We start from the raw sequence: 105,081 nt of genomic DNA, 5'->3' as shown, positions 1-105,081 counted from the left end.
TTTCAGCATGCAGACACATCCTTATTATGCCCACTCAGGTTTTGCAAATGTGTACCAAAGTGGTGCAGAAAATGCAGCACTAGTTATATACAGGCACGAAGACTTACTGTGCCTCTATGTACCAATCCTGGTCTTAAATGTGTTACTTTTATCTAGCTAGCCCAAATGAAATTCAGTTGAAGTTTTTCATTTCTCAAATTTTTGTGTAATGACATGTTTGCTCAGAAAATATGTATATTTCCCGAGTATGCATATTTACTATTATTTTTGGGTGTTGCATTGAATTAGGTATACAGGGTGTTTCACGTAACTTGAACCAAGGATTTAAAAAAAGCGGTAAACCACAGCCTGCTGAAACCAACGATACATTGTTTGCTATCATGTGGCGCTCCTCAGAATATTTTTTTTATTGCACTTAATTAGTTAATTAACTAAGATGAATTATGCAAATTTTCAAATATTCATTTTAGTGCCAAGACAATTACGTTAGGTTGTACAGCAGGTTTATAAACAACCGATCCAGTTTATTGTAGCATCGTATCTGTTATGGGGTTCTTTTTTCCGGCTTCTAAAGGAAGCCCGCGAAATATGAAAAAATATCACGTGAGTGCGCTCGTGCGCTACAAAATTGCAGCGCTCTCAATGGCGCTTTGAGCAAACGGAGTGTGCCCACTGACAGTGGTGAAGTGAATGGCCAGCGCTCTTAGCAGCGGCTTAACAGTGCGTCAGCGCTTTCCACAGTGGCGCGGCGGCCGTTCACTTCGCCATGGTCAGCGGGCACGCTCCGTTTGCTCGAAGCGCCATTGAGAGCACTGCAATTTTGTAGCGCACGAGCGCAGTCACGTGATATTTTTCATATTTCACGGGTTTCCTTTAGATGCCGGAAAAAAGAACCCCGTAAGTGGTACGATGCTACAATAAACTGGATCGGTTGTTTATAAACCTGCTGTACAACCTAACGTAATTGTCTTGGCACTAAAATTAATATTTGAAAATTTGCATAATTCATCTTAGTTAATTAACTAATTAAGCGCAATAAAAAAATATTCTGAGGAGCGCCACATGATAGCAAACAATGTATCGTTGGTTTCAGCAGGCTGCGGTTTACTGCTTTTTTAAATCCTTGGTTCAAGTTACGTGAAACGCCGTGTAGAATATTCTCAAAGCCAAAAAGAAAGGACCGATGGCATCAGGAAAAAAAAATATGGATGAAGCAGCCTTTTTTTTTTATGAAGAACTGTTTTAAAAATGGGAAATCATTATATATATATACTTCTTAGCTATTGCAATGCAGTATTTTTTGGGCATATTGTAATTTTTTGTTGTCTTATATGAATAAAAGTTCTTGAAATGTTTTTGATTAATTCTTGTATATGATGACTGAAATTGCTGTAGACTTCCTATGAGAACATGACGCAGTGATGTGAATGTGTTCAGCTTGGCATAGTGCCTAAAATATCAGGTTGTGTAAGAGTATGTAGGCAGTTTTAATAATCGAGGAACAAGACAAGCATAAACAAGGAGGAGTTTGTTTCCCAAGTGGTTTGAAAAGAAATTATTTCCAGAAACTCCACACAGGTCCTGGAGCTAACCATTCATCTGTGGGTTCTAGCCTTTCCTGCAGCAGTCTTTATTTTTTTACGGTGATAGCTGTATGAACGGCTTTCTCTTGGGGAAGTGGCAGCATCACTGTTGTTGTAGTATGTACCTCTTAAAGAAAACACTGGCCGAAGGAACTGTTATCCAAACAGGGAGGGTAAAAAGTGCAAGAGTCTCTACATAGCAGGACGTCCGCAGGCTGTTTACCAAAGTCCACACAGACTTCGTGGTCCTGAAAAGCTTTCATTATGTTTAAGGAACCGGATTGGACTACTTATGTGTCTCATGCAAAAGCATCCACAGTTCACAATTGCTCTTGCTAGCCAGTTGTGCTGCTAGCTTTCTTAAAGGGACCCTGCGGACAAATAAGTTGGCTTGTATTGATAGATTGCAGCATTCTAGTGGCAAAGAGACCACTCTCACTGAAAATGGAACATTTGTAATCTGGAGGAGGCCAAAAAATGAAATACAGTTGTTGCCTTCACCAGCCGATTTTGCAAGTAAACTGTGCATGTCGAAACTAATTTTCAGCACGAATCCCATATGCTGTGCTACTCCACCATTCACTTTAAAACGGCAGTAACCAGTCCTTCTCGACATTAACATCATAAATTTGAGTCCAGTACAGTGAAAATTTTTAAATTCAATTTTCTCAGCCATGAATGTTTTTTTTTTTTTGCACCCAGATAAATAACATACCCAGAAAGAGCCAGAGAAGCAAATGTTTATAAGAACAGTAATTGGATAGAATTGTCCTCAGTGTCCCTTTAAAGTTGTTACTCATTATGTTGCATCATTTTTCCTTAGATAACGCAGTACTGTAACACAGCATCAGGTTGGCGCAGTATTTTTAGACTTTTCTTAAGCTTTTGATCGCGTTCCCAATCACAGGCTCCTAACCAAATTGACAAACTTAAATCTCCATCTAAGTGTTATGGCTTTAACTCGTCTTTTGTCCCTGCAACATCTGGATCCTCCCAGGGCAGTGTACTTGGTCCTCTGCTTTTTTTAATTTTTATTAACGATCTACCCAAGCGTGTATCGTCTCAAATTAGGCTATTCGCGGATGATTGTGTTATATATCGTAAAATTACTAATGAAACCGACCGGCATTCCCTTCAAACTGATCTTGACAGTTTAACGGCTTGGTGTTCCTCTTGGTTACTGTCTCTAAATGCGTCTAAAACAACGTTCATTTTGTTTAAGTAGCCGCTCCACTCGAATTCCTACAGCCTACTTCCTCAGTAACGATAGCATAGAACTTACAACAACTTACAAGTACCTAGGAGTTTGCTTTCAGTCTGACCTAACTTGGCATTACCATTGTAACACAATCTTAGCATCAGCAAACTGCTCACTCGGCCTTCTTAGGCGTAATCTCAAACATGCACCTTCACACTTAAAAAAAACTTGCTTACATCACGCTAATCCGCCCGAAAGTTGAGTACGCTTCTGCCATATGGGATCCTTGACAAGCATACATTATAGACAACATTGAATCCCTGCAAAACCGTGCTGTTTGCTACATCTTTTCAGATTATTCACGCTTCACCAGTGTCGCAGCATTAAAACAATGTGCCGAGTTCAAACTACTATAATCTCGACACCATTTCGCTTGCCTAACCTTACTTCGCAAATTCTATCATCATCCCACCCTCCACGATGACTTCTTTTTGCCACACCCTGCAGTCTTTCCTCGTCGTTGCCACGATAACAAAATAAAACGCATAACGTGCCGTTCATCGCTTTACATGAAATCATTCATTCCTTGCACCATAATAGACTGGAACAACTTGCCATCACACATAGGTACTGAGGTAAACTTAGTCTTTGCAACATTCGTTAAAGCAAACCATGGACTAACAGATTTTGTATTTTTGATGTATTATGTGCATTATACTTTTACTGAGTATTTTATTTTGCATTGTTCGTTGTGTTGTTTGTGTACTTCACTAGCTTTATTTCATACTTCATTATTACATGCATTATTTGTTTTATTTCAAGTGCCTGTGCCGTATTTTTGTGCTTGTATCCCCCGCCCTCCCTATGTAATATCCTCGCTCGAGGGCCCTCTGGGGTATTGTAAATGGATAAATAAATAAATAAATGCTGTGGACTGCTCATAATACTGAGTTCACATTAACCAATGTGCACAAGTTGTGGTTTGTGGTAACCACATATTGTTTGCACAATTTCTGTGACAAACTTTAAAAACTGTCAGAAAGGTTCAGCTAATTAGAGTAATCTACATAACAGGCTTTATTTTAAAGGGGCTCTCAATAATGTTGCGGTATGCCTAGTATGTTAAAAGATGCTGCTTCACAAATATCCTCCAGCAAGAATTTTTTTAATGTGTTATGTGGAAGCCGAGTTACCTCTAGTTAAAATTTGAATTTCCGCATTTTCGCGCCTTTAACTCTCCTCGCGTCACTTTTACTGACTGAAATGTCGGCGCTCCTCCGCTGGCCCCACCCACTCGACTCCGGCGGCTGCCGACGCACGCGGGAGTTCCCCAGGGGGCGGAGCTTCCGGCCGCGGCCATGGTAGCTGCGTGACGTCAGAAAGAGTTGGCACGCCGAACAAATGATGGCCCTCTGCTGCTGACATAACGAGCGCTGCATGACACGTTGCACACGAATTCAGGTGAAAGCCCGGCACCGCTGGTCACCCCGAGGCGTAGAAGCGCTAATTTTTAAAAATGTATTGTAAATGATGGGCTCGCTTTGAGGTCTTGTACGTGGCATGAACACTCAGTGGCCTGTACTCTGCATAATGCAAGAGTATTATAGCCCAACTCAAACACCCTTTTCATGGACCCTTTAAAGGAGGTTCATTGTACACATTTAATTTGACATACTGGAATAAGCATAGTTAAAGATGTCATTTAGCTTTATTTTTGCATATTGTAAGAATACTATAGTGTGAAATATTTTCGTATAAAAAAAGAAAAGACTGGTTCCACTGTTAAAACACGGGTTCTTTGTGAGGAAAAAGTGTGGCTGCAAACATTGATGCAGCTTTAGAAAAAAAACAAAGCATCAGAAAGGGAAAGTATATTAGATCATCCAGCATTTCAATGCATAGTGCCATCTATATGTTAAGATTTGTCTGTAGTCATCTTTTAAATTCTTTACCCTGCCCTGTTGTTATGTGAGAGCAGGAAGCAGCACAGAGAAAATTGTTTTTATCTCATAGCATATACGAGAGCTGCATAAAGGTATACACCCATTTAGCCCATGCATAGCTACCTTTGCATGTCACAAACTGCAGGTAACCATCTCCTGCATTCATTCCACCATTCTAGGGCCACTCTTGTGTGAGGCCTTGTGAGCATTATTGTCTACAGTAGTCCTCTCACCAGTGTTAAGACATGCACAAGAGAATGCCACCTTTTGCAAAGCTTCCTTGAGTGCCAGTCATTCATTCAGTGGCCATTGACAAAATGGCACTGTCTTAAGTGTGCAAAACTTTATGCATGTCAGCTAGGTAGGTCATGGACAAAGGTGTCCAAGTAGCCTTAAAGCAGGTGCCATATTAAAGGAATATATATTGCAAATGGTGCACCCTGGCACTTGGCAATCAGTTGAGCTTAGCTACGGGAAGTTTTTATGTGATACACATGCAATGTAATATCATTTGTCCATAAGCTAATTTTGTTATTTATTACTGTTTTAAGCCTGCTGGTTCCAAATGGAAATGGATTGATGCACAGGTAAGGACTTCAGCAGGTTTTTGTGGTGTGCCCTGATTATTGAGTTATTTAGACGGTATTGCAGAAGCATTGGCGACAGCAAAGGAATTCATAGCATCTTTACTAGGCTCATGCTCGCAACGTGTTGAGCGCTGGACCAGCTGGACACCAGCTGAAACTGAAAACTAAACTGTTTTCCATTACTGGAAATTTTGTTTTATCATAACTGGCAAAAAAACAGATGCTGAAGTTTTCATGTCTGCTCTTTGAACATTGTCTATTGCCTTGTGACCTTGTAAAACCACTTGCATAATGCAGTTCAAATCCCATTTGCTTTCTATGTCTACCTGTAAAACATTTCGTCAAGCCATTACTTTTGAGGATAAATGTATGCGCCACTGTTGTGCTGGCCTTCATTCATTGCACGTTGGAGACAGTTTGCTCTTGGAACTACTGCAGTAATGGCTTCTAGCTGCAGTGTTTTGAGGCAGTAAAGTCTTGATGTCTAAAGTGCACTACACAGACAAATGCATGGCAAGACATGACTCAATATGTCTGGTTAGGCCTATCTACAGGCGTTCGTTACAGCACCGGGAACATTCCAGTGTTCGACTCAAAGCTGAGCCAGTGGTAGTCTGTTTTGAATTGACCACAACGAAAATAACGCATTCAGTCAAAGCCACCTAGATCTGTGGTGGGTTTAGTTCAGCCAGTGATTCAGCCAGTGGTTCAGTCACTGGTTCAGTACGTCCTTGTCACGTGTCATAATACAGGCTCTTGTGGCTTGACCCATATAGCAGGTGGCACCATGGAACGCTGCCACTTTTTCAGAGTACCATGATGATCTTATTCCTGCCAACGGATTTGGAAGATATATGGGGCAGCCGCTGCCTGACACTCCCAGCAAGACAGTCACGTCTGTGATACCCTGTATGTCGTTATTATAAACGACAAAATAAACTTCTGGGTACCTTCAGTGATATCGTAAAAGAACACTCAGAAGGAATGAAACGTGGTTTTTGTAACTCGTTTAAGCAGCACCTTGCGTATGTATGCAGGTCCTATAGGAGAGGCTAGAGACTTTGGAAGGCTATTCTCTGCAAATTTCTGTGCTCGCTGTTGTGGCAACATTGGTTCATGACAGCCACATTCCTTCCAAGCTCTGCAGCACGGGAAAAAGGAATACGGTACTCTAAAATTTTCCAGTGACTCGAGCAATTGATGTCGAGGCTCAAGGCTAGGGACCCTATCGAGGCTGTCATCTCTGGGGAGGTTGCCACTCTGATGAAGGGATACGCCGCCATTGATATAACGTTACACAGTGTTGGTGCCTGTAGGAAAAGTAATATATGACAGTATTATTTACACCGATTCTCTCTGTGCACTGACAGCTTTACACTTCAGAAATGCATTCATACCGATTTTAGGTGGTATAATGCATAAGGAACACAAGGACATAACATAAAATACTGCTGTATCCGAAGCCACGTCAAAATTCGTGGAAACGAGAGAAGAGACGCCTGCATGGCAGAAGTTCTCCACAAGGAAATTGAGAAAATAGTAAACATGCAGGTGGTTCCACGTAAGATCGAACAAATGGTGGCTGGTCAACCTCTGAAATTTGTTTGAAATTTTTATACATTGTTGCCTAATCACTGGAAAGAAGTGATCCACAATTGGTTTTGCCCAAACAGTTTTTTTCGAAGCACGCGAAATTATTAATGACGGAGAAGTGGAGTTCCGCGCTTAAGTGCTCTGCTGTTATGGCCAACTTTGGTTATTTATTTATTTTATTTTTATTTACACACACTGCAGTCATGGAGACCAAGCAGGGGGGGCAACATTCAAAAAGCAAAAATAATATCAAACACTACGCAAATCCAGTGTTCCGGCAACAAACAAAGGAAACCAAACAGAGTGCAATGATATCGCAAAGTTTACACATATGGTAAGGCACTCTTTTCAAAAGCAGCGGCATCATGAGCCAAAAAGACATTTGCTGTTAGTGAGTTCCATGTTGTGATTGTTCGAGGAAAAAATGAGTTTTTGAACATATTTGTGTGTGCAAAGTACGGGGTAAGGTTATGGTTGTGGCTATTGCGTGTAGAACGGGAGGATATATACGGAGCAGCATTAATATTAAATTGACTAGAGCAAAATAAGTACAGACATTAAAGCCTTGCAAGTGCTCTCCTTCTTTCTAAAGTGGATATGTTATTCATAGACATCAGAACGGATGGTGAGATAGAGCTATGGTAAGCGTTAAAAATGAAACAGACTGCTTTTCTTTGGATCATTTCAAGTTTATCTTTTTTTAAAAACGGATCCCATACAACAGAAGCATACTCAAGTTTCGGACAAATTAGTGTGTTGAAGGCAAGTTGTTTAAGTTCAGACAGAGCGTGTTTTAATTTGTCTTAGAAGGCCAAGATTTCTTGAAGCAGATGAGCAAATGTTGTTAATGTGGCTGGACCATGAAAGGCGATTTGTAATAGTGACTCCAAGATATTTATATTCGCTGACCTGTAGCAGTGGAAGATTGTTTATTGCTTAATTAAAACTGTATGGCGCTTTCTTATTAGTGACCTGAAGAAGAACCGATTTATCGCTATTTATTTTCATGGACCAAAGGGTGCACCACTCCAGGACATTATCCAGATTTGACTGCAGGCATTCTTGGTCGGTAGTGCTGCTAATTTTTTTAAAAAGAATGCAGTCATCTGCGAATAGCCTAATATTGACTTTGGACGTATTTACGGAGTTAACCAAATCATTGATATAAATAAGGAATAAAAGAGGCCCAAGTATGCTGCCTTGAGGTACACCAGAGGTAACGGGTAAAATATCTAAATGAGATTTTTTAACATCAACAAACTGTTTTCTGTTGGAAAGGTAGATTTTAATGTATGAATTACACAAAATATATCAGAGTTGGGCACCTGAAAATTGTTTGAGTAAATATATGTTTTTATTTGTGCTCTATTATTTTTGTCTGTGTGCAAGCTATAGATGTTTCTATAAAATTTGTCAAAATCCACCCAAAGAACGTTTTTCTATCTAGTTTACAGGTTGTTGCAGCAGAGTGGCAGTAATTATGTGTTATCTATGCAAAGAGACCTATCAAACTGCTGAAATCTATATTTGTATGTCTTTTTGACAGATATGATCGCGCTGCCTTCAAGAAAATGCAAAGCAATGAAAACTTCTTGCGACAGTTAAAAAAAAAGTTTTTATATTTTTTAAACTTTGTCCACAGGTTCTCCTTTATATCAGATTTCACAATCAGTAAAAATATTTTGTATAATTTTGTTTCTCTAGTAGTTATGACCCCTCCATTGAGACCCTTGAGCAAGGATTGGCAAGTGATGTACATTTGACTTCTTGCCTTCTGTGTCGATAGAATGCAAAAAGGTTTGGATCTCAGGTTCTTAGAAAAGATATCGAGTAGTGAAAAGGTGTCGGCGGCATGAGGGCATCAATATCAAGACAATTTTGGCTCCGGAGCGGCTATGAAAGTGGGGCTGCTATACATACGCCCACGCACCCCAGACGCTCGTTTTGCTAGGCGACGCTTTAAGAGTTCGTTTTCATGTCCTTAGGCAGGCATGTGGGGTAGAGGAAACCGGCAGAAACTTGTCCTTTGTCCCCACACATGGTTGCGACGAATGGGGTTAATGCAGGCTCACCTGCGGCCGCAGTGCTCGGCATGCCAAAGAACCACCAAGTTAAAATGTTCCCTCTACGGCTGCGCCAGTTGAAATCCTCTCTTAAGATCTCGTAGAGGGGAATTGCTGTTGAAGATAATTGTTGTAGGATTCTTGACGTCTTGCAGATTCGAATTGCTCAATCACATTGCAAGAGGACACTTCTGGAGAGGTTAAACTTTTATAACAATTAAAAGCACAAAGGAAGATACAAGCAAGGAGGAAACATATTTACACTTGACTGGTTCACGAGTAGTTCTACGTGACGAAACCAGCCCTCGGTCCTGCCGAAACAGCTGGTTTTAAAACCTAAGTCCCTGCCCTCGGTGGGGAGAATAACCAATCAGGTCCCTGTACAAACATCCACCCAATAACTTATTGGGGAAAGGAAAACACAACCAATCAATGAATGGGGAAAGAAGGTAACTCATCGCGACACCATACGCATATGTACACTTTCCACCATCACGGTTTGAGAATTACGCTTTCCTGCTGCGAGCTTCGCGAACACTCGCTTTCCCAACGTCCGGTTGCCCCAAGTTCAAGGAAAGCCACTTCAATCCATCTGTTTCTCATCGTCGCTCCTCATGCCTACAGCTAGCGTGACAATATGTCAAAGCACGCCGCTGCAGACATGGCACAAAGCCACGCACTGTGACCCGGGTTCGCCTCGCCGTAAACACGTGCACCCAGGATGCGACCTAACGACTCCGTCCGTGAGGGGAGTTTGACGTCTCCCGTAATCCCCCGCCATCCGGCGCCCCCCGTATCCCGCTGGGTCGAGTGACTCGCCCCCTTCTCTCTGCGGTTGTGCGGAGGGGCCAAGAGAAAGAACGTAATGGGCATTCCGCTAACGCGACCGGATGCGGCAAACAAAATACAGCACCGCGAACTTCACTCACCGGAAATGAGGCCTTTTATGCTCAAAGGTCAACGTGACGTTCTTTTCGGTTGATGATGGCTGCACTGTGACATGGCCCAGCACAATGATTGGAGCGATAGACACTCGGGTCCTCTCCAGGTGGTCCATTACGGCAGACCTTGGGAGCAATCTTCATCAAGATGACAGAGTGTGCACCAGTAAAGCTGTGCGACTGATTCCAGAGGAGACTTGTCGCCGTCACTGCAGTGGCAAAGCCGGACGTGCTCTAATCCTCTTAGGGTGCAGGGGAGCCCGGGCACAGCACTCCCTATCGGTTTTCAGAGGTTCACTTCCATCGCAGATGAGCAAGAGGCATGCTTGCATTTTGCTCTTACTGCGTGCGCTGCTCACGTGCTCATGGCGACAAAGTATAGCTCTGCCCGAATGTTTCGTGCAGATTACCTTTCCAAGCACAAGAAACTCATTCCGAAGAAGTGAAATTTTCACAGCGTCACCGACCTAGACATCAATGTTTTGAAGCAACTTCTAATACCTGGAAGACCTGTGAATGTCAGTGAGATAGACTACTTGTGCTACCCGTGCTTTCACTTCTTCTGCAAAGAAATATCTTCACAGAAAGCACAGTTTTGTGATGAAATTTTTATGCCTTCTGAAAAAGAGATCGACAGCATCAACCGGAGCATTGCGACCACCAGCGTGTCCTCATTGAAACTGCCAAGTGCAATGAGACGTCGGGACAGGCCTGCTTACATGAAAAGAAAACAAAGTGAGGTGCAGCAGGCGGTAACCGAAAACGTTCGCTGCAAGATAAGCAGGGCTTACAACCAAGGTGACGCATTGGAAAGTTGTGCCGAAGAAAGGTGCTCCTTGTGCGCGCAGTGGACTGAAAGCTTTAGGCAAGCCTACGCTGCATCTACGACTCCCCAGAAACGGTGTCAGCCTCACTCTCCTGCCATCAACACTGGCAAAAAGTGAGATTAAGAAGCTTATTCCCGAAGCATCAATATATCTGATCAACAAGTCCAGGAAATTGAAAGAAAATCACGGCCTGTGGTACAGACCGGATCCTTTCACTAGGCATAAGGTGAGCCCTGAGTGCACACCTGCGGCGTGTGAGTACTACATGAAGGATGAATTGGAATGCTCCAGACAAACCCAGATGAAAATATGAAGTGGGATTCGAAATGGTCCCACTTGCTTTCAAGTGGCACCACTTGAAAGCAAGTGGTTTTGCAAATGGTCCCACTTGCCTTCAAGTGGGACCATTTGAAACAAGTGGTTTTTACAAGAGGTCCCACTTGCTTTCAAGTGTTGCCATTTAAGCAAGTGGTTTTTACAAGTGGGACCACTAGACTGCAAGTGGCCACAGCTGGGCATCAAGTGGAACCATGATCCATGTTAACATTTGCATATTAGACAAACAAGGCAGAACCATAATCCGACTCTTAAAATAAGAGCTGTCAGCAGCTTAACCTAATAAATTGTATTCATTATTTGCTCAAACACTGAGGCCGAAATTATATGAAATAACTGCGCTCAACAGGCAAGCGCCACTGGCCCCAGTATGAGAGTCTCACAAGCAGGGTATATATGTATGGAAGCAAAAGAGTGTTTTGTGGATGTGTACACATGAGTCGATGTTATTAGTGTCTGACTGTATCTCCTTCTTCTGTGTGATGTGTTTGTGCATGTGTCTTGATTTCCATGACAGTATATGCAATTCTCAGTATCAGTTCTGTGAAAATGCTGGCACCATGCAGGCTCAGCACTGCCCTGCAGTCCCCACAAATCAGTTTTCCTTTTGCACCTTAATAATATGCAAAGGCACAATTGGAACCAATTTCAAAACCCAGTTGGAACCATCTGAAATATCAAATTTCATGGTTCTAATTAAAATTTCAAACTTTTTTTATTGGTCCTGTTTGTCAAGTGGTCCCACCCTCTCAAGTGGTCCCACTTGCTCAAGTGGTCCCACTTTTCCAAGTGGTCCCTGTCCAATAACCCACTTCAAGTGGTCCCACTTGCGAAATTTCCACATGGGAAGTTCTAACAAAAAGATGTCCTCTCGGTTATGATAGATAGAGAAAAAACATTCGTAGCAAAGCATACCATGACAAGAAGCATTCCGCATATACAAAGATGATCATTCTGATTCTGGCATTGGCCTATCAAAATTTTACACCTTGAGACCTCGATGGGTGAAATGTTATCCCCAGGATGATGTGCGCGTGTGTGTCATTTGCGCGAACTATAAACTCTGTCTCGCCGCTCTTGAGAATGGCACTTTCCTGAGAATCGATGCTGACATTCACCCAGCATTCATTTGCACTCTGTCATCAACGCAGTTCCTTTTAGGTGAATGTAATCAGTTTCTGAAAGGCAGGTTTCTGACATTGGAGCAACTTCGTATCCCAGAAGACAAAGAAATAGTTAGTTAGTTTATGGGGTTTAAAGTCCCAAAGCGACTAAGGCTATGAGAGACGCCGTAGTGGAGGGCTCCGGAAATTTCGACCACCTGGGGTTCTTTAACGTGCACTGACATCGCACAGTACATGGGCCTCGAATTTCTCCTCCAAAGAAATTCAGCCGCCGCGGCCGGGATCGAACCCGCGTCTTTCGGGCCAGCAGCCGAGCACCATAGCCACTGAGCCACCGCGGCGGCAGAAGACAAAGAAATATTTTTTGCAGCGTGTGAGTCAGGTGACCTTGTCAAAAAGGCTTTGGATGCTGACACTTTTCTTAATCATCTTCGAGTGTTAGTGGAAAGATGGATCGTGCATAACCACATTAGGAAGACTCAAGGTAAAGTGATCTGTGAGGAAAAGCAATGCACACAGCGTGGGATATTGTATTTCACTTTAATATTGCTGAAAACTGGACTGTCGTGCTTCCTGATAAGGTTCAGGCATACCACTAGCAAAAGAAACAAGTGTCAGTATTTACATGTGTGGTCACAATGACAAAATCTATGAACAGCTTTGCGATTGTTAGTGACGATTTGAGCCACGACTCCGCTCACGCCTGCTTGGCTCTGAAGAAAGTGAGAGAATGGGTGAACGACAACCTGCTGATGTGCTCCTAGGTGACATATATAGCGTCTGACTGTATCTCCTACTTCTGTGTGATGTATGTTTGTGCATGTGTCTTGATTTCCATGACAGTATATGCAGTTCTCAGTATCAGTTCTCCTGTGAAAATGTTGGCACCATGCAGGCTCAGCACTGCCCTGCAGTCCTCACAAATCAGTCTTCCTTTTGCACCTTAATAATATGCAAAGGCACAATTGGAACCAATTTCAAAACCCAGTTGGAACCATCTGAAATATCAAATTTCATGGTTCTAATTAAACTTTCAAACTTTTTTATTGGTCCTGTTTGTCAAGTGGTCCCACTTGCTCAAGTGGTCCCTGTCCAATAACCCACTTTAAGTGGTCCCACTTGCTCAAGTGGACTTGCTCAAGTGGTCCCACTTGCTCAATGTGGTCCCACTTGATCAAGTGGTCCCACTTTGCCAAGTGGTCCCTGTCCAATAACCCACTTCAAGTGGTCCCACTTGCGAAATTTCCACGTGGGATATGTCAGTGATGGAGCCCCCAGTCATTTCAAAAATAGATACCAGCTTTTTGAGTTTGGAAATAGTTATTGTCCCAATAGCCAATGGATATTCTCAGCAACCAGACACGGGAAGAACACATGCAACCGTGTTGGAGGACTCGTCAAGCACCAAGAAATGCTCAACAACCTGAGAACAAACCATGAAAGCACAATTCAGGCAGCCAGAGACTTTGTAAGTGTTTTATCGAAGAAACTGAAAGATGTGCATCTAATACATCTGAAAATAAAAGAAATTGTTGCCTTCCACGAGTTAAGAAAGGAAGAGCGGAATGACAGTGTGCGCCTTCCATGGCATTCAGTCGTGGCATGCATGGCAGCTATCCAAGTCTCCAACAGAAGCATCCTGTGAATTGTACGTGGCATGCTCAGCCAGGTCTGCATGTAAAGAACTAAGTGTACAGGAGTGAAGACATTATGCATTGTCGAATCAGTCAAATAAACGATTGCAGCCCAGAAACAAATTGTTTTTAATGAAGCAGGTCCCCATGACTTTTTCAATTTATTCATTTTGCCAAAAATTATTTGAAATATGCTGCTTGCTTATCTGACTTTAATCTCTTTGTGTGTATACTGAGCTGTGCATCAAATCCTGACTGCGTTTTGGTGGAGACGAAATGACAAAAACGTCTGTGTGCTGCCCGATGCTATAGCGCATCAAGGAACCCCAGGTGGTGAAAAATAATCCCTCGTTTTTCAGAAAACTACTGTGGCTCTCATAGCTAATCTGATGCATCAAGACATAAAGGACTGCATATATACAATATCCTACCAAAATTGAAATCCCGTTCGCGATTCACAAATGACATAGGCTCTTTACACCTGCATGGTGTGCTCAACGTTGTGCAAGGGTCTCGTTGCAAGGATCGTAACTACTACACAAGCACAATTATGCAACATGTTTTTAATGTATCCAAAATTTGATATAAAGGAGAGCATGTGGACAAAGTTTAAAAATATAAAAAATGCTTTTTTTTATTGTCATAAGAAGATTTCATTGTTCTGTGTGTTCTAGAAGGTAGCACGATCATATATATCCCTTTGTCAAAAAGACATAAATATCAACTTCAGCAGTTTGATAGGTCTGTTTGCATAGATGATAACACACAATTACTGCCACTCTGCTGCAAGCCGTTTTTGATATAATGACCTGCAAACTAGATAGATAAGCGTCTTTTTGGGCAAATTTTGACAAATATTATAAAAGCATCTATATCTTGCAGACAGACAAAAATAACGGACCACAAATCACTCAAACAACTTTCAGGTGCCCAACTTTAATATATTTTATGTAATTCATTATCAAGTTGGCCAAAACAGCAGAGCACTTAAGCGCAGAACTCCACTTCTCTGTATTATTAATTTCGCGTGCTTCGAAAAAAATTTGGGGGGGCAAAACCAATTGCGGATCGCTTCTTTCCAGTGATTAGGCAACAATATATAAAAATTTCAAATAAATTTATGGGGCTGACCAGCCACCCTTTGTTCGATCTTACGTGGAACCACCCATGCCTCATAAAGATTGCATGAAGTTAGTGCACAATATACTGAAGGATAAATGGCAGTCTATATGGAGTAATCAAGTCAATTACCCTAAACCTTGTAAACCCATCTTGGGAGAGTGGAAGTCATGTACAGGCTTTTTCACCCTTGAAAGAAATTCTTTTCTTCCTCCATGCTTAGAGAGAAACTGAGCTTGTGGCCACCACTCTTTGCGAAGCGCTGCTGCAGACAGCCAGTGAGAATCAGCGGGAAGGGCTCGTGCGCAGTAAGCACTGCCGGCTGCTCTTTCCGCGCATGCGCGTGGTGCCACCCATTCTCACCAGCTTTCGGCAGCAGCAGTATGGTCCCTAGAAATAACAGTGGTTCTCGAAACGCGGCGACCACATGCTCCCAGTTTCCCTCTCTATGTGAGGGCGACTGTGCACACATCATGCCGCGTGGCGACGCAGCTTCGGGTTTTGTTCCGGCAGCATCGACAGTAGCCACCCTACCAGCAAAGGAGGGGACCGTTTGCTCGGCCGACACATTCAGACTCTGTCTCATAGGGAGATGTGGCAGCATTTCACCTTCGGTAATGCCTGGATCTCCATTTGATGCTGCCCGCTACCGCCTTTCTGTGCCTGTTTCCTCCTGTTTCCTTATTAACTGTTTCCTCTCTTTGTGTCTCTTTTTTTCGCATCTCCCTTCCTTCCATTCATATATGTTGTTTTTCTCTTCTCTTTTTTTTTCTTTTGCCTCCGCTGTCTTCAGAAAGACACAAACCCACTCCCTTGCATATGTCAGATTACCTTCTGGCCCCTTCTTTCCTCTCCGACCCTTCCCGCTCTGCCTCCACTGCCCGTGTGAATCCGAGACCAGGGGCAGACTCAGGAATTCAGGATACCGCTGAAGAGCAGATATTGGCTTTAACTGAAGGTGACCAACTTAATGGCCGAGCAATGAACGATAATCTCACAGGTATCATTACTGAGTGCACAGTAGAAGTAGGCAGTGGGATGGTTCAACAACAAGATACCAGCAAGCTCTCTCAGGAGATGAAAGACCTGATCAAGAAACACCAATGCACGAAAGCAGCTAACCCCACAGATGGAGTAGAACTGGCAGAGCTATCGGAGTTAATAAGTGCAAGGTAACCAACATTAGTAATTTTAATATGAGAATCCAGCATGCTCTAAAGAATGGAGGTAGCCTAAAAGTGGTGAAAAGCAAACTAGGCAGAGACAAAAATCAGATGTATGCGTTAAGAGAGAAAGAGAGCAATGTCATCTATACAGTAGCTAATGTAATAGGAAAGTAAAGGAGAGAGGCACTCATGCACAGTAATGGGACATCCTGCCAGTAATGAAAGAGGATTAAAGAAAGCCTTAGGAGCCATGCAATGGGGGAAAGCAGCTGGTGAGAATCAGACAACAGCAGATCTGTTGAAGGACGGAGGTGAGATTGTGCTAGGAAAACTAGCCACCCTGTATACGCAATTCCCCCGAGAGTACTAGAAGCTTGGAAAAACGCTATCATCATCTTAATTTATAGGAAAGGAGATGCCAAGGACTTGAAAAATTACAGACCAGTCCCTATCCATTGCCTACAAGGTATTTACCAAGTAAATCGCTAATTCTAAAGACCCGTGTACTGTGCGATGTCAGTGCACGTTAAAGAACCCCAGGTGGTCGAAATTTCCGGAGCCCTTCACTACGGCGTCCCTCATAGCCTGAGTCGCTTTGGGACGTTAAACCCCTATAAACCAAACCAAGCCATCAAACACCATATGGTTTGCGCTTCGCAATAAACGGCAGAGATACTCAGATTATTCCACTGGTCAATAAGAACGGTGCCCCACACGGGCCCAACTCTGATGGAACGAAATTGGCCACCCGAGAAGGCGGCGACAGAGGTGGGAACAGCGACCATCACCGGTACATGTATACTTCCCAGGTGAAAATATGAAGTGGGATTCCAAATGGTGCCATTTGTTTTCAAGTGGTGCCACTTGAAAGCAAGTGGTTTTACAAATGGTCTCACTTGCTTTCAAGTGATGCCACTTGGAAGCAGGTGGTTTTGCAAATGGTCCCGCTTGCTTTTAAGTGGCACCATTTGAAAGCAAATGGTTTTTACAAATGATCCCACTTGCTTTCAAGTGGTGCCATTTAAACAAGTAGTTTTTACGAGTGGTCCCACTTGCTTTCAAGTGGTGCCATTCGAAAGCAAGAGGTTTTAACGTGGGACCACTAGACTGCAAGTGGCCACAGCTGGGCATCAAGTGGAACCATGACCCGTGTGAACATTTGCATATTAAACCAGAGCAATAATAAATTCTTAAATTAGAGCTATCAGCAGCTTACCCAGGTAGCGAAACATTGCGATAATGTTACATTTTTGTTACGCTCAAATGTTATTTCAATGTCCTTAATGTCCTTTTTTTCTAATGTTTTTGTAATGTTACATATAAATGTTCGAATAACCTTCCCTAAACATTCGTGAAACATGTAAACAACATAAATGCAACATTCTCGAAAATGGTGAAGCAGCCCCGCACAAGCATGCAGGCCTGCCAGTGGTGACGGCACACAACTTACAACACTTTGCAAGAACCAACAACAAGAGCGACACCTTCTCCACTACACTACAGCACAGCAACTCGTATTCACTCACCTCCAAACGGATGTCATGCCGCCGAGCTTATATACTCGCTACTGCGGGATGTCCCATGAGTGACAGTGGGGAATGGGTAATAACTAGAGGCCGGATTTCTAGGCACTAAAAAGCATGTTTTAGGCGCCATAAATAGGCGGCTAAAATTGCATTTTAGGCGTCTATCGGAGAAAAATAGGCACTATAAACTTTATCAAAAGTGCACATAGTTTCGAACTTCAGCGCGCAATATCTGCCGTAAAATAAAACAAAAACACAGCAGGAATTATTTGGGACCTTAAGCAAGGTGCGAACATTAGAAGCCGTTTTTTTTTAAGGCTGTCGCGCAACTTTTCATACAATACACATGCTTCAGCAGAGCAAAAGGGACGGTTACCAACCCTTTTAAAACACTTTGGTATACCTCGAAACAAACAATTCGCTTGTCGTGTACAAAAGTAGAAATAATGAACACCTTAACAGGAGGCCATGTATGTAGAAATTGATAGAAACATTGTCAATTCAAAGCATCTGACAATTGAGTTCAGTCTTCGCTCACACAGGAATTGAACTTATTTATTGCAGGCATACACGATGCTTCAACGTTAATAAATATGTTGTCATTTGTGTAAACAGTGTTTTATAGTTTGTGGCCTCACGTGTCTGGAGCCACGCAACTACCAAATGGTGCTTGCCATTAGAAGGGTCTGGAAGCCATAAATACGAGATGCTAGAAAATGTTGCACACAGTGCTGCTTGATGCGGAATATGTCGAAACGAGTCATAGTTCTGCACAGGCCTACGTACCTCCACGAGAATCCATGGTAAACTAAATATCATCCATCTAGAAATCACTGTTAAAGCCGTAGGTCGTGGTTAAAGCTATGGAAGCAGACAAGCACCATCTCCAGGTTGACTCAAATTTATGCCTCGCGTATTTCAGCGTATTTCAGGCCCCTTTTCTGTAAAATAGGGCATTTTTAGGCACCGACATCGGAAATAGGCATTTATAGGCACTGACACCCAAAATAGGCATTTATAGGCTCTATAAAAAGAGTATTAAACATATTGTCAACACCTAATTCGTGTTCATATATAAATATGGTGCGCCTACGAAGCATTGAAAAAAATAGGCATTTGCCTAAAATCCGGTCTCTAGTAATAACTAAAGTTTTGTGACAAATAATGGGGCTCTTCATGTAATCTATGGCGAGTACTATCTCTTTACTCTAATAACAGTGAGAAAATGTCTGGAAATCCGTGCTCGAAATATATTTGCAATGTTGTTTTATAGTTGCGACTCAAACATTATAATAAAATTTAGAAGATTATATTAAAACAATGTTCGTTTAGAATGTGAAAGTAACGTTTCCTATGTAACTTATAACGTTATATGTTAATTTTTAATGTTAATGTAAAGTTACTATGCAACATATGTAACATTACTCGAATTTACATAACATTTTTATAACACTATTCTAATGTTCAGTGCTACCTGGGTAACCTACTAAACTGTAATTATCTTTGCTCAATCACTGTGGTCGAAATTATATGAAATAACTGCGCCCAACAGGCAAGCGCCACTGGCCCCTGTATGAGAGTTGGTCGGTTGCGACTGAGAGAAGAATGAAAAGGAAAGTGCACGGGCCTGCCTACTGGCTCAAGCCGAGCCACCACCACTGCCACGTGCAGATAGAAGAGAGTTGAAAGATAAGAGGAAAGAGAAAAAGAGAGAGTAAAGACGCGCGTCGCAACAACTGCGTCCGCCGGAGCGGACGCTGGCTGAAAAAACATACACGGCCGTAGCCCTAAGGCTGCCCCCTGTATGAGAGTCTCACAAGTAGGGTATATATATGGAAGCAAAAATGTATTCTGTGGGTGCGTACACGACAGACTATAGTATGTCTTTCTTCTTTGTGATGTATGCTTGTGTATGTGTCTCTACTTCCATCACAGCTAGTATATGCGAGTCTGTTTCAATTCTCCTGTGAAAATGTTGGCACCAGGCTCAGCGCCACCCTGCAGTCCTCACAAATCAGTTTTCCTTTTGCACGTTAATAATATATGCAAACGCACAATTAGAACCAATTTCAAAACTCAGTTGGAACCATAAGTATCGAATTTCATGGTTCTAATTAAAATTTAATTTTTTTTTACGGTCCCGTCACCAACGTCTTTCCATTGGAATAATAAAGTTGTAACAGTACTCGAAGTTGGTTATGTTATCTAAAAAGTAAACACATGCATGCAGCATGATACACGCTGTTACAACCGCATGCAAGTCGGCGCGCGCACACCTCAGACGCGTTCAGTAAAAGAACACAAGTGCGTTTCGCTTAGCAAGCCGGGAAGTTGCATCGAGGCTGGTTCATGGCAACGCTTCGCTGCGATGTGCTGTTTGAAAATTCTTCACGCGGTTCGGGATGTTGGCGGCGCCACGATGCTGGCTTCAATTTGGTGGCGAAGCCAAGACTAGCAGATGACCAGGCCTGCACTCGTCTAGGGTGACTCGTCTTTCATTTCGGAAGCAGCCAGTGCTACTGCACTTGAACTGCAGGAACATATTAACTCTATGGCAGGAACTGGCGCTTCACGCTCGCGGCACCGCCACGGAACTCAACTGGTGCAGGGTCAATCGAATGAACCTAAAATTATAGTGAATAGAATACCCATAGTCCTTTCCTTCCTCCATGAGAATACCTAAAAAAGGCTTAGTACGGACGAAGGTGCTTACTTCGGGTACTTTACTTTTTTTAAGATGTCCTTGGACGCCCGATTTACTCTAGCCCGATTTAGCCCGATGCACCACCCGAAAAAGGTAAAAGAAGAAATTCAATTGTAAATTATTTTGCAGTCATGGGCGAATACCGCGTGGTGATCTTGCGCATCATTGCAAAGAAGAAAACGTGCACCCGAAATTTGATGTCTACGCTCCTTTCAAATTAACTTCTGTTTTGTTTTCTTTTGTCGCAGTAACAGGATATATTATATTGTCGAAATTTCACCTTAACTAACATTCCTATGAGAAACAACCTTAACCTCTAAAAAGAGCGCGCTTCTCCGGGATTCAAAAATGATTTCTTCAGCAATAGTCCCAGCCAGGTCGCAAGGATAAGAAACGCAATGTATTCATTTTTTTTTTTCTCTAGACATAATGATTGTGATAAGCCCTTTATTTAGTGCGATATGTGCTGGTGTCTCATACGCATGTACTAAGTTATGTATCGGTTTCTGTGTTCCATCCAAGGAGGATATATATATATATCCTCCTTAGTTACATCAAACACGCGCTGCTGCTTCTTTTTCGCTAACGAAGAAATGCCGGCGCGCGCCGGCGTCAGTTTAGAGTAAACGTGTCGTGTTCTCGAGCAATTGGTGGGAGGAAATGCATTCTTTTCTCGCGTGCAGAAGCCCCACGTTATAGTGCCACGTTACGCATTCTTGAAAGTCTTCCATGACAGAGTGACTATAGTGCGTTCTCTCGTAGGCTCTCAGCTCTAATGCAACAGTATTCAAGCCGTACAAGGTAAGTAAGTGGTCGCCGCCACTTGCTAGTTGCTATTATACTTCGCGCAGTGCATTGCTCGCGTTTTATTCTCTTTTTTTGCAATCATCAAAGCGGTTATGGACCAAGATCTTCTGTTTGCAAGGCGAAACTGTGTCGGGAATGGTCATCACAATGCCACTTTTGCTTCGACCGAAAACTTTGCGGAAGAAGCAACATTGCGCCTGGAAAAGTGCGTATCAACATCCGACTTCTCGCGTCGGGTCGTCGGGATTGTAGCAAGTAGTCTGCGTACAGTGGTGTAGTTTGTGTGTTTGGGGTGTCGTGAACGAGCGGATTTACTAGCTAGCGGCCCGTGCGGTACGTACTTATCCCTTTCTTTACGAACGTAAAATTTTTTTTTTCTCAAAACAGATAGCAATCCACTAAGTGTGCTGATGTTTCTGACGGTGCCCTGCTTGTTTCTGAACCTGTTAGCCCTAAATGTTTGGCGGTAGAAAGCGTCTGAGATAGCATTCGAGGAAGCGACAAATTTTTTGAACCTGAAATTGATCTCTGTTTTTGTTGTACCTACAGGTTGAGCTCGCTCAGCATGGCGCCTGGTGGTCCTGCGGATAAAAAGAATAACATCCTTCCATTATGGGGCAACGAGAAAACGATGAACCTAAATAACCTGATTCTCACGAACATACTGTCATCGCCGTACTTCAAAGTAAACCTCTACAAACTCAAGACATATCATGAGGTGGTGGACGAAATATATTACAACGTAAGTTCGGCAGCCCCCCCAATCCTTTTTTGTTTGGTCTGACTTCTATAACTTGTGCGAAGTAACGATGAATGAGACCTTTGGAGCTCCTTTTTTGTTTTTTTTCCAGCTGCCGTGCAGCTACATTTGTTCATGTGATCGTGAACAACTGTAGTTGTACTAGGGTTGCTCTTAAGTTTTTAACAACTTGGCATGCTGTGTTTATCTCATACCAGACGTTAGCTTTGGAGTGCTGTTAACATGGATCCCTCACGCGAAGTCGGATGCTAGGTCAATATGGGTCAATTGTTTTACATCTGCAGTGAGCCGCCACTGTGGCTCAGTGGATATGGTGCTAGGCTGCTTACCCCGAAGACGCGGGTTCAAACCCGACCGCGGCGATCGCATTTCGATGGAGGACAAATGTTAGAAACCCGTGTACTGTGCGATGTCAGTGTATATTTTATGAACCCCCAAGTGGTCGAAATTGCCCGGAGCCCTCCACTACAGCGTCCCTCATAGCCTGAGTCACTTTGGGACGTTAAACTCCATAAAAACAAACATCTGTAGTTTCCCTGCAATATTTAGTGTGAAATTGCTGAACAACTGCGGTCTTGCTAGGAGTTTTAGATTAAGTGTAGCTCGAAAAGTTGTGATTACCAGTTTGTGCTACTGTTAATCACTGTGTACTATGCAACTCTTGCTTAGGTGCAGCACCTAGAGCCATGGGAAAAAGGAAGCCGAAAGACATCAGGCCAGACCGGGATGTGCGGAGGGGTAAGAGTCGTGTGTTGTAGCCTTCCTGCTGTTCTGCTGCATAGCCTTCCTACTGCCTTTCAAGGCCATAAAACAGAGTTATTGTCACAGCCTCATACTGGTGTTCCATGGCTAGTCTTAACCCATATGGATTTATTCATTCTATCACAGGCAGAATATGTCCAATGATGCAATCTTTGAAAGCGTGGTTATCGTATACACTCATGTAAGAGCCACACATTTTTTTTTAAATTTGGTTGTGAATTTTGAATGTGCGGCTCGGGCACAAATTAAAAAAAAAGAAGTGTTTCACCACATTTTTTTCTCAATTATCTAGTCCAAAACTGGCAGTGCGGCCCATACAGGGGTGTGGCCCTTACACGAGATTATACGGTATTATCTTGTCCTATGTCACACTGTTGCTTATTCAGTTGTGCATAATTGCACTACCGCCACCGCGGTGGCTCAGTGGCTATGGTGCTCGGCTGCTGACCCAAAAGACGCGGGTTCGATCCCGGCCGCGGCGGCTGGAATTTCTTTGGAGGAGAAATTCTAGAGGCCCGTGTACTGTGCGATGTCAGTGCACGTTAAAGAACCCCAGGTGGTCGAAATTTCCGGAGCCCTCCACTACGGCGTCTCTTATAGCCTTAGTCGCTTTGGGACGTTAAACCCCATAAACTAACCAACCAACCATAATTGCACTACCAATATTTTCTCATTCTTAAAGGCTAGTGCACCGAACACTGTAAAAATGAAGTCCTGGCTTTTACAGGACTGGCTATTTAGGAGGCTCTCTATGGCAGATAGCATTAGTGCTGACATCACAGTGTGTCTTTAAGGATAATGTCAACATCAGTTGGCTAGTGAGAATATTATCCAGTTGTGCTTGGAAATGGGCATCCTCGATAATCTATCCAGTAGGCTCGTGATCCAAGTGGGCCCTGGATTAAACTTTGTGATGTCTTTATATACCAGATCCATACCTGGGCTATTGCACAGTGTAGTGGGGGCTTCGGAATAATCTTATACCTATCACACGGGTACTTTCAAATGGGGATAGCCACCGTGGTGGCTCAGTGGTTATGGCGCTCAACTGCTGACCTGAAAGACGCGGGTTCGATCCCGGCCACGGCGGTCGAATTTCTATGGAGGTGAAATTCTAGGGGACCGTGCACTGTGTGATGTCAGTGCACGTTAAAGAACCCCAGGTGGTCGAGATTTCCGGAGCCCTTCACTACGGCGTCCCTTATAGCCTGAGTTGCTTTGGAACGTTAAGCCCCTATAAACCAAACGTGTTTCAAATGCAGTATAGTCGAGAGCCTTCAAGATTCTCAGTTTCAGTCGAACACAGAGTTGTGCGCTGCTACACAGCAGACTCTGACCGCTATCAAGAGACTCCATCATCCCACACCAAGGAGTTGTGGTGCCACTGTCACCACCAATAATTTTGCAGGTATGCTTGCAGTCAGCCCATAAGTAAATACCTGAAAAGATTAAATACGAAATGTTAATTTGTTACAGTAATACAGTGGTGCTCCAGCTGCTCCATTTGCTCCATTTTGATACATTTACATTTTGCTGCACCAGTCTGCTCCAAAAGTGACAAATTGATCAATATTGCTCCTTAGCTGCTCCGAAAAGAAGATACGGTCGCGGGAAAGCAACTATATTGAGCCATTCAGGATTTCGGTTGACAACCTACTAAAATGTTTTCGCAGTTGGCAACCTAGGGCGTTGGTGGGCTGCCTTGTGGTAGAATTTAGCGGCCAGTTTTTATGGAGGAAGGAAAGAACTCGGGAGAGGCTGTTACTTCACATTTTTTGAAGCCGGCTCCCGTAGGGGAAAAAACTGAGCAGAGAGTGTACGGTGAAGCCTAGTCATAAAGACCATCGCTGCCCCCATTGAAGCGCGTGATTTCAGACCTTCATGTAGTAAAGGTGTTGCGGGAGTTGACCTTGATGTAACAAACTGGCTACGCCCTCTCTCTGTTAGTGCTGAGCCACTCAAAATTTGTTAGAACCACGCGAAAGTTCCGTGACGATAAAGCACGAACTGACATGAGAGGAACGCCAATCGCATCGAGCCGCTGCAGTTGGCGCAACGCGCCGTGCTCCAGCGCCGTTGGCGCATCTCCGGCTCTTTCTCTTTAGGAACGTCATACCACATGGCGTTACAACTGTTCATGCTCAAAAGCAGCGAAAAATGATAAGGCATAGCAAAAAAGAAAAGACACGAGCAGTGCGCGGCCATCACTGCTGCGTGGTTGTAAAGAAAAATGTAAAGAAAAATCTCAGACTTTTAAAAATTTCGTTATGACCACGTTTAACTGTAGAGCCAACATGAAAAAAGAATGATTCTAGTAAACGTGTTCTCTGGACTTTTAGTCAAGCACACTTGGTTGAACTTGCGTGCAAGGCAGTGTGAGCATTAATAAAATATTTTCTCTGTTTTTGTGATTGTTTTTTTCCTAGCTACGCATGGCTGAACCTTATCTCGCTAGGAACAAACTCTTTGTGACTCCTTTATTCCGTTCATGCTGTTCCCATGTTGCTCCAGGGTTATCGTTCTGATACAGATGTGCTCCAGAATAGATATTTTTCTGCTCCAAAAATTGCTCCAGAATTTGAAATGGCTGGAGCACCACTGGTAATATTAATCACTCTTGAAATGAAGTTAATTGTCTTGGACAAGCTATTGTAGCATTCATGCACTTATGAGGAAGGATGAGTAAGGTGGTGTCTGTTTTTTTTTTTTACCACTAGCAGCAACGGTGTTATGCATGCTGCAGTGTTTTGTGACCTGGCCTGTCTTTTTTTTTTTTTTCTGCAATATAAGTTGTATATTTTGAAGTTCTATAATTATTTGTTAATTATACTGCTCCAACTTTTTAGTTCTGAGCGCATTGTTGTGAGCGTTCCGCTTCAGAATTGCACGCTGTCACCGCTCGAAGCCTTTTGAAATCTCGATCGAATTCCGCGCTGCTTTGCTGACTCTATAGATTGTTTACTCGATAGCCAGTGAAGCACCCTGTGTCAGCTGGCCACCGAATCGATTGACTCTTGGTTCAGAGACCTTCAAAATGCCCATGTAACATGTGTATTAACCTACTGGTATCCTTTTACTTGTACAGAAACTCTAGTACACAGGGTTTGTTACAGTTTACCTGTATAGAAATGCTGTTGCTTCAGCATTAGCAGAGTGCCATAGTTGTTTAGCCTCCGTAGTGGGTGGGGGGTAAGTACGTAAGTGCGCCATCAATGTTTGACCATAATTATTTGTGCTTTCATTGGAGAGTTTCTAGAGTTACCTTTGTGTTGAAGTATGAAAATCTGTGTTTTCTTCCTTATTTCTCAGCATCAACAGCTGCTGCAACATGTAAGGAAGCTGCTCCAAATTTACCTTTTGTGTGTTAAAAAGTGTGCCCATAAATGCTCATGGCTATTCTTATTACTGTACAGGTGTTTGCTGACATCTCTGCATCTTGGAATCCTTAATTATGTGCCACATTTTTTCCAACTACCTGTCTTTCGTGCAAGCATTACTTGCAAAGCAAAACCGAACAAGTTATTGCATTGGTCTTTCTTTATCGAAATTGATTGATCCCATACCTAAGAGTGCTACTGGTGCATTGTCTTTCTTGTAAATTACGTATAATTTTTTTCTTCACATCTGCGTAATGGTGTCTGTTCTATAGATAGCAAGGACGCGTTTCATTACTTTTCATTACTATAGTATCATTTAAATCTATCTGTTATCAGATACTAATGATACCTCGTCATTAACAAGTTTAATGTTAGAAAATATGTATTTTGCTCCATAGACCTGCCGTAAAATTACCGAAGTCAGCGTCCCTGGTTGGTAAAAGCTCCTTCACAATGGTATCACAACCCATCTGCGGTAGAAATTAGATGTAGCACTGGAGACTTCCAAAGCCAGAATGCTGCCGCATATCCTTTCGGCACGCTGCTCTGCGCGTTGCAGCTGTGACGGAGGGATTAAGTGCAGCTTTGTTAAACCATTGCTCGACGCTTGCATGCAGAGACCTAATGCTGGCATGAAGTCTGCAGTTGTTATGTGCCATGGATGGTTTCTATTTTAAGTCTGTGAAACGTGTTTGGTATGCAGGTACGTGGAGTTGGTGCAGGGGGCATTGTGTCCACTGCATTCTGCATCCTGTACAAGCTTTTCACTTTGAAGCTAACACGCAAGCAACTGGTTGGCCTTATGAACCACTGTGACTCCCCCTACATACGAGCACTGGGGTTCATGTACATCAGGTATGCTGTTTGTTGTTGCTTTTCTCGGTTGGAGCAAGGGTTTTCTCTCGGGCAAGTCTCATAGGCTGCAGATGCCTATTTTAATTTCTATTCAACACTATTTTTGAAGTCTCAGATCAAGGGTTTACTGTTTAAACTTGTCATGCTTACAAGTGAGGGTGGAACTAGGGATGCCCGGAAGCCTCACTGTAGGAAAGAAGTTCCTTGATTTCAAAGGATGGAGGGGTTAGTTTGTGCTTGGTTGGGGAGTCATGTCACTGTTGTTATTTAATAAGCTGGTAGCAGTGAAGAGATTCAAGTCACTGAAATGTTGAAAACCATCTCTGAAAAATGCCTGAAGTTTATCAGCTACATTTCCACAGGTTCAGGCTTCAGGCACTTTTTGAGTTGCATTTTAAAAGCCTAGCCTGTTTCAGCTGCAATTGAGAAAGGTTTAGCCAAATTTCAAAGCAATACTTGCACAAATTTTTTTATGTTCAAATTTGTGGTGCTTTTGAGGTATGTGAGCCCGTGGAGTCATTAATAGCGTCTTGGCATGCAGTGATATCAGTGAATTTAGTGCCATGAACAGTTAAATCTTGAACTAGTCATAATAAGTGATGGTCTGATGTTGGAGCACTTGAAGCTGTCTGCCGTGATTACTATTTCTCCGGGTTACTCACAGAAGAAAATGAGAGTTCGGCAGTTTTGTGTCACTACTGTTTTATAGAATACCTGTGCATTACGAGAAAATGAAACTAAAATCATGTAGTGGTAGGTTGTGTTAAATTTTGTATTTTATATTTGTATATTATATTTTGTTGTAAGTAATAATAGGTTAACATGTTAGCCAGCCGCAGTGGCTCAGTGGTTATGGCGCTCAGCTGCTAACCCCTAAAAAACACGGGTTCGATCCCGGTCGCGGCTGTCGAATTTCGATGGGGGTGAAATTCTAGAGGCCAGTGTGCTGTGCAATGCCAGTGCACGTTAAAGAACCCCAGGTGGTAGAAATTTCCGGACCCTCCACTACGGCCTCCCTCATAGCCTGTCGCTTTGGGACGTTAAACCCCAATGAACCAAATAAACCAAACACTTTAACTGCTGGAGATAAGCTGAAATATAAAGGGCTCAGGAAATTGCTAGATGGCTAGTGAAATTTCTAAAGGCTGCAGTACTTAAAAATTAAAGCAAACCATTTGTGTGCCTTGTTTACACCTTATAGCAGTGTCTTGTGGGGTTTAAAAGTGCATTCATTTTTTCTGATTTTCTTACTCTATTTTTACCAACTGTATTGCAAAAAACAGTATAGACGATCAATGTGATTTGATGCGGCAGAGGAGTATGCATTAGCATTGATGTTCCCCTGAACCGAGCAGTCGCTGCTGCTGACGGGTTCAGACCATGACACACACTGTACACCCTCTCCACTCTCCCCCACCCATCAGCCATCGCCCACCACCCTCCCATCTTTCCCCTCCTACTTCCCTCTCCATCCTGTCCCCTGCTGCCGGGTATCCGCCGGTGATACAATGGGTACAAGCTTTCCCCTGGTCTGGTGCTTTGCTTATTTAGGGTGAAATGCTTGGGAGATGGGTCTTTGACCCCACCTTGAATAAAAGGAAATACCTTGTGCCATGGTTCTCTTTGGCCATGGATGCCCTCACGCCATAAAAATCCATCATCATCCATCTTATCCCCTGGCAGTGGAGAGAGAAATTTGCCACCTGTTGCCTCCCGCCATCTCCGTCTTCTCTCTTCCCCCTCTGTGAAAGTGTAGAGGGGATCTCCGTCCACTTTTCCACTTGCTAACAAGGCTTCAGATGAACAGACAGACAATGTTGGTTCTAATGTGAGTGCATTAAAAAACTTGTCCAAACAGGCGAAATATTGCATTAATACTTCCTGGACTGAAATTTGTGTTTATAAAGTGGTTTTCACATGGACGAGCTCTTTGAGGAGGGATGTGGATGGCGTTGCCAGCGGGGAAAACGAGAGGGGCATCACTGTTGCCAAAGGAACCGCTGGCTAAAAGCAGCTAGGTGGCTTAGATGCTGCTGTGGACGTCCGGCAGAGCACGAGCTACAAAGCTCCCAGGCGCACGAAGAAAACAGTGCCGCTAACAGCAAGGATACTCCCCGCCAGTGCGGGGATAGTTTGTGTCATCCAAGCAATTTGTTCCGTCCCTTACCTTGCAAAGGAGTGACATTTAGGCAGTCTGATGCATGCTTTCTACCACAGAGGGAGGGATGCATCCCCCTTGTGAATACTGTTGAAAGGTTTAATATTGCACAGTATTGTAGGCACTGTCATTGCAAGAGGAATGTTTTGCTCAAAGCCAGGCTGGTAATGTTACTGCCGTCATCGTATTGGCTCAATCAACCACCAGCTTCATTTGTGCTGATCTGATGCCCAAATGAGCTCCGTGAGAAGTCTGAGAAGTCCAAGAGAGTTCTCACTGTAGGAGGAGTTAATTGTTAAATCTCGAGCACAGCTTTATTAAGTGTAGTGGTAATGACTATAGAGCGCTGCACCTAGTTGAAAAATGTTGCATGCTTACTGTTTTCATTATGCTTTGATTTAGAATAATTTGCAAACCTTCTTAATTTGAATATTTTACATGGTCCAACAGACTTTGAAACTCATTCGCTATCAAATGCAGCCAGTCTAAGCAAGGTTGTATTGTATTTGCAATCTTGGGACACCAATCTTTCAGTCTAACTGCGCTTTGTATTCCCCTTCAATGTTGTTCAAGTCTCATTGTAACATTGGCCCAAAGTCCATTAAGTAAGAAGTTGATTATCTAACTTCAACTAACAAACTATGACAGTAATTACACTTGTTATATCTACCAAGCTTAAAAGGTACCTGCAGAGGTCTTAGAATTTGACGAGCTTAAAAGTGTTGAATGTGTCAAACTTGGAGGTAAAACATGCAAAGCCTTTTTGGGCTAGCATTTGAAATGGTGACATAATTGCTGATTTAAACCGTGCTAGCTTTGTCTCCTCCACAGCGGCACAGCACCGAGTTGGGGGTGCATGATGACATCACCTACAGTGCTAGTATATTTCAAATGCAGAACCATGTGTTATGAGGGGGGGGGGGTTTGTGTGATGGCAGATGAAATTTTAAATCTTCCGATCATCAGGCATCTCCGCACTTTTCCGATGCTGTGAGAAGAAGCATAAGCTTTATTTATTGATTACGCCATCATTTTAAAAGGTAGCGCAAAAAACAGTTGCATGTTTTACCTACTGTTAGGGGTTGGACTTTTCGGTTTTTATTTCAGAACCCAAGTTTTGTTTTCTTTTTCGGTGAATATTGTTCTTGACGAACAAAATACTGACTTTTTTTCGGTGATTTAATGCAGCAATCCTATGTGGTCAAAAGTCAGTTGCATTCTGTCTGTGGTTTTGCCATCGTGAACAATTTATTTACCAGTAATTAGCGTGCAGATGGTAGTACTTTTGGAGATTTGCTTGTAGAAGAAATTGCTATCGTCATTAAAAGAATAGCTCAAGTTAAATGAGATAGCCAGCAGACTAAAACGCAAGTTGAAGTTTACTTCTGAAAACTGTTATTGTTGGGTAGTCGCGCTGGGTTGAGCACAGGGGCGGCACATCACGTGGTCTGCGTGTTGATCGCAGCGATGGAACTGCCGCCCTAGTGTTGCGGTAGCCAGAACATACTTTTTCGTGATATCCATGCACAGTTTCATGTCAGTGTTCTGCATGCATTTGATTAACCTATTTGACTAACTGCTCTAAGTAGGTGATAATAGTGAACAGACTGTGCTTAGCAAGCAGGCGGGGAGGAGGTGGTGCTTCTCGGTTGTCAGAGGTGTGTAAGCTAGCGGAGCAGTACCTCTAATCGCACTTCTTATCCAACAACGCGATTGTTGCATCATGCCTCTGGCCGCCTAATGACATAATTTCACCTTTGACTAGATGTTACTCACATTCAGCAGCCAGCTATCTATGCCTTGCACGCCAAGAATGCTGACCTTTTCCAGTTAAAACCAAATTTTAAAAACTAAATTTGGCGTACTTTTTTTTTTTTTCCGTTTCAAACCGAAATGACCAGCCCCTACCTACAGCTTGTATAGATTTGAATCCTTGAATATCATGAAATTCTCAAAAAGTAGTGCGGTTAGTTGCCCTTTAAAGGAAATGCCAGCCAGGATATTCACAGCCGTTAATTCCCCATTTTCTATTTTAAGCTGTTTTCTCTGAGAAATATTACGTGGGTTTGGGTATCACAGATGTCACATTTCTGCATAGCTTCCTGAATAGCAGCCAAAATGCTGCCCACAGCATAAATATGTTCTTGTGTTTAAAAGTGCCCTCCAGAAAGCCTTTAGCATCACTGATGTTAGCGGGAGCCATTTCTGAGATTAATTATTATATTTGAGCATCTTGCAGTGCATGCCCTTCCTTGGAACCGTGTTGGAAAGTTGCTCTGATTTTTCAGGTTCACTCAGCCACCTGCAGACCTTGTTGACTGGTATGAACCGTACCTTGATGATGAAGAGGTATGTACTAGTGTAGTGAACACCAGCTTCTCTGACTTGTTCTGGTTTTGAACCAGTAGATAAAGCCTTCTTATTGTGTAAAATCTGTCACAGATCCTACAGCTACCTCAACAAAACACCCTTGCTACTCCCTGGGGGAGGATGCTGGAGAATAATATGTGAAGTCTCTTTTTGGCCTCAAATAATTGGTATTACACAAAAATGTAATTTGACCTGTTGATAGTCCATATTCCTGAATTATTGCTTCTTTGATTCCAAAAACATTTAAGCAGAAGAAGGCTGACCTCAAAGCACATTAACAGATCTGAAGCCTGCTCCCCCAGGTGGTCTTCCCTTCCCTAGGTTTTCGGTCTTGTGAGCCATCGTGTGAAAAAGGAAAGAAATTCCCTTTGCCTTTTCTTTTTGGTGCTGCTGTTGCTGCTGGTAGTATCATTTGTTTGGTTTTTTTGCTTGAAATTGTTCAAGGCGCTATGTAAAAGGAAATGGCAGGGGTGAGTGGGACACGTGCAGTTGCTCATCTCTGCCAGCTATGTCAGGTTGCTGATCTCGGTGGGCCCATCTCTGGCTTTAGTTCTTTTGATGAAGTCTGTTCTTGCACCATGATTTTTTGTATACTGAGTCCAAAGTAACCACCGTTTGTCATTATTGTCGTTACCAAGGTAGAGGAAAGTAATTTGAATAGAGGTTAGTCTTTAAGCAACATAACAGATGTAGATTTAAATGTGAAGTCGCCATGGTGGCTAAGTGGTTATGGTGCTCGGCTGCTGACCCGATAGACGCAGGTTCGATCCCAGCTGTGGCGGTTGCATTTCGATGGAGGCGAAATGCTAGAGGCCTGTGTGCTGTGCTTTTTCAGTGCACATTAAAGAACCCCAGTTGGTCAAAATTATCTGGAGCCCTCCACTATGGCGTCCCTCATAGCCTGAGTCTCTTTAGGATGTTGACCCTGTAAAACCGAACAAACGAAATTTAAATGTGAAAAAACTTTCAGGCTGCTTGGAGCTACATTTGGTTTGGTTTATTGGGGTTTAACGTCCTGAAGCAACTCAGGCTATGAGAGACGCCGTAGTGAAGGGCTCCAGAAATTTCGACCACCTGGGGTTCTTTAACGTGCACTGACATCGCACAGCACATGCGCCTCTAGAATTTAATTCAAGAAAGGAAAGCCTCTATCTGAATAAATACAGTTTGCCTGTACCTAAGAGGCACAAAAATGTCATTAAATGCTTATTCTGGAAATTTGTTATTAGTTTCGTTGTGATACTTGAAGTAAAAAAAAAAATCGCTGTAATGCCTTTGTATGCACTTACGTCTTCAAGTAAGAGACCTTCAAGAAGCATTTGATACATTGAGAGCACAGCTGTCAAGGGTAAAAGCACTTGACAAGTCTTATATAGTTCTGAGCTGTGAAGAAAGGGCTCTGATTCAATTTCTGCCAAGGGAAAGGCAAGCAGCATCAGATTTGATGCCTTCCGGCTGTGGCTCATGTGATAATATGCAATATAAGTCTTCTACCTACTGTAAAACACCCTTCCATTGCATTTTGTATCATTTGACAGATATTCACAATCCTTGGTTTTGTATTTAAAGCACATGAAATATTTGGTTGGGAAGACCATCGTCATAATTTTGTGACATTAACTATGCTTTTAGGGTGCTATATATACCACAGGTGTAGTATAGTGCATCAGTAAGGTTTCTTGAACCTTGTTTCATAGAAAAATTCAGTAATGCAAATATGGTACCTTTTTCTGTTGACGTCCCTAATTATTTATAATCGAGGCATTTGGTTTGAAGCAAATAGTAATTTTCTTTGAATAATTTCAAAGTGAATATCTGGAATGCTTCTTACATAGGCATTTTCAAACGCATAAGGCCATTACATGGAAAAATAAACGCGTAAATTGAAGCTTTGTTGCACTAATTGAAGCTAGTTGACCCTTTGCAAAAATGGTCATCGAAAGTTGGGGGAGTCGACCTACGCTGAAAGAACCAACATATTTGTGAGGTCTGGGGCCTCCAACTGCAAGTTTTAATAGCAATTGCGTTGTTGTGCGGCTGTTCCTTTTAAATGGTCACTCCATGGACACCTGAGAGGCATATGCAACACGCACCCTTACAGCCTTTATGGCAGGTTGGGAGGAAGATCCACCTATTTCGTGCGGCTGCTACTGTACCAATTTCACCTGAAGGCCATGGATTAGTGATGCTCAGGGAATGTGCCCTTGCTGGAATGTTCACTTCAGTTAATTACCTTAGAGCTCCCCTGTAAGGTGGTATCACATAAAGGGTGATAAAGGGTAAGGGTCGTAAGGAGTTGTTGGATTTATTGTACTGGCAAAGTGGAGGCAAATATAAGTGTACGACATTCATACACTTTTCCGTGGAAGTATTCAATGAACGTTTCTGCTGTAGCAGGTAATTTCAGATGTCTGGTCTTAAAAGTAAGTGGGTTTGCCTGTATTGACCTAAAGTAGGGTGAGTAAACATTAAATCAGTTTTGGTTTCATCAGAGGTTTGCAATTTCTTCTGCGTGTAAAATACCAGTGCTTAATGTGCAAGCAAGTGCACAAACTGTTGGAATTTTCGGCTTTTGTCTTTCATGGCATCACAGCTTGCAGTGTTCACAAGGGTCGAAAGCGGCCTGAAGTGTGGCTTACACAGTAGGACTTGCCCTGCGCTGATCAACAGCAGCAGCAGCAGCAGCAGCACTGATGATGCACACGTAGGCTTTTAGGCTCAAGCGTGGCAGGCAGGGGATGAAGTGAGCGTCTCCCTGGTCGAGCAGGAAAGGAGGCAAGCCCCCCCGGATGATCACAGCGCCCGCCAAGCAAGGCAGCCCTGCAGCAAAAGTAACACTCCCTCTTTTGTGGCGAGTGTGGGTGCTACTCTTGATGCACCTCTGCCTCTTTTTTCAGTGGTTCCGGGCTGGCTGCGCCCGCACACCCACACGTGCCTTGCGCTTGAAATCGGGCAAGTACACCTGGTGGGGAGCAACACAGCAATGCGGGAGCTTCATGCAAGGCTTGCCAGAGAGCGAGGAAGGAGGGCAGCTGGAGCTAGCGGGAAGGAGGATGGGCCACCAGAACCATTTATGGGGCGGCTTTGCGATACCTTTTGCAGAGAAAATGCATGAATGTGAAAAGAGGGCTTTCTGCATCCCATGGTAGCCAGTGGTGTTGTTGTTGTTGGTTTGGCAGGTTCTGTTGGTTTGGTCCTTGGGGGCCCAGCACTTAATGTGGCAGCCAGAAAGGATGCATATGCACAAGGGTTCATCTGCTTTTCTTATCCTTGCTCCCAGCCACTTGGCTGGGAGCAAGCCCAGACATTGTCCAGCTACTTAGCTATATTGTATTAATATTACGGAATGTGTTACATTTTACTTGTACTCGCATCATGCCGTGTTTTGGCATGCATTAAGATTATCTTTGTCAAAGTGTTTAGTCACCTTTTGAGCGTGACATTAGTGCTGTACTGATCCCAAGAGATATAGCGTCTATTTTAAGTATGCTGAGGTGTGTGGCTTTGCAGTGTGTGTGATTATTTTTTATATGTGTATGAATCCTTGCTCATTTTTTTAAGAGCAGCAAGTTAATTCCAAAGGAACATGATCAGGCCTGCGAGATGCTGCTTGTATGCTTACTACTCGTTGCAGTCTTGACATGAAGCTACCCACGCTTTATAGCTTTGTGACATGCAGATACTTTCTGCATGTACTTGTGGTGTGAAAGGATAGATTTGGGAAAGGTTCACTCTTAAGGTTATTATGTATGCATATATGACTGAATATGCCTAAGTGAGTTCAAATTTTGTATTTTCTGAGCAGCTCTTAAAGAACGTAACATAGTACACTGCACCTCACCTCGGCAACACATACTGTTCCAAATGATACATTATTTCCTACTACCGTAAACATGATTGCTGTTATGTTCTTAAAGGTTAGTACACAAGTGAAGACAGGTTGCCTCGTTACTAACTCCTTTTGTCTGAATCTTTTCCAATTCTTTGCTGAGCATTTTATGGTCTGCTTGGTGGATATTTGAGCTTCTTTATTCACAACGCTTTACTGCTAAGTAAACATCAAGAAATGCAGCAAAAGGTCGGAGGAGTTGCTTTTTAGTGGTCTGCAATGATTTTATTGAACAATTTTGGTAAAGAGCAAACAAGCACAGCCGAGCACAAGCTGTCAACCAATTTGTTCCCTAAATCCTTGTGTGGGTGCATGAGAATTAGGAATACGTGTAGCATAGTGGCAGTGTAAAAGCACAGGCATGTTGAGAGCTGCGGATGGCCAGAGAAAAATGTGTTCAGTTGTTTATGTCCTAACAAAACTTTAATCTTAACCTTAACCTTATACTAGTATATACATATACTTTTGGAGTCACGCTTGAAAGCAGTTCAAATTTCTTTACCAATCACTGCATTTGAGGGTGTATGTGGCTGTTAGCCACTCTTTAAAAACATGCTCAAGGCTTTGAAAATTTTCGCTTTTTGTTTGACCAATTTTGCTTGAAACAGTAATTTTATCAAAGAGTGTAATGCATCTGCATCTTCTAAATGGTCTGCCAAGTTCTGTTTCCTTGCTAGAACAAACTGGCCTTCTAGTGTTTTTTGGTTTGGACGCTTTCCCTTCTGGCCAACATAATAATTATCGCATGACAGTTTGGTTTAGTTCACAGTGCTTGTTGTGTACTGCATGAACTTTTGTGGTTTCATGCTACCGTAATCTTTGCTGTTTTGGCATCTGGAGACCGGTTAGTTAGCTACAACACAATGGGGGGCAGCCTGTGTTTGTTTTCTGTATGTTACAGGTGTTCCCAACTCTTGTGCATCCATGCGTAGAATTGGAACAAATCAGCCTTTAGTTTAACACAAAACATGCACATTTGTTCATTTTGTAAAACAGTGCACTACTTAATCCAGCGAAAGCCAATAAGCCTAGTGTCATGCTTTCCAAAGTGAACTTTTGTTGGAGGCATGCCACAAACTGTGATATACGAAAGGTTTTCATCACTAAATAGGCTAAAAAATTATTGTGAGACTGCAAAAGAATGAAAAATAAAGTGTCCAAACTAAATAGGGACAGCACTTATCACAGCTAAATGTGTGTATGTGTGTGTGAATAAATCGAAGTGTCAAAAGCTATCATGTCAGTATTAAACGTGATGCATCTGGATGCCCCTCTAAATCCAGTGTTGGTGTGAATTGTGTGAATACATGGCATCAGACTGAGTGATTATGTCCTATGGTAAACCATAGGACATGTGAAGATGTATTTGGTATATGTGGTAGTTTTTTGATGGGAGCTGCTTATAAAGTATTTTTGTTAATAGTTCATTGCACACTATTCTGAACTTGGAAGTCATTTTCTGTGCAACAGTGAAACTTGTGCTCTTGCAGGTTTGCACCTAGGTCCCATGTTCTAAATTCAAAGTTTCATCATGATCAGCGTAGCTGCTGTTAAGAATTGTTTGATTGAAAAGTATGCTAGCAATTAAAAAGTTTCAGATAACAAAGAGAGAAAAAATTCACATACCAGCTCTGACCTTCTCCAAAACTACATAAGTAGAGGCGAAATGGTGAAGTGGCGATGGAGGCGAAATGCTAGAGGCCCAATGTACTGTGTGATGTCAGTGCACCTTAAAGAGCCTCAGGTGCTCGAAATTATCCGGAGTCTAGTATGGCATTCCTCATAGCCAGAGTCACTTTGGTACGTTAAACCCCATCAAAGCAAACATATATATAGCTCTGTTGCCTTATGTTTATGAAGTTATTAAGCTCCTCACTGATTCCATGGAAGACAGTTCCAGGGACTTTGTCACTGAAAGCCACAGGCAAAAAGATTGACATTTTCAACCTTGTTCTGGTTGACATGGGCATGGTTAAACACCTCTTCCACTCAGCCAGCGTGTCAGGTGACTGCATGCACTTGCAGTTCAGTGTACTTGACATCTAGCTTGATGCAGCCAATGATAATTCTCATTGATAATTGTCGTAGAATATTTCACATTGATAACTTAAACATTTTAAGGTGTGTGATATGGGACATAATTCAGAGTATGCGCATTCTCTGTGGCGGGTTCCATTGTCTGTAATTTCTGTTGTACCCATTGCCAAGAAATGCATTTCATTATTTTATGGGGTCAGAGTTTGGCCAGGAGCTTCTGCAAAGCATTGCATATTCATTCATGTGAGCACGACACACTTCAGTCTAGCCCATACTGGGGGGGAGATGTTGACGAGAGCCATAAATTTTTTAGCAGAACTGAAAGTAAAATTTTGCCACACTTGTCAATAGCTACACACCACAGCCTGTGCATACAGCAGCCTTTCTGGCTTTTTAAGTTGTTTTATTTGTTGTTATGCTCCTTTTTTTTTTGCGTAGTCAGTGAGTTAATGTCAGTGCCCCTTGTATGGATGCTGCTGCAGGAGCTGGACGTGAAGGCAGGCGGTGGCCAGGTACTGCGCATTGGCGACATGCTTCGGCATCTGCTCACCAAGTTGGAGTGGTTTGCCACCCTTTTTCCTCGAATTCCTGTGCCCATCCAGAAGGAGATTGAGCGCAGGCTTGCCCTGCACCCCCCAAAGTTGGCCCCAGGAGTCCAACCAGCAAGTGCCGAGCCAACAGCCAAAGCAATTGACAGTGCAGCTGCTGCAGATGACAGGTCACTGTCACCCGAGCCTAGGAGGAGGAGGTACAGCAGCAGGTGCTTTGTGTGCATGATAGCAAACATTAAATTTTGTTATAGGGTATTGTACTACAAGTGCGTGGACTGCAAAACCTTGTTAATTCAGCCCCCATTAATTAGGAAATCCGGATAATTTGAACTGCTGGCTCAGTCCCGGCCAGCTCCCATGTCAGTCTAAGACGTCAGTTGCTTGCTAATTCTGACTCTACGGGTCTCACACTGGTTAATTTGAACGGGTTCCTGAAGGGTGGTTGCGTCCAGGCAGGATCAGTGCAACAAGAGATAGTTGAAATAGCACTACTCAAAAATGAATCCCATGTTGCGACAGCAGGCATACCGACAAACGGGTGGCCCCGTATCCCAGAACACTCCAATCGCATACTTAAAGTTTTGCTTTTGTGAGCTTTGCACCAGCCCACAGTGACTGCAGTTTTACCAGCCAGCATCAGCCATCCAACCTGACCCAGCTGAACACCATTTTGGATGCTAATTGTCATGTCACTGGTGTTTTCTTTCACACTTTTTTACCCTCTGCTTCGACGCTTTCCTTTGCCTGCGCTCGTCACATGCCATTTGCTGTTTGTGCAGTGAAGCCTCCCCGCACGCCACTTATGGGTGTGATGCGGTAGCGGCGAAGTTCCACCGCGTCGCACCATGAAGGCTGCAGGAGGCTGTCGCGATTTTGGAGCAGTTCTGCTTCTACGCTCCCAACAGTATGCGCCTAATGACGCATTTGTGGGAACAGGAAAAACTGTCACTGTCATGCTGTTCTCATCTCAAAATCAGGCACCCATTGCCCAGTCTTTCACCCAATAAATTTACTGTGATGCAAGCATGCTTGACAGTTTTTTCGGGGTCATTCGATAATTCTAACATTTTCCTCGGTCTCTTGAAGTTCAAATTAACAAGCTTTTACTGTAATGGAGGTGTGAAATTCGATCTTCCAGTGCCACCTGGTACCCACAGGTGATGCATTGCCTACAAGCTTTCTCCTGGCCTGGTGTTCAGCTCCTTGGGGTCAGAGACCCATTTCCGTCAAAGACCCTTGGGAAATGGGTCTTTGACGCCACTTTCATTTGACGAAAACACCTTGTGTCATTGTACAATTTGGTCACAGATGCCCTTACTCCATAAAACGTCGTCATCATTTAACTTTTAATGACATGTCGCTTGGTTGTTTAGCTGTATACTGAGTTCAGCCCCGCCGCGGTGGCTCAGTGGTTACAGCGCTGGTCTGCTGACCCGAAAGACGCGGGTTTGATCCCGGCTGCGGTGGCCGAATTTCGATGAAGGCGAAATTCTAGAGGCCCGTGTGCTGTGCGATGTCAGAGCACCTTAAAGAACCTCAGGGGGTCGAAATTTCCGGAGCCCTTCACTACGGCGTCCCTCATAGCCTGAATTGCTTCGGGACGTTAAACCCCAATAAACCAACCAAACCAGTATACTGAGTTTTCGTTTATTAGGCCATTTATTAGGCATGCATACATAGTGAGACCTGGAGAGAACTGTTTGTAGAAATTAATTGGAGAAAAGTAGTATGCAGAGGAGGATGCTATTCTCATGGGCAAGGTGCATTCGCTCTAGCTTAGTGGGCCCACACATTTGCTCAGCCGGTGTTGTGCCATTGCTAGCATGCCAGTTAGAACAGTTGTACTGCTTATTTGTAATTATCATTGTCCATGCACTCAACTGTAACATTGCAACATGCAGCTGTGTAAGTTTGCTGTTCTTTGCCCTGTGTTGTGCAGAAGCCCCTATGCACGGGCGTCCCCAAACAGCCGTGATGCACCACGAGACTCTAGTTGGGACAGGGAGCGTCAGCAGTTTCGCCGAAGTAGAAGCAGAGAGCGCCATCGTGAACATCATCACAGGTAACTGTATTTTATCTGTTTCCATACCCGACTAACGTGTGTAGTGGACACTTTTTCAAGATAAATATCATGGGACCTTGCAAATTTATGCACGTCATCAGAAAATCCGCTTGGAAGGGACACTGAAGACAACTCCGTCCAGTTATTGTTTTCCGTAAAAATTGATTCTCTGGCTCTTTCTGGCCATGTTGACATTGTTCCAGCAGCAAAAGATGCGTTTACCACCAAGAAGATTGAATTTAGAAACCTTTCCTTGTGCCGTATTCACTAAAGATGACGGATTGGCACTGTTCTAAGTGAATCACCATGCAGCGTGGCTTTTTGGATTTGCACCAGAAGATCTGTATTGACTGACACCTTTTACATTAAAATCTCGTTGAAAATCGCGGACATTAAAAGTGTCCTATAGAGTTGCACTATATTTCACCTGGTTAATATGTTCCCGGATAACACGATTTCCCGGCTACTGCGTTTCAAATTTCGACAAACTGTGCAACATGTGCAAACATACAAGGGCCGAACGTGAGGGCACAAAACTTGAAGAGCAGGAATGCAGCAGCAGTTAGCCGCCGCGGTGGCTTCTAGGCAGTGCCTAAATGTGAGGAGGTGAAGCATCACTGAACAAAAATTAAAACGGTGCGCTAGTATTTGAGATAGCCATTTTTGCGGGGTCTCAACATGAAGAGGAGAAGGGCTGAGGTTTCTCTGCGGCCCATAAGGGCAATGGGGTGAAGCATCTATGAACTACAGTGATGCACTTTTATATGAGCGGGTCAGGTCTGGGAAGGCCGCTTAAGAAACAAATGCTGCAACAGTCAGTCATCGTGGGGGCTTCTCCGCAGTATTTAGGTGCAAAGGGGCAAAGCATCCAAAAAATGAGAGATTTTAGTTACTTTCATCGTTGCCGTCGACAGAACAGATGCGTTACAAAGTTCCTTCCGTGCTTAAGACCACAGATGCAGACTGAATTCTGCGAGCACTAGAAAAGGATCTCTTCAGATCTTGTGTCAAGAAATGCTAATCAACATTTTTATTCAGTGAAATTGTACCTCATTCAGGAGTTACATACATTTTTCAAAACTAGGCAGTTTGTATCATATGTTTTCTCGGATAATACGTTTTTTCCCGCAATTTTTTAAAACGCATCAACAAGGTTTTACTATACTTGTGAACTCGGCCGATGATGGCGATACCTTACAGGTAAACCTGGATATAATGAAATTAGTTCGCAATTTTGTTTTACATGCAGGTTTTCGTTACATCCAGTTTTAATGCGAAGACTTAAAAGGACCGTGCTGAACGGAAGCCCAAACGAAAAATAAATGTAGATGAAATGACTTAGCAAATGCTCACAGTAAACCCGCATCGTAAGCATGGAGAAACATTTCGTGATAGCGATGATAATACGAGTGTGGCAGCGTCCGTTATAATCTCTGCCATGGATTGCACGACAAAAGCATGACGCTGCTACATGCAGGGTTGGGGAGGAGGGTGAGCAACCGTCTCTTTCTGCGTGCTCATCACAATGTATGCGAAACGAAAAAGGCACCCTTGTGCTGTTTAATGCCACTGCACGATAAAGATAGTAAAGCTTGCCAAAATTATTCCGGAGCCCTCTACTACAACACCTCTTTCTTTCTCCTACCTTCCTCCCTTCCCTCACAGTGTGGTTGAGATGTCCCCCAAGTAGCAAGACAATTAACAGCATCTTAGATTTCCTGAAAACCAGTTTTCATTTTCACTTGTTAAAAAAAAAAAAAAAAAAAATCTTGCCCGCTCGTGGTTGCCTTGGGAAACAGTCTTTTCCTCGCGTTGCTGGCGTTCTCTGCTGTCCCCGCTCCCGCCGTGTGTCTCCTGTCGCCGCCTGAATTACGTGAACAGCCAAGATGCGGCATTGGGCACGCACTGCTTATCCCATGCCTTCTGTGCTGCATCCTGTTTTGTGGTGCTTTTGGACACAAACCATTGTAGTGCCACTTGGTGGGATGCCACAAAACCGAAAGCTGCAGAAACTGCTTTTGCTCGTTGCAATCTTAGACATTCCTTTCATGGCAGTTCATGGTTTGTCGTCATGCAGCTTACATGTAATTTGGCCAAATTTCAAGTAATGCAGCACTGGCTCATGGATAGTCAGCGTGGTGAGTTCATTACATCAAGGTCGACCGCCACATCTTCGTTGCATGGAGTTCACAAGTACACGTGCTTCAATGGGAGTGGTGTTGGAGAATTGAGAAACTTCATAATGTAGAAGAATTCGCTACGTGGAGGTTCGTTACATCCTGGTTTAACTGTATATAGTTTTTTTTTTTTTTGTTCTTTTCTAGTGTATAAAAGCTTTCTTTTTTTAGTTAGTGTGGTCTCTTGTGATTAAAACGGGGTAATGTATTGATACAGGTCAACTTAATTTGTCCTCAGTGTCCCTTTAATAAAAGTGCCTGGGATATCGGATTGTGTAACAGTGTCTTGGGATCAGCTGTGCTGAGGCGTATGCGTACTTTTGAAAGCAATTGGACTCTTCATGCTGCCTCATGAAATTGTTGCACAGAACATTGCTTTTGGCTTGTGTGTCTTTGCTAAAAAGTCTTAAGTCTGCTTAGGTTAAGAGACTGAAACCAATCAGCAGGCATATCGCCAGCATTTACGATAACAACTCTGAAGTTCTTTCCTGCTACCGACGTCACTGTTCGTCATCAGACAGTGCAGGTTACAATCCTTGCGTCAGTGTGCACAGAATGCTTCGTCATATTATCTAGTCATGTTCCTTGGCAAGTTCAATTATGTGTGCAATGCTGTCTTTTCCATTTTATCTCTTTGTGCCAATATTTTTTGTTTGTTTGTGCTTCTTTTTCACCATGAATTCGTACCAACTATGCCAATTGTCCATCATTTTGTATTTGAATGTATAAGCAACGAAAGTCGGTTGCGGTAGAACCCTGCTGTTGCATTTTGCTTGGGACTGCGAGAAAAAAACGTATCATCTGGGATACGCAGTAGCCGGGAAGTGCCTGTGAAAAAAAAACGTGTGTCATCATCTGCTGGTTTTTTTTCTTTAATTCTGATAAGGGCAGCCTGCTTGTCTGGAAGTTGCAAGGCTTTGTGGCTGTCGCAATCTTTCACATGCATAAAATGTCCTAAACACCCTGTGACTGCTCTCCTACCTGAACAACTGTTGATGGAAGGAAGGCAGCAGCAAAGAGAGAGGGTGTGCGAATCGGGCCAATTTGATCATGTGTGCAATCCTGTGCGCTGTTTTCGTGGCCGCCACTTTAATCCCACACAATCCTTCTCAGTTGTGACCTAGAAATTGCATTTTTAAGCTGCAGGCAACTAGGCAAACAAGGATGACAGAAGTAGGCCTCAGAGCCAATCTGTGCAAAGTTTGTGTGGCATAGTTTCTTTTTTGCGTGTGCCACGCTGGTGATAGAACTTGTCCAACAGCGGCGACAATATTCACCCCGCCGTATAAAGTGCTCTCAGCATCAGTGTGGGTGCAACACACCGGGAGCCACCAATGTTGTCTAGTCCCGCAAGGACTGGTGTACCATCGCCCTTCCGTGCGCGCTAAACACAAGCTGTCAGAATGCTGGCATGGGGTAAAGCACTATCAAGAAGTGACATTCGTGACGTAGCATGCTCAAGCAGTGCCACAATTGCAACGTAATAGTAGAGTCTCTATTGCATGGGTTTCCATGGGAGCAGGGCGGAGGAGGTTGCAATAGCGATCGCTCTAACTCAGCCAGGTACCAAATACGTAGTAAGCGACTGCAAAGCCGCAATTAGAAATTACAGCAAGGGACGCATCCACGAAATGGCGGCTAAATATCTAAAAGACTTTATCCCAGCCCACAATATTCTAATTATCTGGACCCCAGCCCACTCGGGTCTGGTTGGAAACGAGGCCGCCCACAGGCTCGCCCGCTCCTCTTTACCTCGGGGAGCCGTGGACACCTCATACGAATTCAGCACTAAAGAGGAAACCAATACCTTTAATAGCATCACAGACATTCAGAAAAAGAACAAAAGGATCTATCCTCCTCCGGATAGATCGCTTAGCTCGGCTGAGGCCTATGACTGGAGAAGACTCCAAGCTAGAAACTTCGCATCCCCGCTCTGGAGGAGCTGGACAGGAGGTGACACGAGGGAGGATGCGGAGGTGTGCGAGTTCTGCGGGCATACCGCTACACTCGAACACATACTATGGAGATGCCCCAGTGCCCCAGGATATGGCAGAATCAATAATGCAGAGGAATGGGAGACCATACTCAGAAGTGCCGACCTTAGCATACAACGATACGCTACCCGCCTGGCAGCAGAAGCTGCGCGACTATACCGTTGCTAGTCTTCCAGCTGCGACGCTGCCCCTCCCCGGACGCCTGCGTGCGGACCCGGAGGGGCACGGGTCTTCTTCTGGCGGAAATAAAGTTTCTTCACTCACTCACTCATGGATGGAACTGGCTCACGAAAACTTAGCAGCGGGGAAAATGCAGCACCCGGTAATGTAACAGCGGGGTTCTGCTGTATAGTGCAGATCTGCTGATGTCCTAGGAAAACATCAAAACATAAGCTGCTTACCTGATGTGGTCAGTATTTGAAGTATGTGGGCTTAGATACATGATATCAGGCTGCTTTGAATAGTTCATAATTTCAGTATTATATAAGGAAGCGCATGGTATCATTCTTCTGCCACTACTGACACAATTTGCTTTTTGTGCTGCATCTTCTGGTTAAGACAGTACTTTAGCAACAGACCTTTCGGCATTTGGGGATTGCTCTGAAATAGGTATTTTTGTGTACGTGCTGATATGTTTATTTCAGTCACTTCATGCTTCAGTGTAGTGACCTTATGCCTTCAACATTTTTTACATTCTCTGAGGACTCCTTGGAAGTTCTGTTCGTGAAATGTTGTGCATCATTCGCATTCATGCTGGGTCTCAACATTAGCTGCTGGCTCCAACTTGATGTTTACCAAGCTTTATCCTGCAGTTCATCTTGGGAATAAGTTTCACAGGGTCTGATTTGACGTCTAGGGTATTTATTTCATGGCCAAAGCAGGAGGACATAGAGGAAGGAAAAGGAGGGTGCTTGATGTAAGGATATTGAACAAGCTGCGTTAAAAGCCTGAGATTAGTGGGATAGAACTATGCACATATGGCCTAGTTTTTTTTTGAGACAGAGATTTGATGTAGAATTTGCTAATGCTTGCGAAAACTGGGAGCATGATAGACTTTCCTTGTCATAATTTATTTGACTTGTTCGGCCTTCACTTTGTAGCCACGTATCCATATCTCACAGTTCATGATTACATATATACATACTCTGTATAGACTGCATGAAAGTCATCCTTCTCAGAGTGAAAATTTCACTAGCAAAGTCAGAGAAATAGGTGCTTTATATGTAATTGGTAGCTTTATATGCCATCTAGAGAGGTACTTGAAGGCTTGTGGATGCACATTGTTTTATTTTTGTTTGAACCATTTCTTTCCAGGAGCCGAAGCCCACGGGATGTACGACCGTATCGCAGCCATGATAGACCACGTGATGAGAGGGAACGTGAAGAAAGGGCTCGTGATGACAGGTCCAGGAATGAGCGACCACGTGATGAGAGACCACGCGATGAAAGGTCACGTGATGACAGGTCCCGAGATGATAGGTCACGCAGTGACAGGTCGCGTGATGACCGTGCTCGAGATGATCGACTGCGAGATGAAAAATTTCGGGAGTCTGAGCGTCGTAAAGAGAGTGGGGGCTACCGTCACCGGTCCAGCCCTGAGTACAGCAAGCATGGGGACCGGTCTCGAGAGCATGGCTCCTCACATGACTACCGAACGTCATCACGGAAAGAGCGTTCCTACTCACCAGCAGCTAGGAACCACCACAGATGAACTTCCATTGCATTTGTTTTGCCCCCCCTCCCTTACTTTTTTTTTCTTATGGTACAAACAAAAGTGGGCTGATGTTTAACATGGCATACTTCATTTTCCGCTTGTTTTGTTTCATCAGCTATATTTTAGCTGCTGTTACTTTGTTGTAAACATTTAAACCATCATTATAGTTTCATTTGTCATCTCACAAAGCGTGAACAAAGTAGGAGCAAATGGGCTTCGAAACTGTACTAATTTGCCTGGATCTCTGGTATCTGTTAAAAAAAATGCAGTTTGTCTTCAGTGTTTCTTTCATTCATCTGATGTAAGGGTGACACGTTCTTGTAAAACCTTTTTCTGGATTTGTGCTTTACACCAAGAATTTCAGCCATGTACTTTTTGTCTTGTGATAAATTGGGAGGCACGTTCATCAGCATACTCATTAGTATGTACATTATGGTGGATGTTATTTTGTTGCCAAGTGTGGCTGCCCGTTGTAAGTAGGGGATGTAAAATAAGTATTGCTGGCTGCACATCACTGTATCATTATTTAGTTGTGGCACTGTCGTCTGAATCATCAAATGTTTTGTTGAAAAAAAAAAAATTGGGGGCCAGGTCTGCTTGCCCTATTTTTCCCTGTTTGACAAATTTAGGGTTCCTTTTCACCTGCTGTATTCATTTTATTCATTGGTGCCTGTTGACTTCTTTTTATCTACTTGCTTTAAGTTCAACAATGTTATTCTGCATAATGTTTGTCATTGTTTAGAAAATAAATTTATTCTGGTCACTGCGCACCTTCATCCTGCACTGATGTTGGTCTGCCCGTGTCTTTTCTTCACCGCCAAACTCTGCCAGACTGGGAAATGGCTACATATAGAGCTACAGTGCTACATTTCTTTTGGCACCCTAGCTCTGTGCACAAACAATTGTCCCCAGAAGTGCAAATGCTACTGCTGTGACCTCTGATGATGTATATCAAGAGGGCATTGTGTGCCATGCTACAAGGTAATAATTACCTATAGAGTAGCGCAATTTAAAAAAAAAAAAATGTTAGGAGGCAGTGCTTTAACTGAATTTTTTATAAAATTTTTTCAATAAAATTAGAGCTCTTAAGAGTTGTGAGCACCAGTGGGTGTCTGAAATGTAAAATTGGCTTGCAGTTTGTACCAGTGAAAGTAAGGCAACTACATTTACAGTGATGTATGAATGGTTGGGAGCGAACCATTGGCAGCCCATATTCAGTGATGGCGAATGGGTCTGTGTTGTATAAATTCGTAAATAGTTGAATGAAAATATTCCACTAATGCTGTCAGTCGTACTCACTAAGAGTGGTTCCTTCAGAATTAAGCCAATGAAGGTGAACCGCATTTATAATTGAGTACAATTTATGAGGGGGTGGAACCTTTTCGGCCTCGTTGAAGCGAATAATCTGGCCGCTTGCGTGGTCTCTCGAGCTGCTGTCGTAATGGCGACACGGTTAATTACTAATTGGTTGCAGAGCGTAAACCAGAGAAGTGACCTATGGCGCTGCTCTGGTTCGCGGAGAGCGCAGTGATTGCCGGTTGTTCACATTGCATGTCGCCCAATACCCCCGCGGTGACGGGCACGAGTACCGGGGCATGATTCAGCGGTCGGCATGCGATTAAAGTTGCGGAACTGCGTGAAAGTTCACTTCTCAAGGAGAGACTGCGCTCTCCGTTCTAGCTGTTTCCCTCGGTGCAAACCCATTCGGCGTTTTGTTGACTGACGCAGACGGCGACGAAGAAAAAGCAGATTCAGCGGCGTCGCGTGACGCGCTCTGCGGATCCGTTGTGGCGATAGCGTGGCCTTCCTTGGAAGCGGCGCGCGGTGCTAGATGTCTGGTGTACTCGTGTGCCGCATCTTCACGCGCTCGCCCACCTTCGGGAAAACCCTATATTGGCGCCTGCGCCGTTATCAACGCGGAACCGATTCGTCGCCGGTTGCGAGAATTGAGCTCAACCGCTGCCTGACGCCGCTTGTTTATTTGAAGTAAAGGTGCCGACACAGCACCCACGTGGCAATGATAATACGCGCGGCCGACTCGGCGCGCCTTTGCAAACCCGCCTCGCTTGCGCGTCGGGCCGCCTGACCTCTGGCCAAGCAGTTTTTCTCTCATTCTGCCTCTGGGGCACTTCGCCGCAAGGAGGAGAAAAAAAAAAAAGCAGAAATCCTTTCCCATCTGCCAGCCAATCGAGCTCGTGGAAATGGGTTGCCTGTTTTTGTTGATCGCAGTCGCGCGCGTAAGTAACCTTTCACCCGACCGGTTCTTCGAACCTTGTTTAAAAATTTTTTTCTCGACTCTGGTGCCTAATTCTTGTTCGTGTTTAATGCGACATTTGTGCAAGGGCGCAGCAACGAACTGACAGTGTATAGAACTATTCGATATATTTGGTATCGCGGGGGTGAGACCGTATATATCTGGAAAAAAAAAAAAAAGCATAAAGCCTGTTTCACATGCAAGCGAAAATGCCAGTGAATCCTGCCGTCGCGGCGCAAGAACCTGTTTTCGTTGGAAATTTTCGCTGCCATGTGAACAGCCTGGCACCCGAGTGCCTTTTTTGTTCTGGTTAATCGTTTGTTTCTCTGAATTAAGGGGACAGGGTAAGCAAAAATCTGAAAAATATTAATTTTTAGTTTTTTGCTAAATATGAAATTACATTCTTTTCTGCATCGTTTGATGTATTACACTTCATCCTGGGCAATTTATATCAACCTGAAAAAGATATCTGAAAGCAAAGCGGTCAGCGACACACCCCTTTACCAGCGATGTGTTTTTTCCGTTTTTACTAAAAACTAAAAAAAAACTCGAAATGTTACGGAATTTAGCTGCAAGAGAAAGCTCTCTGGCAACCATCCAAGCTCTCTGGCTACCATTCAGGCTTTCTGGCAACCATCCAGGTGCAGGTTTCGACCTTACCTACATGAGCGATGGGCGGGTGGTGCGACAGGTCCTCCCAGGCCTGTTGTACGCTGACGACATCGTGCTGGTGGCGGGCTCGGAACCAGGCCTCCAGAAGCTGCTGGATATCTGCACCGCACATGCAGGGCAGCTGGGTCTCCAATTCAGTGCACGGAAGAGCGCAGTGCTGTGCTGGTCCCGCGCCCTGACGGGCGTGGAGCCGAAGCTGTTGCTACAGGGACGTGAGCTACCGTGGGCGCATTCCTACAGATACCTTGGAATAGAGCTCACGACACAGCGGGCATACCTGGAGCTGTATGAGAGTGGCCTCCGCGCGAAGGCGCTTCGGAACCAATGTGTCCTGAGAGCCAAGGCGCTATGGTCATTCAACAGACTGGAAATACTGCGCACCATTTGGAAGGCGGTGATGGTGCCGGGACTGACTTATGCGAACGCGGTGCTATGTGTCTCATCGGGGACCCGTGAATTTCTGGAGCGACGACAGAGAGAGGTGGGACGGCGGGCTCTGGGTGCCCACCGTACGTCCCCAAACGAGGCCGTGCAGGGAGACGTGGGGTGGTCCACCTTCGAGGCACGGGAGGCGACGGCGAAGCTCAATTTCGAGATGCGCTCGTGGACGCTTGGGGAAGAACGCTGGGCCCATAAAGTACAGCGGTGTCTGCTGTACTCTGGTATGTGCACGCGCTGGAAGAGGAGGGTACGAGCGTTGGGGAGCAAGTACGGTGTGCCACTACCTACGATCACCGACACCGAGGGCACCTGCTGGAGAAAAGGGAAGGTGCGGCAACGTGTAGTGGCGACGGAGACAGCGCTGTGGCAGACCAATGCAGAAGCCAAGCCAGCTCTCGGATTGTATTCTGCGCACAAACGAGAGATTGCGCAGGAGCGCTTCTACGACAACTCCCTTGGCAGTGCCCTACTCTTCGAGGCTCGGGCGGGAGTGCTGCGCACTAAGAAGTGGCAAGCCCGGATTGCCGGCCAGGACAATGCGGTCTTGTGCACGATGTGTGGACAGGAAGAGGAGACGATCGAGCATGTGGTGCTGTCATGTCGATCGCTCCGCCCCTGCCAACCGAGTGGATGTACCCTTCCGCAGGCGCTAGGTTTTGACACAGGGCAACCGGCAGAGGGCGGTGCGGGCGACAGTGAAATGAACAACCAGGAAGCCATTACCAAGGCCAGGGCGGTCGAAACAACAAAGCGCTGCCTTGAAAATTGGAGTGGACTGAAGCGTTAGGTGGTGGTGATAACACGGCGGGACAGTCTTCGCCGTAGCGTCACAAAGTTGGCTAGGACGTTCGTGTAATGTCCGCCCGTTACAAAGGGATAAGCCCCAAGTCCAATCCAATCCAATCCAATCCAAAAACGAGTCCTTCAACAACGTGGTATGGGAGTGTGCTAAAAAAATGTCTGTGTGGGCCTACAGACAATGAAGATTGCTACATTAGATGCTGTTCTGACCTTCAATGATGGCGCCATCGCAAGAACTAAAGTTCTTAAGGCATGTGGAGTAAGTCCGGGCAGCAGCACTGTCCGCTGGCTGAAGCAAGTCGATCGGCGTCGAGTTTACTTTGCTGTTCGAGCTACGCAGCAAGTGACAAAACAGGCACGAGAAGCTAAACGGCAGGAGAAGAAGCACCAAGCTGACCTAGATGATAACTATGCAGCTGGTGCCTACTGAATAAATTGGTCAAAATGAGTTGGCTAAGTAGAAATCTTGGGATAGAAGGTTTTGTTTACTTTAAACTTAGTTTTCTCATAACAAGATTTTTTGTTACGTCGGTACCATTATTTTCTAAATGACAATAGATATCAAGTTGATTTTTTCTGTGTATACAATACATATATGTGGCAATTTACTGTACCAAAATTATCAGCGTGCAAATAATATTGTTTGTTTTAAAATAAAAATATATATAAAATTTGGTCAAAATTAGGGTGTAGAAAGTAAAAAAATCACTAATAATATCATTTCTCGTATACTAAAATAATTTTGGTACAGCGGCTAGAAGATGAAATTCTGAACAAAATGACATAAATATCTTGCTGCTATGTCCGACCCGATCATAATATTTTAAAGAGAACCCTGCCGTCGTAGTTAACGTAGTCTTGTTCGCAGGTATGGCGCATGAGGCCCCAGCCCCGGGGGTAGGTCATCACTAAAATTACGGAATTCGCATGAAACAAATTCCCTCTTCAAAATATACTACGTTCATTTTCAGCGAGGTTTTAGTCTCCTCTATTACCTCAGCGGTTGCCTAGTCGTTTGAGCATCCGCCTCGCATGCGGGAGGTGCGGGGATCGATCCCCAGTGCTGCCGGTTATACCACCGGTGATACAGTGGCTCTCCCCTGCCTGGTGCTCGGCTTTTGTTTAGGGTGAAATGCTTGGGAAATGAGTCTTTGACCCAACCATGAGTAGAAGAAACAACCTCGTGGCGCTCTTTGGCCACATATACCACAGATGCGCTTGCACCCAACGTTGCTTGCACCATAAAAATTGACGACCATCGTCGTCATAATCTCCTCTATGCGCTAACCTCAAGACCACTGGTGCCCCGTTTAAAAGCATCCTCGCATTCAGTCACGCTTCGCGGTAGGAATATATGCGCCCGTTGCCAAGTGAGCATTCCGTTTTTTTAGTGACCGGAATCTATCTCAGGACTTCGGCAGCATACCCCAACTGCCCCTAAAATGGAGCGCGCCAGAGGACAGCTTACTGCCAAACTCGAACTGCCTACTCTGCTTTTGTAGCGTGAGCTACACTGGCCGTGGATGAGCAGCTTCGCGTGAGAGTGGATGAGCAAGCTGCGCAGGCGCGAGGAGCGAGTGACGTCACAGCTGCGCAGCTAGTGCTCCGGAACCGCCGCCGCTGCGCGGGGGAGACCCGCCAGCTGCGCCTTCCAGAACCGTGCCATCATAGACATAGAACCGTGCCATCATAGACGCGCCGGCTCGCGTTCCAGAGGGTAGCAGGCGGCGTATGGCTTCAGCGCCGCGTTTCTGGCACCTGTCAATGCCAACGCATGCAGCGCACACCTGTCACTACCGCCACTTAGCTTAAATTCAAGGCACATTTGGCAGTGCTACAACACGGAAGCACAAGAGCGCATGCACGTGGTAGTTTTTTTTTAGTATTTCGAGGGCTTTCTTTGATGTTTGAAAAATGCTTGAAAAAGTACCACGTAGGAGATATGTTGCTATAAAAAACGGGATCGGTTGTTTCTTAATCCCTTCTGCAAATTAACGAAATGCATTTGACTCTAGAGTGACTACTAAAAATTGCGCATAAATAATCTCAGCAAACTATGAGTAATTAAGCGGAAGAGATACTCTTACGAGCGCCACACACGGGAAACAATATGTCGTCGGTATTACTCAGCTGCCGTGCACTGCTTTCTTTTTTTTTTATCCTTGGCTCAAGTTACGTGAAACGCTCTTTATATATAGGCACTGCAACACGTCATCAGCGGACATTACTCTTGAACCTAGATTTATATTCACTTCTTCTATAGTTTCGGCTTTGTGCGGAAAAAAGCGCCGGATTTCTTCGCGTTGCAGAGCTTTAGAGAATGACTTTTACTTCATTTCAGGAACTGATTAGGCATCGCCTTCTGAATGTCTTCGAACTACCCACTGGCACTAACCACCAGACTGCGTTAATTTAAATGTTAGCCAATTATTTTAATTAATTAGTTTTGTATAATTCTGGTTATTTTTGTAATAATGACGTCCGCCGTGGCTGGCTGTTTGTTCCTGAAAATTTTTTCTTCCTCTTTCGAAGTCTCTGCTATAAGTCGGATACAACTTAAGTCTGCAGTGAAGCTCCGCTCACATTTACGACCGCCGCACAGGATTCCTCCACAACGAAAAAGTAGTCCATTGTTGAAACTCTTCTTGTTACCTAAACAAGATTTGGTTTGACGCCGTAGTGAAGGACTCCGGAAATTTAGACCATTTGGGGTTCTTTAACGTGCACTGACATCGCACAGCACACGGGCCTCTAGAATTTCGCCTTCATCGAAATTTGGCCACCGTGGCCGGGATCGAACCCGCGTCTTTCGGGTCAGCAGCCGAGCGCCGTAACCACTTAGCCACCGCGGCGTGGCTTACCTAAACAAGAAGCTTAGCACAGCAATAAAATATAAGTTCTAGAGTTTTGATACGTCGCTTGTTTAATATAGTCAAACATTAAAAAACTGATTTCATTTACTGTTACGATGAGCCAGCGGAGTAATACAGGACGCCGCGGACCGTGGCCCCCAGTATTAGCAACTGCTGTTTTTTAGTCGTATTTTTATAGCAGGAATTTTTACCATATATATGCACTGACATCGCGCAGTACACGCGCTTCTAAATTTCGCCTCCATCGAAATTCGACCGCCGCGGCCAGGATCGAACCCGCGTCTTTCGGGTCAGCAGCCGAGCGCCATAACCTTATATGTATATATATATATATATATATATATATATATATATATATATATATATATATATATATATAGCAGAAATTTGAGTCAGTTGGTGCAGATTTTTAATTGTGGAAAACAGCGCATACTGGACGAGATGCAAAAGAAAGGAAGACGCGGGTCTTATGTGAGTCGTGCAGTTCGCGCTGTTTTCCACCAGGCCTATCTGGGCAGCGTACTCATTAGACAAAAGCTAAGCGAAAGCGTGAAATTTCGGCTTGGACATGCTACGACGCCGCCGTAATTTACCTCGAGGAATGACCCTCGCCCAGCTAACGTCGGTAGGTGGTGGTGGTGAAAACTTTTATTTTGTGAAAAAGAGTTTGGGAGCCACAGAGTGGCCCCGCTACATGGTCGGCGTCCCTAGTCCGGGACACCGCAGGACGAGGCCCCGTCTCTCGCCCGTTTCACCAGAGCCCTTTGGGACTCAAGCGAGGAGCAGTTGAGGAGGGCAGTCTCCCATGCCTCTCTGGAAGGGGTAGGGCAAGGGGGGAGGTGGGGATTTTGAGTACATGCCCACACCATGTGGAAGATATCACAGTGCTTGGTAAGTGAGCGATCGACCGGCACCGTTTCTCATCTGTGAGCATCAGAATGAATTCATTTTAGAGTGCAGCTCTTAGGCGCCTGTTTTTGCGTTTCGCGGCGTCGCCGTTGCCGTCGCCCGTTGTAACCAGCAGTGGACACCTTAGTCGCACTTTAAACTGCGAAACCAATGGAGCGGAGGCTTGGAAAGCAAAGGAAAGGCGCATAATTTAACTGCCCTCTTTGATTAAGCTACGTGGCGGTAGTGACAGATGTGCGCTGCATGCGTTGGCATTAAAGGGACTATGCAATAAATTAATTGCGATTACGTAAAGCAGACAAGAGATAGGCATTCCTTCACTCGTCACCCCAGCGCAAGCATTTTTGAGCTAGCATCAATAACAACGAAGTTATAGACGATTAAAAATCACGCTCCTCCTCTCCCCCCTCAACTCGTACACGCGGAGCACCAGGAAAAAATAAATTATACAGCTCTGGGACTGGGTTTCACCCATGATTATGTCATTCGCTGACGTTCGGTTTGCGACTTCCGGTTGAAGCATTGGCACGTCTCTCCGGTCTCTCTTCGCCTTCCTGGATTGCGGCGCGCATCGGATTTCTTTGCTTGTCACTGCGACAAAGGCACTGCGAGTGGCTCCCGAACTCGCGACAGAAAGAGGCGGCAGAGGTAAATTGAAACGATATGCGCGAAGGCAATGCCCTGGCTCGCGCTTGCCCGAGGGGGTCGCGCGACCGCTCCAGCAGACGATTTTCACGGCTACCGGAAGCGTGCCGTGACGTCGTGGCTGCCGTGGCTCCAGCGAATGACAGCGTAGACGTCACGGGACTAGTGACGTCTATATTCACGAATCCCTCGAATTTTAAAAAACGCGGTTTTTAAAAATTCATAAGAAATTTCCGGCTCAGTTCCGAAGACTCATACTTGGTGTGAATGCTTCTTAGCATCATTTCTAAGTATTAAAAACATTTACAAGTGACTTTTATTTCACTGCATAGTCCCTTCAACAACGTCGTGCCAGAAACGCGGCGCTGAAGCCATAGGTCGTCTGCGTTCATTGGCGTTGGCGTTGACAACGTTGTATACTCCGATCATTTTAAGGAAATGAAGTGCGCATAACTGGCTCTCTGGGTCAGTGGACGCCTGAATCGCGCTTATAGGTACGTGGGGTGATGAGAGAGATGTGGGCTGCATGCTTTAGCGCTGACAACGGTGAGCGAACTCTCGCGATCAACCATTAACTGCCACCTGCCAGGGTGGCAGGGACTTTAATGTACACTCGCATTCAAAAGTAAATGGAAGGCGACTTCGTCAAAAAAAAATTAATTTCTTTAAATCTAACGCATAATGGTCCATGTTTCTTCGTGCACAGTGCAATTCGCACAGTCACAATTAGGCTGCACATATGTATTCAAAGTTGCATGAATTGGAGGGGGGCAGTGATTAAATTTTTTCGTTAATATTGCCTTTACTTTTGACGGCACCTGTACATATAAAGACAAACAGGAATTTCTTACCACTTATGCGAGAGAACATCCCGTTCCTCTCGCTCGTAACGCCTCCCACGGCTGTGACAACCTCGCGAAATACTTACATAGACCCACGGCCACCCCGCCGCTCGCGCGTGATCAAGGCGGCCGTGATAGACCTCGTCTTTGAGGACCAGGCAATGCTGCAGCAAATCGAGCATATACCCATCTATTTCTCCTACCACAAAGCTTCCTCTATGACAATAAAGAACTGTTAGTGGAGTGTTTCTTAAAGAAGGAATATGTGTGAAAAATAACAAGCTAGTTGTCTGTAATTGTATGTAAGTAAATGTCTTGCTTGAGTTCTTTGCCTCAATCTGTCGAAAAGCTGAAACAAGTGGTGTGCTGCGCTAAAATTTCGAATTAGGAAGTAACGTAATCGTCGGCAGTTTTTTGCACTCGATTTAAGAGAATAGCTGCACAACACCCAACAAAAGTGCCTTCTTGTATATCAAGAATTCATTTTCCTTGCGTGCTTCACTTATGCGCATGTGTTTTTCAATATTGGCTTGCCTGAAATTCTCATTGCCGCAACTAAGTGGAACACCAAAGCCTTTTGCGAAATGGGTATTTCGTGCGCGTGGGTTGGGAAATGCGCGCTTCTTGAAGGAATGCGTTATGACATGCGTTTACTGTGTCAACTGACGACAGAACTAGCCTGGCATCCGTCTCGCGTTTTTATTGTAAAACATTTTATTCGCCGGAAAGAGCTTGGTAAGAGGTCGCGTTAAGTGGTCGAGAGTACGCAGCCCTCGACGACTTTGTCAGCCCACTCCACCGCCAAAACTTGCGTTCTGGGGTTAGAGCTAGCCAGCACAGTCTCCCACCGCTCGAGAGAAGGAGCGGTAACTAGATCACCCGGAGGAGGAGGAGGAGGAAAACTTTATTCCTATTTACAGTGAGAGGTCGATGGGGCGAGCCGGAAGGGCCCGCCCCTTACAAACACTAGGAGGGATCCCTAGTCCGGGATCCCTGTAGCTTCCGCAGCGGCCCGGGCTCTAGCTACCAATGCCTGTTGGGCATGGAGTTCGGAGCAGCCGCCAGGGCAGCTTCCCAGTCCTCTCGAGTGGGGTGGAGGTGGGGTGGGTAGGCAGGATTGGAAGGGCATGCCCACACCATGTGGTAGGTGTCCGAAAACTCCTCCTCACAGTGTGGGCACGCGCCCGAGAAAGAAGAATTGAAGTGCTTAAGTACTGCCGGGCACAGTACAGTATTGGTATAGAGGCGGAGAAGCCAGCGCTCCTCCACCCTGGTGAGGCCTTTACAGGGAGGGGGATAGAGACCATGAAAATTTTGATAAAGAGAGGTGATCTCTTTAAAGGTGATGGCCGGATTGAAATTGAATTCCGGATCAGGCTGCGGATGAGGCGACGCCCGGTGAGTAAGCGCGCAGGCGGCAGCGTCGGCTGCCTCGTTCCCCTCAAGACCCGCATGAGCCGGAGCCCACACGATGGTACGATGGGTCGGAAACCCTGTGTATTCGCATGCGTGGAGAATTTTGAAAGCACGGTCTGGAATATACCCTTGCTCAATATTGCGGCAGGCGCCCCTGGAGTCCGTAATAATGACTCGGGACTCTGGATCTGCGGCGGCCAGTGCAATGGCGATCTCTTCCGCAAATGTAATGTTTGGGGCACGGAAAGTAAGGCCCTGAACTGTAGTGTTTTGGTGGATGACGGCCGCCGTGTACCAACCCCCATGGTGTGGGCCGGCCGCATCCACATAGAAGACACCTGGCTTATGGCCATATTGTTGAGAAATAGCCTCCGCCCGCGCGAGACGGCGACCATCATGGGTGTCTGCAGTCATGTTCTTCGGAAGGGGTCGCACCTGGAGTGCAAAGCGCCAGGCTTCAGGGATGCGGGCCCGTTCTTCTGTATGTGTTGCGTAGGATATGTGTAAGCGGGTCAGAAGGCGGCTCCCCGCAGGTGTTTTGCTTAGGCGCAAGTATTGATTGTTAAGATGAGCTTCTCGTAACTCCCCAAAGGTGTTGGTCATCCCCAGACCGAGGAGACGCTTGTTGGACGTCGTTATGGGGAGGTCGAGCGCTCTCTTATAAATCTTGCGGAGAACTACTTCTAAGGCATTCTCATCGCATTTGCGTAGGTGGAGGTAGGGAGCCGAATATAAAATCCGGCTGGTTACGAATGCATTGGCCAGCCGCAGGGCATCTTTGCATCGTAGTCCCCCCTTTTATTGGACACCCGGCGGAGCATCCGACCCACCTGGTCCCCCACCTTACGTAGCTTGTTTAGGGTAGTGTCTATCTTGCGCCTATGATGAATGAAAAGCCCCAGTACCCGGATCTCCCCGTGTTCAGGTATCGGTCCGCTAAGTAGGGAAATGGCAATTTTGGTTGTGCACTTTGAGTTGGGGCGTATGTGCACAAATTCCGATTTGTTCGGGGAGCATTCAAGACCACAGCGACGAGCGTATTCGTCCACAATCGCTGCCGCTTGTTGCAGGTTGGTCTCGATGTCTCCAACCGATTGTTGTGTTGCCCAGAGGGTGACGTCGTCCGCATACAGAGCGTGCTGCGCACCGGCGACCTCTGCCAGCTGGGTAGGGAGCTTCATCATGGCCAGATTAAATAGTAATGGCGAGAGGACAGCTCCCTGTGGGGTCCCTCGTGTGCCAAGTTGATATGGGCCATATTCTGTGTCTTGCAGCCGGATATAGGATTGGCGATCTGTAAGGAATTGTTTGATATAATTGAAAGTATTGCGCCCACAGTCTGTTTGCGACAAGTGGGATAGGATGATCTCGTGGGTCACATTGTCGAAAGCCCCCCGCAGGTCAAGTGCGACGACTATTTTATCATTGCTGGGGTGCTCGACGGGGTCGAGAATCTCCTTGTGAAGTTGCAACAGGACATCTTGTGCGGACCGGTGTGGGCGGAAACCGTACATGGTGTCTGCAAAAATGTTTTGCTGTTCCAGGAAAGCCGACAATCTGTCGCGGACCATAGTCTCCATCAGCTTCCCCACACACGAAGTGAGGGAGATGGGCCGGAGGTTGTCGGTATTAATGGCTTTACCTGGCTTGGGAATGAAAGTTACTAGTGCCGTTTTCCAATCTATGGGGAGTGGTGTGCTTCCAATCCAGATAGTGTTGAAGTAATCGAGGAGAGTTTCGTAGGCGGGATCTGGGAGGTTGGCAATAAGCTTTACCGTCACCTTGTCCCGGCCTGGTGCTGTACTCGCTTCATTTTAGCCAGGGCCGCTTTTAGGTCATGGAGCTGGAACGGTTGATCCAAATCCGCGTTCTGGGAACCTGCATACGAGTACGCCTGACCACGGGGATCCTGGTGTATACTCAAATATTTGTCGCGGAGCGCATCGGCCAGTTTGGCCGTGTCTCCAGTGAAGTTATGTATAGCCCTTTGAAGCTGTTTTTGTGTCTCAGTACGGGTTTGTGCCGGATCAATAAGGGCGCGGAAGAGGCGCCACGTACTCCGACTCGACATTTGCCGAGCTGCAGTGTTGCATCGGTGCACCCAATTGGAGTCGGCGAGTTGGGCCGCGTATTGTGCCGCCTGTTGGGTGATATCCGCGATGCGAATTTTGAGTTTCCGATTGTGTTTTTGACGACGCCAGCGGCGGACTAGGCTGTGTCGTGCCTCCCAGAGGTGGAGGAGGTGGTTATCCACCGCCGGGCTCGCCTCTGAGAGTTGAACATTTTGCTCGGCTGATTTCAAGTGGGATACTAGGTGTTGGGACCACGTTGAGTATCCTTGGTCCATTATCGATTGAGGATTGGTGTAGCTGCTCCTAAATTTGGTCCAGTCGGGTAGTTTTGCATTGGCCTGTGGTCTTGTGAGTGGCTTGGTATGGATTGTAGTGGTAATTATGCAGTGATCGCTACCGAGGGATTCCTCGGTGTTCCTCCAATCTGCATAGCGAATATTTTTCGTAAAGGTGAGGTCCGGACACGTATCGCGTGTAACGGAGTTACCTATACGAGTGGGTTGCGCGGGATCCGTGTGAAGAGTAAGGCCCAGTGTGGAAACAAGCTCCGCCAACTTGCGTCCGCGTTTCTCTTCACATGTGTACCCCCATAAGGTGCTGGGAGCATTAAAGTCCCCAACGATTATGAGGGGATCCCGATTCGCGACCTTCAAAGCTCGGCTGAAGACATCTGCGAATGTAACATTTGGTAGCTTTGGGGGACAGTAAATGTTGAGTATGTGCAATGGGGGGTCCTGTTTGCGTAGCGGAAGGATCGTCACCATTACATAGGAGAAATTAGCGCTAAGATCCAGGTCAACCTGGGAGGCCGTGTAATTTTTATGTACGCAGAGGCAGCTCTGCGCATCCTGCTGGTACACCGTGTAACTGGCAAGGGTGGCGCCATTTCCTGGCTCCTGAAGGGCCACCACAGCAGGTAATTCTGGGAAAGTTGTAAGGAAAAGGCGCAGATCGGCTCGCTTTGTGCGTGCCTTGAATCCGCGACAGTTCCACTGTACAATTTGAATAGGGATCGAATTGCTTCGCGGATGCTTCCTATTTCTAGGGGCGCCCGCCATGATCAAGGGTAGAGTTGTGAGTTTGGAGAGAGGAGGCTTGAGAGCCAGTGGCTCCAAAGAGAGGAGCGTTCTCTATACTGGGGATGGCACAGGGGACCTCTTCTTCTTCTCCGGCGATTCGACGCCTAGACGCTTTGAGCTGCCGGCCTGCGAAGGTTTTGAGCGGGCCAGCGCACTTGGGAGCGCGGGTGAGTTGAGCGAACTGAGCGGTTATGAGGTTTGGGATAGATGCCGCAAGGTGGCTAATTTTGTTGAGTGCCGCCGTAAGTGTGGCATTGATTTGCGTTTCCAATGCGGATATTCTGTTGTTAACTTGAGTTTCGAGCGCGCTCACTCTCGCCTCGAGTGCCGTGAGGGCATGCGCAGCCTGTCCTGAAGGGGTTGCGTCGCTTTCCATTGCCTCTGCTGCGGGTGAGGCAGAGGTGTGGTTGGGGGAATTTTGGCGGGCCTCCGCTATTGCGAGGCGCTTTTGAAAATTTGCAACCTGCTCGCGGAGAGCAGATATTTCTTTTTGTTCGGCAGAGATTGTCCGTGGTTGGGATTGGGAAGGGGGAGGGAAGGGAAGGGAGAAGCTGCCCTGCCCGCGCCGCTCACCTGGGAGTGTTGCTTGACAACGTTTGCCCACGTCTTGGAGCCGCCGTTGTGGGGAGGTCCGAGGGGCTTCGCTGCACCGGCTTGAGGCGGCGGTGGCGCAGCTGGAGGTTTTCCCTGGCTCCCGGTAGAGGAATTCACAGGCTGGTCCATGGCTTGGTCGGCAGCCTTGGCCTTCAGCTTGTCCGGGCGACGCTTGCCACGCCTGCGTCGGTTCCGCTTCGATTTACGCCCGCGCTCGGCATGCGGGGGCTGGATAGCGCGATATTTAGCCGTACACGCAGGGCCCCCCGTGGCATGGGCCCCGCCGCACACTGAACACTTTGGGTTGCACTGGTGAGGGGCCCGCACCCCCTCAACGAGTAGAGCCTGCTGTCCGCACAGGCCACACCGGTCCAGCCTCTGGCCGGGGCAGGCGTCCACGCGGTGGCCGACCACACCGCAATGTCGGCAGGCTGGAATGGTTCGCTGGTAAGGCCTAACTTGTACAAGTTCCGAGTCGTAGTGCACGAAACGTGGCTTCTCTGTACCGGCGAAAGTCAGTCTCGCTTTGTTGGATGTCCCAAATTTACGCACTTCCACGATGGTGCCGTAGCGCCATTGGAGCCTAGTACGGAGCGAGTCCGTAGTTTCAGAGTTACGGACGGTAATGACGCCGTAGCAGACGTCCTTGCCGTCTTGGCGCAGGTGCCCCACAAGGGGGACCCTCCCGCCGGGTCCATTAAGTTCAAATTCGCCGATGATACGGTCGGCTAGCTCAGGTTTCGCAGTCTGAACAATAATGAGGTTTTGGTCTCTTACCGGTATTATGGTAAGGTCTGTTGCGGGTTGCGTGCCCAGGAGAGCCGTGAACGCCCGGCCGTAGCCGGTCTCCTGGAAAGTCTCGTACAACGAGGTGGCTCTATTTTGCAGTCCCACAGGATGTGATCGTAGGTGGCTCGTTGGCCACAGTGTTGGCCAACAACACCTTCACGCTATGCATGCCCGATCGTCAACGGGCGACTGCATACGCCAAGATTGAAAAACTGAACCTCCAAGGTCAAACCTACAACGTAACGTCGTACGTGGCGGCGCCCGAAGACTCGGTAAAAAGGGTCATTTACAACGCCTACGCGGGAGACTCGCCCGAAGCGGTTCGCCAAGGCTTCGGAAATAGAAACGAAGGAATAGAAGTTGTGGATGCCCGAAGGATCGGGCAATCCAGAACAATACAAATCACCTTTTTTTGGAAAGAAGCTACCCAGCCAAGTAATCTATCAGTGCGGCGTCTTTCGGGTTCGAATCGCGAAAAGTGGCAGTTTAAATTAGGCGCCGGCGCGAAAAAACAAAAACAAAAATACGAACTTCTTTTGATTGATACGCAAAGCTTTGACCCGACGCCGAAGTCAGCGATAGGCTGGCAGTAGTCACGTGACCTCTTTCCCGTCGTCGTCCTTCTTCCCCGTCACGAGCGAACCCGAGCCGCTCCCGCCCCGCCGGCTTGATTACACTTTACTGCCGTGCTACGCGCGCTGATCGTGAAGTACGCGTCTCCGCCTGATGCTCTTCATCGCGGGGTTCGTACAGCTATTTTGCTCTTTAGATTCCAGTACATGAGTGTTAACCAACAGTAAATGATCGTGCGGGTGTATATGCCGCTGCTGTTGCGTCGTGGGCTAAAATTGTTATAACAGTTGCAGATGGAAGCAAAAGAAAATATGCTGTTTCTGTGTTCGCCGTGTGGACGAAAACTTCACGAAAGAAAGATGTGGCTGCATAGATTTAGAACGAGCAGCTCTGCATGCTGATGACGGATGCACGTCTGTGAGAAGCACTTTTGCATGTGAACCTGTGCGAAAACTGTACATCAGCAGTTATTTTTCTGCTTTCAAATGTTGGCTCTGTTTTTAGTTTTGAACATATATCCGTTTAGAGTGTATATATTCAGTATCGATAATGCAGATTAAACCGTGGGAGAGTATTTGTATAGCATTCAAGCAGCGTTCATAATTATTTTTCTCCTGTTAAATTTGTGCTTTTCTACCCAGCTGTTCCATTATTATAATCGATCGTGCAATAACGGGACGAATCCGCTGAATACACTTTATGTAGTTACACCTTGACTAGCCCATACATAAGCCATATAGTCAGTTAAAATGGCATACGTCACAAAAAAAAAAAATATATTGTAATCAGTTTTTTGTTCATAAGCCTCCGAGTTCTGTCACTCAATTCTTCTCATCATAAACAATTAAATTGCGTAAAAGTGAAAAAGAAATACATTTTGCTCGGCAAAAGTTGGCAAGACAGTTGGTAACAAAGGGAATTAATACGATTTATATACTGTTCCAAATCGATTCACGGACTTTATTTTTAGATCAGCAGTGGCACTGCCGACAATCGTTTAGCGCATGTGCTTGGACCTTGACAGCTTTGCCTAGCAGATGCACCGCATATATGTACAATGCACATGAGTGTCCGTGCTAACTAAAACAAGGGTTACAGTAAGCTGCGAGACATCTCCAACCAGTTTCAGCTTCAGAAGTTTCATTTCTAGGCGCGCGTCGATCGTCTGCTAGCAAAGCACCGTGCTTCGCCCCCTCTAGCGATGACACTTTGAAACAGCCACCATTTTGCACAAGTTGCTGGAGGGCCAATGCATCAAAGTTTAATTGTATATTTAGCGAACAGATTAGCCTCTACTTTAGCGCACGCAGCGGAAGGCTACAGTTCATCTCGTTTTCTCCGCCGACGAAGGGGGACAAAAGAGTGCCAAAAGTGAAACAGCTTTTTGTGGCTCCACCTGCAACCGGTATAGAGAACAACGGAGTTAGCGACTATCTTTAATGACCTTGGCAGCCTAAGGATGTCGCTGTTGTAGGACACGTACGGTTATCTGTGGACGTAGTGTGCGACACCGGACAGCGTTTAGTGCGCTTCGCTTTTGTATATTGCTGTGCATTGTATACTTGCTGCGTAGTACACGCTTGGTAACCCCGCCAGGAGTAATTTAGCGCGAATACCTTTAAGGTGAGTCCTTCAGCAACTTGTTTTTTCTCCTGCTTTGTTTTTCAGTGTTCAGAGAGTACTTACCGCGTAGCACCTACTGTCGAGTCGGGGTTAACGTGTTTCTAATACTTCCGCAATATCGTTTACGAATTTATTCGTGCAGACATTGTTGACATTGCGGTGCCTTACTATTATTGTAGAGCTGAAAATGGTTTTTAGGAGAGACTGTAAATGAAAAAAATACAACAGGTTTGATCGGCGACCTTTTAGTATGGGAAGACCGACCGTGCTGACCGGCTTTGCTGATCCATACAGGGTCCATCAACATATGTTCCGTTGCTGTTCTGAGCTTGAATGTTCCAAAGATAATCAGGCTTGGAAATAAAGCTGCAGTCAGTAGCAGTCGTTAATAAAGCGATTATTGTGTGTGCCATTTATAAGCAACTTTGTTTTCTGTGACCTTCGTGGCTCTTGGATGCGTTTGTTTGTGTGTGTGGCCGCATGTGTGGCTGCACTTGCGGAGACGCTCTGTGTTAACATAACAGGTTGTTGGAAAAAGAACGCCGTGAATATCCAAACGCTGAGTTATTACTTGTGCTTTAACTGTTACAAAAGGCCTGTCAGACAAGCTATCTCGTCTGCCTAACGAGTTCAAACGTTGAGAGCGGTTTGGATAGTTCTGTGGATGTGTTCTCAGCTGTGGATGTGTTCTCAGGTGTAGATTGGGCGGCATTTCGTACGAAAGCACGTGCGCTTTTTTTTTTTGTTTTGGCGTCGCCGGGATATGCATATTTCTTCAGCGTAGGATATGAAATTGTGGCCAAAAATAAGTTCTCGACGGCTGCCTGCGGTAACACACAAGCGGCACACTGTGATGAGCCCGAGAGAACTATCAATGAGTTCGGTCTGTCGCTGTACGGTAGCTGTGGGAAGCTGTGGTATAAGCGATTTCGTTTCTCTGACCCAACAGTATCAGATCTGCAAATCGGGCACCGCGGTGTTGGGATGTGCTTTCTGATTCACTTTTTTTTTTTTGCATTGGATCATTTAACATGTTGTAATTGTTCCTCCCTTCCGTTCTTTCTATTGTAAAATTAACTATTAAAATTACACACTTGCCTTTTTTTTTTCTTTCTTGCCCACATGAAATATAGAATAAACAAATAAGCCGTTGCCGTTATTGGTGTGCAGTCATGCTTTGGAGATCCTGTTTCATCTGAGTGGGGAAAGTCCGGCACATTTCACAGCGTTGAGGAAGTGTTGCTCTATGTGAGCAATCATAGTAACCAGTGTCCTTATGCAAAAAGGGTTGGGTGTTGTGGGCAGCTGGATGTGAATGGTAAAGAATGTTTAGCATTTTCCACAGAGGCTACAGCTGTATATTGTGTAATAATTTATTTCATGGCACTGTCATTTCTTTTTGATAGCTTGTAAATGACATGCAGTAGGGGTAGAAGTTAATCACTGGCTTGAAAGCTCTTACGTACCTCCTATAATGAGGCATCAATTAACATATCTGGAATGGGCATTAGAATGAACTGTCACTTCACTGGAAAATTAGGAAAAGAAATTGGCAGCGCAGGGCACATTTATTTTTGGGCATATTTTATTGCTAGGATGTTTATTTTGCTTGAAGGAATCTAGTGTAAATTCTCGAAGTAAAGTGTGAAATTATTGGTGAAAGACAACTCATTGTACGGCTATTGTTTTAAGTTAGGAAGAATACTCTGATTTAGAATTCCATACTACGCCGCGGTGGCTCAGTGGTTATAGTGCTCGGCGGCTTACCCAAAAGACGCGGGTTTGATCCTGGCCACGGTGGCCACATTTCGATGGAGGTGAAATGCTAGAGGCCAGTGTTCTGTGCGATGCCAGTGCACATTAAAGAGCCTCAGGTGGTCAAAATTATCTGGAGCCCTCCACTACGGCGTCCCTCATAGCCAGAGTAGCTTTGGGACTTTAAACACATAAAATGTAAACCTTGAAATTGTGTGCAAACGATCCTACAAACCTGATCTGTGGCTCCTTGTTTTGTGAAATGTTGATCGGTTACTGCTGCAGTCCTATGTACCTGGGATAGTAGGATAAAACTAAAAAACGACTGTTGGTAGCAATGGGCCATGGTATGAGGCATCCTATATTACTGCTGACCAATCACAACAGTAAACCAAACCAGCTTTTTGATATTTGACTATCAAAAAAGCCGGAGGCATCAAAGTTCTTGAGTTTATAATTTTCTCTAATGGTTAGTATCTTGTTTAAGTAACAGAAAAGCTTTAACAGCGGACTCCTTTTTGTCATGGAGGAATTCAGTGTGGCGGTCACTGCAAACCTAAATTGTATCCGATTCTAGGCTATATATGCTGCGGTTCACTACAGTGGTATATGCATTCATGCCTTCGGGAAACGTATGTTCTGTTGGAGTCACGTCAACTCAGCTTTTATTGAAGCTTCTGAAATTTGGCAGTTTACTTCATTAATATAGAACCGCTAGTCACACTTCAGCACCTAAGGTGCGACGGCATCGGTGTCATGGACAATGGAGTAGGGATGGAGGTGCCGCGGAAGCGCGTGCATATGAAGAAACGTGCAGTTTCCAGCCCTGTTGCGTCTTTCGGAATGATTCTGTCGGAATGATTCTGTCGCTCGCCTAAGAAACGCAGAGGTGCATTTGGAGGATGAGACACCTTTTTAATGCTTGCCATGTGTTCCACTAACCACTTGAGACCATACAACCCAATGCGAGGCAGGGACGCCTCTTTTCAGTCCTCTCTTGCATTAGTTTGCACTGCAGGTTTTTAGCATGCATGGCTAACTAATTGGCTTCAACGCACTGCAATTTCTGGTATACAGTCCTCCGGCTGGACATATTTAAAAGCTGAAATTTTGCGCTTTGCGCATTAACTATCGGTGTGGACAGTATAGGATCTTTCAGTATAGCTGAATATGGCATGAAATTCCCTGTGCTTATTCTATCACGAGGTTGATACTTCCTCTGTGCGTGCACATACATTTTTATGCACTGGTCCTGCAGGCTTTATGTATCTGGTGCGGACAGTGTAATGAACAAAAATTTTTTCCAGAAAAAAAGTGAGCACTTCTGACTATACATCGGGTCCGGACTTTACATTGTAAATTACACTAATTAGCCACGTCCAGCACTAAAACTTGCTAACAAGCATAAAATACGAAATGAGAATGTTTCACGAAACCTTACTGTGCACAGGGGTCTGCTACATTTAAATGTTTCATGAGTACCACAGTCAAAGCATCTTCAACTCTTCACATTCAAACCACACTTTTAAAACACACATCTTCAACCTCCCTTGGTGGTTTGTGCCTTTTTTTTTTATTCTTGATGGTATGTAGTGTGAGTCCACGGTAATCTGTATTGATGATAGTGTGCCATCCTTCAGTTGTGGTCGCACAGAATTCAGATTCTTAATTGAATGAATGCTGATTCTTGTCATAAAACTCTGGGCCGAGAAACGCGATAACCTGTCACACTATAGTGACTAGCTCACCAAGATACCGGAGGAAATCTTCTTTCTAGATGCGCTCTTTGTATGCGACCACTGCATACAAATTAGTCACTCTATTCCCGATCCACAGTTCCAGGCTCCAAAGTGCTTTCAGTTTTTTGTACTGAGGGGAACTGTGCGAGCTTATTTCACCTCACACTGCATGATTTATGCATTGGGGAGACTACACATGCGATAGCTTTTCTTTTCACTTTATGCGTCGGCACATTCATTTCACTAAGAGTACCTGCTTGCTCTGCAAGCGCTGATCATGGTTGACCGCTTTGAAAAAAGAAACCCTGTCGGGGCGCCCACGTTGCTAAAAAGAGTGAATATTTTCGTTGCCAATCTTTTGACACAATCTGCGGCAGTATGCTGCACACAACAACCAATGCTTGATGATAAAATTTTAGCATTTCCTCGTATACCTGCTTCCTACGTTTGATTGCTTTTGCGAAGCAAAACAGAAAAAATAAGAGGGCAGCTTGTGTTGTGCCTTTGATGAACTATGTTATTGCCTGTGTCTATTGAATTGTTATCACTCAGATTGGCCTGCACACTGGAAGGGTTTTTACTGTATGGTCAGAAAAGTGGTTTTGTGGTGCTATGGAGATGGCATAGGACTTAAAAAAGCCTTCCCTGATTCCATGCAGGCAGAATAATGAGCCACGGTAGTGACCATAGTGGACATCACGTCCACGGTGGACATGGTGGACATGGTGCCTTGCCGCTAAACATGACTACTCCAAGCCCACACTCATCGACACCGTTGCAGACAGTCATTACGGCAGCCCTAGCTGCAGTCACGATGGGCACCCCTGTGCACCATTCATCGCATGGTGGTTCTTCCTCTCAGCATGATCATCACATGGACGGCTCCTCGCATGGCAGTATGGACATGCATATGGCGATGGTAAGACCAAGGACTCGAGGTGCACTCCCGAAGCAACCTTCAGAGCCCAAATTTAGTTATATTGTCATACCTGACACTAGTGAATAGATCACATCGAGACATTTCTTTTAGGTGCTTCTTTACTGTTCTGAGACAGTGCTGCTAAGCAAGTTACAGTTTGAAAGTGCATGGATATTGCAGTAAATCTTGCTGCATGGATGGTGTTGTGGTTTGTATCAATGCAATGGTTGGCTTTGCTTTCTGAAGAGACTGAAATATTTTCTAGATCAGGACATTTTGACAGAGAGTGTTTTATTACAATAGACTGCTTTCAGAAGAAGCTGCAGAAAGCAAATGGTGAAGTAGTGTAAGTTTGTTTCTTTTCAGAACTATAAACACATGGCTACATTTAATTGCTTCTAGGAAGTCAGTGAATCACATTGTGGAGAAGAAAATGCCAACCTCTGTCATTTGCACTGATCCTCTAAGTGTGGTAATTGCTCTGTTCTCTGGAAAACATCATAAGAACCCCGTAATCAATTCTCTCCTGTACTCCTTTATGTCTGCACATTTATCAGAACTGAAAATTGCAGTATGCTGGGCACTAGGTAACAACAGCATAGCTGGCAGGGAAGCATTCGATGGACTCGCTGTGTCAGCTGGCCTTCGGAGTTCTATTGGTACTGATAAGATACCATATCAGGACCTCAGTTAACACAATAGGAGCACAGTCCGCAGACAATGGCTAGATTGATAGCATACACAAGCACAATAAAACCAAATATAGGGAGGTGTGCCACTAAAAAACAAGAGGGATTCAAAGAAGTAGCTCTGTGCGGGCTTAGTATAGGACATACATGCACAACACATGTCTTTTAAGGGATATGCCGGCACCACACTGTACGAGATGTGGTGACCAGCTCTCTGTTATCCACATCTTAATCATGTGCCTGGGATTAGAGGTAAAACGCTGACACTTTTTGGAGGGTTTTGTAAATAAAACAGCATCATACCCATTCTTTTTTCACTGATGATGATAGTGTTTCTTCCCAATACACTTGTCTAAATTTTTAACATATGTAGTCCTCCTGTATCGTATTTTGTATTGTCACTGACCTCAGTCTCTTCATCATTGTTGACAAAATGGATGAAGTGGTTATTTAAGTGGTCAGGGGTTTCGTGGTCCTTGCTCATGCTAGGACTGTCGGTGAAGTTGCCTGGCCCACTCTTTAATCATTCTTTAGGTCATATACAATACACCATGAATCATGTACGTACTACTCATAACTTCCAGGCCCTATACTCCTTCATTGGTTTTATTGCCCCTTTAGAAAATCCGAATCACAGCATAAGGTGTAGACCTGAGTCTACTATTCATAATGTATTTGGTACTTTTTGACCGGAGATGTCCTTGCACCATAAAAATCATGATCAGGTAGGCAATGCCTAAGAAAGCCTGTGGCAGAAATTGTATCTGGATTGCGATGAATTAGTAGTATTGTCTGAAAACATTTTGCATCAAGAACATTTCGACATCAGGTTTTATTTTTTGTTGCTATGCAAATAACTGACATCTTTAGATGACCCTTCATAAATTTGAAGCTGTGAGGATAACTACAGCGCTTGGGCAGATGTGTTGTGCTATTATTTCGCATAGTCATAAGAAATATACAGCAACACACAGGCTTTTGTATTTTAGCAATGAAACGAAACTGGCCCCCCTTGGCAGCACATGTGCACTTACTGCAAAATGTTTTCTTGAATCTTGGAGGCCTGTACAACAACTGTACTCAACTGTTTCTAGCTGAGCCGCCGCGGTGGCTCAGTGGCTATGGTGCTCGGCTGCTGACCCGAAAGACGCGGGTTCGATCCCGGCCGCGGCGGCTGGAATTTCTTTGGAGGAGAAATTCTAGAGGCCCGTGTACTGTGCGATGTCAGTGCACGTTAAAGAACCCCAGGTGGTCGAAATTTCCGGAGCCCTTCACTACGTCGTCTCTCATAGCCTCAGTCGCTTTGGGACGTTAAACCCCATAAACTAAACTAAACTGTTTCTAGCTGAACTGAGACAATGTTGTGCACAGCGAGGCTAGACTCCATGAAAGGCATCTGCCTGTCGAGTGAAAATGAACAAGAAGCCCACTCTGGTTGTGTATCATGTGTAGACCAGCAGTTTTTGTCACACTTGCTTACTGCTGCGATCACCATTTCGTTCACTGCAAAGACTGATTAAGACTGATCACATTTGGACTCAGCTGTGATGTTGGTGGTGGTGAAAACTTTTATTTGGTGAAAGAGTTTGGGAGCCACAGAGTGGCCCCGCTACATGGTCGGCGTCCCTAGTCCAGGGAACCGCATGACAAGGCCCTGTCTCTCGCCCGTTTCACCAGAGCCCTTTGGGACTCAAACGAGGAGCAGTTGAGGAGGGCAGTCTCCCATGCCTCTCTGGAAGGGGTAGGGGAAGGGGGGAGGTGGGGATTTTGAGTACATGCCCACACCATGTGGAAGGTATCACAGGTCTCCCCACAGTGCGGGCATCGCCCATCCGTGTTAGGATCGTAATGTTTCATGATTGTGATGGGGAGGTGGATAAAGTGTGGAGAGGTTATGTAACCCCTCTGCAATGCCATCATTGTACTGCCAAGAGGCTTGCTCAAAAAGAAACGAAATGAAAAGGTTTGCTGCTTCAACAATCATTGGAATCTCCTTAAAGAGGCTATTTTTCATACTTCTGAGCACCTTGATCTCAAAATACCATAGAAATGCACTCCAGAAGTCATCATGGGACTGGTTAGAACCACATGATTGGAAAAGATTGCTGTAGTGCTCTTATTCCGCTCTGATTATGGACATCACACACGCCCGACCTGTACATATATCATAATATAAATAGATTACTTGTATATTGTGCCTCTCTCCCCCTGTCCTTTCTGTCTGTTCCCTCACCTCTTTCATTTCATTTCTCCAGTCTGCCTGCTATCCCTTTATCTCCACTGCCCTAGATCAGGTGCTGCCTGTAGCGATGGCCGATGCCGGGGCTAGCAAAAATCTTTTCCTCCCTTTTATTATTATTTTAAAATGAACTACTACTACTACTACTACTACTACTACTGCTACTACTACTACTACTACTACTACTACTACTAGATTGTTTTTGTCAGATTAGTATGCCTAACTAGTATGCATTTTGTCCACAGGATGATGACATGCTACCGATGCCGGGGCTAGCAAAAATCTTTTCCTCCCTTTTATTATTATTTTTAAATGAACTACTACTACTACTACTACTACTACTACTACTACTAGATTGTTTTTGTCAGATTAGTATGCCTAACTAGTATGCATTTTGTCCACAGGATGATGACATGCTATAAAGAGACATTATCATAATAGCTACCACCATGGTTAGCAAAAATGTAGAGAGGGTGGGAGCGCGACTGCCACTTTTGCTTTAGAGTCATTATTCATTATATAAACTCTGTGGGTATGGGAGTGTGAAAGCTCACACCTTTTTGTGCTGACATGTTTGTGAGGATCCTTACCAGCTTGAAAGGAACAAAGACCATTGACTAGGTGCTGCAGCAGTGCCTTTCACTGCCTGCTGTCAAGAATGTTTTCTTTAAAGTTGGCTTGTTCGCAACGAAATAATTACCAAATGAGATTTTGGTTTTGTTACCCTTAACTTTTTGGGTAGGGTGGAGGGCTGTTCATCAGTTTAGGTTTTTGTGTCACATGAATTGACCCTGCATAGGCTTTAAGCATGGCACCAAATTTTTTTGCAGAATGGAGAAAAGAAAACATGGTTTTTGGAAAAAGTGGGATGGAAAGGCGAAAGAAATTTTTTGCATCGTGATGGTCATGATTGCTTATTGGGTTCACATCGCAGTTCTGTTGTACTGGTTTTGTGGTGGTTATTTTGAAAGTGCTTGCATGAAAAAAGTTTTGAAAATGTAGAGCACAATCGTGAAGCTGTTCACTCGCCACATGTCCTAATGTATACTTTAGTATACATTAGGACTTGCAGATAACCGCATGCATTTATCTGAATCTCTTTTCTCTTTTTATCCAGTACTTCCACACAGGATTCAGTGAGACCATACTCTTCAAAGACTGGGCTGTCTCGTCTGTTGCAGGTACTGACAGCATTAAATAAGTGCAGTATGAAATGTTAAGTACTCTTGCTGGGTTATTTGCTCTCTTAATTAGGCACCATTTACAAGTCTTTTTAGAAATGTAAGTTTCTGTTGCTAGTGTGAGTGAAGGTGCTAGTTGGATGGTCACAAGGAAAAGGAAGTGCTGTGATACATAAGGTTCCTGCAATCAGGACACTGTATGATTCCAGTTTACTTTATCAAGCCCTGCAAAGCATAAACATGTTGGCATACAATCATTGGGCTAGTATTGCATCGTCTAATGTGCTACACACTGGAACAGACCTTTTTAAAGTAGTCAGAAACTAGTTCATTGTTATATGTCTTAAGAAAAAAGAAACTTATTATAGTAGCTTTTGCAGAAGTTTGGAAGTCTCACAAAACTTACTTCACAAATGGTCTTTAAAGTAATAGTGGCACCAAATTTTAAGGCAATGCAAGTTTGGGTAAAGATACCTGTGGACAAGGAGGCATATAGCCATGTAGCAGAGGTAGTGAATGTTGAAAATACATTATTTTGTATCAATTTTTAAGCTTGTGTGAGTGAGCTGGATTGACTTTTGGAAGCTATTATGAGCAGCATAACCATGGTGCAAAAAAATGGGGATCAAATCGACCCCTGCTGACCTGTGTGTCCGGGGTGCGTATGCCTAGCTTGGCAGACAGACATTTGGCTGCTGGCACATGTAGAGGGGGAAGTCCCCCTCTCCACTTGTAAGGGAGAGGAGGCAGACTGCCAGACTTAGAATGTTTCTGCAAAAATGAAAATGAGTGATTACGAACAGAGATGAAATAAGGATAGAATCAGAATTGGAATAGAATCAGGATTGCAATAGGATTTTACTGAATTGGAATAGACTGACGAGTGAAAGAAAAATGCTGTTGCGTTTTGTCCACATTACTCCAATTGATCGCACCTAAACGTTGCTTACTTTTTTTTTCGCAATTCTATTTAAAGACACTTCTGAAATGTTCCAGCGGCGAGCCATGTTCCTCGTCAGTTGATCGAACTGCCTTTTGTGTGGCCTGGAGACAGATTAGCTATTTTAATGTTTTCAGGTATGGTTGGCTCTGTGGTGGGAGTGTTCTTCATGGCTGCCCTCTATGAGGCTCTCAAGTATTTCCGGGAACACCTCTTCCGACTGCATTTCTCCAGCATGAGCTACTCATCCGTGTCTGTGATGGGCCAGGATGGCCGAACACTCACTGAGGTCCATCAGATTGTCAGGTATGTGAGCTGGCAGCACTAGTTCTTGGTGGCTGGATGCTGTGTGATTGCTGCGCCAGTTGCTTGCGCCAAACTACACTAGAAAGCTTACCCTGTTACATGTTGCTGCATTATGACAATTTGAGAAGTAGTCTCTCCCAAGATCCCTGCTTCTTTTCAAGAAAAACAGGTGTAGCATGTAGTACAATAAACATAAGCATTGCATCTAGCACCGTGATCTCGCCTCGCGTGTCTCTTGGGCGGTGCGACCAGAGAACTTTTTCTGGAGTCCATCATTCAGCTGTTAGTATGCAATCAGACATCACTTTGACCATGTCCGTTGTCAGGTTGCGCCATGAAAAAGAGAGCAGAAAATCAATCCTGCAGCATGCCAGCATCTTACTATGGTCCAGGGTTGCCAGGTCGTAAACTAAAAAAATAGTTGCCAAAAAAACTAGCCTGCCAAAAATAGCCAAAAAATAGCCAGCCTGCAGCGAAGATGTCAAAAGCAGCCAAAAATACCGTCAATATGCCACAAAAGCGTCGCCAGAAGCAGAAATTGCACAGGAGATTTATAATTCTTGTGGGACACAGGGTAATACGGCTGTAACTTGGAAGTATTAGAGCTTTGTTAATCAAATGAAAAAATATATGAAGACCATGGCACAGAAGCGTGAAAGTGCACGAGGCATTTCTGAAAGGAGATGAAAAGAATGAAAATTTACCAGAAAAGTTTGTTTTGTCCTTGCCAGAGAAGAAAGACTTAGTGTTCCTGAGCCACAGCCATAACAACTTTAACTCTCATATACACAGCCGTACCTCGTTAATATGTACACTTTAGTTCCCAAGCAAAACTGTCTATAAAGCGAGTTGGCCATGATGAATTTTGAAGAAAACGATATTAAGAAAAAGAAATGATTAATTGATGACTGCTGTTAAAAATTACAAGGCAACAGATGGTCGATTTGACAGGAATGCGAGAGCATGAATCGTTTCCATGATCGCTGACACTCTGCTGCTTAGGTTATGCTTTTTCGATTTCGCTTTGCAATTCACACACAAACTTTGCTTTCACCTTCTCACATTTTATTGCTTTTCGTATCAGTGCTGTTGCTGCTTGTCTCTTCTGCTTCCTTTATTTTCTGGATGCAGCTGTCTGTTTTCTCTGACGTTTCTTCACCAGGTCTTGTTCTGCTCCCTGAAGAAACTGCAGCCATCACATTGTCGGCACTATGCGTCTGTCTACCCCTTACCCCACTCCGCGATGATATCGCTTGTATCGCACTGCCGAAAATCTCGCAGCTCACTTCACAATCGTACAGAACATTGCACCATGTGTTTAGGGCGCATCACAAGTGCTGGCTCCGCGCGCGCGCCGCTCTCAATTCACCTCTCAGCCTCCATGTGTTGCTTTCCTCTTTCACAAGATTATGTCACAGCTATGTTTCTCTCTGTTTCCCTGCCTACCCGGCAGTCATGTTCTCCTTCTGTTTTTCCTCCTCCCTCTCTTATCTCCTATTTCTGCATTCTTCGGTTCTCTCTGTTTTACCCCCTGCACGACACACACTCCAAAGCCCGGTGCTCACCTTCTCCTTCCATTTTCCACCTCCCTCTCGTACCTCCTTTTTCTCCACTCCAGTTCTCCAGTGCACATCCTCGCATTGGCTACTTCCGGAGAGCGTGCGTCTCCCATCCCTTGAACCTTTTAGTCTTGGCTTCTGTCGCTCTTGGGCTTTCCTCCTTCCGTACATTACGTCCGTGCATCATGCCTGCGTCATGTTTTCTCGCCATGGCCCCTCTAATGCTCTTCACATTAAAAAGTTTGGGATTGATATCAGCGTCTGTGCATATATATGGTGGGCAGTGAACTGGTAATTAAATAAAATCTTGGGAGCTCAAAGTGCTTTATTCTGGTCACCATTATTTTAAGGGTAATGTGATGCAGTTTGAAGCGCCTAGTGGTCAATGGAACTCGTGGTGGCGTATCATGGTGAGATATTGTATCTCCTATTACGACTGCTCACACACCACAGATCACTAGTATGTATCTCTACTAAGTCGCCGGACAGCTTTCAGCATAGCACAAGCTGCAGAGAGAATATCTTTAACAACCATTCATGCAATATGACAAATGGTGAGGCGAGTTGACTGGGCACCATGACACTGGAAAGCATGAAACCACAAAACAGAGCCATCGTCCTGGAATTTGCATTTTTGCACTGCTTTTTACTGGTGTCCAGCACTCAAAAGACAAGAAAGGTTATACCTGGCTGGGGAAGTCACGATTTAGTTCTCATCTCCGTCCATATTAGTGCGACAGTATCACATGGACCCCCATAAATTCTTCATTTTCACTCTGTCCATTGTCCAGACAGCAAATTTCCATATTAACGAGGAGAAAATATATTGAAAAAGTTTGGTCCTTAGAAAAATTGTCTATAATTTGAGTTGTCCATATTACCAGGTGTCGTATTAATGGGGGACGCCTGTATGTGGCGTGCGTGGCATGGTATTTTGCATGAAATTTCTTCAGTGCTTTGTAAACAGGGGCTTGCTTTGATGCACATATTTCTTTTGTCGTCTTTTATCTAATGATCTTTTTTTTGTTGCTTTTTATTGCAAAAACATGCTGTTTGCCTAGTGCAGTTCATACGTATTCAAGGTCTAGAAAGCGCAGCCTTGGTCAAAAGTTTTTCAGAGCACATGGTTTGCTTTTATGGTTCCTTTGAAGCTCTTCATTTCTGTAAGATAAGAAGATATTTCGTCTTACCTTTAAGAACTGTTTGGTTTTCAAGGGTGCCAATGCCCAATTAAACACCTGAAAAAGAAACCATGTGGCCTGAATAATTGTAGTTCCCAGCATCACACAGCTGGGCTGTCGGGCTGGCATGTGCCACCGATCATTAGTCAGTGCACTTTGAACCAGTTGTCTTCTTAGAAAACAAGGTATAGTATCTGCTAAGTAGCAAGTCACTTCACTGAGGTACATTTGAGTGAATGGCGACATGTCTTATTGCTGCTTCTTGGGAAACTTACTCAGCATCATTGCATAGCAGAGGGGGGAATTTTGGAGTCTCGCCAGTGAGAACAAGTCCAGGGAACATTAGGAGAACACACAAGTGAGAAGTATTTGGTTATGTTTAGATTATGAATACAGGTAAATTTTTTAGAACAGGGCGGGCACAGCACAATAATAGTTTTCATGTATTTGAGTACTCAAGCAAAAATATACTCGACCCATTGCTGAAAAAATAGTGGTCCATTATTCGGTCCTGACTTTGATTTCAAAAACAGCCAAAAAATAACCAAGTGGCCAAGTTCAAATTGTTTTCACCAAGAGGTCCCAAAAGTAGCCAATTTGGTGCAAAGTAGCCGGACCTGGCAGCCCTGGTCAATAAGTGGCAGCTGTGGCAATGGCACATGTGCGGACTCGGACCGGAGCACTGCTGGTGCCCGCTCGGACACCAGTGCCAGCGAACAGAGTGATGGCAATGCAGTGGGAGTGGCAGGGCTATGCTGCATGGTGCCCCCGGTGACGGAAGGGGAGTCCATTCTGCAAGGTTGCAAGAGTGCTCCCTCAGTAGCAGCTACAAATGTGCTCGATGCGTGCTGCGCCATATCAGCATCAACATACCGCCGTGGTCTACACATAGGAGCACTTGTAAAGCTTCCTTGCCATTCACGGCGTAAATCATGGCTGCGTTACGAAAGACCTCTTCGGCCTTGCTCTAACCGAGATTTTCGCGATAAGCAACTACACGCTAAACGGATATCAAATGCATGAGGTTCGGTGGAAACTGAGTCAAGATTTCGTGCGACTGTGTCCTAAGCGGAACTAGCGCTTGAGCGAGTACTCCTTGACGAGGTTTTGCTGTATACAGTTGAATTTTAGGTGCATAGGCTTCACACAAGTATGGGATGGACCTTGCATTGTGAATATAAGGAATTCATGTTGATGAATTTGTGTTATGTAACGATGACATCTTGCACTTTGCTCTGTTCTCACCTGCTTCCAATACTGATACCTATGCCACGTGGACAAAATTTAATGCCATTAAGTACTTACTGCCTTAAAGTCTTAATGGCATTAGCCTTGCTGCCATTCACAACCTACTGAGTTTGCCGTAACTCATTCTCCCGATGCAAAGGGCGCCGTTTTTGCCAGCACTTCTGATAGATACTCTTGGCTTGTGTCCTGACATGCGAGTGTATTGCTATTTTTTCGACTTGTCAAGCAGGAACAGGGGCATCTTCTGCAAAACAATTTTTAAATTACATTTGGCCAGGATAGTATGCTCATTAGCACTGTTTGCATTCAAGTGAAATTTTAGACTGGCTTGCAGGTGTTATTGTCATCATGACTTTCGTGTAATGACATTAAATGTGGACGTGTAGCACCAACTTTGAAAATAATGAGATTAACGAACTTAAGGCTTTAAGCGTTTATTACCATTTCTTGTGTGCATGTGGCACGGGTATAACATGTTAGTAATTCTTGTAACATTGCAACATGGCTGAGACTCTCCCAATTGTTGCATTACTCAGGGAGCTGGTGTTAGTGCTGCTACCAGCTAAATTGCTGCTTTGTTTGCGCTTCAAGTGCTCACCGACGCCACTGTATCTCAGTTGGCAGAGCAACGTACACAACATTAAAAGTATGGCTTTGTCTTTGGAAATGCCAGGCCAAGGGTCACAGTTGGAACAATGGCAGCAATGTCACTTGCTAAGGGAGTAAACTGCGGAGACCTTTTCAATGCTAGTCGCTTATTTTTTTCATCCAAGACATTCTACTTGTTTTGGAATGTCACTGCTACAGATAGCATCGCACTTGATATTATTTTGTAGGCAACAGGAAGATGCCACTCCAGAATGCAATCTTAAAACAAAACAGACTGCCAAATGGCTTCTCTTTGTCAAGTTTAAGCACAAGCAAGGGAATGGTTTAACTGGGAGTATTGGGGCGCTTGGTATGCCAGAAAAATCACAGTAATATGTTGGCTTGGGCATATAGCACTCAGATGGCAGCAGTGTTACCACATCATTGCCTGCGGAGAGCTCTCTAGGGTGAGCAGCATTTGCTGCAGGAGCAGCTGAAAAAGCTCTGGCCATAATCTGGTGTTTCCACTGTGTAGGAAGTGCATTACATTGTGCCTCAGTATTTTGTGAATGTGGCGTCTGCTTTTGCCTTAAGAGCTGCCATGACCTTACATATTGCACAGGTCGTGTCACTGCTTGCTAGGAAAATACTGTGCAGTAAACACCAAAATTAAACTTAAAGCGAGGGAGAGCACAAAGCCAATTGCTCTATTGAACAGTAATCCGGTATCTTGGGTTTGGGGTCTTGTATATGAAAGGTGGTTTTACAGAATGCAGAGCTGTTACACTTAGGCCATTAATTATGTAACCTGTGTTCATATGCTAATAGTTTTGTTTTCTCACTCTTTGCTATCTTTTTCTGCAGGAACAGGATAGTGAGCTGGCCACATTTACTACAGACTTTCCTGCATATGGTTCAGATGGTGATTAGCTACTTTCTTATGCTGATTTTCATGACATACAATGTCTGGTTGTGCCTGGGTGTCATACTCGGTGCTGGCTTTGGCTACTTTGTCTTTGGCTGGAAGAAAGCCACTGTAGTGGACGTGACAGATCACTGTCACTGACCATTGTATCCTCCTCCTAACTGTTGGGAAATGTCATTTAACACACATGATGTGGCCTTGCATTTCATGCACCCTTTCTGTAGCCACTTGCAGGGGAAATGCTACAGGCCAATTTTTTTGCTTTATTTAGTCTATGAGTTTGGCAAGCCATGAGTGACAAGAGTCTAACTCTGATATCGGGCCAATTAACAACTTTGCAATTTTGCAAATGATGCTCGCTTATGTGACAGCTGTAAAGCCCCATGAGAACAAAGGCATCTTTTCTCAATAACATTCTGGGTTGTTTGACTTGGAATACTTTGCTCCTTTTTTTTGGTGCCGAATGTCATTACAGCAGGAACCTTGCTCACAGGAAATGCTTCATTAATGCTTCTCATGTTCATTTTGAGTACCTGCAGGCTATAGTTTGCAGCTTCTCTTACAGTCAGTTTCTTGTTAATTTGACTGCTGTGTAGTGTACGCAAGAAAAGTCATCGGCATCATGGCAGAATAAATACAGTGAAATGATGTATGCTAAAATTCAATGTCAAACTTTTTTGCATGCTATTGCCTGTCATCCTCAATTCTGACGCTGAGTAACCTCTAACCACTGTGCTAGGGAAATGTTTTGACCTGCCTTGATGTTGCTTCACAGATATTCTACCCATTTGATGCGACTATGCGATGCAGCGTGGTCTTTTTTAACACTCTTGAAAGTCTTTTAGAAATTTAACCGCCTGTTGCACATTCATCAATGCCACTTGAGATTTATATCATTCTAGCTGAAGCATTTTCATCTCGACTCCTTTTTGCAACCATAGGACTGTCCTCACATTTTGTGTTAAATTTTGTAATGTGTACCTACAGTGGAATTTCAAAGCTGATTCATTTGTCCATTGTTTAAGATGGCTTCTCATTTAATGCTCACTTATTGCTATGAAGTCTAGTTTCTTACTTATGGTGGCTTTTTGGAAGCTACTAGTTAAGCCATATGCACAATGACTTTAACAGCTTCCTGTTAAATATGAGGTGGTGCTAGAGAAAGTAACATGGTTCCAAGCATTACCACACCTTATTAGAATGTTTGCCAAATATACATTTCGCTTTGCAAGTTTTGGTGTTGTCATTTGTTGCGTATGTTACCTTGTAATTGTTTTTTTGCCTCTGTTGGTATTCATTTAGCATTAGCGTTGGTGCTCTTTGGATTCCTTGTTTTTGGCTTTAACTTCTGGACCATGTGGCTGAGCTTACTTTATTTGTTTTACCAGACCAGATATTTGTTTTCTGTATAGTTGCTATATTAGGAATACTAGTTAAAGCTTTAGTAACTTTTTTGTGATTTTTTATATTGCTCCAGACGCCGTGAGCATCTGGGCATATTTTGAGCGCAAGTTCCTTTGAAAGCTTTCATTTACATGTTTAGTCATTGTTCATGACCATTGCTCACTTTTCATAGAGCTTGTTTCATAATGAAATGCCACAGAGGTGAATTCGCGCTTCAGTGTTCAGTTATGACCAGCACAAATGGAGCAGCAGGACGTATTCAGGAAAGATAGTGCTAAAGCATGTGAGTCTCCGCCATGCTGTTCACACCAGGGTTTTGTGAATGTTGTATACTTGTAGTATTTCTCATGCGTGCACTCAAGGCACTTGGCTGAGGTCACTAGATAGTTGTACTTACTGTAGTCTCTCGCAAAAATGTCAGGTGTGTCTTGCATGTGACCAACTAGCCCCAGCTTCAGATGCTGAGGCCCTTTCAAGTAGATGTCTGTACATATGAAACTGTGATATCACCTGTGAGGACCACTGTATTTTTCTTTGTTATTCAACATTGGTTATACATTACTTTTCATTCGGTGTTGATCCCTTTCAACTTGAGTTAGCTTGGAAGCAAGGGGAGGGTGTCAAGTTCTGTGCCAGGATACATGCTTGGTAGCTGCTGCCAGCAGCTGTGAGCCTTTTGTGCCTGAAAATTTGATGTTTTCAGTTGGTTTGCACTGTAGTCTGTGAATTCATTTTACGCCTTTCTGTCTTGACCAGATGTGAACCCTGAGGTGTTATGCATTGAAATTTTTTGCGCAAGCCAATTAAGCTGTTACTAGTGACAGGTGTAGTGTGATTGGAACTGGGTGCATATTAAGAATACAAGCTATAAGCTTGTTTGAGCCATCAGATCCATCCCTGCTTGCTTCTTCAGCTGGACTGGCAGGTAGCTCTAGGCAGCGTCATTCAACAAAATGTGCTACGGTTTTAACACATCTCCAAATGTTGTAAAGATCAGTTGAGATTGTGGGGATTGGCAAAGAGGCGCAGACAGTAAGGTTTTTTCTTAATTTCCTTTTACTTGCAAACTGGCTTCATATGTTGTAGTAAGGAAGAAAAGGAATGGAGGGTGTGACATTTTGTGGTTAATTGTTATCATAACTGAAATATATAGGATTACTTTTTGAACAGCAAAATATATTTATTTTATTCATCTATTTTGCACTTGTGCCATTTTTCAGAATGCACACAGGCACGCAGCTGTGGTGGTATAATGCCACCATGAGCATATTGTGTCTCCCAGAAGCATTGCTTATCTAATGAGCAAAGCTTTGTTTTAGTACCTGCTCCTCGTTTACACATTGACACGAGTATCGTTCTGGTGGGATGTGGTGTTTGCCATAAGTCTTTTACTCGTCGTCTATTTGTGAACCTGTTGTATGCTAATTTAGCAGATCCAGGGTTTCTTTTGCAGCCATACCAAGGTATCAAATCAATTGGTGGAGGAGATGAATTAAAAGCACGTTCTGTTGGCAACTGTCTTCTTTGTCTGCATGTCAAGCAGGCTTCGACCTGTCAAAATGAAACAGTTTGTGGTTTTCTTCTTATTACACACTCATGCATGCAAAAAAAGGGTCCCAAACTTTTACAGTGAAAATCTGGGTGTCCTGCTGCTTCCGATGCCATGTTTTCATGGTGACCAAACATGACATGACATTAGCCAGAATTAATATGAAAGTGATCACCAGATAGAAAGTTGGCAGGTTGGTACTGGTTCAGCCTAAAGCAAACAAACAGCACTAAAAAACATGGGATTAGAGGAGGAAGGTACGCGACAAGTGCATTAAGTATGCCTATCTGTGCCGGAAGGTAGACGCAATAAGTGCAGCTACCCCAGTAATTGGTCGTGAGGAAAGGAATTGTGTAGTCTGTCTTGGACACCTGAACCACACTGAGGGGGAAGGGACGAAGAGAGTGAAAGGTGGAAGAGAAAGAGGCACTGTAGCTTTAATAGAGAGCACCGGCATAATTTTGGCCACCTGGGCATTTTGCGTTTCACTGGCGTTTGCGTTTCACTTGTTTTGAAACGTAGCTGCCACGGCCGGGATTGAACCCACATCTTTGGGCTGAGCAGCCAAACGATATTACCACTGAGCCACCTTCGTAGATTCTGTACAGTGGTGGCCATTGCATGCACCGGAACTGACTGCCTGAAGGTACAGCCTTTGTCAAAAGTAACCAGGCTGCACGTTTTTCTTCTCAGTCGTAGATTAAAGTTCTTATGCCAGCCCTCAAGCTCTAAATCTCTGTATGGTAAGAACCCCTGTTCTCACCTTCAATGAACTTTTTGATCTTTAGGGAAACCGTGTCGACTCTTATACAAATGAGAAGCAAACCATGGAGCCTGGTTACTTTTGACAAAGACTGTACTTCACTCTTCTTTCTACCACCTATCTCCTCTTTGGGGGCGACTTTAAGAACCTCACGCAAACCCTCAAACCCGGCTGCCTCCTCCGCTGCCTTGCCCAGGAACGCCACCTCACCTGTCTCAATACTCCTGGCTTTCCTACTCGAACGGGCACTGTCTCACAGCGTCCCACGACACCTGACCTCACTTTTTCTCGGGGGTTCCCTTTCACTGGCAGTTCACAGCCGAAACCATTCTCAGTGACCACTTTCTCATCCATATTACCACCTCTTTCCCTCATCCCTAGATGCCATCCAGTCACTCACACTGTCTGGCACGACCTTTGCACCAATCTCGCTTCCGACTGCTTTGAATCCTACGTAGAATGGACATCGCGCATCCCCGCAGTGCTTACATACTGTAGCCGTCGCGCTCACTCGCGTCACCTGATCCCAGGCCCTCACCTTCTCCGTTTATGGCGTCGCCGTAAACGTCTCCAACGGTTCTTCCACTCCAACTCAAAATGCCCAACTTTCCTTCCGGATCGCTGCTCTGTGGGCTGAGGTCGTCGCCCACTGCGCCTCCCTCGAGCACTCTCGTTGGAGTGCGCTCTGTGATGGCCTTGACTCTGCATTGCACTCGTGATCCACGTGGTCTCTCCTTAAATACCTCCGGGGCACTAAGCCTGCCCTTGCTTCCACTCTAGCCCTTACTCAGGGCGCTCTCTCCGAAGTTTTTTACCAGCTCGCCTCTCTCTGTCTCCCACCCTCTCTTGAACCTTCCTATCCGATCTGTCCTACTCGGGCGGACCTAATCCCGATCTGGACCACCCTTTCACTCTCCGGGAGCTCGAAACTGCTAATGCTACCTGCTAGGCCCCCGCGGTGAGGGCGCCATTACATACACCACACTCCGTAACCTTACTGATCACACCAAATAATTCCTCCTGCAGACGTTCAATGAGGCCCGGAAGAGCGACTGCCTGCCGAGCTCCTGGACCTCCTCCCTCATTTCTGATTCCCAAGCCGGGCAAACGTCCGTCCCTCTAACTTTCACCCAATCCCCTGACGTTGTGCGTTGGTAAGACCCTTGAGCGAATGGCCGTGACTCGCCTCTAATTTTCTCGAGGCGAGGAAGTTCTTCCCCCATTCTTTTATCGGCTACCGTCGCCACGTCTGTACACAGAACATGTTTCTGATTCTCCAGCACTCCTTTCTCACCCACCCCCACACAAAGTCACGCTCTTGTGACCGTCGATATCCGCAAGGCATTCGACGGTGTGTGCCACTACCACATCCTGTCTCAAATCGTTTCCCTGGCCCACATGCGGCTCCCGCATGTACTCTTCTCATTCCTCTCCAATCGAGAGGCTCGCATTTCCAGTAGACACCCATCTGTCCGACACCCACCACTTCACCTGTCGCACTCCTCGAGGTGCTGTTCTCTCTCCTACCCTTTTCAATCTCGCTATGGCCCCTCTCGGCTCTTAGCAACCCCTGCGCCACATCTTCTACGCCGGCATCACTTTCTGCTGTTCGTCTGGCTATCCCTGTCATGTACAGGACACCTTGCAGCGTTGCCTAGATCTCGTCGACTCCTCTCTCACCACCGCTGGCCTTTCTCCTGCTCCGGAGAAATCAGAGCTTCTCAACCACTCCTCATACCAGTGCTCGCGCAACCACCTCGTCTCTGTCCACTTTCTGGCTCTCCCATTCCTGTCATCACTCAATGCAAAGCTATTTGACTTCCCTTTGCACGCGGCCAAGAATGTACAAGCCCTCCACCACGCTTTCACGACCTGCCACTCTGTAACTTGCCTCCTGCGGCGCGTGGTCACTCGGCGCTCAGGTCTCCACGAGGCTCATGCGTGCCGAATTGCCCACGCGCTCGCCCTCGACAAGGTCTTGTCTTCGCGCTATCGAGACCGCCGTTGTAGGCTTCTACAAGGCAGCTCTCAACCTTCCTATCACTACCTCTACCACTAAGCTCTGCTTCAGGCCTCTCCCATCATCCGTTCTCACTCTACACCTTGACTACCAGCTTGCCTTGCTTTCCCTTGCCCCGTCTGTGTCAGTGGTTATCGGCTCAGGCGGGTATCATTTCCACCTTTACCTCTCCTATCTCCACCCCAGCTCGCAAGCTTCATATCTTCCCCCTCCCGACCAACGTGTCCCCCGTCCTGCATGCCGGCCGTCGTCATGCGGCCGTCAACACCATTCCCTTCTCTTTGATACCCAGGGTGTGGCCTTCACCAATTAGCCTACACAGATGTCTTTTTCGTGGTCCTCGAGGTTCCTGCGGCTATGCTCTCTACCATCGTCACCTCCCCGCACCATACCCACACCAGCGGGCCGTACCTGCGCCCTCCGGATGCATTGTCCCTCGATGTCCCCGCCATTGCGCATGTCCTTCAGTCATTCGCCCTCCTTTCTTCTCTCCCAGAGTACACATGATCTATTCCGGCTCTCAAGCCACATACAAAAACGCACCCTATCCCTTTTCACTTCTATAGACCAGATTTTTGAGCCTCTCCTGGGCGCGGCCATTTTGCACCGACTGGCGCGCCGCGGTGCGGGCATTTCTTTGGGGACTGCGGGGCTGCGGCAGTTCTGCGGCCGCGCCTGCATATAGCCGCGCTTCGGGCGCTAAAAAAACATTGTCGAGCATACTTCCGCTGCGTGGCTGTGTTGCAGGAAGTATTTACGTTATCAAAGCGATAACATTGACGCGTTTTAATGACATTTAGTTTGACATTCAGGTTAATTGTGCCGGCGCTTAGAACGCGCTCGTGCTTAATCGAATTCCGTCTTGGTGCTCCACCGCAAAGAAACTTTTTATTCAATATCAAGAATTAGGTGTGCGGCTAGTATGCAGTTCCAATTCCCATGCACTCTTATTCCTTCCTGCCGGCCATAAAGCCCCCCCCCCCCCCCCCCTTCCACAAACGGCTTTCTTGTCGCCGCGCCAGTTTATCAACAAATTACCGCTGTGAGCTCAACTGAGTCGCAGCGCCAACAGAAAACAATTTTTGTCATGGTTTATGCAACCTTGTGCATAAAAACGTACTTTCGCTTAATTTATAAAAGCTTGAATAGATATGAGCAGCTAATCCAGCTTTCGCTAATTCTGAGGTCCGAAGTCGCGTTATGTTATTCAGGAGCTCTCGCCGCGTGTCAGAGCGTTGCGTAGGCGTTTGGCTAAGTGTGGAAAATGTAATGAAATCGCGCATATTTTCCTATGAATAATGTAGATACCGCACCGCTGCGGTGGCTCAGTGGTTACGGCTCTCTGCTCTGGCCCAAAAGACGCGGGTTCGATCCCGGCCGCGGCGGCCGAATTTCGAAGGAGGCGAAATTCTAGAGGCCCGTGTACTGTGCGATGTCAGTGCACGTTAAAGAACCGCAGGTGGTCGAAATTTCCGGAGCCCTTCACTACGGCGTCACTCATAGCCTGAGTCGCTTTGGAACGTAAAACCTTAATAAACCAAACCAAGCTAAGGTAGATACCAACAGCAGAAAGATACTATAGATAAACCTTTACCCCCCAGATACCTCTGACATGTGTGCGGAAAAAGCAGCTGAAATCGGTAGCGGTCGTGCTTACAATCCTGTGCATGAAATGTTCTGAATGGGAACAAGAGCAAGCTCAGCGCAAGGATGCTGAACACGTACTGATGATCGAAAACACGCGCTCCGTCGGGACAACCTTCAGTCTGCAGCTCGCCTATCCAGTTACTACTCCACTGAGTCAAGTCAATAGATCTACATTCTAATGCATAATATTATCATAGATGATATCGCACGTAAAAGGCGACAACAAACGACACGACAGCGCAGAAATCTGCTTCGAAGTGCCGGTTTCCAGTCCGTACACTACCTGGTCGACTACCCTCGGATGTCACGTTAACGAGTAACTGCGCACAAGATAACCGCAGCACTGTCTGGAAGAGGGCAAATGTGAGTAGTGACGCACAGCACACACCCTCATACATTAGCTGATGGAGCACAAAACGGCAGAAGCGAACACGTAAACATGCGTTCTATGCGCGGCGCCGGCGCGACCCGCAGTCCCTCGGGCCGCGCGCGCCGACAGATGGCGACTGGCGTCGAGAGTAGGCGCGTGCGTGCGAGGGTAAAAAAATCTGGTCTATAGGAGGTCGAACGAGCGGTCTCCGCACTGCAGCCTTCCATCGTTTTCCTCCGCTGGGTCCGTGGGCATTCAGGGATTGACGGCAATGAGCTGGCCCATCAGCTTGCCCGCGACACACTTTGCCAGACACCGTTGATTCCCTGGCCCAAGCCTTCGGGGGATGGTGGACGACTCTCCCTGCACCGCACCATAAAGGAGGTCTAGCTACCTCGAGCTTCGCCTCGACAAACGCCTTTACCCTCTCCCTCATCCATCATTCTGTGCCGGAGGCTTGCCATCTTCGGCACATCCAAATGAATGCAGTTATCACCCCCTCCCGCCTCTTCCTTAATCGCTATCGATCCGACCTTTCCTGTCCTATATATCCTTCTACCTATGCGGATCTCTCCTAATATCCGGCTTCCCAGCAGTCGGGTTCTTCTCCTCCTCCCCTATCCATCACCACCTGGCTCGACTGGCTTGGCGCTGAAGGGGAAGTGGACAGCGTCGACTGGTCGCTGTTATGCCCGGGACGCCCCCCTCCCCCTCAGCCTAAGTGTATTAACGCGCGCACTCCCTAGACCGGGGCATACATTGAAGGACTATGACCGGGGTAATCGCCGCGGCGGCAGCGACAGCAAGCCCCTTTGGGAACAGCGCATGACAAAGACAGCTCTCAAGGCCCGCCATAATCCTCCCAGAGGCGACCCGGGCAGCTGGGTCCATCCACCTTGCACACCATGGGACCGCACACCTCACTCGTGTAACCACCTGCGGAACGTGGGAACGAGGCCCCTGGTGCAACCAGGTGGTTGCACGTGGGGGACAGTGGGAACCAGACCGATGGAACGCCACTCACGCTGCCTGCACTACATAGATGGCATCCCCCTCATCCTCAAGCTCAAACATGACGGGGACGTGCCCACTGGTGAGAGAGTGCGTACTGAATGCCGAGGTGAATGTTTCAGGAAACGCCTTCCTCGGCAGGCCCAGCCTCCATCCAGGGATTTTAGGGAAGGAAGACCATATAAAATTCGGCAGTGAGTGCGGCCGAGGGACTCCCGTTTGCGAAGGAGCTCCCTCCCGTCTCCTGAGAGGCATTCTGAGTTGCTCTGTACTGTACAGGGTCGTCCACTCTTAGTTGGAATGCGCTAGCGCATGGCCGCACTCTTCAGAGGGCCACCGTGTGCGACACAGTCACTCATCGCAGCAAAGTGGCGCAGAAGAAGGTGTACCTGGACGTGGTGCTTCGCGTCATGTTCCACTTCGCTTCGATGCGCCGCCGATTCGGACGCAGTGACCCTCCAAAGAGCACGGCTATGCGCTAGCGCATTCTAACTAAGAGTGGACGACCCTGTACATAATGTAAATACTTGTATAAAGTTTTCCTTGCCTTCCTCGTCCATCCTCCTGCCCGACTACGCTACCCGTTCCCAACATCGCCTAGGCGGTCGACGTGCTGGGCCTGTAAATTATGGCAGAATAAAGGTCTTGTACTAACCGGCGCCTTCCCTATAGACCAATAAAGCTAGTAGCCCTAGTAGTACTATAGTACTACTAGGGCTACTAGCTTTATTGGTCTATAGGGAAGGCGCCGGTGACAGGTCAGTAGAGAGATGCAAGGTGCCGGCGAGGGCCACAGTGTTTTTGAAGCTTTCCCTTCGGACGGGTTCAGGCAACACTTTCCAGGTTCAGGCCTCTCAAAACGTGGTGATTCGGCGGTGTTGAAGCTGAGGGCGATGATGCTGATGATTGTAGTTTCGTGTGTGTTAGTGTGTGCTACAGTTACAGAGTATGTAGAAACAAGATGTTCTTCAGAAAGCTTCTGGCGCCTGGCTACTCTGCAGGGTCGGAGTGAATAATTGACAACTGTGCCAGAACCTAATGCACACATATCGCATCACACCAGGAAGCGACATAGAAGGAGACCAAATAGCTTCATCGAAGAGTGCTAATGACTTGAAGAAACCCATTCTTAACCAAATAGGTAGAGGTGTCGTGTTGTTTGTGTTAGTGTGTGCTACAGTTACAGTTTTTGTGCAGGAAGCCGGGGTCGCGATTACGTAAGGTAGCTTTTCTGTAATCTTATTATTCAGTGGAATAAAAGTTGTTGGAACATTACAGTGGTGAAATGAAGAAATGTATTTACAAAAATATACAAAGGCAAACTATAAGTTTGGTTTATTGGGGTTTAACGTCCCGAAGCAGCTAAGGCTATGAGGGACGCCGTAGTGAAGGGCTCCGGAAATTTCGACAACCTGGGGTTCTTTAACGTGCACTGACATCGCACAGCACACGGGCCTCCAGAATTTCGCCTTCATGGAAATTCAGTCGCCGCGGCCGGGATCGAACCCGCGTCTTTCGCAAACTATAAGTTACAGAAGGAGTCGCACGAATACAGACTGTAGCTTAGAAAGATCTCACAGAGAAGAAAATTCTACAGAGCCTTACTTTTAGACCAAACGTAGAGTTTTAAGCCTAGGTGCTGTAAAATTAAGTGCTAAGCACGTAGCCGCTACCTGTACTGTCGTTTGATGTTTTTGCATTAATGAAGCTCGGGCGGTCATTCCCGCGGCGACCCGCGCCAGGCTTTGATAAAGCAATGCAATCCTTATAGAGCAGCTGAGGGGTGGGCACAACCTCGAACCTAGGGCTATGCAAAAAAAAAAATCACCAAAACCAAAACATTCGAAACCCCTTTCCACACTTGAGTTTCTCCCTTCATTTTTTTTCTAAAAAAAAAGGCTGCTTTCAAAAGACGAAGTAACGTATAGGGACAGTTTCTAAAAGAATTTCCAGAGCACTTGAGGAACGCGGAATCGACGAAGCAGTTCAGTTGGGCTGGAAAGAAGCATATTCGTTATCCCTTTTAGAGAAAAGGCTACCGAGCCAATATCTCGAGCCCTTGACGACCCCTCCCCCACCCTAAAAAAGAAAAAAAAATGGAAGCACTACATCGCAGCGACAACTCACGTCTTGCTTACACATACAAGATGCCTGGAGCGATTGTTATTGTCTTCAGATGACCCATACAGGGGATTGGCCAAGGTACGGACTGTGACGTCGTGGTGCAGAATAATGTTTTGCAATGAAATATTTGCAAGCAGAGGACTGACTTTTGTGAGATAACTATTTGAACGCCTGAAGGTTTGAAGACGGACGAATCAAGGGCATGAGCTAGACAGTAATTTTTTTTTTATCCAGGGAGTCGTTTCAGTTGTATGAGAAAGTTCAGCGATTCTTCCGGATGGAAGCAGAAACTTCTAGAGAGAATAATTTTATTAAAGAGCGCAGAACGTGGCCGGGGCGAGCTGGCCTTCCAGCTGCGTTGACAGCTGGCCACTCCGGGAGAGAAGTGAAGGTAAAGGGACGAAGGTAATGGAAAGCGCGAGAGGGCGAGAGAAGAAGAGACAGTGCTCTAGATTGGCGTAGTCAGCAGAGGGCAGTTATTTGAGATTGGGGGGGGGGGGGGGGGTCAGAAAATAGTCGGAAATGAAATTGTCTGGCAGTTGTAGTGAGGAAGTTTGCTTGAATTCTCCGAAGTATGCGTCTTTGATAACGTTAAGAAGCGGATGGGGGTGCAGTGAACGTAATTTTCAGTTGTCGGTATCTAATTTAGCGTTTGGAGGGCAACGCTTCGTCCCACGTTGGAGGGCTTGACCAGAGGATCGCGGTGCATGGATGTGAAAATCGCGGGCTAGGTGATGAGCAAGGTCATTTTTATATTATTCCTACATGGCCAGGGACCCACACTGTGGTGACTGAGGACGGGGACCAAGACTACAGAGCTTCGTCCAGGTCTTCTATGAGGTCAGAGACAATTTGCCGACACTCCAGCTAGTGAGTAGCTGCCATACGGAGTCTTTGTAAATTGTATATGTTCGTTGTATATGTTGTGTATGTTGCATATGCCATACGGAGTTCGGGAAAGGATATGATGGCATGTCACATGTGTAACGGGCATTACAGAAACGTTGCCTTGTACGTTTCAACAACTTTTGGTCGGCGTTCCTGTTTCATTTCTCTTATTCTGAGTTTGCTACCTGACCAGACAAGGTAACAAAGATTTCGATAGCTCACGTAATCTATTTTCAATGCTTCTGGTGGACTCATTCCATCGTCTGAGCAGGCACGACCTGTCCAACGATGCGCGAAATGCTTGCGCATTTAGCACAAGAGAAGTGCGTTTTGTCCGATTTGGTCTTCCTCGAATATGCTGCCGGTAGCCGTCCAATGGCAGGAAAAGCGGAAGAGCGTATTTCGAAATCCCGGGCGGAATATGCGACACACCGACCGGACGATGAAGGAAACGAGGCGATTGCATACTTCCGGCGCCATGCCTCACTTAGATACATGTCGACTTCACACGGGGCTCGGGTCTAAGCAACTGGTGACTTGACTTAACCATTCGAAACGCTAAAGCTATAGGTGTAGCTGTATCTCACGCTCTGCTGCGTTATTCCGGCGTTAGACTCTAACGTTTACCGCGAAACGGAAACTGTGCGCGACGATAAGGTTAGAGCTCCGACATTTTTTTATTCATAGCACATGTGAAAGCAAGGCTTGAGTGGTCAATTGACTGGGCCTGCAGGTATATTATATAGACTGCTCCTCCAAGAAACCGCCGCAGCGCTTGTGGAAAAGAATACTTGTTATGACAGCTGTAGGTCTCCTCATCACCTCGGCTTGCCATCCAGGCAGGCACATTCGACAACACTCGAGAACTTAGGCATGAGAAGGTGTGAAATAAAAGGTGATTAATTGGGTGCACTTGTATATACTTCTGAGCTGAGACAAAAAATCAACTAACCCGCCGTGGTGGCTATGCCGCGGATTAGGACGTCGCCACGGCTGCCCCATGTTGACGGACGCGAAATGTGGAAATACTCGTGTAGGAGATTTTAGTACGGGTTCAAAATTCTCAGGTGCTCACAGTTTATCCCGAGCCTTCTGCTGCGGCGTACGCCGCAGCCCACAGTGTAAATTTATTTTGCACTGAATTTATTTCTATAACGTCACTTGGAGCGTTCGTCCCAGCAAATAATGAAGAATTTTGATGGCGCAATGCAACTTGGCCAAAGAGTGCCATGGCACAAGGCATTTTCTACACAAAAAGGGTCAAAGACCCAAACCGCATAGCAATTATGTGAGCCAAGGATGAAAAACAAAACGAAAACGCAATGTGTGGAAATGAACCTCAAACAGGCAGGGGCATTTTTAATTCATGATAATTAATTGATCGATTGAATTAACATCTAGTCCTATGTAGACACAAGAAAATTTTGAATTGGACAATTTTAGGGCATCAAAAGAAACCATAAACGACGCAGTCTTTGGTAGCTTTGTGCCTAGCTTTATTGCGAAAGCGAATACCGTGCTCTGAATAGAAGTGCACAAAATATCGAAATGCTTGCGGCAGCAGCGCATTTTGCACATACGTACGACTGGCAGCGCACCCATACCGGTTGTCGACAATTGTTTTTTTAATTGCTAGCAATCAGCATGTTGCGCCCGAATTCGCGCGGCCGCAGTCGATATCAGCGCAGCACGCGAGCATATATCTGTTCTTCACGGAGGTTTCGCGCGCTTATGCCATCCCATGTTCAAAATATCAGGGAATATGTTTAGAATAAAGACGTCCAAGCACTGCGCCATTTGCATCTTCTTTTGACGCCCTACAGCATCATAACTAAAACTTTTCTCGTAGTTTCAGCGCTTAAGGTATAGATCATCTGAAGTACAATATTTTCCAGGATATATTTTACGCTGCGGACTATCTACATGGGGACTATCTATTGATTAGTTTCGTCCTCATTTTTCGCCTTCATACACTTTTTTCCAGTCATATTTACGCAGCTTCCGCTGCCATCGCGAGGCGGTTGTACACATGCTTACGATTTCGAACAATATCGTCCGAAGGCGTCTTGTTCGCGCACAGAAATAAAGCGTGTTGCTGATCATCGGCTCCTGAAAAGCCTGCCTTCGATAACGCATGCGCGTAGGCTTGCTGACATCACAAGCGGCAATCACGGTGTTCTGTTGGGTGTTTGGCCTTTTAGTGCGAAGGCAAGCCTTTTGAGGATTTAAAAATGATCGTTTATTTCCCCGAAAGATCGGATAGCACCGATCGTTGGGTTCTGAGATTAAAACTTACGAAAGAAATAACTATTTTTGCATGACGTATGACACTCAGCGACGATTAATGGACGTTTTTTTATGTTTGTAATGCATTGGGGTCAATAAATGGATATACATAATTATGCTCGGATTGTACACAGCGCTCCTGCTGGGTAATGAACTTGGTGTGGACAGTGAAATAAAAGTCTTTTGCAACCAAAATTGAGCCATGCGGACAGTAAACCGGGAGCAGATCTCTTTGGTACAGGCGACCACCAACAATCCGGCGTAAATTTCATTCCCGCACTCTGCAACAGTTTCTTGGGCCCTGGCTCACGTTATCTCGGACACCCCATAATTGGCATTTGGCGTCCCGACGCGACACATGGACGATGAGGGAAGCCATAATGGAGGACTCTGGATTAACTTCGACCACCTGGGGGTTCTTTAAAATGCGCTGAAATCGCACCGCGCACGGGCATTCTTGCATTTCGACTCCATCGAAATGCGGCTGCAGTGGCCGGGATACATCCTCTATATTGGTTTGTCGGGGTTTAACGTCCCAAAGCGACTCAGGCTATGAGAGACGCCGTAGTGAAGGGCTCCGGAAATTTCGACCACCTGGGGTTCCTTAACGTGCACTGACATCGCACAGTACACGGGCCTCTAGAATTTCGCCTCCATCGAAATTCAGCCACCGCGGCCGGGATCGAACCCGCGTCTTTCGGGCCGGCAGACGAGCGCCGTAACCACTGAGCCACCGCGGCGGGGCGCATCCTCTATATTGGAGATAACGAAGGAGCAAGCGCAGACAGCGGCAATATGAAAGGCAGCAGTCAATTTGCAAGCAAGAACAGTTTTTGCTGTTATTGCTGCACTGAAGTTGAAGATTTGAGAATAATTCGTTCAGAGAAAAACTGATCAGAAAAAGAAGAAGAAACGTGCCTGTTCCTTATAATCACGGAGTAATCATTATTTGAAAACTCATAATCTGTTACCCTTTACACTGCCGCTACCTGTGTCCGCCGCCGTGGTGGAGAGAGAGAGAAATGAATTTTAATGAGAGGGAGAAGGTGGAGAGGTCGGCCAGTGGTAACATGGCCCTGGCCTGCTACTCCACACAGGGGAAAGGGGAGGAAAGAGAAAGTGCGAATGAAGGTTGATGATGGCATAATACAATGAGTTTCTTGGGTGGTGTCCACACACACACACACACACACACACACACACACACACACACACACACACACACACACACACACACACACACACACACACACACACACACACACACACACACACACACACACACACACACACACACACACACACACACACACACACACACACACACACACACACACACACACACACACACACACACACACACACACACACACACACACACACACACACACACACACACACACACACACACACACACACACACACACACACACACACACACACACACACACACACACACACACACACACACACACACACACACACACACACACACACACACACACACACACACACACACACACACACACACACACACACACACACACACACACACACACACACACACACACACACACACACACACACACACACACACACACACACACACACACACACACACACACACACACACACACACACACACACACACACACACACACACACACACACACACACACACACACACACACACACACACACACACACACACACACACACACACACACACACACACACACACACACACACACACACACACACACACACACACACACACACACACACACACACACACACACACGCACGCACGCACGCACGCACGCACGCACACACACACACACACACACGCACGCACGCACGCGCGCACGCACGCACACACACACACACACACACACACACACACACACACACACGCACGCACGCACGCACGCACGCACTCGCATCGCGGTGAGTAGACGCACGTGAAACTCGTGTCTTGAACACATACACCGACACATGTCATTAACACATACTGGAGTAGGGGCTCCATGAAAACACAAATGTAAACCATGTGAACTGTGTACACCATGTAGGTTGCCGTGGTGGCTTAGTGGTTGTGGCAATCGGCTGCTGACCAGAAAGACATGGGTGCGAACCCGGCCGCGGCGGTCGCATTTCGATGAGGGCGAAATGCTAGAGGCACTTGTACTGTGCGATGTCAGTGCAAGTTAAAGAACCCCAGGTGGTGGAAATTACCCGGAGCCCTCCACTACGGCGTCCCTCATAGCCTGGGCCGCTTTTGGACGCTAAACCCCATAAAGAGCGCTATTTTTGCAAATAACATCCACACGAGCGCAGCCAAGCGACTACAAAGAAAAGATACAACTTCCTCGAGAGTTCGTAGTTGTAGAAGAAAAAAAAAAGTCCGTCAATTTCTCCTACGTTTGAAACATATGCTGCATTGGGGGGATTCCTCTCAGCTTGTTTTTTAGACATTTATCCGTTTCACTCGGTGTTTTTTCGTAAATATAATTTATTTACCAATGCTACAAACCTTATACTTTAAACTGCGCAAAAAAAAAACGGTCACAAAGGTAGAAGGTAGGACACGAGCGCAGGAGCGCTCGTGTCGTGACTTCTACCTTTGTGTCCGTGTTTTTTTGCGCAGTTTAAAGTATGAATCCCCACCAACTCGCCCAGTTTTCCGTCCTTATTAACTACAAACCTCGCTTTTATTTCGGGAATTCTTCTTTAGAAACAAATGTTCTTGCTCAAGAAAAAAAAGGAAAGAAACAGTGGTCTGAATCCATTGCTAAACTGGCTCCGAAGGTTGCGAATAAGCCATGGTTCTGACGCATTTTCTTCTTTTTTTTTCTATTTTTTTTTGTGGGCGTGTTCAGCGCCTATCAGTTCAGGAGGATATAACCCCGTTTCCTTTCTTCGCAAAAACAAATGATTCATGCCGATGATATCTCTTCTTCTCTAACACGACAGAAAGCGGCTTTATCAGCGTCGCGTGGCGAAGCGGTGACGTCACTTTTCCTCCCACCTTCGAACCAGTTGTCGACCTGCCGGTAAACAAAGGTTTTCATCACACGCCTCAATCAGATTCCGTTGTTTTCCCGGTTTTTATGGGAAACTCGCCTCGTGCGCACTAAATTCGCAACGTGCGCATTTGGCTCCCGGACCGAGGTCCGGTTTATGCTCACTTTCGGCTTCTACCTTCTGTTGCTTGTCCGGCTTTTCTTAGTAGAACTAGGGCGATTTGCTTCGGTGCTGCAGTAAGCGCCAGTGATTTTTATGCTTTTCTTTTGCGCATTACCGCCATAGTGACAGATGAACCGTGTATCGTAGAAGTAGAACGAGTTGGCTGAGTTGGTCACGACCCATTGGAACAAGCAGCGCGAAAAAACGCAGACTGAAGAAACAACACAGGACGAACGATGACACTCCACTAACTTTATTCGCCATGGTACACAATTTACACGCATGTTTTGTAAACCTTTCATGTCTTACCTTACCCTTGTGATTTCAGCCGCTCATGCGTATAAATTGTGTGACATGGCGAATAAAGTTATTTGAGAGTCAGCGCTCGTCCTGTGTTGTCATTTATTCAGTCTGTGTTTTTTCGCGCTGTTTGTTCCAATAAACCCAACATCCTTCTGGTTAGTACCCCCAGTTCATGATTGAAATCTTACAGGGCACCTGCCGCTATTTGTGGCACCGACGACGCGTAAACCGTTCCCACTCTCCGACGACTTCTGCATTTTTTTTCTGTTCCAACCGATACCACAAAATACCGTACTTTTGGCTGTCGCGCCACATTGTGAAACAGCCGTCGATGCCACAAGCGTGGTGTGTATGTTACACTCTTAGAAAAAAGGGGCGAATAGGGGGCGAGAGGTTAGTCTTTTTGGGGACTAACTGCAAAGGGTGTAACTGTTGGTCCCCTTCGAAAGGGTGCAACAACCGTTAGTCCCCGGGAGCAGACATTTAATGAAAAAATGCAAACGACGCGTGATTTCCAGCCTAATTTATAGCGGGATAGTTTCCGACAGAACTTCACACATATAACAACGATAAAGGAAACAGAAATAAACATCATGAAAACACCAGGATTCGAACCGACAACCTTTGGATTATGAGCCGAGCGCGGATATGACTACGCCACCACAGAGGACAGTCCACGGTAGAAAATAAAAGCCTTGTATGCGAAACACACACACGGTCTGTCTGTACCGCTCAAATTGTTATCACAGTGTGGTGGTTTTGGTGTCATATGCTTTTGAAAAAACTGCGGTAAGCTTTAATGCGCACGCACAACGGTCTAAATCACGTTTTGGCCAAAAAATAAGTGCTGAACTGTGTATACATTACGGCCGGTACTTCACAACCACAACAGTGGTTTTCTTTTTGTTTCTTTTTTTGTGTATAAGGTGGTCTTCTTCCTTGCAACTGGCAGCTGCACATTACAGCCTGTTGAAAACAAAGGTAGAAGGCGATGGTTCACTTCGTTTTTTGTTACCGGCGGAAAGCGGTGACAGGGAATTAACTGCTAAGTGTCGCCGATACTTACACAGCATCACATAAGCTCGTAAACAACGGCAACGGTATGAAACTACGTGTACTTGCTCAACCGTAACTTTTACAACTCACATTTGACACGTATTGAAGTTCGTAGTAATTGTTTATGCACTTGCACAGCTGCCAGCCGTTTCGGTGGCACGAAGCCTATTTCTCACGGAAAAGGGTATCCGCCTCGTCACAGGCAGCGGCGGTGCCCCCAGTGGCCTTAGACGACATCCATGCGCTTCAAAAATCGAGTACTATTGCAGTCAGGGTCTTCTCGCGCAATTTTCGCGTGCTGTTGCGCTGCGATTCGCCTCCCGTTAGTCTCTTTCTCGGCAGTTAGTCCGTTGAGTTTGCGCACGGCGCGCATTTTTGGCAAGGAGTGTGTCGTGTGCAAATTTAGGGACTAAAGAGCCCTTTTTAGGACTAAAGTTGTCTTTACTCCCCCCTGGGCCGGTTTTTTTCTGAGAGTGTACCTGCCATGCGTAGCTTTTTCGGCAGGAACCTTCCTCCGTCCTCTCCCCCTCCTGTTCCTGTACGCGCAGGAGCATAAAGGAAAGAAAGAGTTATTATGATGACGATGATGGTAATAATATGAATGAGAGGGAGAACAGTTATTTTTACCTGTCAAGTCGGTTGCTATTCGGGGCCCGCGGAAAGTCCAGCGCGTACATGGATGTGTTGGATCAGCCCGGAAAGTTGCTTTGCAGTTCTACGGGCGTCTTGGCCCAGCGAACACCATAGGTACAATGAGAGAAGAGAGGAAGTACGCCAGTCACGATCAGTGATGCGATATTCATTCCGTATTGACGCCTATCTTAGCGGCAAGGTGTCGGGCGCGTAAAATGTTTAAGTGAATATATATATACCAGGTGTCCCAGCTAAATGTAACCAAGCTTTTGAAAAACACGGGATGTCCTAGCCGTCTGAAACCAAATGAAGGTTGTTTAGAGTCGCGTGACCTAGTCTGCAGTATTTTTTTCGTTCTTCAAGGTTGACTAATTAGTTAAGCTTAATTAACTAACTTTTTAATTATTGACTTGAGGAACAAAGTGTCAATGGAAAAGTTGTAGATCGCTTTGAGAAACAGCTTACTCAGACATTTGCAGCAAAGTAATACTTACGTAAAGTAGTTTTTTTACCGGCCTTTAACCATAACCCGCACAATAAGAAAAAGCTTCCACATGACAACTGTGCCACTTCAACGTCCTAAGACGGGCCTTAAAGAATAAAATCCGTTTTTTTCTGAAGTCTTCTCCTCGATGAGACTTGGGTGCACATTGGGGCAGAGAAGTGAGCGAGCAGCTGGTCACGTGATGACTTTCTTTTAAGGCCAATAAATGAAGCTACGTATATCGTAACTTGACAGAAACAGCACTACTAGCGGCTTTTCGAGGCGATCTAAAACTTTTTCATTGACACTTTCTTCCTGAAGTCAATAATTAAAAAGTTAGCTAATTCAACTTAACTACTTAATTAACTTTGAAGAGCTAAAAAATACTCAAGACTAGACCACGCGACTATGAACAATCCTCAGTTGGTTTCACTGGACTAGGACACTTCGCCTTTTTTAAAAGGTTGGTTACATTTAGCTGGGACACCTGGTATATATATATATATATATATATATATATATATATATATATATATATATATATATATATATATATATATATATATATATATATATATATATATATATATATATGTATATATATATAGTTTCGCCGATATACACCTGGCTGCACTTCTCTGGTGCTGTCTACCGGATCCCTATAGACAACTGCAGCCAGGTGTATATCGGCGAGAATATATATGTATATATATATATATTAGGGGTGTGCGGATATTCGAAATTTTCGAATATAATTCGAATATTATATTTTTAGTATTCGTATTCGATTCGAAATCCAAGTATTCGTGTTGTCTCGAATATTCGACCCGACGCGAATATTCGTATCTAGCCGAATATTCATTGTGAGCACCAGCGTTCATTTCGGTCAGCAAGGCCTATCGACAAAGACATAACAACAAGGCGGTGCCCAGAGCAATGCGCATGGACCTCAAGCATGGAGGAAAAAAAAACTAAGGAGGGAGCATGACGTCACGCGGCCAGCGTTCGCAAGCCGAGTGTTTTGAAGTCGTTTTCTCCCTCAGTTTTTCGCTCTCCGAGCCGGTCCTTTGTGTTTTGTTTTAGTGCGCGCGTATGCGCGACCCGCGGCGCGGGCGTCTACAGCAAGGAAGTTGATCTACAGTTAGTCTGCCGCGCTGATCGGCGCATGCGCGCGCACAGCGGGGCTAGACTTTACCGCACGCTATCACGTGGTGCGATCACGGGGGGGACACACTGTCTTTTTTTGCTATATCTTTACTTGTTAAGACGAGGCTTCAAGGTTGTTGCCGGACGCTCCTCCTCAGTTTTTTTTTCCCTCCATGACCTCAAGGGCCATGCCGTAGCTGACTGCGCTGGTGAGCTTCTTTGTGGCTATACCTGCGAAGCTGGTGTAGTCAGAGCTGTGCACGAAGTATCTCGCAATACGTGCCAGTTCAGTGCCAAGTGAGAGGGCATTTTCTGTGGCTGGAGGAGTCGTTTCAGCTAGAAGGGAACTACTTCTGCCTGACCATGTGGAGCAGCGGGTTTTCCTTCACGACAACCTTTTGTGTTCATCCCAGCAACGCGCGTTCGTGCTGATGGCAAGCTAGCCTTAACCAATGCTGTGTACCAGCCATCTTCTCTGATATTTCCACTCTTCTAAGAATAATGTTCGAGACTGATACTTTTTGTGCAGCCACACACACCTTTTGTGTTCATTTAATCATCGATAGTTGAACTGTTATGTTCTTGGTGCTCAAATAAATGTTTTGTAGTGGTTAAATGCGTCTGTCCTTGATTATTCGATATTCGATTCGATATTCGGAGCCAAGTATTCGTATTCGATTCGTATTCGAAGAATTTGATATTCGCACACCCCTAATATATATATATATATATATATATATATATATATATATATATATATATATATATATATATATATATATATATATATATATATATATATATATATATATATATATATATATATATATATATATATATATATATATATATATATAAGCAAACAAGGGAAGGGGAATGAGGGGCTCGTTATAAATATGAGAGACGTCAACAGCCATAGAAACCAAGGGACACAGGGGATTTTTAATTTATTTATTTTTGTGCTGTTGTTCGATTTAGAATATTACTGAATATGTTAACGCTTAAAGCTAATTGATTAGAAAAGCAGAAGAAAAAACAACCACATGCCGCCGGTGGGATTCGGAGGTCGTGGGTTCGGATCCCACCGGCGGCATGTGGTTGTTTTTTCTTCTGTTTTTCTAATCAATTAGCTTTAAGCGTTAACATATTCACTAATATTCTAAATCGAACAACAGCACACAAATAAATAATTTAAAAATCTCCTGTGTCCCTTGGTTTCTATGGCTGTTGGCGTCTCTCATATATATATATATATATATATATATATATATATATATATATATATATTCCTATAGACAACTGCAGCCAGGTGTATATCGGCGAGACTATATATATATATATATATATATATATATATATATATATATATATATATAGTCTCGCCGATATACACCTGGCTGCAGTTGTCTATAGGAATCCGGTAGACAGCACCAGAGAAGTTCATATCTAGCAGGCGGTCCTTGACATTGGCAAACATGTTCCGTAGCTTGCATGGCAGCATGTGTGCCCAATGCGTGTCATACTTTGCAAACACTTCTTTGCTTTAGTCGCCGCGGTGGCTCACTGGTTATGGCGCTCGACTGCTGACCCAAAAGGCGCGGGTTCGATCACGGTCATGGCGGTCGGATTTCGATGGAGGCGAAATTCTAGAGGCCCGTGTGCTGTGCGATGTCAGTGCACGTTAAAGAACCCCTGGTGGTCGAAATTTCCGGAGCCCTTCACTATTTCATCCCTCATAGCCTTGAGTCGCTTTGGGACGTTAACACCCATAAACCAAACCTAAACGAAACTTCTATGCCTGATCAGGAGATTTTTCGTCGAAACCTTGACTGAAGGGATTAAATCAGTAACATTGTGCTGGAAGCCCCGGACATGCATAGTACAAAACAACGCCTATTAAAATTGCAGGTCAAATAATGCGAAAAAAAATTAATCTATTAGCAAGATGAAAGCAATGAGTCTACTCCTATGACTATTCGCATTTTTTTCGCCTTTTCAATTTTAGAAGACCGCTAAGTGCTTTATTTTGGAATTTCCTTACAGTCTGCAAAGCTCAGTTGCTGCTACCGCTATAGCTTCTTGCAGCAACGCCTCACTTTTAACTTACATGCGCCTTGCTGGACACGTGCGACAGAAATATAGGGCTCGCTCGGCGCTACGCGACGGTCTCCTCACGTTCATTCGGCGGTGCTAGCCGTGCCGTCAGCGGCTGAACACGCAAGGCCGTTCGAGTCGTCCCCCCACCCCTCTCCTCCTTTCCTTTCGAGCTGCCGTCAGCGACCTTTCTTGAGCGATGCCTCAATCCACTTCATCTAGCGATGGGGCCCAACGAGGCGTCGCAAGTGGTGCGACCTCTTGCGGAGCGGGACGAGTATGGTAGCGCCATGGCGACGGCGTGGCCGAGATCTGCGAGCGCGCTATTTTTCGCGCCGCTTACTTTCAACGAGTGCGGGGGCCCCTCTGTTGGCATCATGGAACGCGCCTGAGTCAGAGAGCCGCCTTACTTTATATGTTTTATTCCTCTGTGTGGAAACCGAGCGATTAAAATGTGTCCCATTCTTGCTCAGGACGAGCTTCAATTTTCGAAGCTAAATATAGCCGAAGCCAAGTTAACAGCAAGGGCAACTACTCAGTTTCATTAAACAAGATGGGTTAATTTAATGGCAACAACTGTCGATAATCAAACGTGGAAAGTAGAAGTGGAAGCTATGGACCACATAAATTTTATTTTCTGAATGTTCATTTTCTAAATAACAGTTGCTGCAACGAAAAACACGGCCTCAATTTAACCTAGCAGTCACCCTAGCAGTCACCCTCTGCAGGTGATTATTGTAACTCTTTCTTCGAACAGAAGCTATCGCACTTCGATCCGGTGCTTTCGGAAAGGGTGTGCCCGCAGCGAGCATATCCGGTGCACGAGCGCCTTCAGTTACCGCCTGTTGGCTTCCGGTATACTTGCAAGTGCGCGCTTCTGTTTCGAAAACGCGGACCGAGTTTCCGGCATCTCCGTCGAATAATACGTATAGCGTCGAAGTCCCGGTGCTTCGTCATTCGTTCGTGAGGTCGCGTTGTTTTGCCTCCCACTTGAAGAACTACACGACGCAACGCAAGTTATAGAAGACAAATATTTTTCGTTACTGCCATGAAATAAATGCAAAAATGAAAGCCTAGTAATACATGCTGCGGGGTTAGTTGGCGTATGGTTTCGTAATAAGACAAAGCGCAAAAAAGACAGCACGCAAGGAAAAGACACGGCGCATGTCTCGTCTGTCTTCCTTGTGTGCTGCCTTTTTGCGCTTCGTCTTAACAAAATTTATAAAAATGAAAGCAAAAGCGCGATCAAGTTCGCAACGGCCACTGCCAAAAATGACGTAGCGTTGCACCGCATTCTGAGCAAGGCGAATGAAGGACGGCAGTCTTCTATTGCCATGGTGTGTTCGCACTGGCACAGTAGCAACTGAAGCCTCGTACTTATTGATTCCCAGATGTAGCACGGGAGGGAGTCGAGCGGCGATTAATGCCATTAACCGCACAGAAAATGTGTGTCGCTTCTTTGGGCACATTCTCATCTTACTCCATCGCTTCATAAGTGCCATTCTTTTGTTTGCGATCTCAAGCTCGCCGAATAAACAGCTTTCTAGTGCGTCAGCACCGGTCGGATACAACTTCAGTCTGCAGTGAAGTTTTACCCACATTCAGGACCGCCGAAGAGGATTCCTCCGTGACGAAGAGTAGACCGTTGTAAAAGCTTTTCTTGTTACTTAAACAAGAAGCTAAAACGAGACAAAATCATGAGCTCAATAATTGTGATGCCTCTGGCTTGCGTGAGTGAAACTTTAAAAAAGCTGATGTTGTTCACTGGTGTAATTGGTCAGCGGAGTAATACAGTACGCCGCGGACCGTAGCCAGTGTTGCTGTTTTTTTTTAAAGTTGTATTCTTGTACAGTGCTTCTACTTAGCCACTAAACCGTTGTCTGTGAGGTTCCTCTGTGTGCTTACCGGGCTGTGGGCAATTGGCCCTAAATGGCCTCTTTAGGTGGCAAGTAGGCCACTTAGGTGACGTGACCTTGTGACGCCATCACAGCCTTCTCACCGGATTGAGAGCAAACTGCCCATCGTGGCAGGTGGCAGTTCAGTTAATGATCAGTCACGAGAGGGTGCTCGGGAAGAGCAACCTGGGCCTCACAAGCCCCACCGGTGGCAGCACCTGCCATCGCAGGGCAGTGGCGCATCGCTTAACCGCTGCACCACTGCGCCAGGATTGGTGTGAGGACTCCCAGGGATCTATGAATGTAAGGTAGAGAATGGCCAACTTCGCATATACGGGCATTGACATATTAACGCTATCGCGTCATACCTTTAAGGCGGAGCTTAATTGTTCCGTCCGGTTTTAGTGCGTTAGCACTAAGGCCCCTGCTCACTGAAGCCTGCTTGACCTTGAAAAGCGAGCCTCGAAGCGAAACAAAAGTGAAAACCGAAGTGCTAGCTCACCTAATTCACATTTCGCCTAACCACCATAAATATTGTTTGATTTGAAGCAGCGCAAGGCCAAAAGCCAAAGAAAAGAGCAGAGAAGGAAACGGACGACACAGCGCTGAACTAACAACTGACATTTATTTGGCACGCTGCACGTATAAATACATTCAGGCACCAAAAAGAAAACAAAGCAAAGAGCTCATTCATGCACTGGGATTCTGCACGCCAACACAAGCTAAGATGTGCGATTCAGGAAGCGAAGTTCTTTTTGAGATAAAGACACTGGTGGAGCGCTTACACATGTGTCACCATACGTCTTGATGTTCGAAGCCTCGATTATTTCACGGCACAGCTTGTCTCTGTTCCTATCCACAACTCTGCGAGATTCAAACTGTGGGGTGCACTCGCACTCACGGCAGTGCATGCTGAGGTTACGGGACTCTTTATTATCAACATTGTTGCGGTGCTGCCTAAGCCTATCATTTAAGCACTGTCCTGTCTGACCAATATAAAACCTATTACAAGTGAGAGGAATAGAATACACGACATTTTTTTGACACTTCACGAATTTGCACTCATGATTCTTCGGGCAAACGGGGATAGTTTTACCTGGATTGTTGACACGCATGCACAAGCTTGATAACTTACTGGGGGCAGAAAAAACAACATCCACTCCGACTCTTTTTCCAACACTTTTCAAATTATGTGATATCTTGTGGATATAGGGAATGGCTGCTACTGGCTTACTTGTTTGACATTCAGGACTCGGGAAGCATTTCAGTTTCTTCAACAAAACATCGGCCACAGAAGAAAGAACATGAAGCGGATAGCCACAAGCAGAAAGCCTCTCTACCTGGTTACTAAAGCTGCGTGCGGTTTTATGTTGACAGGATTTTGTAAGTGCGCTCCTGAAGCTTGACATGACAATACCTCTTTTAACAAGCTTCGAGTGCGCGGAACTATATGGTAGCAACGGTTTATTAGCCCTAGGCTCGAAAGACCAGCACACGCTGCAAGGTGAAAACT

The 105,081-nt window shown here is 45.3% G+C and overlaps 2 protein-coding genes across 5 annotated transcripts; both read left to right on the top strand.

Annotated features, from left to right (window-relative positions):
- Window positions 1–20,057: 20,057 nt before the first annotated feature.
- On the top strand, window positions 20,058–46,644 carry LOC149351301 (uncharacterized). Of its 3 annotated transcripts, XM_089580621.1 has the most exons (11): window positions 20,058–20,437; window positions 21,107–21,145; window positions 21,239–21,356; window positions 21,701–21,893; window positions 22,581–22,649; window positions 25,983–26,003; window positions 26,754–26,905; window positions 31,352–31,412; window positions 37,842–38,107; window positions 39,850–39,972; window positions 45,458–46,644. In XM_089580621.1, the coding sequence occupies exons 3-11, from the start codon at window positions 21,244–21,246 to the stop codon at window positions 45,852–45,854; spliced, it is 1,395 nt and encodes a 464-aa protein (XP_089436747.1). In that variant the 5' UTR covers window positions 20,058–20,437; window positions 21,107–21,145; window positions 21,239–21,243; the 3' UTR covers window positions 45,855–46,644. The 3 variants fall into 3 exon arrangements, with proteins under 3 accessions (XP_089436747.1, XP_089436748.1, XP_089436749.1); XM_089580622.1 differs by lacking the exon at window positions 25,983–26,003 and having other exon boundaries at window positions 20,063–20,437; XM_089580623.1 differs by lacking the exons at window positions 20,058–20,437; window positions 21,107–21,145; window positions 21,239–21,356 and adding an exon at window positions 21,365–21,484.
- Window positions 46,645–61,846: 15,202 nt separating this feature from the next.
- On the top strand, window positions 61,847–81,628 carry Ctr1A (Copper transporter 1A). Of its 2 annotated transcripts, none has more exons than XM_089580620.1 (5): window positions 61,847–61,987; window positions 67,594–67,853; window positions 71,899–71,962; window positions 73,040–73,208; window positions 78,649–81,628. In XM_089580620.1, the coding sequence occupies exons 2-5, from the start codon at window positions 67,602–67,604 to the stop codon at window positions 78,848–78,850; spliced, it is 687 nt and encodes a 228-aa protein (XP_089436746.1). In that variant the 5' UTR covers window positions 61,847–61,987; window positions 67,594–67,601; the 3' UTR covers window positions 78,851–81,628. The 2 variants fall into 2 exon arrangements, with proteins under 2 accessions (XP_089436746.1, XP_089436745.1); XM_089580619.1 differs by lacking the exon at window positions 61,847–61,987 and adding an exon at window positions 63,279–63,440.
- Window positions 81,629–105,081: the final 23,453 nt, after the last annotated feature.

The sequence above is a fragment of the Amblyomma mixtum genome, chromosome 3, assembly GCF_055824585.1.
Source record: "Amblyomma mixtum isolate Tamu chromosome 3, ASM5582458v1, whole genome shotgun sequence".
Taxonomy (NCBI): Eukaryota; Metazoa; Arthropoda; class Arachnida; order Ixodida; family Ixodidae; genus Amblyomma; species Amblyomma mixtum.
This window is presented reverse-complemented; position numbering and strand designations above follow the sequence as displayed.

What these genes read in the sequence shown, in the direction of transcription:
- LOC149351301 (XM_089580621.1), top strand. Translation starts at nt 21,244, where the DNA reads ATGGACCAAGATCTTCTGTTTGCAAGGCGAAACTGTGTCGGGAATGGT. An exon ending in GCAACATTGCGCCTGGAAAA is followed by an intron (nt 21,357 to 21,700) that starts GTGCGTATCAAC and finishes TTGTACCTACAG; the next exon opens with GTTGAGCTCGCTCAGCATGG. An exon ending in CGTACCTTGATGATGAAGAG is followed by an intron (nt 31,413 to 37,841) that starts GTATGTACTAGT and finishes ATGCTGCTGCAG; the next exon opens with GAGCTGGACGTGAAGGCAGG.
- Ctr1A (XM_089580620.1), top strand. Translation starts at nt 67,602, where the DNA reads ATGAGCCACGGTAGTGACCATAGTGGACATCACGTCCACGGTGGACAT. An exon ending in GGCTGTCTCGTCTGTTGCAG is followed by an intron (nt 71,963 to 73,039) that starts GTACTGACAGCA and finishes TAATGTTTTCAG; the next exon opens with GTATGGTTGGCTCTGTGGTG. An exon ending in GAGGTCCATCAGATTGTCAG is followed by an intron (nt 73,209 to 78,648) that starts GTATGTGAGCTG and finishes CTTTTTCTGCAG; the next exon opens with GAACAGGATAGTGAGCTGGC.